General features: G+C 32.9%; 7 protein-coding genes and 1 long non-coding RNA gene across 17 annotated transcripts; 4 read left to right on the forward strand and 4 right to left on the reverse strand.

The window, feature by feature from the left end:
- Positions 1 to 15,907: 15,907 nt before the first annotated feature.
- Positions 15,908 to 24,282, forward strand: LOC141453386 (uncharacterized). Its single transcript, XR_012457973.1, has 5 exons — positions 15,908 to 16,430; positions 17,624 to 17,798; positions 17,984 to 18,229; positions 18,335 to 20,413; positions 20,554 to 24,282. It is a non-coding gene; the product is annotated as an uncharacterized lncRNA (long non-coding RNA).
- A 2,504-nt stretch (positions 24,283 to 26,786) lies between these two features.
- LOC141453384 (piwi-like protein Siwi) lies at positions 26,787 to 41,990 on the reverse strand. Of its 5 annotated transcripts, XM_074126548.1 has the most exons (4): positions 41,851 to 41,990; positions 41,660 to 41,734; positions 33,459 to 33,511; positions 26,787 to 30,056 (listed from the first exon to the last, which is right to left on the reverse strand). In XM_074126548.1, the coding sequence occupies exon 4, from the start codon at positions 30,054 to 30,056 to the stop codon at positions 27,408 to 27,410; it is 2,649 nt and encodes an 882-aa protein (XP_073982649.1). In that variant the 5' UTR covers positions 33,459 to 33,511; positions 41,660 to 41,734; positions 41,851 to 41,990; the 3' UTR covers positions 26,787 to 27,407. The 5 variants fall into 5 exon arrangements, with proteins under 5 accessions (XP_073982649.1, XP_073982648.1, XP_073982651.1 ...); XM_074126547.1 differs by lacking the exons at positions 41,660 to 41,734; positions 41,851 to 41,990 and adding an exon at positions 40,342 to 40,496; XM_074126550.1 differs by lacking the exons at positions 41,660 to 41,734; positions 41,851 to 41,990 and adding an exon at positions 35,330 to 35,353.
- On the forward strand, positions 41,990 to 47,591 carry Yod1 (Yod1 deubiquitinase). 2 transcript variants are annotated; one of them, XM_074126554.1, is made up of 6 exons: positions 41,990 to 42,138; positions 42,791 to 42,976; positions 43,583 to 43,811; positions 43,978 to 44,065; positions 44,452 to 44,564; positions 45,893 to 47,591. In XM_074126554.1, the coding sequence occupies exons 1-6, from the start codon at positions 42,096 to 42,098 to the stop codon at positions 45,999 to 46,001; spliced, it is 768 nt and encodes a 255-aa protein (XP_073982655.1). In that variant the 5' UTR covers positions 41,990 to 42,095; the 3' UTR covers positions 46,002 to 47,591. The 2 variants fall into 2 exon arrangements, with proteins under 2 accessions (XP_073982655.1, XP_073982654.1); XM_074126553.1 differs by lacking the exon at positions 41,990 to 42,138 and having other exon boundaries at positions 42,219 to 42,976.
- A 2,433-nt stretch (positions 47,592 to 50,024) lies between these two features.
- On the forward strand, positions 50,025 to 60,332 carry LOC141453220 (uncharacterized). 3 transcript variants are annotated; one of them, XM_074126164.1, is made up of 8 exons: positions 50,025 to 50,365; positions 50,577 to 50,718; positions 50,891 to 51,133; positions 51,913 to 52,073; positions 52,712 to 52,901; positions 53,382 to 53,641; positions 54,973 to 55,124; positions 60,195 to 60,332. In XM_074126164.1, exons 1-6 carry the CDS (start codon positions 50,112 to 50,114, stop codon positions 53,424 to 53,426), a joined length of 1,035 nt encoding a protein of 344 aa, XP_073982265.1. In that variant the 5' UTR covers positions 50,025 to 50,111; the 3' UTR covers positions 53,427 to 53,641; positions 54,973 to 55,124; positions 60,195 to 60,332. The 3 variants fall into 3 exon arrangements, with proteins under 3 accessions (XP_073982265.1, XP_073982264.1, XP_073982266.1); XM_074126163.1 differs by lacking the exon at positions 60,195 to 60,332 and adding an exon at positions 55,624 to 59,704; XM_074126165.1 differs by lacking the exon at positions 54,973 to 55,124.
- LOC141453221 (uncharacterized) lies at positions 58,048 to 59,640 on the reverse strand. Its single transcript, XM_074126166.1, has 2 exons — positions 59,509 to 59,640; positions 58,048 to 58,536 (listed from the first exon to the last, which is right to left on the reverse strand). The coding sequence occupies exons 1-2, from the start codon at positions 59,615 to 59,617 to the stop codon at positions 58,280 to 58,282; spliced, it is 366 nt and encodes a 121-aa protein (XP_073982267.1). The 5' UTR covers positions 59,618 to 59,640; the 3' UTR covers positions 58,048 to 58,279.
- A 2,678-nt stretch (positions 60,333 to 63,010) lies between the features above and the next one.
- On the reverse strand, positions 63,011 to 74,455 carry lili (LMBR1-like protein lilipod). 2 transcript variants are annotated; one of them, XM_074126158.1, is made up of 13 exons: positions 74,320 to 74,455; positions 73,981 to 74,247; positions 73,774 to 73,898; positions 71,942 to 72,081; positions 71,558 to 71,661; positions 71,342 to 71,468; positions 71,201 to 71,269; positions 70,949 to 71,078; positions 69,884 to 70,059; positions 68,722 to 68,876; positions 68,326 to 68,557; positions 67,855 to 68,011; positions 63,011 to 65,209 (listed from the first exon to the last, which is right to left on the reverse strand). In XM_074126158.1, the coding sequence occupies exons 2-13, from the start codon at positions 74,050 to 74,052 to the stop codon at positions 65,155 to 65,157; spliced, it is 1,542 nt and encodes a 513-aa protein (XP_073982259.1). In that variant the 5' UTR covers positions 74,053 to 74,247; positions 74,320 to 74,455; the 3' UTR covers positions 63,011 to 65,154. The 2 variants fall into 2 exon arrangements, with proteins under 2 accessions (XP_073982259.1, XP_073982260.1); XM_074126159.1 differs by lacking the exon at positions 74,320 to 74,455 and having other exon boundaries at positions 73,774 to 73,836; positions 73,981 to 74,307.
- Positions 74,456 to 74,573: 118 nt separating this feature from the next.
- LOC141453219 (heterogeneous nuclear ribonucleoprotein A1, A2/B1 homolog) lies at positions 74,574 to 91,792 on the forward strand. Of its 2 annotated transcripts, XM_074126161.1 has the most exons (8): positions 74,574 to 74,727; positions 74,844 to 74,986; positions 79,153 to 79,273; positions 80,605 to 80,815; positions 81,328 to 81,717; positions 85,363 to 85,470; positions 85,995 to 86,064; positions 91,373 to 91,792. In XM_074126161.1, exons 1-7 carry the CDS (start codon positions 74,707 to 74,709, stop codon positions 86,039 to 86,041), a joined length of 1,041 nt encoding a protein of 346 aa, XP_073982262.1. In that variant the 5' UTR covers positions 74,574 to 74,706; the 3' UTR covers positions 86,042 to 86,064; positions 91,373 to 91,792. The 2 variants fall into 2 exon arrangements, with proteins under 2 accessions (XP_073982262.1, XP_073982263.1); XM_074126162.1 differs by lacking the exon at positions 85,363 to 85,470 and having other exon boundaries at positions 74,576 to 74,727.
- A 2,167-nt stretch (positions 91,793 to 93,959) lies between these two features.
- On the reverse strand, positions 93,960 to 98,991 carry LOC141453217 (uncharacterized). The gene is made up of 10 exons (XM_074126157.1): positions 98,839 to 98,991; positions 98,521 to 98,769; positions 98,307 to 98,431; positions 97,226 to 97,362; positions 96,933 to 97,087; positions 96,456 to 96,819; positions 94,866 to 94,990; positions 94,676 to 94,801; positions 94,429 to 94,580; positions 93,960 to 94,258 (listed from the first exon to the last, which is right to left on the reverse strand). Exons 1-10 carry the CDS (start codon positions 98,890 to 98,892, stop codon positions 94,189 to 94,191), a joined length of 1,557 nt encoding a protein of 518 aa, XP_073982258.1. The 5' UTR covers positions 98,893 to 98,991; the 3' UTR covers positions 93,960 to 94,188.
- Positions 98,992 to 144,179: the final 45,188 nt, after the last annotated feature.

Raw genomic sequence — 144,179 nt, forward strand, 5'->3', positions numbered from 1 at the left:
CTATTACAGGTGCATATTATTCATCGTTATTGGACCGTTTGAAAACCGAGCTGCAAGAAAAACGCCCACGATTGGCCCACAAAAAAGTCCTTTTCCATCACGACAACGCACCAGCTCACACCTCAGCAGTTGTGGTGGCAAAATTAATGGAAATAGGGTTCCAACTCGTTTCACATCCCCCCTATTCTCCAGACTTGGCTCCCTCGGACTACTATTTGTTCCCCAATATGAAGAAATGGCTGGCGGGAAAAAGATTTTATTCAAACGAGGAGGTGATTGCAGAAACGAATGGCTATTTTTCAGACTTGGACAAATCCTATTATTCAGAAGGGATCAACAAACTAGAGCAGCGTTGGACGAAGTGTATAAGCCTAAAAGGAGACTATGTTGAAAAATAAAAAAGGTTTACCCCAAAAAATTAAGTAGTTTTTATTTTTGCACGGACTTTTCAAACGACCCTCGTATTTAATTTAACCTAATAGATCTACTATTTTCTATTTTTAAAGGAGATTCCAAGGTAGCGAAACGTCACCTTCAAACGTAGCAAAAACCAGGGTTTTATAACTAAGCACTGGCAAGTCCGTTATTCAGAGGACCTTTGTCACGGGAACTTTTACTGATATTAAATGTAAGTCCCAGACTACCAAAGCCTCCTAGATAATAAAACATCCAAGCTAAACCATTGTACACTACTATCGCTGTAATGATACAATACTTTGATAGAGATACACCTTTGCAACCAATGGCACATAGCTTAAAATTCTTCAACAAATTGTTAAAAACTCCATTGTAGGCACAACAAAACCTGGCACTATGCATCGATTTCGGCATTCCTTTCGTAAAGCAACTAGTCAAGGTCTCCTTTGCCCTAATCCTTTCGAGTAACCTCTCCTACCATTTCTGACCATTCCCCATATCCGCTGAAGCGCCAATGGACAAATCTCCATTTGTAAAAACTGACCAGCAGAATGGTTCTTACGTCGAGAACGCAACCAATCAGTTGTTTCTTTCCTACTGCTACACACGTCTAGGGCATAGAAAGATCATGCGATTGCTTTTAGAGTACTTAACTTTAAATATTGTTAATTTCTAAATAACTGACTGTTTTTACAGCCTCAGGAGTTAATACACGTTTTCAGTGCTTGCAAAAACTGTGAACTATTGTTTTCTTAAATTGTTTTTGTAATTTATTAAATTTTATATACAGGGTGATCCATTTAAAACGCACCAATCGCTAATAACTTTTTAGGAAAGCGGAATTTCGAAAACACCCACGAAGTAAACTATATGTTTTTTTTTGGTCTAGTTTTCAAATTTTCCACCCTCTTCATGTTTTGCGGAGTTACGGTCAAAAACCCGATTGGGGTTTCATAAGGACCACTGATTTTGACAATGATTATAAAAAACTACATAAAAAACTGTGAAAAATGACGTTAATCCCGTTTCGATATCCCAAATATTAGTCGAGATATTTAAGATCAAAGTTACAATCTTACCTATTCGTGAACGGTTTTCAGTATTAATTTTCCACCAGAAATACACGTTTTGGGAGCTCCTCTGACTGCAAATAATATTATTTTTCTGCAACCATGTAGGGAAGTTCTCATTACTCAATTAAAATCAGCTGTGTAATGTAAACTTTATTGTGCTTCCTTGATATAAGAAGTTTTGTTATTAACATAAATAACAAAGGAATATAGAAATAAAAATAATACTTTAATAAATAATTAGATATTTTTAATTATAACAGTTAAAAAGGTTATAGTGTTACCTTACAGAAATTTAAAATGGATTCTAGTGATGCCTGTTTAGAAAACACTCCTCCATCAATAAAAGAAACAGCAGAAAATGTAATAAGTAATGTAAATACGTAAGTAATGTAAATAATTGTAATATAACAATAAATGTTTATAATAAATAAATTACTTTTTGTAGACTGTAAAAATGAAATTTTTAATTTTATTAGTTAATAAATGGTTGCAGAAAAAATATATTTAACTCTAGTGTAAAGTATTTTCCCCACACTCGGCAATTTGCACTTGCACTCGCATCGCTTCGCTCGCTCGTGCGTGCAAACCCTGCCTCGCGTGAGGAAAAGTACTACTTTCCACACTTGTTAAATAAATAACTATATATAATATTAAATATTATATTAACAAAAATAATAAGAATTGAAGATTTAAAAAAATTTAGTGTAATGTAATGGTTATGGTGAGTCAGAATAAATTTGTATTATCATCTAATAAAAGCAATCATCATATCATTTTAATGTACCCAGTATGCAAGACTTCTTGACCTATGATTACGGTAAGAATATCTTGCCAGGGTGTTGGTCTAGTGGTCAAGAGCGTGGCTTTGTAAGTAGGAGATCCTAAGTTCGAATCCCGCGTATGTAGTCATTCTTATTACTTAAAGAATCATAATACTTTTTTTAATAAAGTGTAGCCATACGCGGGATTCGAACTAGGGACCTCCCACTTACAAAGCCACGCTCTTGACCACTAGACCAACATCCGCCCCTCCCTGGCACCGTTACCATAGGGCAAGAAGTCTTGCATACGGGATATATTATCATGATGTTATGGTTGCTTTCAATTGATGATAAAACAAATTTATTCTGACTCACCATAACCATTACATTACACTACATTTTTTTTAAATCTTCAATTCTTATTATTTATGTTCATTGAGTCTCAAATAATATTTTTTGCAGTCAGAGGAGCTCCCAAAACGTGTATTTCTGGTGGAAAATTAATATCGTAAACCGTTCACGAATAGATAAAATAGTAACTTTGATCTTAAATATCTCGACCAATATTAGGGATATCGAAACGGGGTTAACGTCATTTTTCACAGTTGTTTATGTAGTTTTCATAATCATTGTCAAAACCAGTGGTCCTTATGAAACCCCAAACGGGTTATTGGCCGTAACTCCGCAAAAAATGAAGATACAGCATCGGGAGTGGAAAATCTGAAAACTAGGCTAAAAAAAAAATATAGTTTACTTCATTGGATTTTTCGAAATTCCGCTTTCCTAAAAAGTTATTAGCGATTGGTGCGTTTTAAATGGATCACCCTGTATAAATGTAAAAAGTAAAATATACTTTTATCAATAATATAATTCGGTTTTATTTATCTATTATTACTATCTATTTATCTATTATTACTATCTATTTATCTATTTGTTTATAGCAATCAACTAAGCAGACCTTGAGTCCGTACTTAACTGGTTTTTATTTCGTTTCTTTCGGGTATTAAAAGTATTTATTTTTTTAGTAAGCAGTTTTTATAATTGCGTGCTATCAAAGACTATAACTATTTAACGCTGTAACTGTATTTTAAAACTGTAATTGGGTTTTAAAAACTTATTATTATTAACGTGATTATAAAGGTAATAAAACGTTCTTTTTCCCCACTTCATTTGATTTATTGGTATTTTGTATAACACAGAAATATATCAGACAAAGTGTGGACAGAGAGTAAACTGCAACTACACGATGCGAAAGCTGGTCCAGCATAGCCGGTGTATAACGTAGCAAGATAATTTTAGCGGTTAACAGATTTGTAGATCATGAAGCCAATACGTCTTGGCAGATTATCAGGTTGGAATATAGAGGAAACAGTTCGAGCTGTTGAATTGGGATGGCAGGATAAGCTTCTGTGGAAATTGAGGAATCGAAAATGGATAGATTCGGTGATAAAAGGGATATTTAGGTCTTTGTGAAGAATGAGGTTAGAGGCATAATTGGGAGCATTAACAATATAGCAGAGGACTAATTTTCCTTTAGATGAAGTTTCAAATAAAACTGATTGACTTTAGGTTTTTTAAAGTAAATGATCTACAATTGGAGAAAAAAATTGTTAAATAAAGTTTTCTTAATTTCAAATAAAGCAAAGTTATTCTAAATACGTAAAAGATCCGCTGCTATACAAAGAAATCAAAAATATTCTTATATTTAAAAGTTTCTCGCTATAAATTGAGAGTTCCCTAATTTTTTTTGTATTATCTTGAAGAAGGTCTTGTAATAAAATGCAAAAAGAAAGTGAACTTACAAAACCGGATAAATAAAGTATAAACAACAAATGGCAAGTGTGTCACGATGTAATCAGCAAGTTCTAAAATAGCGACAACTGAGTAGAGGACAAGGTAAGTCTAATGATGTCGGCCAAGTTACTCAGGATGATGTAACAGTCTGCAGGTGCAACTCGCAAGTAGAGAGAGCAGACTGTCCCTACCAAATACACTGCTCTTCCTGCACTAACTTGTAAACAAGACAATAACCTCTCGTTAACATTTGGACTTTTTGCAACGATTTATATTTTTATTTTGTTTTATATGTAAATTAACATTTTCAATATAGAAACTTACTACAAAAGACTAGTAATAAAAATGTCTAGTTAGCAAAGGAGCTGCCTTGAACACACATTACGTTGCAAAACATTAAAAGAAGAATTAAAACAATAAAAAAATTACATAACCTAAATAAATAATAATATTATGCATTAATAATAATAATAATGAGGAAGGAAAGAATCAGCGCAATGGCGAGCCTACGCGGAGGAGATCCTAGGTTCAGTACAACCATTGGCCCTTCCTAGGTGCTTCTTACTGCTCAAAATCCTTCAGATGCCGGTAGTGCACTAAAATACTGAATCACTTTTGAATACAATTGTTTTCTTTGAAATAAGCACCTGGTAACCTTATCTATTACCTCTAGTAGCATGAATTATTCTCAGCTATGTGATAACCTAACTCAACCTTCTTGTTAGGTTATCTATAGAATTACATTTGTATTTCAGCACAACTAAGGGCAGTGTAAGAGTTGTATCAATGCGTAGGTTATAATTTTTGACCATTATTGTACTGATATTTTTCAGATTTCTTTTAAAATTGACTTTTTATTTTGCAAAAACGGATTCTTATCCTCAATTTATTATATTCATTTGCTCATCTAAATTTTCCACTTGATGAAAATATGACACCGAGGTATCTGAATTCTCTGACCAGTTCAATTTCTTTCTACTTGAAAGTAAATATCTTCTGTTTTCCTAATTTACCTTTATGAAAACTTACTATTTCACTTTTTAACAAGTTGTTTTCTCAATATTTATCAAGCAAGTCCAGTTTTAACCGCACGTCTATCCAAGAATAACCTAATAGTGCTACATCATCAGCATAAAGATGCATGAAGACATCCTCCTTTTAGTGGATTGCAATGCCTGTCACACCATGGTCGCTAAAGAACGTCACTATATCATAGAGGAGTGAGTTAACTAAATTAAATAAACATCTATCTAAAATTAAGGAAATCCCAATATTTGGGATTTATATAAATTACGTAATAGCGACATCGTGCAGATTAAATATTAAATACATGCTAATTACGACTGACCAAGTGTTAATCCAGCTTAGGATGGATAATACATCCTCTTGTTCTTGTAAAAAAGTGATAGTGCGATATTTTAATTGTCGGGACTTGTTTAATTAACCTTCCATCCTTTTAACAGGGACTTGTTTATAACCTACCATCGTTTTAACAAAGAGAATGTTGATCTAACTGAAGGAAAAGATGAAAACTCCTAATGTCTTACGCATTATACATTTCTCGAAGTTAAAACTCATATATTTTTTTCAAATTCCGAATTTTGAGAGGCATTAAAATTAATTTAATATTTAAAACAATATTTATTATCCACTCCGCCGACGGTATTTTTACCATGGCAGCTATCTTTCTTAATTTTATTTTCGAAGAAGTTTGTATTTTTATTTTATATTAAAAAAAAAAATTCTATATAATAAAATAGCAGGGTGTGTCCGAATGCAAAGTTTAAGCTACAATAATACACGATGCGTTTGGGAATGGTAACAAGGTGGTGGAGGGTGGAAATACCAGGACCTTGCCGCCCCTGGGAACTGGGGACAAGCTATACGACCGCCTCCCTTTATGCGCAGTGATACCAACTCTCGCTTATTTTTACATCTCAATTAACCAACTGTGCTAATAATAACATTAATATCACAGTTTTGCGTATTATCACAATTTAGCAATAACAATTACAACATTAATATTTTTTTTTTTATTAAATGTCGTTACATTCAAAATGGAAATTTGCAAAATAGCTGGATTACGCTGCATAATATTGATTAATAACATTAGACCCAAAAATGATTTCGCTGCCCGTAAAAAATAACAGTAATGACTGCTGATTTTGTTAAAATCAAAACAGAATATTCTACGAATTAATAACTCTGCGACAAGAGAATTCAACGGATGGGGAAAAAAAAGATTCTAAGGAAAGCAGAATAAAAGAAATTGGTGTGAACACTGACTTGTATTTTTTCTTACCACATTTTACGCACTTAAACGTTCTTAAAAGTTACAATTTGTACTTAAAAGCAGTTCACTTCTTAAAAGTCACAATTTGTACTTAAAAGCAGTTCACTTCTTAAAAGTTACAATTTGTACTTAAAAGCAGTTCACTTCTTAAAAGAAATTTGGAAGATGGCGTGGCCACCTGCGCTTCAGCCGTCTTGGAGTAAGTCTCTAGGCAATGCAGTAAGTTGGGATACTACTAGTGGATTAGGATGTGAGGTGATTGATGTGTGGAATTTAATGTAACGGGATCTTACAGCTTCAGAAACATAAGGAACAAGGAAATCTCGGTGAAGGTAGAGTTTGATACATAGTAAGGAGCATTAGCAATTGTACGGTGTGTTTTTGACTGGAAGGATTGGATTTTGTAGATATTGGAAGCTTTGGCTGAGCCTCAAAGTTCCATTCCGTAAGTCCAGGCAGGTTTCAGTATCATGGGGTAGTTAAGTCGTTTATTCTGTAGTGAAAATTTAGATCGTTTGTCGAGAAGTCTAGAGAGAAGTTTCAATCGTCTGTTTAGTTCTTTCCGTTCAAGTCTAGTATCTGGATTCCAGGTTAGGCGTTTGTCCATGAAGAGTCCTAGGAACCTAACACAATCTGTTGTAGGAAGAAGAGTGTGGTTTAGGCAACAGAGTGTAAGACTAGTTTGTGATCAACTAATCAGGCAATAAGCCTCTGAAAGGATTGGAATTTATCTGATTGTTGATAGACAGACTTGTAGACAAGATTGAAAGAGCAAAATTCCAAAAAAGAGACGAATACTCCGGAAAACCCAGAAGACTTACATAACATGCGATAACGAGCCCGGACAATCGAAGCGTAACGAGGGGAGGCTTTTAAGTGAGGAGTTCTATGGTATTACTTGCATATGGGTAACAGTTGGTTCTGGATCTGGCCGTAAAGAGAAACAACTGAGCAGACATGGCGGAACAGAAAGTTGGCACTGTTTCTAAAACGGTTTTTAAAGAAATATGAAAGTAATAAAAAAAAAAAAAACTCTGATTTAAAGTTGTCTAACTTATAAAACCTCATGTAAATAATTTTTCCAATTCTACGCCAATTTTCAAAGTTCAAGCAAATTTTATTTTTAGTGTTATGTCATGAAATAGCTTAAATTGACCACACAATGAAAGATTAATTCCTAAAAAATATGGGGCGGGTGTTGATAAGATGGTTATGAAACTTAGATTTGTAAATGGGAGATTCCTAGTTCAAATCCCGTGAGTTCGAAGATCGCGAGTTCAAATCCAGCTGCTGGCCATTAAATTTTCACTTCCTACAAACTTTTAACAGTTCACCGTATCTAACAAGAAAAATTTTCCGAATGCTAGTGGTGCACCTGAAAGCACCATACTAAAGGCAGGTTGTTAGTAAAAGTGTTAATAGTTAAGTATTGGCTTCCGGCCACGTCACGACAGTGATGGACAATGTTGTCTCTGAAACACTGTCCATAGGCTGGCAGTACACTTAAAAATGCTGCAAGCCACAGTGATCTCAGATGTTGTCGCACCCTAAAATTAAAATGTTTGAAAAAGTAAACAATGCAACAAAAGTTCATTAAACCACATTAAAAAGACTACGGTGCACAAAACCACTTGGTATTCTACCATCTTCTTCTAGGACGGAAAGATTAATTGCTTGCATTCGTCGGCGGGTGAGACCCTTTGACGTCACGTGAGGTCACTTTCAACGCCGCTTTACCCCCAACATACACACTACCGGCGTACAAACTACACAAACTATATTTACAAATAGACAACACACCCCCTTTTTACGAGCCACTAAAACATCTTTTACGATCCTGAGGTTATAGCAGCGCTTTAACCTCTCACCGCTTCCCCTTGGCCCGTGTTATTGATGTGAATAGCGTTCATTGGAGAATTGTTTCTACTTACTCGTATCGACGTAAAAATCTGTGGTCGTACATTGGTTTACTGATATTGGAATACGTGCGGTCAATATTTAGAAAACTTACTAACTTTTTAATTTATCTTACTTGTTTTTCATGAAGTTTCTTTTACTGAAGACGATTAAAGCAGGATCAAAAACTAATTATTTTATTTTAAATTTCAAAAAACTGGTGAAAAATTAGTCGTGTTGTTTTTGAATGTATATAACACATATATACGAGGCGTGGCTATTAAATAACGAGACTATTGCTGTAAAACATTTTATTTTAAATTTCAAAAAACTGGTGAAAAATTAGTCGTGTTGTTTTTGAATGTATATAACACATATATACGAGGCGTGGCTATTAAATAACGAGACTATTGCTGTAAAACATTTTATTTTAAATTTCAAAAAACTGGTGAAAAATTAGTCGTGTTGTTTTTGAATGTATATAACACATATATACGAGGCGTGGCTATTAAATAACGAGACTATTGCTGTAAAACATTTTGTTTTAAATTTCAAAAAACTGGTGAAAAATTAGTCGTGTTGTTTTTGAATGTATATAACACATATATACGAGGCGTGGCTATTAAATAACGAGACTATTGCTGTAAAACATTTTATTTTAAATTTCAAAAAACTGGTGAAAAATTAGTCGTGTTGTTTTTGAATGTATATAACACATATATACGAGGCGTGGCTATTAAATAACGAGACTATTGCTGTAAAACATTTTGTTTTAAATTTCAAAAAACTGGTGAAAAATTAGTCGTGTTGTTTTTGAATGTATATAACACATATATACGAGGCGTGGCTATTAAATAACGAGACTATTGCTGTAAAACATTTTATTTTAAATTTATACATATTTAGTTATTATCACCTCCAATATACACCCCTCCCCTATCGCTACAACGCTCCATGATAATTTACCATTGTTCGAAACAGTGCTGGAAGCCGTTTTTCTGTGAGCTCCTGCATTACGCGTGCCGCTTTTTATTTCACAGTTTCAACGGACTGAAATCGTGTTCCTTTTAATGCAGATTTTACTTTGGGGAACAGACAAAAGTCATATGGGGCCAGATCAAGCAAATAAGGCGGATGGGCCTAAAACTGGGATGTTGTACTGGGCTAGAAACGTCTTGTGACAGACAATGCAGTGTGAGCCGGCGCGTTGTCTTGATGGAGAACCCCATGACTTGTTCTTCCGCAAATCGGGGCGTTTTTTCCTTACTCTTTCATGGAGTTGAGCAAGCACCTCACGGTAGTAATGTTGATTAATTATAATCGATATTTTCATCCGTTTTGGACGTGGAAAGGCCGATCCGGGCGGTCATCATCTCCGACGTCTTCTCGGCCATCTTGGAAACGCTTGAACCACTCAAAAACTTGCGCACATGATAAACATTCATCGCCATAAATTTCTTTTAATAAAAGATAAGTTTCAGTACCGGTTTTATCAAGTTTTGATGTGAAATTTCACGACAATTCGTTGCTCTACTACATGTGTAGTATCATGTTTTTGGGCAAAACGAAACTAATACCTCTTACACAAACGATGGTTCCGGTTAGACAGATTTCTTTACAAACACGTGAGACGCTGCAATCGAAAGAGAAGGCTTTACGCTGCACAGCTGTCGGTCGTTAGGATTTGGCGCATGCATAGTTTTTCTGTAGCAGCATCAGTCACGTTATTTAATAGCCGCACCTCGTATATTTTCTACAATTTAGTTATTTAGCAGAAAAGACCATTCATGAAGTATCTTGTTAGCAAAGTTGGCTTGAACAAACATCTTAATAATAGAACAATAACATAAAACATTACATAATAACATGAATCAATAATAATAATTATAATAATAAGGAAGGAAAAGGATTAGCTCTGTGGTTAAAAAACTGAATTTCGACGCAAAGATCGCGGGTTCGAATCCACCAGTTGGCCTTTAATTTAAATTTTCACTTCCTAGAAACTTCTAACAGCTCACCGTATCTAACAAGAAAAATTGTCAGAAAGCTAGTGGTGCAATGAAAAAAAGTTAACACCAGTAACCTCCTTACTAAAGGCAGACTTAATTAACAAGTTTTGCTAACTTGGACAATAAATTACCATTTTTAAAAACACTAAAAAACCGTAAATAAAGTGGGTGTAAGTTTGGAAATAACAGAAAACAAACATTTTAATCTAAGCCTAAAAAAAAAAAAAATGTAAAGAAATAAGTAAGCCTAAGATAACCTTATCATCGCTAGATATTATTATCCTATTTTGGAGTGGAAGATGAGATTGTTTTCTTTCTTCATCAAGATGCCTCAAAATCTGGCTTTGGCTCCCGAAGCCTTTTCATCACATAGAGAGAGGGAGAGAGCTTTCTGCTAAGAAGGAGAAAATGTAAAAGCAGCTCGACCTCGACGGAAAAACTAGCAAATTGCCATTTTCTTGGTTGAAGCTAATCACCTACCTTACTTTAAGGTTTATATTTTCAAACAAATTGGGGAAGGTGTTTAGTTTTGGTTCAAAAACAAGTTTTCCAAGGTTAGTTGATAAAATTAAAATGAAATATAATTGGGTTTAACGTGGTACACATTTAACTTAGGTGACATTAATATTAATAAATTCAATATATATAAGTATGCACTTGGTATGTTAAATTATTATAATTAAATATGTACGATATTGTTGGCCTCCAGGAATTGTAATTAGTGTAATAATTGCCCACCAAGCGTGGCCAGCTTCCATCAGATAAAATAAACAGCACATATAGAAATAGAACATGAGTAAGAGCCATGAAGGGAACGTACAACTTAAGTTCAACCCGGTAAACTGTACGTAAGTGGAGGTCAAAAAAGAGGTAAAACATGAGTTTTTAAAAAATCATTATCAGTAAGGGGGGGGAACAAAAATTGTGGTAGTACAGTTCTTACCACTCATGGTCATTGACAAACGCTACAAGGAAATGTTCTAAAGGCAGAAAGATCATTGTACTGTTACTGTGGTGCTAAAAAAAGGTGGTCTTGCATGTTTAGGTTGAGTAGATGAGAATAGTAAGCAATCAGATGTAGGATTTCAGAATGTATTACTCATATTAGTGAGTGCTCATTTATATAAGTAAAAATATCTAATGGTTGGCTGGTGAAAACCGAAGCCAAGTCGAAAATGATGCCTTAAAAATTTAAATTAGGGTGTTTCAAAAAATGTTGACTATTAAATTTTAAAGAGCGCCGGGCGGAAAGCCAAAGTTCATTTAAAAACAAAAAGTTTCGTTCGAATTAGAGCGAAATCGATTAATATTTAGAGGTCGCTACCATTGATCAAAAAAATTTTGTTTGGCTTTTTTTCATAAAAAAAATCCTTATTAAATGTTTTGTATATTTTACAATTATTAGTAAAACATGTAGGTAATTGTACAAAATTTATTCAAATATAATTTGCTATAAAGACAATGCAGTTGGAATCATTTTAATGGCCATTTTATTTTCAAAGTTATGAATAATTAAAGAAGCTGTATTTTTTACAAATTAATATTAAGAAAAATATACATTTTTGAAAAATGTCGATTAATTAACGTTAAAAACACTTCATTTGTTTTATGTATTTCGTATAGAATTTAAAAGTAAATAATTTTGATTACTGAAACTTCTAAATTAGGGATTATTTTGTATTTTTTGTTAAAATTTGAAATTAATTTACTATCAATCAATCAATTTCCCTTAATTAGTTTTCCAGTTTTCCTAAAGCCTCTCAAAACCAAATTTTTACCCAAAAATTTGTTCGCTTAGGAAAGATGGGGCATTGTGGAGGTCACTGCGAATTTATAATTTCTTAATTGCCATTGCACTTAAGCTACAGATAATCTATTGTTTAGTTTTACTTTAATAAATCAAAAAGCTGTAATAATATTTCCAAAAATTGGGGGCCAACCATCTGAAAAACAATTTGTTTGTAATTTTTTTTCTAATTTTCTCTTTCTAATCTTGCCACGATAAGTAGAAATATGCATAGTTTTTTTGATTTTTTCACCATTTTGGGATAAACTGGGTTAAGCCCTAAAATGCGAACTCAGCATATCCTACAATTTTACTGTTGACAATATCGAAGTTTCATTTCTTTCACTTGAAAATGAAAATTCCCCCAAAAAAATTTCCTAGTATTTCGAGCGTCGTGCATGTACAGATATACAGATCCACCAAATCTTATTGTAGGATATCGAGCTGGGAGGCTTGTGGGCGTGTATATCAGACCGCCAGATCTGAACACTAGGGTGACTAAGTGTGTATCTAGGCCACCCTAAGGGAAGTGTACCGTAAGTGAACTTTAGGTCATCACTACAATTACACAATGGGGATCCGAATAGAACTTCAAACAATTCAACAGGCTGGTTTAATAATAGAGAGCTTTTTCACAGATGAGATGAAAACTATAAACGTGGTGACCAAGTTTACTTAGACAAAGTTTGAACAATAAGCCCTACTATTGATTTATTAAATAAGAATCGTTGAACGGTATTGAAGAATGTTTGGAAGTAGAAACCAATGGTTCAGCACAAAAATGGGAGGGAAAATAAAAAATGTTTTTCTGAAATAGAGAAAACCCACAGCTACCCCACTTCATGAAAATAAACCCACGTGGGTTCTTGTGAAACATTTTAGAGGATGCTTGCTGACTAGAGTAAGTACTTCAACTCCAATAATCCACCGTTCAGGCATTTGTCCCTCTTTTAAAGCAGAGTACGCTAGAGAATATTAGAGGCAATAATCATTTTTCATAGAATATTTACACACAACTGGCAAACTCATGAACTACAGAAACTAGATCCACCAGAATTATGAAACTGAAACGCAAATTGGTAAAATGCAGGTTAAGCAGGATTATATGGCAAATAGGAGGCTCAAAGATTACCTAAAAAAACGTTTCCTTCGATATTAACTTATTACCATCTGGAAATAGTAACCCTAAAGTAACAACTACTTACTGGCTAGTTAGCAACACTTAGAATACAGCTTGGTAAAATTTAGGAGCCAAAAAGAGCGTGCAAAACCAACAATTAATTATCTTCCAAAGTCTTGGAGATAGGTTAGGAGTAATTGTAACCACACATGCATTGACAGGCCATGGAATGAAAAAAAAAAGCTACCTTCTCTAAAGGCTTCACTTATCTCCAATCTATGTTTTTGTTCACCAGCGAAATATTATAGTCCAAGGTATGCATTATCACTTGTACAGCTGAATTCTTACAAGAAAATTGGAATTGAAGTAGCCACGGACCACCAGTAAGTGCTTCAAAAACAAAATTTAAAATATTTCATTGACTATAGTAACTCAATAGGTAAATAAAGTTAAATAGCTTTAAACACATAATTACCTTTTAACTTTTAACGATTTGCATCATGTACCAAGACTGGGTCTACAAGAAACAGCGAATGTAAACAAAATTACATCACTCAAAAAGGTCAAAGAATTGAAGGATAAATCACAGTAATGAATAGCTAACCCTTTGATATCAATAAAAAAGTTTATTTCTACAAATAAAGAAATAATAATTAATCCTGTGGAATAGTGCTAATGAAAGAACAAATCACTTCGTAAATTCTAATCTGATTCCATAAACGCCCAACAGAAGAAAATCTAATCAGGAGTAGAAGGATCTTAAGACAAAAAAAAATTGAATAGAGAAAATCACGGGACACATTTTTTGCCAGGAGTCAGGTAAAACCGACAGTTTAGTAAAAAAAAGAAGGTCCTAGGCGCAAATGATCACACAATGTTGGCCTTAAACTTGGATAAAAATAGTACAGGCTCAAAAATTAAATTAGGCTAGCCAATTTTAATTATTAGTCCTAAACAAGTTTTGCTTCTGCAGGGTAACTACGATTAACAACTCGTCATCATACTGAAGAGAAAATTGAAGAACTTGATGGCTAGGAAATTCTTTTACACCCATCCTGCTGCACTGCTGAAGTACGCCTTACAGTTAGTCAAATTTATTGCAGTTTAAATTGCTAAAAGAAAACTTGTGAATTTATTCAGAAAAAGTAGCATTTCGGTTCACCAGGTTCTCTTCAAATTTATAAATTTATTTGCACACTGAATTCCTGTAAGTATTATACAAGTAATAAGTCCCTCAAATTATACTAAATGATATCGGCCCCAGAACTGCCTTTTCCCATTTCCGTGGGTTATCTTTTTAAGTACAGGTTATAGATCTGCATGTAAGCAGTAATGATCTTAGGAGACATTTAATCGATATAATTCCCAACAAAAAACCTGAAAAATCGATTAATGTGATATAACTGGTAATTTAATTTTGTCTTAAAACTTTTTCGCCGGATCCCAAGGTGGCTGCTATTCGAATCAAATTTAAACTTTTCGCGAACTATATTGTTTGAGTTATCACCCACATCCGGACTTATCAAATAGTAAAAACTAACTTCATCAGGGTTGAGAGACCTCAAACGGAATGTTTACGAGAAATAACTCAAAATAGTATGTGTGATGAAGACATAAATTTCTTTTAACATAATTTTCAAAATGTAATTATGGAATGAAATTTGTAAGAATTTGTGCTATAAATGGTAAAAACATTATACATGTTGCATGGAGGTAAGTAGCAATATTATGTGACTTCCTTCACTACGTTTTGTTTTCTTTCTTGGTCGCGAGCCTAAAACTCGCAAAACTCATTTTAGGAAATTTTGATACTATGGTAATAGTTCACCATAAGCAATAAGAGCTTTCAGAACATGCAGAAAGCTTTAATAAAAATACTGATTTCCAGCTAGGGAAATCTACAGATTGCCAATCGATGTTGAATGGTGTTGAAAAGGTGGCATGCGGGCTATGAAGGGCGAAAGGCGCGCAGAGATCTGCGCATCGCTTGCAATATACAGTAGGGCTGTCTCTCTCTCTCTTCCCCCAACAGGCTGTCCGGGGCCTGAAGGCGGCAGCAGCGGCGGTGGCGGTCGATCAGCGCGCCATCATCATGGCGGCACACCCTTCTTATCACAACACAACGGCCCCCCGCTCGTTCACTGTTTGTATTGTTGTTTGCACACTTTAAAACCTCCCTTTGACACGCCTCTACTACTAGCACACTCTTCAGGTATTTTTCAGCAACCTAAATGGGTAACATCATTATCATGAGAAGTCAAAAAAAAGAATAGAAACAAAACACGCCGAAAAAATTAAAAATAAGTTTAGGTGAAAAACTTTCTCTTTAAATTTAAAAAAAAAAAAACCTGAATTAAAAATTTGTTTTGCTTAAATTATTGTTATTAATTTCTAAAATAAAAATATTGAGCTTGTAAAGTTTTTACGCAAACTTTAAAAAAAATCAACTAGTGTACTTTTGGGTGAAGTGTACGAAACCAGCAACACAATCTATAACTATAATGAAATGGACTTTACCAGTAAGTGCTGCGACGGCCGGACGGTGTTTGCACGCTGCGAGTCTAGAGAGGACTAGCCGGGGCTCTCAGCACCACTGGCAGGGAGCGGATACTCCAGAAGCGAGACAGTTGGATAACCAAACAGAGACAGATATACTATACCCCACCGCTATCCACACTTTGGGGGGGGGTCCTACCCCTCTCCACCGTTATTCGACCATTAACATAAATTACATACACTAGACAGTTAGTATTGTTGAGGATCCGAAGTTCCCCTTCGTCCACGCTGGCTCTCCTCCGCCTCCTCTTCTTCCTCCAATCAATCCCTCTTTCTCACTCACCACTTCACCATCTATTTCTTTCTTATTTTCTCTAAATCTCTCCGCTGTTAACATTTGATACTAAATTAAAACACATACACATACTTCTTTGCAGTGCTGCTAGCTGGGTCACACAAGTCTTTCGAGAGACAATCTTCTTTCTTGCCCTACACCCACACTTCACAAACCCCACTTATCTCGATATTTTATTTCCACTATTGCACAGTCCCACAAACACTTCTGGCCGCAAATATAATTAATAACGGCCGCATAAAAACGCACACTATAGCAGTACTGCTTATTATTTTTAACCATGAATTTGTACATCTACTAGTAAGAACAATACAATGAATTGTAATTGTGCGGATTTCGGATTTTTTTCCATTTTTACCGGAAATGCAGAGTTTTAAGATAATATGAGTGCGAAAAAGTGTTTGTTTACAAAATTGGTGCATGTTTATGAGTAAGTATCCATCATTAAATAAAAAACGCAAAAAATTGAAATTTAACTCAGGTGTAAACAGAAAACGCCACAAAAAAGTTTTAATCAAAAGCGAAAGTACCACTTAACTGAATCAATTTTCCAGTTTTTTAAATCTATTTTTTCAAAAATGATCTTTTAAAGATCTTCTAGAAGATTAGTGAAGGTTTAATTTGGCCCGTCACATATTTTATATTAATAATTAAAAATAACAATTACACTTCATGAACAGCTTTTTCCAAAAATGAAAATTAGAAAAAGCTGTGTTCAGAAACAAGATTAACGAATGAACACCTCAGTTCAATCTTAAGAATAACTAAGTCACAATTTGGACCAAATTATTACGAATTATTATATCAAAACATAGTTTAATTTTAATGTTATAAAAATGTCTTACTCACTTACTGTATTTTTGAAAATAAATATCATGGCCCATCAAAATTTCTCCTTTTAGTTTTTTGGCCCGCTGCTAAAAAACTTTGCCCATCACTGGTCTAAATTGTAGATCTATATCTTTTAATAGAAAAGTTTTTCCAAGAAAATCCAATTAAGGGACATTGCGGGAGAAAGGTGTGATTAGGCTGCCCTCAGAAAAAAAGTCATTTCTGTACAAACTCTCTGGAATCAAATGGATTGAACAATTTTGTTAGGCTTTCTTTGAAAATGGCTCTATGAAATCATATTGTAAACTTCGTATATACATTCATAGAGTTAATTGCTTTTACGTAAAATCGATTATCTAGAAAAATTCATTTATGGATATTTTTTGGGAAAGACACATGGTAAACGTGTTTTAGAGCCCTACCGCCCCCAAAACTGCCTCACAAGAATATTTTCAAAAAACATATTCCAAAAATTCTTCTGCTTGAATTGTGGAACAAGAAATTCAGAGAATATTGCAATAGTCATTTTCAATAGAATATCAACAACAAAAACAATCGATACAGCACAGTTGGCTAAGTGTCCAAAAGTTTAATGCTGGGTAATAAGGTGGCCAGTAAACCAAATTTGTACATTTCGTTTTTAATTTATTCTAACTACATATGTATAGACATAAACTTACATTAGTAAAAACTACTTTTTTGGCTTGAGAAATTAATAAAAAAATAATTATACTTTTATCCATAAAATATAATCCAGTGAAGTGTTACTGTAACAGAAAATATTATTTTTAGTACAAGAGGTTAATTTAATTTCTAAATGGCAACGTCCACAGTGCCGAAATATTATCTAATTTGAGATTCTACGTGCCACCTGTCAGCCTTAGACGCGCCGTAAAGTTTACAATTCAGCAATTATAAAAATGGTAGAACAGCTGCCGTTGAAACTGGGAAAACTTAGCTGGACATGGTTTGCATCAGATAAGATTATCTTTATTATTATTGAAAACAAATACAAAATAAATTCTTTTGTATTTGAATTATTTGAGAAAGTAGTTTTTTTTTTTTAAATGTATTTTTTATTGACTCAATTAATCTGTTTTTATGACCTACTTTGGTTTTATAGTTGATTGTTGATGTAAATAAATATTGTAGCGACATAGAAAGCTCAGTTTCAAGAACGAGAAGGCAGCAGAGATCTCGAACTTAGTATCATGGGAACAAATCAACGATAGAGGTTTTCTGAAATAAATTTCAACCCAAACAAAAGGTTATGACCTGTATCAAAACAAGTTGACTATCATCAACCTGAAGTCACCTAATAAATCGAGACCTATGGTGGTTAAAAATATGAATAATAACAATAATTTGCCTGATCGATTACATCGGAGGCTTTAGAAGGTAACCTTTACATTTTCATTTATTTATTAATATAAAGTTTTGTAAATTATCATTGAACTTAAAAGTCTTAATTTTGATAAGTAATCTTAACTTTTTTGTTGGCAGGTGCACTTTGTGAACAGTGAAAGATCAGCTCTAAATTCTGGCAATGCAACTCTTTTTCTTAATAAGGGAAATCTTGAGGAAGACACCCAAATGATATGTTTACTTCAATAGAAAAAGAGAGGGGGTGAGAGAGACCAATTCGTAAAAACACTTTTCGTATTTCAAACGGATATTTTGGGTAATCTGCACGATTACCATAGCTTTTCTTACCTTCTATACTTCTTTGTGATACTTCACAGCAGTGCAAATAATACGTAGTTCCAAGTTATTTTCATTTTGAAATCTTGCAACACATCAGCCAATAAAACTACTGAGTTCTATCGGGAAACTCAATGTTCCCATCCAATCATATAAACCTCTCACTATCCTAGTTGCTATTATTCTTGCTGTTGCACCTTTAGTAAGAATTTTCAGTTTCTCGTAAATTCCAATGTTTTGTAGCATAAAGTAACTGTCCTCCTTTACATAACTAAGATCGTTATAACTGCTATCTAGATCACAGAAACTGTCACCTCTCCAACCCTAGAGATTCAGGGCCCAGTGTTGTTCTTAATTTCCGTCAGCATGCTGCCTTGTCAGGAGAAGGTTAGTCTAGTTTTATAATCGGATGATCTCCTCTCCAGCATTTCCCATCCAATCGAATAAACCTCCCACTAACTGGTTGTCATTATTTTTGCTATTGAACCTTAAGCAAGAATTTTTAGTTCCCCTTAAAAGTCCAAAATCTTTTATCAAAATCCACGCAAATACGCTAATTTCAGAAGGAGACTCAATGTGTTCCATGTTTAAAAACGCCTACTATAAATAATTCTTTCTTTCTCAGAGCTATTTAATTATAGCTAAAAATTAATCTGAAGCAATGATCAGATAATGATAGGAATTCAACATAAATGATTCAGCAAAACTGAAGCAATATTATTCACAACACACCATCCACCGGGAAGTGAACAGTCTTCCACCGGGAAGTGGACTTCAAAGGCCAACTTGGAGCTTTGGTCAAATTCAGTTCGATACTTAAAGCTGTCAATTTGATCACAAACTTACTTTCATATACCAAAGAGAGAATCAGCCAAGATAATGCAGCCATCAAAAACGGTTTTTAATTCTCTAGGGTTTATAAATTGTCGCTTTCATGAACAAAACCATTGATTTATAAAGTGTACATAAAACTAATGCTTCTAAATGCATGTCCTTCTCGGAGCATCACTTCAAATAATTCAAAATCCATGATTACATCAGCAAAAGACCCACCGCACATGCAAGACTTATATAACTTTTGCAGAGAGACTATGGATGCAAAAAAAAAAAGTACCTTCTTCTGAAAAGAAACGTTGTTCCCTTTTACTCGTCTTACTAATGATCCTCTGTTCATAAACGTTGACGATTACAGCACTGTCATTGAGAACAGACAACGAAGGGCGAGAAATTTGTTTACCATTTAGAGTGAGTCATTAAGTTTAGTATGTTTTCAACAAATGTTTATTTCTTAACCTTCCAGGGCCATCTATATGTATAGATAATTAATAAAATTGCCTGATGTAATAGTTTTGTAACTGGAACTCTTCTTTTACGAACATAAATATTTCGATGAGATAATTTGTATCAGTTCTAATAATAAATTTTCTTGAGTCTTCGAATATTAACTGAATATATTGTCTTCGATATGTTTGTTGGTGGGGAACACATTTTAACGCACTGTACTTGATCGAGACCTACCATCTCTCGCCCATTCACTTTTCATGAAAAATATTCAAGTAAACGTATAGATGGTTGCTAGTAACTGCACAAAGTTGGCTATAAAGACTGATGACCTTTTTACTAATATTGCGAAAAGCTAAAATAACCTCCGTAAGATTAGTACAACTAGTAAAGCAATTTTATTCACAATGCGAATCTATATACAGAAGACGGGAAACCAAAATGTATACCAAAATATGTCTTTAGAAAAAAATCTGCCTTCAGAAAGCCACTTCAAATTTCACCAAAAAAAAAGTAAGTACAACGAGTAACGATTCCTGACTGAATCACAGAAAATTGAACAAACCGTCAGACTGTTTAAAGAAACTCCAAAAACTTGAGGTAATAGTTCCTCCTTAATAAAGTATAAGAAAGTAAAAACTTGAAGCATTCAACTACTGATACATTCTAAGTAATGCAAAAATGTTAAATTCAAAAGGTTTCAGGAGAAATAATTTCATCTAATTTCTGTTTACTTTTAGATCAGAAGTAAATATTCCTGATACAGTAAATTACAAAAAAAAAAATATAGTTCCAAGATTCAGGACATAACGCCCAGTGATTTGTTTGGTCAAAATCCGTTATGATGAACTTCACAAAAGACTGATATTCCTAAATCCACTGATAAGTTCTACTAATCTTGCATCTTCAGTGAAACGTAGTAACGTGAACTCTACTGTTCGAATAATGAAGTTTTCTAATTTTTCTTTTTTTACCTCTAAGTTTAACCGTTAGGTTTTTCACCATGTAAATGGCCATAGCTGTGGAGAACTGATTTTGATTTCAGTCTCTATTTCCTAATTTTCTTTGAACAGTTCATGAAGCAATGCTTGCATATATAAAAATAACAACACTGTTCTCATAAATTTTCTGCTTAATTTGAATCTTAGTAGTAAATGGGAGGGAATATTATATGAATAAATTGTTTATAAAAGAATTCATGCTTTTCATCTCGTGGAACTTTTCATCAAAGCTACAAACTATTTATATAAAATAAACTATAAAAAGTCAAAAAGAAGATGTTAACTAAGTATACTACGATAAGAGAGTAGAGTTAGATTACTGCGACACTCACCACAACAGAGTTGTTGCCGTTGTAAGGACCTGGGGAGCAGACAAGATAAAGGTCTAGTGAGATTGCTAAAGCGGCCGCCAGGCACCGCTAGTTTCCAGACCACTGAGCCACGTCCCCATGGCGACCTCCTGTACTCCCCCAAACAGGCGATACGAATTAGGATTATTGATTACATTTTGGGAACCCCGGGCTGGTAAAGCGTGGTCCCACTGTATAGTTATAGCAACAGCAGAGAGCAATATAGAGAAGGGGTATGTTGAGTCCCGATTGTGCCTTGTTTTGTCCTTTGGAAGTGGTATGGGATACAGAGCAGGCAACATTTACCTCTCTACATTCAAATGTATTTCTAGCCGGATGACTTTTTAAAAATCTTTAACCATGTTTTTTCTTTATAATTTTAAAAGCAAATAAATTTAACAGAGTTTATACACATTATCTTGAAGATAATTATTTTTGAAATATAAAATATTCTTCCAGTTCACAGTAATTAACTTGACAAGTTAATACAATGCTTACTGATGACGAATTCTTTTACCAACACCTCTTTTTCCTATGTCAGCAGCAACCTCTAACCACCCAAACTTTTAACTATCATTGAATTTCATTATTCAACTCAAATTTGAGATTTCTTCCTAAGAAGTACGCTTAATTTTGTTGCGCCACTACAGACCTCATGCTAAAAAGATTACTTTTTGGATACAGTAAAAGCGTAATAACTTCAAAAAATCTGGTCCAACATACACGATTTTCTTTTAGTACAATGTCCAAGATTTAAACTTCTAACATTGCTTCAAATTTCATATTTCTGAAACGTATTTAATTCTTGCCAATATAATACAGTTAATAAATCTGTTCAACCTCTTGAAAAACACTTAGGAAAAAAAGGGGCATTTAGAGAAGGTACCGTTATTGCAGTGAAATCAATGGAAAAATTGAAAGAAATAGTGATAAGCTCAAAAAGGTGCCGATGGCACAAAGAAGTATACACTAATACAACCACCCACCCCCAGCACACAAAATAAAGTGCCTCTGCTGCTTAAATTTTTGTTCAAGTTCAATATTTTTTGCAGTGAAGTAGTAAGAACACTTTCTCTCACAAAAACTTTGTATAATATTTTTTTTTAGGCATCAAACTTTGTGCCGATTTTTTATAAAACTGTGTACACGTTTTTTACACTTTTACCAAGAACTCAGCTGCTAATCTTAAAAGGAAAGTAATTTTGTATAGCAATTGTGAGCATAATTCCTTTGTATTTAGGTATTATAATTATAATTATTACTTCTACAAAATTATTAATGCCTTAAATTAATATTTTATAACTTTAAACGGGATATCACTCTCAATTTCGCTCAATTTCGTATGAGCTATTTAAAACAAAGTAGGCACATGAGAAGAAAAGCTAGGTATCCAGTAGCTCACAATAATCAATTTTTTTTAAGAAAGCGTTTCCATTAAGATCATATTGTGAAGAAAATCTTTAGACATAAGGAATTCCTTACGTAGGACAAAAAAATATGCTGTGGAACTAAGAAAATGATAGTCAAATTGAACAAATCTAGAAGACAACGGGTGGATGTAAAAGAAGTTTATTGTCATCAAGGTTATAAATCCTTTTTTTACTACGATGGGAGGTTCGCGGTCAAGCATACACTCTACTGAAACAGTTATACACCACTAATTAAAAGAAACACACCGTTCAAACACTCCTGCACCCTACTGCTCAACAAGACGCTCTTTAGATCTCTTTTAACATATGCCTGTCCATTCTGGATTACAGGTTGCAAAACACCGATGAAATGACTGAGACTTTTCAAAATGAAGTGTTAAGAATTGCACTGAACGCCCCATAGTTTACTAGTAATACACAAATACCCAGAGAACTCGACGTTCAATCCATTCACTCTTATATGATCTAACTAAAGATAACTTCTTCCTCATCCCTCAAACACTACCATCCACATCTCATTACCACCTTGGCAAGCCTACATTTACAAGAAGACTGAAACCAAGACTGTATCAAGAGGTCTTTGAAGAAGTGAACTTCATTTGGAATATGTATCAATACGTGTAAAGCACTTAGTGAACTGGCCCACACTTAATTTGTAAATATATGATCAAAACCTTGTTTACTTTCTTTTTAATTGTTGCTCTAATTCAACATAATCCGGTAACTTCCAAGTGCCGAGAACAGAGCAAAATTTTCATAATACATGAACACAATTTGTGCTAAAAATACCAAATTTTCAAAAAAAAATCGCTTACCAAAAATGATCTCCGTAATATTTTTTTCATTAATTATGAAGTAAAAGTATTAATTTTAAAGAAGAAAATTTTAAATTATAAGTCTTTGAATAAGATAGCTTTGCTGGCAGCTTTTTTAGCCATCCTTGTTCTGGACTTAAAAGTTGCATAGCCTATAGCTTACATGAGGATTTTAAATCCATTTAAAAACAAAAATACTGTCACAATCCGAGAAGAAACTTTACAAATTCAAACGCCAGATTGAGTATAATCTTAGAATTATGAATTTAATTAGCCCTATCTGGGTTTGGCGTTTTAAAACTTTTGTCACTTGTACAATATTTATAATTTCAGCATTAAAAATCTTGGGGTGCAAACCCCATTCCCAAATAAGTTTCTTGGCCAATCTGACTGCCTTTGTTCATTACCCAGGCTTGTGCTAACAGGGTAACACTTGTACTCCACATTTTGAAGAATGTTGGTTCGAAGGTTTTTGTTATGAAGTTATTTTCCCTTACTATATAATTATAAATATTGATGCGGAAAATCGAAAAATAAAACTAAAATTTTAGCACAGATTAGAGTGGTATCTGAAAAGCTAACTAATATTTATTTAACAAGTGTGGAAAGTAGTACTTTTCCTCACGCGAGGCAGGGTTTGCACGCACGAGCGAGCGAAGCGAGGCGAGTGCAAATTGCCGAGTGTGAGGAAAATACTTTACATTCGAGTTAAATATTATATTTTTTCTGCAACCATTAGATTTATTAACTAAAAAAATTAAAAATTTCATTTTTACAGTCTACAAAAAGTAATTTATTTATTATAAACATTTATTGTTATATTACAATTATTTACATTACTTACGTATTCACATTACTTATTACATTTTTTGCTGTTTCTTTTATTGATGGAGTGTTTTCTGAACAGGAATCGCAAGAATCCATTTTAAATTTCTATAAGGTAACACTATAACCTTTTTAACTGTTATAATTAAAAATATCTAATTATTTATTAAAAGTATTATTTTTATTTCTATATTCCTTTCAATTTTTATTTTATTTTTTAATATTCGTTTTTTAATTATTTAGTTACGTTAAATAAGCTTATTAAAGTTTTACAGAAAATATTTATGTTAATAACAAAACTTCTTATATCAAGGAAGCACAATAAAGTTTTTCCACACACTAGTGCGGAAAGTGACACTAATGGGAATTTTTCCCCACTAGTGTGGGAAGTTGGGCATTACACAGCTGATTTTAATTGAGTAATGAGAACTTCCCTACATGGTTGCAGAAAAAAACATTTTTCAGCAATAAGTTTTAATTTGAATGAAAAAAGTGTTTGTTCCCTAATGTACTTCAATTTCACATTAATGGTGTTGATTCTTTCATAAATGATAACTGACTCAGTGTATCAGTACTAATGAGCCTATACATTGAAATTCTAGAAAACTGCTGACTGTAAAGAATTTCCAGTAAAAATCCTAAAACCTTGGAGGCTAATTATTATCAACTGTTTTTATAAGAAACTTCTTTAGGTGACATTAGTGGAAAGATCAGAAATTAAATATTATAAAATGAAAAAATTAAAGTACTAAATAATTAAACAGATACCTTCTATTTTGAATCTCTGAGGTTCTACAAAGGTAGAAAACCATCAAAGGATGGGCTCTACGTGCAATTTCATTAGAATATATGCAGTAATCCAATTCAGTTCCAAGAAAGGCATACTGAATTTTTTTTGTTACACTTTTTTTCGACAGTTTACTAAGATTCATCTGTATAATCAAGTTGAATATTTTCAGAGGTATGTTGGGAAGCACTTTCCTTTACTATTCTACATTCAATTTTATATTTCGTTTGTGTTTTTTGTCTCGTACATTCTAAATGAATTCTCTTTTTTTTATTATTATTAATTTTGTAAGGTGTAAGGTGTTTGAAAGCTATGAAATGTATATTTCTGTACTTTATTACACAATAAATACAAATAAATTTTCATATCTCTTAAATCCAAATCTTGACTATCCAAGAAACTTAGGATATTCACTAGTAGCCCTTAATAACTTTGAGCTGGATAAGTAGTAAGTTAAGTTAGATAAGGGCCAGCATGTGACCTATAAAAACATCTCACTTACCTCTGCAACTCAAGGCTAACAGCACAACTCCAAAGAAGTCCCGCTAGGTAATAAGTCGCGGGACTCGGCTTGTACCAGGCAGAGCACAGTGCCCACTACATTTGGCCATAATTTCAAAAGACACTATACGTTAAGAAATTAATAGGATGTTCCTGCTGTGGTAGAGGAACAATTTTTTTTTCCCCGAGCCCCTATCCAGACTGTGAAAGAAGGAGATTCGAACCCTTGTCAACAGAAAAGATACCCATTTTCACATAATAAATATCTAAAACAAGTTAAGTGAATACTCACAAAATTACTACAATTATCAAATACTTGGTGACAAAGCGAGTTGATAAGCTAAAACAGGGATGCGGACTTCGTAAAAATGATTTTTTTTTTTTACTAGTCGACAGCTCAGTAAGTCTTTGTCGGTGGCCAAGGGAGCAAGATCCGCTCTTTAATCTAATATAACATAAGTACCTCCTTGATGCTAAATACGATGACAGAAATTTTAATCTAAGAACCAAAGTTCATTATGAGCAAATTTATTAGTCTTGTAGAGATAATAAATACTATCATAACACCAATATTGTATAATACTAATGCTGCCACTGTATTACTGATATAATACCTAAGATTTTCAAGACTGTTTCAAGATTGAACTAGGTAGTTCTCCGCCATACCATCATGATAATACTGAAGATGTTTGTCTGTTATGTGAAGAGCTAATACTTGATTGGATGTATCATATTGTGGTTGTTTTTCTAGAATGTGTGAGGTCAGATTAAAATATTTAAGAAATATTTCTATGTCAAATGTTAAATACTTTTTGATGGAATCCATTATTCCAAGAAAAAAAAAAGTAATTCAGTAATTTGGAATTCTGAATGTTTTTAATACTATAGATTTTATCCGTCGCTGCAGGCAAATGTATCATACAACCTACATGTGTACAATTTTATTTACCCACCTTTATAGTTTATTATATATTACTTTAACTAAACGCGATTTAAGGTAAGATAAGGGTGACGGAACTTGTATTTGTCCTGAATGAACTTTAGAAGACATGCTTCAGCGGTAGTTCACTGAGAATATTTCGGACAACCAATTTTTATAATTTGAAAACGTTTATAATTAAAACAGTAGCGCATAAAGAATAATTTTTTTTTCGGCGCATCAACTGCAAGGTTATTAGCGCCCATAAAGAATAATTAAAAATAATAAGAAAGGAGAAAACAGAACTTAGAATAATAAGTAATATAGTACTAAAGGATACAAAAATTTAAACCTTTTAAAAAACTTTATACAGAAATAATAAAAATTAAAAGTTATACCAATGTTTCATAGACAAAGTAATAGTAAATATAAAATATATGAAACTAACTGTAGTTAAATTTTACAATTTAAACTTTCTACTTACAAAAACAAATGTATTGTATATACACAAAAAAAAAGTAAACTTAAGCAATAAACTTCTAGTTTTATTCAAAGAAAACTAAATTCTGAACATAATAAACAATGCAATACGTTTTCTAAATTAAAATAAAAAGAAAAAATGAACCCCTATTTTAGTAGCAGTAAGAGAAAGTTATATGGAGGAAGAAAAAGATATAGATAATGCCTAGCCGGCCTGCTAGTTACTTCCATGTTTTTTTTTATAAAATTATCATTAAGTAATCCACCATTGTTTATTTTTACTAGGTAGTGTAAATATATAAAACAAACAAACAAACAAAATGTCTTTTAATTATTCTTCATATAACGTAAAATAAACTTATAGCTTCTTTAACTAAACAAATTCTTACAAGTAAATAAAATCATGGAAAAGGCGAAATATATATATGAATAAAAATAATATGTAGGGACATATTGAAAAATTATATAAAAATAATCCTCATTACATTACAAGAAATAAAGCATTTCATTCAATCGCTCATTCGGAGCGCGATGCAAATACTGCCCGCAAAGAAATGCTAATTTGTGTGCATATTGCACTGGTGCAGGCACCCTTACAGTCCCTGACCAATTGAAATACAAATGGCACATTTTATACGAAAGTTTTTGCATAATGTCTGGTGATAGATGAGTAGTATCATATATCACATTATAAGATGTTGGAGTTACTGTACCTTGTCTTACTTGTTGTGATACAAGAAAGAAATCATATTTAATAGGATTTGTAATAACATCATCGGCAACAGTGCCTGGTGGGGGATTATTTCCTTTTAAGAAAAGTCTAGTATTAATACGTTTAGTGACTATAATAAATGCCATTTGTAGTGGTTCTGACTGGTAAATTTCCTGTAAACTTGCACGTATCTTTTCTACTTCATGATTTAACACGTAATGTTCAGTTCCTTCTCCTACACCATCACGATATAAAATAAGTTTTGGAGGCAAAAATCCATTATCCTTTCGAAAAATTACCACTGATTTTACTACATTTATGCTCAAATCGTTGGATAATTCTTCGCCAGACGTATGGGCGCTAACAGCTGAATAGTATTTAGAATAAGACCCATCAAGTGACGCGACCATTGCGCCAAAGGAACGAGCTTTAATAGTGCTATCATGACATACATCGAATCCTATTACCATGACAGGTTTCTTGAAAGGAACAACTACACTCCAAGGAGAACCTCCAATTTTACAGTTAACCTGAATGCCAATTTTAGTGGCTATTGACATAACATTTTTTGTGGTTAGATTCTTAGCAAGAACCACTTGCGAAGGTACAGCTCTGTCAACGCAACATTTTTTTTTAATTGCACTGTATCTATCGGATCTGTTGTTAGGCACTATACACATGATTAACTGGGGATTACTTTTTGAAATTATTTTCTCTATCGCTTGTACATAAGTACCCGCACGATCATCCGGAATATCCTCATAATTAGGCGGAGGTATTCTGAATTGTAACGACGCTGAGGCATTGGTTAGAGTTCTAACAAATGATTCCACATCGCGATGTGATTTTCGGAGATAAACTATACTCCAACTGTGGAACTCTTTGGAATGATACATAGGATGGCCTCTAAGATTTCTAGTCCAATCTGCATCCTGCGTCCCTTCTGAGATTACTCCTCCTCCATGTATTATTTTTTCCGGTACTAATAATCTTCCTGTAAATTCGACCAAATCGGGGGCAAATTTCAGATTCCAAAGACTCAATTCTTCTCTGGCTTGCTCATTTGTTGTAAGTCTCTTCATAAAATTAATGATTTTATCAATCCTTGCAGTAGGATGTAATCTTGTATGTTGTTCTAAATCTCTCATTAAATGAAAATTATTTCTCATATCATCACTAAGTCCAGTTAAACAGCACAGTTCAGGTATTAGAACTACATTATTCGTGCGACCTCCCAAAATGTCTCTCCTTTTAGGACGAGAAATTAATAGAGGTTGAGATTTATTAGTGATTTTAATAGAGTATCTATTGCGATAGTAATCCATGTAAGTAACTCTTTCTGTGCCTTTCTCAAAAGTTGACAACGGTGAACTGTCAAAATCTACATCGTCAACACGATAAGTCTTATTATTGTAAGGAGTTATTACTGTTGTACCTACAATTGCTTGCACAAAAAGGTCTTTCCAACTATCTGATCTCTGTGAAACATCATTCAATAAATGTAAAGCTGTATCTTTGCGCATTATTTTGTTGGCTAGGTCAATTCCCAGTAGTATATCATTTTCGTGTTGCCTTATAGAAGTCACGAAACCTGGCCAAAGTTCTAAATTGTATTTTTCAACAACGATTTTACTAGCGGCATCAAAGAAATCTCTTCCTACCAGCTGGAGATTTAGACCAGCAATGCATTTGCGCAAAACAATATTAAAGAACTGAACATAATGGGGGTCGCCCATCACAAGATCTGTAGTTTTTTTAATAGTAATTCTTATTTTTACATCATCTGATATTCGAGCTGAATATAGCTCTAGTGGATCCGGATCGAGGCGCTTCACAGTGAACAGTACAGTTCCATCAAACATATAAGGGCCCAAAATATCTTTATGAACACGCAGAAGACCCTTACGGTAAGCTGTACGATCCTCATCAGGGGAAAAATCTACCCTGTACTGGTATAATGTCCAATCAGTATGCGTTTGTAATTTAAAATAATTAGATTTTAATACTATATGCGCACCACTTGTTCCTCGTTTGCTTTCCAAACTAGGAGGTCTAGTAGGCACTTGTGGCTCGTCGTATTTTCTAGCTCTGACGCCACCTCTGGACGGAACACTTGCAGCCCCTTCTCCTTGTGCTGCTAAAGACAATGCACCCATCTGTTGTCTCACCTGTTCTACTGGCCGAGTACCTCTTGCGCGGCCAATTAATTCCGGGGGTCTGGATATCAGTTCTTGCGGCTGAGGCATTGGCTGCTGCTGTTGTTGTTGTTGTTGTTGTTGTTGTTGTTGCTGCTGTTGTTGTTGTTCCAATTGTCGTTGTGAAATCGATTCGCCAGGACGTCTTGGCTGAGGACCACTGGCTGGCTGCATTCGGGAACGCCCTCTTGCACGTCCTCTCGCTCGGCCCACCAACTCTTCAGACATCTATCATAAATTAACTTTGCATCAACTTTTGTTTGTTTATGGAGTAACATTAATTCTACAAAATTAATTCTTTCATTGATGTAGTAAGATTAAGATAATAAATTATACTGAAAAAAGAATTTCTTCTTGGTAGTTACAAATCTTAAGCAGATAATAACAATCATGGAGATAGAAAAAAAAATTGTCCGAAATTCCATATTAATACGATATTAGTTCGCCGTAAAATGTTCGCCAAAATATTCTACTTTTGAGAACAAACGAAAAATTCTTTCTTTACGACAGTTCCTCTCATAATTTCAAGCACATAAGTGCCAAAGATAAGTGCTAATAGAGAAAGGTAGGTTATTTCATGTAATAACTAGAGCTTAGCACACTTATCGTAAGAGATTATAATTTATATCAATAAAAAGTTTAGAATGAATGACACGCAGACGAAGTCGTTAGCAAAATTTACCTATAAATAAGCCAGATTTTCTCGAAATTGGAATATAACTACATAATTTTTGTCGATTTGTAATCGAGATTATGGACGATGAAATTCATTTTATTTTTATCTGTTCTGCCCAATAAATGACCAATCGCTGCTTTCGATATAAACTCGCATCTTCCCCAATCGATCTACCAAGACCGAATACATTTCCGACTATTCATCCATGCCTCAGCTATCAGCCTTCCAGGAATTATAAAATCTATAAAAATTAGAAGTAAATATTATCACAATCAGAAAATTACAACGTAGTCTGAGGTGCCCCGATTTCATCTATCATAGCCTTCTGTCAGTTTACAGTTATCTGACAGCTTTCAAATTTTTATATCTTAAGGAGATTAACTTAACAGGTTTAAATAGAAACATCTTACTTCCACTTATAAAGCTCCTGCCACGTTATATCCACTGTATATAACTACCGTCAATATACAGGGTGAAGCAGTAAGTATTGTCAATAGGCCTACTGTGTATAGTACATCTAAAGTGGAGTTCAATGACGTATTGACCAACTTCATATTTTCCCCTGTTCTTGAGTGACGTCACTTTAAATTTTTTTCTAAAATAATTACTTTTTTCCAATAAAAATGTTATTACTCAGGAAGTTTTAGTCCGAATTCGATTCTGATGACACGGTTAGAAAGACAGATAAATTTTCTAAAAATTGATACCATTTTGAAGCATAAGTTATTCTCCAAACAGCCTCAATCTTCCTCCGAATGCTGAAAAATAAAAGAAATCGAAATTTTTAAGAAAACTCATTAGGCCCTTATGTGATCATTATCCGATCTGGGTGCTGGCACTTTTTATAAAAAGTTTCCTTGTTTAATGGGCTTTTAAACAGTATATCACTTTCCAGGATTCCTTTTATCTTCGTATGAGAAATTACGTTTGTTTTTACAAGAAAACGTATTCACGAGCACGCAACAGTGTTAGTTATCAAGTTGTTTAATTCATTGAAAACTCTTTTAGATGGACCAGTAGTCAATTTTTAAAGTAGATTGTCTTAAAATAAGGAAGTCAAAGGTTACAAATTGCACTAAAAAAATAAAAAAAATAAAAATTAAGGTTTATTTGCATTCTTTTCTTTTTCAACAGTGTAGTTGTGTGTGAAATTGTAATTTGGAGTAGGTTCATATCAATTTTTGTTTATAAAAGTAGTACTTGTTTAACATTTTCTCAAATATTTCAGAGATCAGAATTTTTTTATTTATTTATTTTTTTAAATTTTTTTAGTGCAATTTGTAACCTTTGACTTCCTCATTTTAAGACAATCTACTTTAAAAATTGACTACTGGTCCATCTAAAAGAGTTTTCAATGAATTAAACAACTTGTTAACTAACACTCGAGTGCTCGTGAACACGTTTTCTTGCAAAACAAACGTAATTTCTCATACGAAGATAAAAGGAATCCTGTAAAATGATATACCGTTTGAAAGCCCATTAGACAAGGAAACTTTTATAAAAAGTGCCAGCACCTAGATCGGATAATGATCACATAAGGGCCTAATGAGTTTTCTTAAAAATTTCGATTTCTTTTATTTTTCCAGCAATGAGGCTGTTTGGAGAATAACTTATGTTTCAAAATGGTATCAATTTTTAGAAAATTTATCTGTTTTTCTAACCGTGTCATCAGAATCGAATTCGGACCAAAACTTTCTGAGTAATAACATTTTTATTGGAATAAAGTAATGATTTTAGAAAAAATAAAATAAAGTGACGTCACTCAAGAACAGGGGAAAATATGAAGTTGGTCAATACGTCATTGAACTCCACTTTAGATGTACTATACACAGTAGGTTTATTGACCAATACTTACTGGTTCACCCTGTATAATTTGAAATCAAATCGGTATACCCAAACCTGATAATTCAACCATCTCTAGAGAAGGATGAAAATCCGAAACAATCAGCATAAGAAAAAAACAAGGTTACTGCGACCGACGAAATCATTTATATTGCGGTTTGGGGTTGCCAACTCTTGAAACGTTGCTTACATAAGCATGTGTAAGGTGACCCAAACTATTGTTATCTCAAATCACAACTTAGGAAAGATATAGGAGGAATGTTTAATTCAACCTATTTGCTTTGATTTCTAGAATTATTGACACTGAATGATTGCAATAAATTGCACCTTCGTCAATAATATTTCTTTCAAGAGAATCCCACTCTTTCTAATAAGTCTTTCACGATAAAAGGATGGATACATAGTCTGAATCCTTATGAAGAAATAAAGATAGTCCAAAGACTACCTACTCGGAATGAATGGGTCCAGTTTATCCAGTATCTTCGAAGCAGTAATTCAAGCTCATAAAAGATGTGTTCAATTAATCTCTTTCAGGAATAGAGTGAGAAGAATAAGATACCGTTCTTTGGCAACGAAATGTGGAACCTTAAAAAAAAATGGAAAATTTAAGATTCAAGATTGGAAGAAGGAATCGGTCAAATAAAACAACTCGTCTTTTTTGCCAACGTTTCGACAAATATATTATCCTCTTCAGGGCGTGGCTATGCGGGTTGGTTGAGTTACAGAAAACCCAATAGACGAGTTGTTTTATTTGACCATTTTCCTTGCCAATCTTGAATCCTAAGTTTAACAATTTACGGTCACGAAACCTATTGTATATTCAAAATGGAAAATTTTTAGTTGCAAGCCTGAGTGTTACCAACGTGTTCAAATAACGGGATCTCCAAAGGAATTTTCTCCGAATTTCTTTTAGAGAGACGGAGGTTCCAGTGTAGATAGAGAAAGTCTCATACTGTACATCTATCAAGATGGCATTGAATTCACAAAAAAAAGGTCAAAATCTGAACAATACTTTTTCTAGATACTCTACCACCCAAATAATGGGAAACACTCATTTCAAAGATAGTATTATATTAATGAGGCTGACTCGAATAAACCAAACATTTACTTACATTCGCGCAGATCTAGTTATTCTCTTCTTTAAAATCTCTTGGAAGATAACTTCCTAAAATAAAAAATAAATAATATAAAACCAAAAATAAATCGAAAAAACAAAAACTAAATATAACAAAATGCGATTATGTTTGGGCAATTTTAAAGAAAAAGGTAAATAATACATACTTGTCTTAAGCGATAAACGATTTCAACTTTTATAAATAATGGAAAAAAAATCATGGATATAATTATAATTATAAAAATATTTGAATTGCATTTTTTGGTTGAGGATCGACACTTTTGAAAGAATCACTGGGACGCTTTAACATTTATAACATGAACTTTTCTGGCTTTTAGAACCAAGGTTTGTGTGGCTTCACAACGGGCACACAATATCATATAAGCAATTAAGCATAAACAAAACAAAAACAAATTTAAAAAGTTCAAAAGGATTTCGCAGATTATATACTTCAGTGCAATTAAATCTACAATTGCAGCATGCTTCTTTTAGCAGCAACAGAAAGATAAATGATAAGAATGAAGCCCATTATTAGTCAAATGATTCCATACATAAAACTGACGAATAAGCTAAAGAGAATATAAAAAAAGTGCTGATGTAGATGAACTTTCACACAAGATGTTGTTTGAAGCCCTAAATAAGTGAAACACATAACAAATCTAATAAATATTTCCTACAGTAAAAGAAAACAAACCCTTAAGTATTTATTTATGGATTTGAAACAAACCTATTAAAGTGAATTATTAGAAATGTTTGTGTATATTAACATATTTTCTACTCAAGGCTTGCTCACAATTTCAATTTTTTGCTTACAAGAATAGGAGTACGAGTTACTGAAATGAGATTTCTTCCCAGTGTGGGCCTAGGGAATTAAACTTAATGTGTTAAATATAGACTTATATATATGTGTTAGTACATAGACTAACTTATTACTTCTACCCGCATCCATCTTCAGATCGGTAGTTAACACCTAAGAAGAGCCACAATAAATGTATGGGGTCGCGGTAGCGTAGGACTTCAAAGGCTGCCCTGCTAAAATCTTCACCTAAGAAAAGCATGGAAAAAAAAATACTATTTTTTCTCGTAGGTATTAGAAATAGTATTAATTATTCAATTCCACCTTTTCATAATGTTAAAACTCTAAAGTTTTCAAAACACCTCTGCCTAGGCTAGAAACAAATACCGTATCAGCGAAATACTAAGCAATTCTTACATCAAGGAGTGATTAACTGACAAATACGTTTTTTTTAAATGGTAAACCAGGAAACCTAATACTGTACTTACAGAAGTATTTATTTAGGAAGTTCATTAGGACAAAGAAAAATCCCACACGCGTAAGATTGCTGTAAAAGACTTTTTAAGTCATTTTACATTTTAAAAATAATTATTTTGTAAATGAATTGGTGCTCGAAAAACTACCTATCTCAATCATCCTTACTTTAAATCCTTCATCAATAATAGGACAGTTATGTACATAATAAAGTAAGTATGTAAATAAGTTTTTATCTTAGGTTAGATTAATGTGATGCGAGGAATATCAAGTAATCCATTACAAATTGCCATTAGTATAAGTAAATTTAGAGTGAGTGAACGAGAAAATGTATATTTTGCTAGATTTAATGTGTGTGACTGTATTTATATGTAAGAGTGTTTTTCATTAGAATGATTTGTTTTAGGTTAGAATGAACATTGTCAAGTGCGAAGGACCTTAGACGTTGAGCACCTTAAAAAAGAACAAAAAAAAATAAAATAAAATAATAGGATAAAAACCTGATCTAAGAACACTACTCAACTAAAGCATAACATGACCACAAATATTAAAACAATTTTGAATGGCCAACTAAAATTAAGAATGAATAATTAACTTACATATCAATAATCAACATATATACTTCCTTTTTACAATTTCCTGAGAAATTGATATATTATTGTTCTTCCTACTAAGATAAGCGATAAAATAAACCACAGCACTGTTGATAGTCACAGAAAAACAGTACGATACGGGTCAAAGTTATTGTTGAGCAAGCATTTATTATATTAAAATAAAAAATTAATTTAGGTATTAAATTCACAACCTCTGTGAATGCTCATTTATTTTTAACAATTCAACCAATAACCCTTTTTCATCTAACATTACAATCGGGTAAACATTTTTTGAAATTTAGTGAATTTAGGAGGGGTATACACCATCTTAGTGTTTGTGTGTGGAGAGGCAACCCATCATCAATAGTTTTCTCAACTATTCACCTTTTTAATAACTCCTTAATTAAGAGCCTTTAAGATTTTCTTTAAACTTTGATTGCCAACTAAAAATAGCACGATTTTTACTTTTATTAATTCTGTTTTAATAAAAAAGAAGCAAACATCGTGCATTTAAAGAATTATTACGCAAAATGGATGTTCAAGTAGTTTTAATTCACAAAGCGAACAAGATCCACTTAATAAGAGGGGTAAACCCAATAAGATTTAAGAGTTTCAGGTGGATTTGCAATGTTAGATCTCTTGAGTAGAATGAGAAAGTTAAGACTGCTAGTCGTGTAATGTAATTAGATTCTTTGAAGTTGGACAAACAAATTTAAAGAATATAAATAAGTTGGACAAACAAATTAAATACAGTCATCCCTCGCTACTTCGCGGTTCATTTATCGCGGCCTCAGTACATGGCGAATTGTTCAAAAATTCAAAATTGAGGAATTATGGGCGCGAAAGGGCCAGCAGAAAGCAGGGAGTGCCCACACAATTCAAAATCCACGTCTCTGATTGGCTGCTAGCATCCCGCCATTACGTGTGTTATACACACACGTAACATTTATACATTATTTTATGTATGTTATTTATACTATTAATATTTTATTTACTTGTTTGAAACTATTCTTTAATGTTCTAATATAACATATGCCCTTATATGGTTTCATTTACACCTACTGATATTATACATACACTAAAAATGAGAGTTTTTCACATTCGTCTTGTATATACTAATTTAAGAGAAATCTAAAAGGAATTTTAGAAAAGTCTCAGAAAAATAATAATCCATTATTATAATGCGCACACGTTGGTGAATTTCTAAAAAGTTTAAGAGTTTTTAAAATGTAATTAAGTTCGCAGTGCTGGCTAATATCTTCGACATTATTTTTATGTGTGCTGCAATACATTATACATTTATAATATTAAAATATACATTTTTATCAAAGCATGTATCAGATTTTTAAAATTATATAAGATACAAGGCTGTACATTATACAGAATGGTACCTTTAGTGAGAAGCCAAATTAAACCCACCCCTTTATAGAATCTTTCTAGAAAGATATTTCCAATAAAAGTTGTAAATCGGCATGAGTGATACAAGTTTACTAAGTTTAAAACAATATCACTGTCGCTAATTTAGAAAAAAATAATAAACAAAATTTTTTTTTGTAATGGTGGAAGTACTCTTCCGAAAGTGGTATCTTCTAACTCAGAATTTCAAAAGCAGACCTTTACCCTCTTTTAAAAATATATAAAACACAGTATCGTATAATGTGAGATAATTCTGTAGATAAAAGCCTAAACAACCACAACCCATTTCCACGAATGAACTTTTGAATATGAGCACTAGTAAAATGTTTCAAAATAAATGTTGTCAAGCATCATAAGCAAAACATATGGACAAATTTTAAAGAAAATTGATAAAGTCATTTTAGGGAAAAACTAAAAAAAAACACAAAAATAAAGTATCTATTTAGTAAATTTGTTTTTAAAGACTTTTGCATGCTGGGTTACAGTGTTGGAAGAACCAAATCGAAAAGTTTCATATATCTGCGATTTTATCGACTATAAAAATCACTTTTTTAAGTTTCAGGAGAACCTAAAAATGGATATTTTCCTGAAAGATAAAATTTATCTGGAATAAAAAAGAAAAAAAATGAATTAATTTCCTTTACATCCATTTGAATTTTTATTCATTTTTAACATACAAAAATTAGATGTTTAAAACATCTCAAAAAAAACTAGAGAACTTTTCTACACAATATTTCCCAATTCATATTTCACAATATTTTTTATGTGTTTGTACCAGACTTTATTTATAAATAAACAAACTGCTTAAACCTGTAACAGGCTTTACAACAGTCTACTGTTTTTGACCTTGAGATTATTAACCGTTTTCTATATTCAACAGATTTCAAGGACCTTTTTTTCTTGTCTTTGACTTACCGGTTATCACAAATGCCAACCTATTATGCTAAGTCAGCGTTTCTCAACCTGTGGTAAGCGAGTTGCTGGTTGGTGGTACGCTTAAAGTAATCAATAATGGCGGACTTAAATAATTTTAAAAAAAATTAAATCATAAAATTATCATAGATACGTTTTTTTCTATAATTCATACAAATAGAATTCCAAGTATTGTACATATATCGTTCGAAAATAAGAATCATTAGAGATCCTTTTTAATTAAATAGCGAAAAGCTGAAAAAATTGAAAACTAAAAGGATGGCCAAAAACTAATTTAACCAAAGACGGATCATGTGCAAAAATATGTTTGTTTTTTTTTATCAATATAAAATAATTTATTCAAAATATCTATTTCAAATTAAAACCTACTGTCGAAAATCTAATTCAATCATAGTATTTCCTCTAGCCTTCAGCAAAGGGAAGCAAAATATATACATAATTGAATTCACGGACGAGAAACCTAAATTCGGCATAACGTTTTTCAAACTGTGGGTTGCGTCTCTCAAGGAGAATTGAGCAAATCGCAATAGGACGTACCCAACTTTTATTAAAAATATATTTTTTAAGAACAAGCCACAAAAAAGTAGGTATTTCGTAGATGCCACATTTGATTATAAAATAATCTTGGAGACAATATAATTATATAATAATAATAATAATAATAATAATAATACAATATAATAATTCTAATATAAGAATATTAATTATAAAATTGAATTGTAAAAAAAAAATGAAGGGAGTCGAGAAAATTGTATTATGCCCATGAAGGGGAACGAATACTCAAAAAGTTAGGAAACCACTTATGCAAACCATCAAAAATTGCATCAATCAGAGATTTATAAGTTTTTTTTGTCATCCTGACTAATTACGGATATTTGAACACTTCAGCACAAATATCAAATATCAGTACTCTTCAGGAAAGCTTAATAATCACAAATACATAGCTGAAGTCGCGCTGTCACTATCAACCAACTAACAAGACTGCATAGAGAAGAAATGAAAGTAAAATATATCTATTAAAACTAAAAGATACAACCTCCACAGATGCATGAAATACAATGCCAGGATACGAATGCCATAAAACAAGCAACTATTTAAGTGCATTAGACCAAAATCATGTAACAAAATGTCTCTTATTTTCCCAAATACATATATTTTCTTTCCAAAAACTTCGAGACAAATTCTCTACACGAAACTTAAGTATCGTAATAGTAAGTTCAATAATAATGTTTTGCGAGAATTTTATATCAAATTCTGTATATTTCGCAAAAATACTTCTGAAATTTTTAAATTACTATCAGATTAATTTTGCTCAAACTAACTTAAAGAAGCTTGTCATCCAAGTAGAAAGAAAACATTAAGGAAGCGCAATCACACAATTACTTTTAATACCGAAAATATTAAAAACATATTTTAAACAAAAAAAAAAAAAAAAGAATAGAACTTTCAATTTAATACACAACCAACACATCACTAGCAGTAGCCAGGCAGGTAATTTTTGAAATTCTGAGAATGCCCTAATACAAATCAGTTCAATTTTTTAATTTACTATATTTAATATTTCTAATAATAGTTTAGTTATTTTATTTTTAAGAACTTACATTTTTATCATTAACTTAATGTAATAATGAATGTCACTTTATAAGAGTTGTTCCAAAACAGTCCCATAACCTAACAAAGCATAACCAGAGTAAAAAAAAAAACCTAAGCACATGATGAATCTACGCGTTAACATCACTATAAACATACCATAACATATAATAAGTTATTCCTTCTATAATTTTGGAAGAGGGTTTTAATTTTTTTATTTGGTATAAACAAACTAAAGAAACTGTACATTCTACCTTCCTTTGCAATATCACTAAGTATAACATCAATTAAATATTGTGTAAAAGGAATTTAGTGATTCAAAAGTAACCCTAGTTAAAAAGGAGTATTCGCCTTTGAAATATTTTCTACTATCTCTCATGTCAACTAGTTACTATCTCTCATGTCAACTAGTTACTAACTCTTATGTCAACTTTCAATTACCTTATGTAAACTCATTTTTCTTCATTAATAAGCAAATTTGAAGGAATTTGTCAAAGTTAAGAGTAATATTTTTAAAGTTACCTGAGTTAAGTATACATACATGACATATTAAGTATAAACAATGAGTTTGACTTCTATTTTATTTGTACTTTGACTTTTAGGTAAACGAAAATGGCATTTTCTAGTAAATATCAGCGCTAAATTCAGTAATTCTTAACCATATGAAGTAAATACAACATAAATAATATAAGCTACAATGTACTTCACAATATTTGCGACTTTTACGACGAATAGACATGTAATTATTAAAATTATTCAATAACATTTAATTTCTGAAATTTAAAATATTCAAAAAAAACCACAGATATTGAAGTATGTTGCTTAAATAAGTGAATTTGGCCCTAGTTTTCAATATTAACACTAGCACATGTAAACCACGAACATGCAATAAATTAAAATCAGTGTAGTTTGAATTGGTTAAAGCTGATATATCAGCCAGAAAATTTGCAACGTACAAAAAAGAATCATACCCGAGCATATGAGATATCATCTTAAAACGAAAAGGAAACAAAACATAATCATTAAATAGATCCTGAAATAATTAAATACAATGTTATAAGATATAAAGAGAAACATACCTTCCAATTTCGGAACTATAAACAGAGAAATTCAATTGTTTAAAACCAGATGAGACATAACCTAATTCAACGACGTACTGTAACGCTTGCACCTCATCCAAAGTAGACAAAACTTCTATTGCAAAGCGCTCAAACTTACCAGTTTGTACTGATCTCTATCGGAATAATGTTGAAATTATAAGAGCAGTAGGATTTAAATTAAATGCATTAGGTAAGAGTACATTTTATGTACATATAATCTTGCATTAATTAGTCTTTTAATATGATTCATTTAAGTGAAAATACCATTTAATACTATTTTATATGATTTCTATTTTTCGGTGTTTTGTTACACTTTATGTTTTTATTACAATAGAGAGTTAATTTTATAATCTTAATTACATTTTTTGGTGAATATCGAGGTGCGGTCTTGAATGAAACAACTTTTTTGCTTTATACCAACGTTTCGGTAATGTTTACTACCTTCTTCAGGGTATTGTAAAAAAAAGTTTGTGAAGTTCAATGTAGAGCTACGAGTATATCATTATTTATTCAGCCCCTTAAAATTCAAAAACTTGGATAACAAACTAGGTTTTCTTTCTTTTTTAAAAACATTTGTAAAAAATCAGTAAGGAGAGTGAAAAGAACTTGCTAGGACTCAGGTCGTTTATGACCTCTACATACCATCCGAAAGCTTCCATTAGTAAATCTGAGCCTACAGAAGTAGAAGTTGATTATAAATGGCGTAGCGGAGCTTGGCTTTTGGTAATCCTCTTTTAGCATTCACTACTATAGTTTTTTTCTGAACAACTAACATTACTAACATAATTTCATTTTAAACAGATTAGTTCAAAAATATTGAGGAAAATAAGTGTAAAATAAAATCATTTTTCTAACTGAAATTCAAAGAAAAGTGCATCCAACATATGAGCGTCTTTGCTTACAAACGTAATATTTGTATTAATTTTTAGACTCTCAGAGTGCTTCTATATGAATTTTACCCTTCAGTCATTCAATTGTAAGTTCTTTTAGAGTACCGCACGAAATATTAGACATTTTTCAAGACTAATAAGCTGCGCTTGCTGGAGTAAATCTCCTTGACCCTCATACTATCCGTGAATATAAAATAACAGCGACATGACCTTTAGAAAGAAAGACAAGTCATTGATGAGACATTATGGGTAGGTTATAATTCAAATGCAAGCCAAATTCTTCATGTATTTGGTGCAGAACTTGACCGAACTCGTCACGGTAAAAAGAATGTAGGAATGTGTACATTTTTTTATACTCCGTTATAATATGCAATTTTAAAAATATTTTTTATGAAGACTATCTTTACCTGGATTATGATTATTTTGTAATCTTAAGGCTTTTCAAAGTGCGGTTCTTCCTCCTTGAGAACAAACTTCTAAACCTTAAAGCAAGACAATGAAAAGTTTATTGAGACTTAAAATTGTCGAAAGCTTATCGATTCATAATTGACAATGACGATTTTAGAAAGTTATGTAACGGCTACTTTAAAAAAAATACCTCTTTGACCTAATTTCTGGGTCAATCTCTTCACATATCACATTTGGCTATCTCCTTTTCGTTTTTGGAATGTAGCTTTGTAACATTAAGGGATTTCTAATTTTTATTTAATTCAATTATATATTAAATTATTTTTCAGAATATTGAAATGTAACTACAGATGTTAATTTAAGTAATTAAATAATAAAAATCATGGTTTCTTTCTCCTTTTAATTGCTCCCAATTTACATCTTTATGAAGAAAATATGATGCAATCAAATTTTCCAATGATGGACGAATATCTGAAATGTATGAAATTAATTTTAGTTCTATTGTAATTTTTTTCCACATAAATTTACTTAGATTTTCTGATCGATGGAAGTAAGATTCGTTCTTTGGTGAGGGCTCCAAAATCTCTAGTTTTGTTTGCGTCATCTTGATACTACTGACTAAATAAATTATTCCAGATTTTTTTTTTAGTCAGCTTGGTGTTATTAATGAATAGAAATAAACAAACATAAAAAAACTTTCAATTACGGCACCAAGAGAAATTCGTTTGTGTATGTTGGATAATCTGAAATAATAACAAATTTTAAATAACTAAAACTATAGTTTCATTAACATTACCTCAATCACATATTAAGTGTATCACACATTTAGTTTCTTGCCTTAGTTTACTTTCTGATAAATTTCTAAAGAAATTTAAATAATTGTTTTAAATTACAAGTGATTCTGAGCTTTATATAGTTATTTGGTAATATGTCAACCTTTATATTGAAAGTGAAAACTAAAACTGGGCAGTTTGTGATAGACAATTTGACACCTGCAAGCACTCTCATCCAACTCAAGCAAAATGTATCTCCAAGGGTTTCAATCCCCGTGAGCAACATAGTTATAATGACAGGTTATCCTCCCAAGCAGTTATCTGATAATAATCAAAATACAACCATTTCTGAAGCAGGCATTAAAACTGGAGATACCATTATAATACAAGAGACAAAAAATACTTTCCCTGCTCCAAACTACGAACAAAAGTTAGCGAAGCATCATACGGATCAACAGAGTATTGATAGTGGGATACTTATGAGGCAGATTGTGCCAGCCGATAATTCTTGTCTTTTTACCAGCATTGGTTTTGTTTTAGGTGGTAAGTACATACATACATATATGTGAATTATAACGTAGTAGCAGTTCTTTTCAATTCTTAACCTCTGTGAATATAAGCAAGATCAATCTATTTTAGCAGTGTCATTCTCAAACTGACATTGAGACTTTTTGTTTGACAAATCGTTTAGAAATAAATTTATGATGAATTGTGTTCATCATATCATTATTATATTATTTGTTCACTTTTAATGCGTATTTGTTAAGTTAATAGCTAATTGATTTTTTTTTTCAATACGAAATTATGGAGTGGAACAGATTCTAGAAAAATCATTATACGAGCTATTTTAGTAAATTTTAAATAAGATTAATTCGTTGACTCTGAAACTCTTGCCTTTCATGTAATATTTATCTGATATAGTTTTACTATTTTACTGTTAAAATTTATCATGCAGGTAACTGATAAGTTATTTAATGTTCTTCGAGAAAAAATTATGTTAATTTATTCCAATAAAAACGTTTTTATTTTAGTTTATAAATAAATTTTGGTCCTGCGATTGGCTTATTAAAAAACTGTGGAATATCAGAGAAATTTCCTAGATTTAAGTTGAGTAGTAAGATGAAAAGTAATCAATTAATATTGCTACAGGTAAAGTGGATGCAACTTGTGGGACAAATATGCGACAGATAATAGCTGATGAGTTAGTCAACCAGGAAGATGCATATTGCGAAGCGATACTTGGTCGTCCTATTGCTGAATACAGAGAATGGATTAAGAAACCGGATTCTTGGGGTGGAGCTGTAGAGTTGGCTGTGTTATCTAAGTATTATGGAATAGAAATTGCTGTGGTAGACACTGCTAATTCTGTCATAAATAGGTGATAGGAAAATTATTTCTTTTATTTTATAGAAAACGAATTTAATTTTTCATTAGAATCGCTTTTATTAGAATGAATTATCGTCATTATCAGTTATCAAAATAAGAACATGTTATAATTTTTCGTATTTTTAGCAAGAGAAAGTAGTTCGTAATTTTTGTTTTAGGTTTGGAGAAGATCAGAATTATGACTACAGAATGTTCCTTATCTATGATGGGATCCACTATGACCCTCTCTATAGAGAATCGTTGCAGGTTCGTTAGCTTTTCACTAACTCTAATGTGCCCTTATGTAATAAAGTCTACCTTTACTGAGACTAACTTTACTAAAGACTAACTCTACTGTAAATACTTGTTATAATAAATCATGAGACCCTTTTTCACCATATCATCACCAGCATTATTTTTTATCAGTTACTTAAAAAAAAATATCTTAAGTTTAAAGAGAACTTAATTATGTGAACTAAGAGAAAGTGCTGTCATTCATCCTAGAGTTTTTACTTCAGAGTATTGCTGCATTTAATAAACCTATAAACTCTAGTGTTGGGTACTTATAACCATGTTCTTTGGTTTAGCCAGTAGAATCTTAATCTTGTCTACAAGGTTTCTAATTAACCAATAAATTAAGTGTTTTTGTACAGGCTGATGGACAAATTCAGACGTTATTTCTTAAATCAAACGAGAAAGTGTTATTTGAAGCAGAAGAATTAGCCAAGGAAGCAAAATCTAGCAAACAGTTCACAGATGTTAACAGGTAATTCAAATTTAAATCGCTTAGTAACTTGGTAATACTTGTTTGAATTTCAAAGATTTTTTATGACAAACTCTCAGCCCTTAGATTTTCTCCAGAGCCTGTCACTTTACTTTTGACGCTAAAGTGGAATTTTTGTGGTTTTCTGAGAACTATTGCTTTAAGCTCTCCTCTAAAATATACATCAAGCTCTTTCAATACAATTTACTGTTGCGTTATCTATCATATATATCAAGTTACATTAAAAACATTGCCAAAATTCCAATGATGAGTAAAATAGAATAGTTCTCCAGATTTATTTCATTTTTTAAATTTTATTAAAATTGGAGAAAACTATTCAAAGTAAAAACTAGTCTAGTGTAAAGTTTAGATTCTAATTGCGCCTATGTCTCTATAATTTTTATTTAAAACATTTTTTTGGGAACTCTGGGGAATTGGTGTGTTTGGTTAGAGTAAGGGGTATGTAGTAACTGCAATAAGTGATTATTTCACAAATAAACCGTTGCATCTTTTTCACTTACTTAAAATATTGATAATTCAGACATGCTCAATAGAGCGTTGAGACCATATCAGATAAGATGAATTAAGCCGAAAGATGAAAACTTTTCTAAGAAAAAAAAAAACGTATACAATTTGGATAATACCCATTATCGCTCTGAAACTATCCTTTAAATGAGCCGATTAAATGAACATCCTTATAGATTGAGCAGCACATCTCTTCTAAACTGTTCAGATCAAAAGTCATGAAAGTATTCTAACAATTTAAGTAGCCATCATAATATGAAATATATAATATGTCCCCCTATCTCAAACTGTTCAAAAGGAGGACCCTTTTACTTAAGCGGGAACCAACCAGGAATTTAAGAGATTTCGTATAATATTCATCAAAATCTCGCTTGTCTTGTACAATATTCCATGTCTTCTACTTCTCTTTTACAACTTTTAATACAATTTTAAAATGAAGACTAGATAGTATTTAAATATGTACTTTCTTAAGTTGATCTTCATCACCAGTAATTTTTTAAGTAATACGAGCTTGTACTGCTTGATAATTGCAGGAACAGTACAAATTACACAATAACTTATTAAATTAAGGGTATAAATAAAATACCAAACCTAATTTAATAATTGCTAGCTTATAATGGGCAAATTATCGCCAACTTTTAACAAAATTTTCAACTTCTGACTGTCCGTCATTCCGTTAACAAATTAAGTTTTCGTTTATTTTTTCTTGTTACAGAGAAATTTTTAATGTTTGTTTGTATTTCAACTTTTCAGATGATATAATTAATGTTTCTGTGTTTCCTAATGCATAAAACTGTGATTATTAGATTTTCGCTGAGGTGTCTCGTCTGTAGAAAGGAGTTAACAGGACAGTCAGAAGCTCAAGAACATGCAGTGAGTACTGGCCACACCAATTTTGGGGAAATAGCTAGTTAACAGGATGAACAATTTTTGTTTTTCTTAAATTTTGACATTAATTTTAACACGTTTACAAAAAATAAAATAAAAAATAAATAGAAAAATTACACACACAAAATGCTGTGACCGCTTGAAGTGGCCACAAATCACAATACACGCTATGTTTGCCTTTGTCAGATCACGGTGATGCCTCATTATTAAAGGTCAAATCGCCAAGGTCAATTACTATTTATATTGTATCCAAAGCATCTGATCTCATTCGCAAAATTCATATAAAAATATATTTATTAGTTACGCTTTATTTACATTTGCATTTTTATAATTTAAGTAAAATTATTGAAGAAATAATGTATTTGAATTTTTAAAATGAATTTAAAGTGTGAAACTTTCTAGAGCTTCTATAACTTAATTTATACTTTAGGTTGTGGCTTCGGTTAGTGAAAGAAATAAGAAAATAAAACAATACTCAATTAATTAAAATATAAAGGGCAATAAAAATGATATTATCTTATTTACAAATTATTTAAAATTTCTCAGGAAAATATTTAAATTAAATTTATCTATTCACTTAACACATTTCGTTTTCCTTCAATTGTCGTTTCTGTTTTTGGACTCGACGTAGTTGCTATTTATCTCAACTGAATTTTCAAACATTTTCCTTAGATCCCTAAACGGCCTATCTTCAATACACTTTTCATTGCAGTCAGTTTCGATTCCATTTTATTTTTAAATTTTAACTTCTCTTACATATTAGAAAAGAGAAAGTAATGCGGTCATGTCAAATTTATGATTTCCGAGTTTTTACTAGAAAAATCCGTTTTCAGGACTTCTGAGTCTGATAAAGTGGTTTTTATTAATTGGTCTATAGCATGTGTGCCTATCTATCTCATTTTTCATTGAACTGTGAGACAGTAACGTAAGTGAAGTAAAAATCACTACACCAAACTTATTATTCTATGTCTGATGATGGATGCATTACATCTTTACCTCCTCCAAAACTGGTAAGAGGAGACAACAAAACATGCAGGCTATAACGGATTAAATCAAAGATTTAGTATCCTGCACTGTGGACCTAACCATATTTTTAACACCATCGTGCCTGACAATAATTTTTGGACAAAATCAGCCAGCCAATCGGCCTCATTTAATTAATCGATTTTTCAGTTTTAGTTTATCTTTAAACTTGGTTTACTTATTGCGCATGGGTGAATCACAACTTTTATTAAATAAACACTTGACTGAAAAAAATCGATTAGGGGCGAGGAGGTGGTTGGTATTTTCTGTAATGTCCCATTTTAATGTAATTTACGGATTTATCACCATTTTGAATATGAATAAGCAATTAATATGTAACAAAATTCGAAAAGGAATTGGTGGATCGGAAGAGGCGTGTATTAGATTAATAGATTTTTTAGTAACAATGTTTTTTTTTTTAAATGGAGTATAATTGAGTGTGTTTAATAATGAAGTCATTTATTGCTTAGTACAAATTGTAATTTTCAGAAAATTTGATTACGTTAGCTGTGGAAAGAAAGTGGTGAAGGTGTGAACCAGATTTTTGTGTTTAAAAAGTGGAATAAAAGTGACTTGAAGTGGAGTATAAAATAAGGCGATTTTTAGTTTAGAATTGTGCCCAATCTTTTATTTCCCTTTCTTCCTCAACAGAGAAAAACTAAATGATATAGCAAAATGTGGGAAAAAGACAAAAATAATTTCTTAGTAAAAAAAAAACTCTTGAACATACATGTCTTGCTTTTACTGCAGTTCTCAAAGTTGTCTTCAAATTTTTGAGATTTTACTAAGTTATTTGTCTTTAATACAGATTCCTAAAATAAACAAAAATAAAAAAATTTAGGAGAAGCTTTTAGTCCTAATTGTACATAAAATAAATTTGATTAAAATTCAGAATAAACCAGGTAGTCCTTATCTAGGGCGATAAAAAAACTCTATCTGAACTAAAAAGAAATCATTTAAGAGATACAATTCCTGCGATTCAAACTCTGAATTTTAGCTATATTTTTAGTTGTCATTAATAGGAATGCTGAACGATTTAGTGACAGACAGTTTCAAGCGAATCAGGATGTCACAAACTTTATTATACGATCATAAAAATTCCTTCACCACAGAAAGAGAAAGGAATAATCTAAAGTTAATTACAATTACATACTAATTGTCTATAAATTTAATCTAAGGTGAGAAGATCATTTAAAATGAATTCGTTGAAATCTGACTAGATAATGAGTCTATCTATTTGATGAATTACTTGATGTGATGGTTAATCATGAAAGGCCAGAAAATCACATTACATTTTGAAGAATGCTATATAAGTTTTATTTACATACACCAGTTCAGTGAAAAATTCGTTTGTTCAGTTAAAATGAATAGTTACTGAGGCTACTGTGCTAAATGGGCCATAGAAGGACGTTACTAAATGCTATTAAGCGTGGTTCTTATAATTGCTCATAAAATAATAACAATATTCGAATAATTATAAATATTTAGATAAGTAAATTTTAGTTAAAATATCAATTATTCTTTAATAATTCCTAATCAATTATTTGTACAATTCAAACTGGCATTTTTATTTTGTGTTTCTTATTAGATACATTTTAAAAATTTGGAAGAATGCTATTATTTTTTCTATTGTTTTTTTTAAAGCAAAATTCATTGATTGATTTAACTAATAAATTGTTTAATAAATACTTTAATTGAAATAAATTTTCAGAATGTTTCCCAATTATCTTATTACCAATAAATAAAGTTTAGAGTGGCTGAAATTAATCTATTTAAGGCGTGCTTTGTGTGAATCTAACGATCAAGCAACGAGGTGGAGAGCTAATTTTTACGGTGAAATATATGTTTCTTTATGGTCGGTTAAATAAACAAAAAAGGGAGTTGAGTTATATACACCATCACTTAACACCTTAAAAACATAATATTTTCGCTTTCATGAATTTTTCTTAAGCATCTCTTTTATTTTTAATATTTAGTACACTATTTATTCCAACGTTTGTCAATTTTTATTCCTACTGTGTGACCCAATTAAATTTAAAACAGCCCGCTTTTTTTAATTTCTCAGTTCTTACAAACAATTTAAAGGTAACCTGTTCCCACTTAATGTATCAACCTTGAATAATCTGGAAGTATTTGTTATATTATTTCCGCTTCAAAAGAATCAAACCCTACTTATAGCTAACTAAATGATAGGCATGCTAATATTTCACGATTATTTCTCTTAATTGAAGTCCAAGGCCGTATTTCGAAACCCAGTACCACAACAGATGCCCAGCGTCTATGTAGCAGAATTAATGAAAGTTTGACAAAAATATCTTTTTGAGCACACCTACATATTAATTTTGAAATAAAGTTTACTGCTACAAATTAGAGATATGGAAGTGGTTATCTTGATTAAAAAAATATTTTTAAGATCTTTTAATAATATTTAGTCTTAGAATATAATCAATTGTTGCATACAATACGAAGTCAGATTGAGATTCTCTCTCCAGTCCGAACATCTAAATTGAAAGTTGGATATTAAGCACTCCTGACAAAATGGTAATTAATTTACTTTAGTTAAATAAAAGATAAGTGACTAAGTTAGTAAAGCGAAAGACAATTTTTTTTTAACAGGTTAGTTATTTGGTTTATTTACATACATTAGGATTTCTGTAAGCTTTAAATGATAGGCATGAAGAACTTAGGTAAAAGCTGTTTCAATTAGGTACGTTTATAATTCCATTAGATTTATGAAAACTAAGAGGCAATAAATACAAAAAGACGTGCTTCAAGGAGAATTAAAGGGATTGGCGTTTTCTTTTCTTTCTAAAATAGATCAATACTATTATTAAATAGATAAGACTTTAATAAATGATTTTTGATTTTACACGTAATTGTCGATTTCTCTATTATGTTGATTCTTTTTTTAAACTTTAAACTCTCAATAGAAATAATTCCAACAAAACTTGTTGGATTTACTTCTGTTAAGTAATATATAATTCTGTTAATTTTAATATTTTTTTAAAATAAATTTTTATTGAATAATTGTTACCATGAAAATAAGAAAATTATTTGAGATATGTCTTTTTTAACAAATAGTACTATTTTTTAGACGTTTTTAGAACTTGTTTTATGGAAGAAATGCATTTTAAATTAGGCGAATTGCCACTGCATATTTTGGAACATGTGCTCCATTTTCTACCTGGAAATAATTTGGCTTCACTTTCTTCTACTAACAAAACTTTTTTTAATTTAATCAATAAGATACTCCGACAGAAATTTTTTGTACTAGTGCGTTCCATTTTTATTTCTCTACAACAATTAGGACAAGAAATATCGCAGTTACCAGAGGAAACTGATTTGCTTTTGCGTGCCAAATGGCTGAGGTAATTACAGACCATAAGTGTTTCTACTTTCACTAGTGAATTCATTTTCTAATTAGATGTAAGAGCAATGATGCTAAAGAATAATCGCAGTAAGTAAAATGAATTTCTCTGATAAAAACTGTAACTTAAAAATTATACATATTTGTTACGTTTTTAAAATATTTATTTCAAGTTATTAGTTCAAGACTTAGTAACCGTTGATATCATATAGGTCATATTTTATGTTGGAACTGTTGCATAATGAGATATCTATGATAAAACCATTGTGCAGAGATACATTATACGGGAGCCAACAACATCAGATGTACACAATTGGACCACTTCTTAATGAAATGGAAATATTACTTAATGAAGTACGTAATATAAGTTTATCTTCTAAAATGTTCTTTTCTGAGAAAACTTAATGTTTATAAACGAGAATTTAAAGCGTGGGAAACAATGAAACAGTGGGACTAAAATTATTAAAATATTTTATTTATATTTAATATCTACATATATTTAATCGAAACCTCTTAATGCTTTTAGGCGCGAGAAAGAAATTTGCCTCCTTGGAATATAAGTGATGAGCGAACTGTAAAAATATTGAGATTTACAAAATCATTTATAGACTATAAAATGCAAAAAATAGACTCAGCAAGACGTTGTGGTAGTTTTGTTTTAGACGTTATCAGCCTAATGATGCAAAAAAAATATAAAATAACTGTACAATATTATCCTGTAGAAGAAACCTGTAATATACATGTGACCTACATTTATGACAATGCCCAGGTAAATTGTTATTGCAATCTAAATAAGCTGGCACAGTAGTCAAGGAGCTGCAATTCAATATTCAATTTTTTTTTTACTCTGTATAATATCAAAGTTCACCACGATGTCCGAGATATGTTTTGTGCTGCGCCACGAATGTGCATTATTGATAGGATTAAACCACCATCATATCTGACATATAATCCATCATATCTCAATTAACAGCCGAAGGTAGGCTGATGCAGTTTTACTTTGTAAGTCATTATGAAACAAACAGGCATTTAATAAACAAGTATTATTATTACTTCTCCTAAAATCCTCCAGTGGTATGAAACAGGGGACTCTTCATTTGAAATGTCCTGCTGAAATCTTTGAAAAAAGTAAAGTCAAGAAAGTTGATTTTTCGGGCAAGGTGTTTAAACTTTTACGTTTTTTTTTTTGGAAACATCAATTGACTTCTTAATACATGCTTGTCTAACTACTCATGAAAAGACTCAAATAAACTCAACCATTGACTCAAGACATTGCAATCCATTCGGAGCTAAAGCAAGGTTACAAAGATAAATACCTGAATAAAAATAGTTTATATCAAAGTGTAAGTCTATAACCTAAATTACATCTCAGGACAAATTCTTGCTTAGTTTCCAAAAGCATGGTACCTTTTTTTGGTGGTTTAACAGCTAATGTTTTAGGTTCAGCTATAGATAAATTTTGTGATTCCTTGAGAATCTTGAACCATGTTAAAACTTTTACCATCAAATGTTCATAAAAACAAAAATTTTACTGCTGAAAATTTTCAGTTCCTAAACCGGCCACCCAGTTTTACACACGAAAATAATACGACTTTAGCTGCAGAAGATAGAAAGTATTTGATGAATTATGTGATGGGTCTCATACGAATTAACAATAGGCTTATTTTAAGAGAAGAGCAATATTATAGAGAATTGGAATACACTGCGAGGTAAGAAGTTTACAAATATTGCTGTTAAACCTATCAATAATAACTAACTATGATCAGATTATTTTTATTTCTATCAGTTTAATATTAGTTTTGAATGGGCAAGAATTAGATTTTGAGTCAATTATCTTAAAAAAAAAAATACGGGTAACTCTGCCATTACTTGAAACCGGTATCTCCGGCATGCCAGTCCACGTCATGCTACAAAATTCTAAATGTAAAATTATTATTTGAAAGTAAAGCAAAATTCTTGCTGCTTCCCCTTTCAATTTTTATTTCAATTGATTTCCTCTTCTAATCTTGCAATTAATTGAAAAATATTTTTTTGTTTGACCAAGAGATGGCTGCACCCTTTTCACTCACTGAACTTTTATTTGTTTTCTTGTAATAAATCATTAATCAAATGTTATTCTTGAAAACTCGGAATGAATTTCTTTTCTTTTTTTAATAATATAATTTTAAATATTATCGCACTCAATTCTTACCATTCCGGGTGGATCTTGGCTCCCAAGCGAAAGAACCCGCCTCATCTTTGCGGATCTATTCCCGATGAGGCTATATTATATTATTACAGTTCAGAATACAATTGTATCGCAAAATCAATTTATTGTATTTTGTATATTACATTATCTTCTTTACAGAAGTGATGCAACTTTCCTTGCGATATTAGAATCTATGGAACTTAATGCACCAAGTACTTGGTTAGTTAAAAATGTTAGGCAGTATGAAGCAATTATACCTAATCCAATAAGGGAAATTATTTGGAATGACGGTACCTACATAGTGCAAGAAGAATATACAAGTGCAGGATTTACAGTTGAAACAATTAAGGTCTGTATAATCAAGTAATTAAGTAATAATAAATATATAAACACATCGGTCTGAAAGATGTGCAACAAACAATCTTCTAGAGCTGAAAAACTATTAGTCACTTTCTTAGGGACAATTTGATTTAAAAGCCTTGAACGATACTGGTAATCACAAGTATTATCTTTTGCATGTACCAGTAATTTAGCTCTATTCTGATAAACCTCCTTGCTACTATAAAACAAGATAGAAAGTGTACTATTTCCAAATTAACTGGAATTACTGCTGGAAAAAAAGATTAACATTGGTAATGTAGTGTGGAGAATTATGTCTATAAATCCACTGTTTTCTTTATTTTATTTAGAGACAAATCATGTTTTCTTAATAGTATCAAAACAATACTCTTGTATGGTAAAACAGTGCATTTCAATTATTTAAATGTTTTCGAAGACATTATAAAAAACTATGTTATAAATTTCACAAATTATCAAGAATTTTTTGCAGAAAGGGCTTCAGAATAAGTTCTACGATGCGTTGCTGCTTGAATAATATGCCTCTTGGCATCACTGCTTGCTGGAGTAGATTAAAATCAGACGTTAAATCTGATGTAGCTACGTTTATGACAGATACAATACATTGGATGAGATTCAAAGTTTACTTAAACGAAAAAGAAAATATCACAAATGACTCTTTTAATGAACAAATCATCTCGGAAAATGGTTCTTTGAATGAAGAATCTATTGCAGATATTTGCAGTGATGACAGTAAGTCAAAATGTATGTAATATAGTTGTGAATGATCTTAAAAATGACCTCGAGCGAAAGACAAGCTGGTTAATCATTAAGTTGCTCGATTTAATTACTTTTCTTAGCTTTTTCCAGTACGTTGTAGCTGCAAGACTATTTCTAAAATTTTATTTTTAAAAGTTTTGCTTTAAGTGTGTTAACATGTAGCGAAATATATTCAACCCAAAATGTCTACTAGTATTATTGGATAATTCATAAGATATCTGATGTAAAGACGGCCGTTAATTAGTTAAATTTTGATAAGTTCTTTCTGGTGTCTTAATATTGTAGACAGATATTAAAGATAAAATTTAACTACCCTTAATTCATATATTAGAGCATTTGATTAGCTCAGTGCCAAGGTTACGTCTACGACGATTTCGAAATCTAATTCATCTCTAGAATTTTGAAACGCAGACCCACTCACACGGAAACTTGGCACATTTCTACGCTTCAGTTTTGGTATATTTTGCAATATTTAATGGAGTAGTTTTTATCTACATAATTTCACTTTTCCTTACTAACTAAAAAAAAAGTGAAGGTTTGGTTCTCGTTGAGATTTTCAATTTTGATTTTTCCATGGAAATATCTGTACTAAGGTTCCCTGAGTATTCAAACGTGGTTTTCAGAAATTAGTCCGTGTGTGTAAAGTATTAACCGTAACTCAAAAAAGAAATTTTTAGGAAGTTGTCATTTGATATTTCTGTTACAATAAAATTTTTGTCAACATTGGTCTATGGAAATACCATTTTACACTTCAATTATTAATTGATTTTATTGACATTATTTTAATTATAATTTAATATTTTTTTCAAAAACGGCTCTTACAATTTTCTTCAAACTCTTGAGTCCTAGTTGTATATACCAGATCCATAACTTTTATTTGAGACATTTATCTAGGAAAATTCTATTTAGGGCACTTCTGAGGAAAAGATGGAGCAGATATGCTCTAAAATTTTATTTTTATGTAAAAAACTTTCCTATTTCTTCTGCACTATTAAAGAAAGTTAAATGTGTTCCTAAAATTCTGAGTTTGTAGATATCTCATCCGAATGTTTGTTTTTTCTATATTGCTTGCTCATGATTTTGAAATTTTATAGAAAATTGCCTCCTAGGAATGTATGTAAACCTCTTGTACAGGCATTCATTTATTAATTATTTTTCAAAGGAAATGCCTTTTATAATATACTATTAAAATGGAAGTAATGTAATAATGCATTTCAGCTTGGCAGTTTGTACCTCTTACAACACTTTCCTAACATGTTGCCTAATTTAGTTTAACTGTGCCAATCTTCACAAAATTTTTACAGGAGGATACTTTTTTGAGTTTAGTATTCAAATAGTACACAACAACGTTGTAAATAACGATGAGGAAGTTCTGAAAATCATAGAAATGTAACCCCTAAGACATTAAATGGATTTCTTCTTTTGTATTTCAGTAGTATGCAAATAAATCTGTATGGTAAATATGTTGTTATATACTTAGCTTTGCATAAATGTTATCGACATAAATAAGATATTTAATAAAGTCCCTTGAGGGGTGCTTCCATAGCACCTTCCATTGCTATACTATCCCAATCGATAATCCTGATTCAATCAATCAATCATTTTATTTGCACAAAAGAATACATCTTTATGGCATGGAGTTGAGGTCACAATATTTACAAAAAATAAAACAGAAATCAATATTCATCTATGTATAGGTTAACTCAAAAAATAAAAACCAAAAAAGGGTTTAAATTAAAATTACAACATAAATATGTAAATAAATAAAAAATTGAAATTATATAACCTTAAATTAAAATTTCAACTATACAAAATTCAAAATCTAAGAAACAGAAAAAAAAACATTCATCTTTTAATTAGGCCGAATAGTTTAAATATAATTTTCTTTCTTTTAAACATATGATGCTATACAAAAAAATATGTTCAAGTTTAATTACATTATCAATGTTTAACAGATTTTCGAAACATTCAACTGGGGCATTTAACCTTAAAACATATTGAACTAAATATTTGTCTCTTTGAGCGGAGAATTTTGGGCATTCAAAAAGAAAATGAAACAAATCATCAGCAACTTTTAGCAAACACAGCAAGCAAATATTTGTAGGGTTAAATTCGTATCTTTCTTTATTAAATAAAATTCTACCTAATTTTTTACCCATTAGACGCATTTGTGCGATTAATCTTATTTTTTCTATATTTGAATTCAATAAGAGGTAATTTTCTGTAGAGCCAAACGAACAAATATTTCTAAAAAATACACTGAAGGAAGAATTGTTTACAAAATCAATATCTTTACTAAAAAAGTGGTTATCGAATGCTTGAATTATGTCGTTTACATGGTGAGAAAAGTACGAGACATCGCTATTTAATAATAAATGGTCAAAACTGATCGTGGAAAGGGCGGACTTCAAAACTGAGAACCAATTAAATGGCAGGACGAAATTTTTTTCAATTTGCATTAATCTCAGTAAACATTTTGCTGGTAGCCTATCATCCGCCATATTCAGAAGGGTGCCATACCAACTTAGCATACGTTTGACGACTTTAAGCTTTATATGTCTCCGACCTATTTCCAGTCTGATGAACGCACTTGGGGTTTGTGGAGGTAGTCTCAAAACTGCTTTAAAAAAAGCCATCTGCGCACGCTCCAAATCGTCGGAGTATGGGAAGCCCCAAATTTCCGAACAATTTAGCAACACACTCTCTGCCATAGACTCGTAAAGAAGGCATTTAGCCTCCCAGCTTTCAGAATGCGTTTTCTTCAGGAGATCCAAAACAGAAGAATTGGCGGCCTTAAATTTAGTGAGGTGATATTTGGCAGCAGTGTTAAATTTGCCCGAAGAAGAGAAAGGGACACCCAAATACGTGTAATTGCCTTTTACTTCGACTTTACTATTGTTGAATAGGAAATCTTTCATCTTTGGAAGACGGCCTCCTTTATGGAACATAACAATCACTGTTTTACTGGTGTTCACTACCAATGAATTAATTTCACAATACTCCTTAAGAATATTTAAATTTTGTTGGGTTTCCCTCCAGGTAGTAGACAGAAGAACGGTATCGTCAGCATACAGGATACACTGGAGATCTGTAGTGGGATTAACGTTGATACCTTTAGCCCCACGGGAAATAAAAAAATCAACAAAATCAGAAGTAAATAGCGAGAAAAGTAACGGACTCAGAATCTCCCCTTGTAGAACCCCTTCCCTAATCGGAATTTCACAGGACTGTTCATTTCCTTGACAGACCACCATTGATGATAAGTCATACATCCTGATAATAAGTCGCAACATTTTACCGCAAATACCGAGCGAATACAATTTGTGCCATAACTTCTCGTGTGCAACCGAGTCAAAAGCTCTCTTCAAATCCACAAAGCAAGCGAAACACTTACTCTTTTTTTTCCGCAGTTGCAAATTAATTATCGAAGAAAGTATAAATATCGCATCTCGACAGCCGCGTCCTCTACGAAAACCCAATTGTTCTTCGGGAATTAGATTCCTTTCCTCAACCCACACCATCAGCCTATTGTACATAATGGAAGTGAAAATTTTTGAGATAGTGTTAAAAATAGCTATTGATCTGTAATTTTCTGGGTGTGCTGGGTCACCTTTTTTAAAAAGTAATCTAGAACGAACTTTATGCCAGCTCGGGGGGTATTTCTCTTCCTGCCAAATCTTATTAAACAAATTCAACAAGTAGTGGGTCCAGGTTGCCGGCAAAAATTTAAAACACTCATTGGGAACATAGTCAGGCCCAACAGCTTTATTATTTTTACAATTACTTATACTTGCTAACAATTCATCCAAACTGATCTCATTATCTAAATCAGGCTGGAAAATACCAAAAAACTCAATACTATCAATAATCTTAGGAGGAAGAATGGACATAAAAAAAAGTTCCCACTGAGTTATAGAAATCGGACAATCAAAGGTTTTTTTACATTTAAATCTCTTGATTACCCTCCAGAACTCTGAGCTCTTCTTAACATTGTATAAAGATATTTTTAGATTCTGATAATATTCAAATTTACACTGTTTAATTAAAGATCTATACTTATTTCGGCATGAAACATAATCTTTACGCACTTCAAACTCTGAATTCAAAAGTTTACATTTTTTATTTAATTTATTTAATTCCTGTTTAGCTTTAAAACATTTAATAGTGTACCAAGGCTTGTTGTTAGGAAAAGAGTAATCTTTTTTATTAAATATTAATTTAGACTCAGTTAGAGCATTGAGAACAGAAAAGTAGAAGTTATTGAACAAATCATCAATTTCTTGGCTAGAAAAATAAATGTTTTCTGATTGCTCCAAAGAGGAGTAGAAATTCAAAAAACACTCAAAATCTCTCCTTACACAAACTAAAACACTCTTAGATTTATCTACGCGACTAACATTATTTGTTTTATTTAAACCAACAGATATTTTTATAGAACAACAGCAGTGGTCTGATAAAGCCGAGATATCTTCAATTTCGAAATCATTAACAAAATCTAATGCCGCATAGTTAATCCATACAGTGTCAATCACACTACAACCTCTATTTGAAATGTAGGTGAAATTGCCAGAAAAATCACTCTTTGACCTTCCATTACACAAGACAAAACCATTAAGTTCCATTAGATTGACCAAAGGATCCCCTGCCACTCACCTCAACATCACAGGAATTTCTAACATTATACAGAGAGCAACAATCAAACAAATCTTCTTCCAAGTCTAAATTATTTAAAAGCCCTACACGAGCATTGAAATCCCCTCCCAAAATAATACTGTAGCCTTCATACTGAGCCAGAATCTCAGAGAGATCAGCAAACAGAGGATTCAATAACATATCACCTTCTGAACCAGGTTTTAGATATATCAGACCTACAATCAAACATTTATTATAAACTTTGAGTAATAAAAAAATCCAATTTTTATTAGTTACCACAATTTCAACTGATGACACAGCCTTTCTCTTAGTGAAAACCATAAGACCACCACTCGCTCTGCCTTTACTATGAGTTTTAGTTGCACTAGACTGGTGAAAATCATACTCTTTTAAAAATTGAGGACAGGCAAATGTATCTTTATAAAGCCAGGTTTCGGAGAAGCATAAGACATCCTTTTGCAGCAGACATTCCTCTTCTGTAGATGACAAGTGATATAAATTATTGAAGCCAAATATGTTCCAAAAACCGATTGCACAGAATGTTTCATTTAAGCTAATAAGTTTTCTGTTTAGATTATTATTATATATACATTTAACTTCCGAATTCTCTTTTAGTAGTTTTTTGAAGACGCAGAGGCTACTTCATTTTTCTTTAAGATATTTTGAATAAATTGATAATCCTGATTCTAATCTGTTAGAAACTCAATTTGTTCTGCCATAAAATGAAAACGAGTCAGCTACTCGTTGCCTCAAAATTACTTGATCGAGGTAACAGGTTAGAAGGTTGAGTGACACAGAAGGTTAAGATGCCTAAAAAACAATTGGACATAGTTGGCGTATTTTTTTTTTTTAAGACGATATTTTAATGTAATTAGAGTGATGGTGAAGATTTATGAAATCAAGTTTTGTATTAAAGTTGTTGTGTTTCTTTTGAATTGTGTTAATATTTAGTAGTTCTATCCTAAAAAATTTAAGATCAGGCCTGGCATAAGGTGTTACGTAGAGATGTATCCTTCAGTTGAAATTGTCCTGCACGGTATATACACCCGTTGCCTAGGATTTGCAGGCAAAGGAACATAGTCACACCCTAGTTGTTTGGTCTGGATTCTTGACCAGTTTTTTAAACTGCCAACATCCCACTGACTCCATTAGGGTGAAAGAAAGAAAAGAAGATGCAAAAAACTAACCTATATCTACTTCCTTACATCCCGAAATCCACTTAGCCTTCCAGTCTACGGAAGATACTCGTAATTCTCCCAATTCTCTGATGTTTAATGCTTCAATTGGTCCATCCATTAGTCTTACCTATGCAGCACAAACAACACATTTTTAAGTTTAACCCAGCTCATCCAAGAGAAAACTAAATCAAAGTGATCTGAGCATTGGTCCATCCATTAGTCTTACCTATGCAGCACAAACAACACATTTTTAAGTTTAACCCAGCTCATCCAAGAGAAAACTAAATCAAAGTGATCTGAGCATTGGTCCATCCATTAGTCTTACCTATGCAGCACAAACAACACATTTTTAAGTTTAACCCAGCTCATCCAAGAGAAAACTAAATCAAAGTGATCTGAGCATAAAAATGAAACACTTCCGAGTAATAAATAAAATATACTCAGTATTATACATACTGACAATGGTACAATCTATAATTTTCATTCAACAGTAAATCTAGAAATTAACCAGTTCCATAAAAGACATTCTAAAAATAAGAATGTAGAGTGGAAATTTATTTTTTTTCTTATCTCTTTGGTTACAGATATTCAACTAATTAATTAAAATAAATCAACTAATCAAATAAGTAAATTAATAAGATAATTAATATTATAAGAAAGCATAATAATAATGAAAGTTAAAATACCTGGGATAGGAAGATGCTACGGACGATATATAGGCCTATATATGGGATACATGGAACAAAAAAGAATAAGGAACTCAGCAGGGTTTTGTGACCACTGTAAAAATAGGCAGACTACTCAGGTTGGGGCGTCTGCGCTGTATGCATGCCTACCTTGCGGCAAAAATGCTATATGAAGGACATCCTGAAGGGAAAAGACCACGGGGAAGGCTTCGCTTAAAATGGCTGCAGATGTGGAGGAGGATGGAAGTAAAGGCAATGGAGAAGAATTGTGAATAACAGAGACGCCTGGCAGCAAATTATTCTGGCGAAGGCCAAAGTTCTCTAAAGACCGTACAGCCATAGAGGAAAATAATAAATAATAAAATAATATTTATAAATAATACAATAAAACAAATTATGGTAATAATACAATAATAATAATTGTTATGGAAATAAGTAAATAAGTAAGGGAAGGGATTAGCTATGCGGTTAGCGTACTGGACTCCCACGCGGAGGTCCCGGGTTCGAATCCAGCTGCTGACACTTAGATTTTCTCTTCCTAGGAGCTTCTTTTCATCTTCTCCGGTGATGGACAGTGTTGTCTGTAACGAGAGAACACTGTCCGGAGGCCGGCAGTGCACTGAAAAAAGCTCCGGGCGCCAATAGCCTTAGATGTTGACGCGCCACAAATAAAAAAAAAAAAAAAAAAAAAGAATGAAAAAAGTAAATAGTAAGATCAACAATAATAAACTAGGAGATCCTGTTCAAATATCCAGACGCGCTACTCTTCTATTTTCTCTTCCTAGGAGAGTCCAACTCACTAGCATTTTTTACATTGGCGACTTCTTTACAATCTTCCAATACGAGTATGTAAAGTTTTAACAGAACTTTTTCAATTTGGTTATTCACAGTTCCGGCTATACATGTTGCTATAATACAGGGTTTGAAAAAAATGAAACAAAATATTAAGAATAATAAATAACAAAATCCATTTACAAATCAGCACATATTTTAATAATAAAATAATAACTAAATCTAGTTATCTACACTTTCCGCAAAACTAAATTATTAAACAAGATGAACGTAAAATTAAAGAAAAAAAAATATTAAAAAATAACATAAATAGAACTATAAAACTTACAATATTTGTATATAAATATATATGTTTCTTTTTTCACAGACACAATGGACAATGTACATAAATAGCGGCGTAATCTAATAGGTGTACTTTTGTATACTTATACCTTACATTGCCTACAAATTTGCCTACAATAAATTCATGTCTTTGGCTTTTATTTCTTTAATTGAGCATTGACACTATTTTTGGAAAACAAAAAGTCCTAGTAAGGTATCATTTGTTAAATATTAGGAATATTAGTAAATTTGACTTTTCTTGTAAATAGAAATAATTTTAACGATGAATGAACTAATTTCTTCAAATAAGATAAAAACTGAAAAATTTATCATTGTGATTTTTTTCCCTAATAAACCTTGGGACTTTTCTATGAATCTGAATAGATTCTTAAATTCAAATTTAGTAATCAAAAAAATTTTTAGTTGGCCTTAATACAGAGGTAATAAAAGAAATATATTTTTGCCCCTCGCCAACTATAAATCAAATTTTTAATATTTATTTTCTTTATAAAACTAATTAAATTATTCCAAATAAATAGACATAATTTTTTAATACTTGATTAAATAATAAAGTTTAACTTTTCCTCAACATTGGAGGTCACCAATTAAAAAATAAATAAATAAATAAATATTTTAACTAAAATATTTATCAATTAAAAGTAATAAATAAAATTTTTCAGTTGAAACTTTTTTACTAAATTAATAATTTAGTGAATACAAAAAATGTGCGAAGATGAAGCACTACTTGTTTTATAAAAGGAATCATGTAATTTTCGAAGTTATTATTTATTTACAATTAAAATGGACAGTCTTCCTATAAATTCAAAAATTTATTAGATTCTTTATTTTTTTTTTAAATGGCAAAGTACAGGAACTTGTTTAAATAAAATTCAATATACACATTAACATTACAAAAATAAATAATTTAAAAAAAAATTTAGCACTAAATTTTGGTTGATGGAAGATTTATTTTATTTTTCTAGAATTATTTTTTATTTTAAAATAAATGTAATGGGCACTAAATAAAAATAGCTCATATTTGTATCATCTGACTTTACTTATTTTTGGATTTAGAGCTCATGATATTGCACTAAATTTATAAAATAAATGTCAGGTAATAGGTTTTCATCTGTAGGACCACACTGACAAGACTAAGATATTAAGGAATAAAAAAAATTGTAAGGATGTTTCCGAAAAACTGAGAGTGGATATTTCGGATTTGGAAGGACAGAAAAGCGCAAAATAATATTAATAATAATTTATTACCAATATTAGCTTTAAACTGTGCTTCAGTTGTACTACGATAGAATGATGCTCACTGAACAGTCCAACACAATCTAGCTGTCTTTCTGCAAGAAAGGACCGGAGACCGGCGATGATGGTGGAAATTGCTGCTCCGAACACTAACAACCTCCTTCAAGTTTCAGGAGAGGGGGAGAGAGAAAAAACCGTAAGAATGCGGACCTATGGATTGAATTAAAGAGGCTTGGAAGTAGAGACTGTCCAGGTGCATGTAGTATAGTGTTTTTCGGCAACTGTCTTAGTTCCATTGGAGCTGCACACCAGAATTGCGCTATGCAATTGGACAGTAAACTTTAAATCCAACTACAAAAAATAAAACAAAAATAAAAAACTGTTCTAGAACACAAATACTGCCCCACAAATTACCAAGTGACCAATTAAAATGTGCTTGGCTGATTGATTACCCGTACATTGATATTTATTACATAAATAACTAAAATCAGGATAATTTCTAAAGATTATTCACAAAATACATCACGATTCTTCAAACTTTTGAGGCGTCAGAGAATCATGGCCAATATAGTAAAAACAACGAGCACCATTTTGATCAAGAGCAACGGTTAAATAATCTTGGAATTTATTCATTTATTAACGTACAAAGTTGATACGCATAGATTCATTGTATACCTTTAAAAATAGATTGGAATTTCGAAATAAATCTTATGTCTTTAAAAGATTAGTTAAACACTTAAATTTTAAAGGTTCCTTAACTTTGCAATGTTGTGCATCAACCAAAATTTATAAAGCAAATAATTTAAAATATTATAGATAATTGCTTTAAAAATAATCAATAAATAAATTGACAAAACAAACACATAAAAGCTAAAACCTCACAGATGGTAGTATACATAATAAAATGATGTAATAACGATACAATAAAAGATTAACTTTCTATATCAAAATGTCAAAATAATATTTGACTAGTAAATAAGATTCTTGTTTAATATTATACAGAAATATGGAGTAAAAAATGAATTAAACTCTCCAAAAAAAAAAGATAGAAAAATTTGAAATGAAATAAGAATAACATTAAATTATTATTAACACAATAATTGCAAAAAAAAAAATAAATAAAAAGAAAAAAGGAAGCATGTACACTTTTAAAACTGTGCAATCCAAATCTTGCATAGGATTTGAAATTGGATTACAAAACTAAAAAACAGAAATTATCCTTTTAGAGAATAAAATAGTACCGAATTTCAAAAAAACAAACCAATTGATTAATCAATACTAGAATGAGAAAAAGAAAAAAAAAACTGAAATAAAAACAAAATAATATTTAATCTACTAATGTTAAATTATACTTTAATAAATGAATATACTTTTTGCCCAAGATACGTATAATACTTTTTTTATATTATTTTGGAACTTGATCTTTTGGAATTCAAAGTTATATACATACTGATAAACATCAGTAGAATATAAAAATTAAGAATTTGATAAAAATCGAGCTATTATGGTATTTGCTTAATATGTAGATAAAGGTTATACTTTTAAGGATATGCTGTTACATAAACTATTTTATCAAGAACTCCTATTTGAGCAAAATATAATAAAAGTAAACGTATGATTACCAAAACTTGAATAACTTATGTATTTCTCATATTTTGCTTAAGAATAAGTTCTTCGTAAAACAGTTTCTGGATTCATAATAGAAACAATTATCAAATTATTAAAGCTGATAATCTTAGTAAAAAGTTTTATAAATATCTGCTGGGGAGTAAAGTATGCAATTTTTGAAAACAATTTGAAATGTTACTTACTATCAACAGAAAAATATGTATACATTCAGAGAACTAATTTTTTTGGAGAGGTTGATTTCATTGAAATCAATATTAAGTTTTCCGCGCTGTTTTATTGTTTATTTTATTGCTAACGATATCAAACAACAACTGTGTTTGTTTGATAAAATTTTATAATATTATAAATATTATTGAACTCAAAAATTATTCAACATAAATGTATCAAGTTCCAACATGCTTTCTGTACATACAAACACGAATTGATTATGAATACCAGAAACCAATAAGCATATATTCCAGTAATCTTACTAAAATTAAAAAATATTAAATTGATATTTATGAAAAAAATCTTAAGATTTACCTAAAACTCTACATTACGCAATTATATCACAATTACTGTAGCTAGGCGTACTATAATTATGAATTCAGTCTCAAAGATTCACTTAATCAACCCTAATAAATCAGTATACTGTAATCTATATATGTGTAAGTATACTAACTCACCAGGTGGGTTCTTCATAATTTTCTAAATAATTTTTGAAAAATTTTCTAATTTTTTTGTATTTGTTTGTGTTTAGTAATTTAGATGTAAGCTACTTTTTTTTTTTTAGGCTTACGGGTCATAGGCAATAGCGATAACATAACAGCTTACTTATCAACGGCAAGCATGCAATATAGAAGCATACGCTCTATATCTTCTTAAACATGCAATTGAAAGAATCATCATTATAGTACTAAATTCTGCAGACAATCTTGATCATATCTGCTTTAAATTGTCGTATGATGCATCCAACATATTCGTTCAACTCAAATCATGTCTTAGTTTTAGTTACAATGTATCTGTTGAAAAGTTTTTCACCAAAAACCCTAGAAAAATACATGAATAAATGTAGTTAACCATAGTTTTTAGGATGAATTAAATTCATAAAAAAAGTTTCCTTAAATCAAAACATTTACTTTTAAAATACCTTTGGACAATTTAAAGAGGCAGAGAAACAACATACAGATTTTCGATAAAGAATATCACCCGTAAGCCTATCAAAAATCCAAAACCCACAGACACTTAAACGTTCACTTTACAAACAAATACCCAGTTTATCGTTCGACCAAATGAAGCCATCATCATCTCAGTCTAAGAGGATTTGACGGAAGGTGCGAGACAAGTAGCAGTTTAAGAAATTATGATATGAGGAATGGTTCGAAGTGGAATTTAATATTTGGTTATTGGGCAAGGTTAGAAAAAAAAATGGGATTCGCTGGTTGGTGTGGGTGCACCAGTGATGATGGTTCGAAGGATTTAAATTCAAATCTAAATCTTGATTACTTCTTTTAACCAAAATTCAAAAAGTGATATTTGCCAGTAATAATTTGAATCCTACGAATCAAACCCTATTTTCTTAATATACAATACGGCACTGTTGACTACTGACTACGTCAGGCTCGTAGTCGTTAATTCCCGTACACTCCTGCCAGGCCCTTCCAACAACAGCAATAGTTTAATAATGATAACCCAAAATCCTCCAACAGCAATAGATCCGTCAGCTCCTTCTCACTGAGAAAGGAGCCATAACTTTTGTTCAGTGCAAATCGGAAGGTGCTGGACAATACGGAAACATTAGCAACACGACTCCTTTGATTCCGACCAGGAAAAACCTGACAGAATATTCAAATTTCAATGAATTAGTAGTGCCCACTCATTAAATAACATTCACACTAATTTCTGCTTTCACAATGGAAAATATGTAATACGAGGGGCACTACTTATATTTTGAGCCTTGGCAACACTGAGTGTAGCCAGGTGCTATCTGGCGTTTGCACTTGAAAGTTTGACATTTTTGACCATAACCTTCTTCAGAACGTTTTGTTATTTGAGCGCGATTTGTGTTGTTTATAGTCACTTGAAAATTGTGTCTCATCGAAAAAATGGAATTAACTCAATGATTTATTACGACTTTCGACGTGGACTATCAAGACAGGAGTGCATCGATCAACTTACTTCCAATTTTGGCGATAAAGCCCCATCCTTTGCCACTGTGAAACGCTGGTATAACGAATTCAATCGTGGTCGTCGTTCGCTCACCAACGAAAGTCGTGAAGGTCGTCCAAAATCAGTTGTTGTGTCAGAAAACATTGATGCTGTGCAAAAACTAATAATGCAAGATCGTCATGTGACATACTGTGAGATTGAGGCAATCTTAGGCATTAGTTCAACAAGCATATATAAAATATTGCATGTTCATTTAGCCGTGAAAAAGGTTTGTTCTCGTTGGATCCCACATAATCTGACAAAATCTCAAAAAGATGCTCGTGACGATTGGAGCAAACAAATGCTTAAGAAATATAATGGCGGTGCTTCAAAAGACGTGTATAAGATTGTAACAGGTGACGAATCATGGATATACGCGTATGAGCCGGAAACTAAACAACAGTCGACTGTATGGGTGTTTCAAGATGAACCAAATCCAACAAAAGTTGTTCGCACTAGAAGCACTTCGAAACAAATGGTCGCCTGTTTTTTCGGAAAAACTGGTCATGTGGCAACAGTGCCTTTAGAGGAACGCAGAACGGTCAATTCTGAATGGTACACAACCATTTGTTTGCCGGAAGTCTTCGATGAAATAAAGAAAACAAACAAGCGCCGTCGGATCATTCTTCATCAAGACAATGCCAGTTGTCACACATCTCGTTTAACAACCGACTATTTGAGCACTCAAAAAATCGAATTAATGGGTCATCCGCCGTACAGTCCTGATTTGGCACCAAATGACTTCTTTTTCTTTCCGAACGTCAAGAATAAATTACGTGGACAACCATTTTCGTCGGCAGCCGTTGATGCATTCAAAAACCATGTTTTGGAGGTGTCTCAAGCGGAGTGGAAAAAATGCTTTGACAAGTGGTTCGAACGCATGCAGAAGTGTATAGATCATAAAGGAGAATATTTTGAAAAACAATAAAGTCATTTTCATTGACAAATTATTGTTTTTTTATTATTAGACTCAAAATATAAATAGTGCCCCTCGTACATAATGGCCTTGCAGACAAGTTTTCCTCTACCATTAAGTTTTTCTTGAATTCTCACCAATATGTAACACTAAATATTGTTCAAGGACAAGTCATTTAAAAAAAAATTAAGAATTCCTTTCCGATAAATCAATATAATTTACCCAGCAACTTCAGCACTCTCTTACAACCAAAAGCTTACTCCAATCATTCCCAATTAAATTTTACTAGAAATTGTTTTTAAAACAAAATTTAAAAGACTTTCTAAATCTTGATTTTACACTGATCACCTCAAAATAATCAAGCACTGAATTGAAGTAAATTTTAGAAAGCCACTTATAAGGTGAGAAACACAAAATTAGAATCAGAGACAGGAAAAAAGAATTATGATTTCCTAGTTTAACTTTTAAATAAAATTTATGCAGAATAGACTAGGTGGCTAAAAAAAGGGCAGCAGCACAAATGTGAATAAAATGACATATAACTGTACAAAGTACCAAAAAAATACCTACCTTATGAAGAGTTCTTTACAAACAGGTGCAGTCAGTTTATTGACAAGGCACAATGTTGTAACACCGGCAAACAATAAATTATAAAGGAACACTATTTGAAAATTTCCAAGCCATTCAATCTTACCAAAATGCCCAAGTAAATCAAAATTTGTAATTCCTAAAAAAAAAAAATTAGTTAATTTACAAATAATTATTTAGTCATCAGTGATTGTCTAAAAAATGAATTCTTAAAGTAGCTTCATGTATATTCAGGTAATATTTTGAACACAGAAATACATCACTGTAAAACGATATAAAAAAGGTCATACTAGCAAAACGCTATCAGGGAAACATAAATTACAAATTGGTTTATCTTTACAACATTTGATAAACAAAGTACTAAAAAAAACAATGTAATAAAGATTAATTTTATAACCTAAAAGTAATATCTGAATTATAAAAAACTTGAAATATGAACTTGAATCCACGTACCTAATATTCTGGATAAAAGTGGTAACGCTGAACTGAGTACAAGAAGAATTGCTGCATTAGCTATTAAAAGCGATAATGGAGTACCATGATTAGTAGGTCTAATTTTTGCAAGCAATGGTAGTGTGTAAAGTCCAGCACATGATGTAACAGCGAGATAGGTAATCACTACAATTTCTATGCCAGCACCTACAGGACCAAGCTTTGATAGTGATGTTAGGCCCAAAGTAAATTGCTGTTAACATTAAGTACATATAGGTAAACTAAACTCTAAAATCGAATGGACAAAAAAAAATTTTTTTTAAACAAAAACTACTTGAACATATTAAGTATGGAAATTACATACTAAATTACGTATTAAGAACAGAAACAATTTAAAAATTAAAATAAGATATTTACCGCTGTACTTTTGGGAAGCGCTTTAATACCAATAAGAAGCTGTATAGAGTTGAATAACACTAGCAATACAGTGATCACAGTAACAACTAATAAGATTAACATCGCCATGGGATAAACTATATTCCGTCTTACTGGTGATATTGATTTTTGCAACTCTGTGAAAAAATAAAACCAATTAGTATAAAGGAAAATATTTCAAGTTTTTTCATAAAAATAAATTATTGTATTTCTAATTCAGATGTCTTATTAACGTCTTTGTATGATGCTTACGTTCGTCACGAGGCATTATAATCAAAAACAAAGCAAAACAATAGTAATTAATCATTTTATTTTTCCTCATAAGAGCTAATTCTAGCTCATCTCCTAAGCATTTCTTCTCCATGACACTATACAAAGTGCTAGAGGCGAAATTTCGTAAGATTTGTTCGTTCCTTTTTGTGAGTGGAAGGTCATACAGATGGCTAATTTTGTTTTGGAGAAATAGTCATCAAAAATCAGATAATCGTGATACATTAGACTTTCTGGAACAAATCCTACTTTAATTGCTAATGTTATGTTTAACAGCCATCCTTAAAAGTGGTAAAAGCAGTTGAGTTTGGCTGAAGATCCTAATAAGATGAAGAAATTTTATTTTTATTTATTTATTTTTTTTAAACCAAAAAATGAATGTCTTTTGTCAAAGTACCACTGCTCAGGTACAACCCCAGCTGCAATTACAGACTTTCAAGTGAGATCTGACTCTTCGCAGGTGCGTTGGAAGAGGAGAATATTTCTCTCTACCTTTGGTCTCCAAAAGATGTACAAACCATAACTGTAAAACATTATTTACCAATACCTTTTACAAGTTTTGTGACCATTGCAACCACTTATTTCGACCTGTATGGAAAACCTGTGCCTTGGAGGAAGAAAAACCTGGTGATTGAGGGTAAGGGTTCCGCTAGAGGTAAGTTCCCTCTAGATTTGGGATGTCCTATCTTACACTCTACAGTAATTCATGAGGAATAACCCTCAAACAACTGCAAAAAACTAGTTTCACCGAATGAACTTTAAAAATGAATCTGTAATCTAAATTTAATTTCAAAACTACTTTAAAAATGAATCTGAAATCTGAATTTAATTTCAAAACTATCTATCTCATTATCACAACTGGATTACTACTTACCAAGGAGTTGCCTATTCTTCTTTACTACATCAAGACGGTGTTTCAATCCTATCTGGAGTGCTCCATTTTGTAAAGAATACAAAGAATGATCATCTTCTACCGAATCTTTCGACAGCGGGGGACACATGGGTTCAGGTTTCATATAAGTCTTGCCGTTTTCAATTACCTGTCGAAGTCTGGAATAAAAATATTACTTGTAAAGTAAATACTTAAATTATTGGAAAAACAAATTCTTGAGAAGACATAAAATGGATTAATTTGTTTAATCGGGAATGTAATTTTACTATTTCTTTTATCTCAAAAGAAAAAATATTGTTATCATGCAGATTTTAAATTTTTGATTTTCTTAGAAAAGTCAGTTTTGAGAGCACCTAAGAAATAATAATAATAAATTTAAAGAATCTGTCTCTGTATGAATGTATCCACCAGAAACCAAAAAGAAAAATTTCAATGGTCAAATTCTTCAAATTCAAATCTGGCTTAGTAGTAGTAACCAAGCAACCCGACTATTTTCATAAAATTAGCCAACCAGAATAGCCAATTTACTTAATTACTATATGACGCTGCAGTCCTTATGACAGGAACTACAGATCCTCATTAACATCATTCCTTCTCGATCGATTGCTTTCTGACTACAACTTCCATATTATCCAACTATCACAGCTGGGGACGAACTCTTTTTCATAGTTTTCTATGTAGCCTCTAACCGCAGGACGTTTTTATCTTAACCTTCCTCTTTTTGTAAGAGCAACTTCATTTTCTTTCTCAAATTCGAGGAATCTTTTTATTTCTAATTGTCAACATCCAAAACTCACTGGCAAATGCCTGATTACAATGGAGTGATACTTCACTAAATCGATTTTAGTTATTTTTTGGGGATGGTTTTAAACTTTGTATAAACAATATATACATTTTAAAATATTATTATTATTTTTAAACAATTATCCTCGCACTCGAAAATATTACGCATTTAGATCTGTCGTTATTCATTTAAACACTATTTACTAAGACTTGTGCGTTCAACTAAAGCAAGATTATATTTATATAAATAAAAAAATTATTAACCTTCTTCTTATTAAATCTTCTTCCACGACGGCAAGAAAATATTGATCTGCTACATTGTGCAAAAAATCTGGTTTTACCAAAAATCGACTAACGATACCAAAGAGACGAATAAATCCTAATGGTGTACACACTGAAATTTTAATTAAGAATAATTAATTAATTTATTTTAATTTTGTTTTTGAAAATAAATTGTACAAAACATTATCTCCAAGATTAAAAAAACCAAAAAATTGTACTGACAACCTAACTTACATAATAAAAGTAGTACACCAATAAATGATATGCAGGAGTATAAGAATGGTAAATAATAAGCTCCAAAATCTGGAAAATAATATAATAAAAATTATTTTCTAATACATTAGTTTCTGACTACATAAATTTTCATTTTCTTACTTTGAAACGCCAAAAAACTGTAGTTAGAAGTATCAACAATAGCTGATACAACGTAAGTAATTCCAAAAACAACAAAACCAAGCAAAAACAAAACGGTGATTGTTTCATAAACTCGTGATTTTACATTCTAAACAAATATAAAAATTAAAATTAGTTCCATTGAATTAGAGACAAAGAGAAAATTCGAAAAAAAAATTAAAAGTGTAAGTAACTTACCCGTCGATATCCCGTGAAGCCTTCTGATTCAGTGAAAAGGTAGGCAAAAGGCAATAACCCAAAAAGAGACATATTCGAAAAGAGGAAAACCAAATTCCATATTCCTAAAAATAAATCAATACAAATCAAATTTCGTTTATAGAAGTATTAAAAAAATAAGCTTTAAAATCTAACTAGAAATTACCAATAACTTTATTTTTTGGTATAATAAATGAGTATTAAATTAAGAAAAGTTTCAGAATTTGAAGACAATCTAACTAAAAGAATGAAATAGTTTGATACATAATTGTGCGAATAAGTATTTTACGTTTAAAATGATTAAAAAAAAAAAATAATAATAATAATCAAAAAAAGTTTAACAATTAGAATTAAAATATAAATTACCTTGAATTAGAGAATGGTTTAACCACTTAACGTAATAACTTTTTGGGTATAACAACAAAACTTCATTGCTGACAATAGAAAAAGGTAACAGAAGTGCAGCGCATATTGTAACAGATAGTGAAAATACGCATAAATACAAGCTGAAAAATAAGATTGAATATTTTAAATTAAATTTATGAAATAGTTTGAAATAAATATATTTATGAACGAATTTAAGAAATAACAAGAGAGGTAATGTGGGTCTTATGACAATGAATCTACTTTTTTTTTCTGCAATGTAACAATTATTAATTCAAAGTAATATCTTAAGTTTATAGTAAAACTCTTGGGATGTAAAGAAAAATCAATAATAAAAAAGAGATAGTAAAAAGTAAATATTGCTCAACTTCAGGAAGGCCTAGGGTGCAAGCACCAAACATCAGGTGAAAGTGGATGGAGGCTGATGGCTAAAATACATTACTATACATTTATTTTATAACATTAATAAAATCCAATGCCTAGACTGAGAATAGACCCAGTAACATATCTCAACCATGCGGCCTCTAACCACACTATTGTTGCTGTATATATGTATATGTATGCATCTAGTTCTATACGAACGGATTTGTCTACCGCCAAGTATGCAGTTTCATATAGTAATAAGAGGTATATTTTTATTTTCACGTGTTTGAGTCTTCAAAACGTTCACTAATACTCATTACTCAGTACAAAAGTGTTTCCACCCAGGCTGCGTAAAACCATCATGGCTAATAAAGACAGGTAATTATTTTCAATCAATTATCGAAACTAAAAGACCACTTAAGATTTTATACATTATTTACAAAATAAGTTGCCTAAGTCACCTAAGTTGTTAAATATTTTAACTTAATTTTGACCTCAACATTTTATAGACAGGAAAATAAAAGAAAATGCAAACTAGCCCCTCTAAGTTTTTTACACCAAATTATTTCTTTATTACATTCCGTGCAAATAAAGAATTAGTTAAGTGAAAAAAAAAGAATTAAGCTTTACATCTTGTTCTTTGTACACTTGAACTCTATTATTTGAGCATTAATAGAACCGATGTAAATATTTGGAAATAATCCAAAACAATACACTTGTCTACTGATTAAAAATTCAAATACTTTAAAACAAAAATAAAAAATAAATAAAGTAAAAAATGAAAATGAGCTACTTTATTTTTAAATCATATTTGTCCCCTATTGATATTGATAGCGCATATGCATAAATTTAGATATGCGTTCCTAATCAAATTAGTTTAAACAATTTTTATTACGTTTTATTAATGAATAGTAATTAATTTTTATCAGAGCCTTAAGTAATAATTGGCGATTGCCACCTATTTTTAGCCAAATAAATACAAAATTAAAATATATTCTTTAAATGCGGTTATGATTCGAGTTAACTGTTTATTATTATTATCAGGAATTAGTTGTTTTGTTTTATTTGTTTTTAATCAATTAGAAAGTGAAATAATTAGAAACGATAATTTACAACTTTCCAAATTTTTTTTTTATGACTGTATAAGAAAAGACATTAAAAACTTTGCAGAATGTAAGGAAAAGTACAACGATACGAATGATTCTAAAAAGTTCCATGTTGACAGCAATTATATGAACTTAAAAGAATATAGGTTCTTGACAAATTAATTTTGTGGAACATTTTAAAGCTTCTGTAATTCTTATCTTTTAATATTAAACAGCAGTAAGTGGAGTACTAAGCAATTAGTGATTTCTTCAAAGGTCCAAGAACAGTTCTGTTTTGTTAAAGGAGGGGGTTGTTTTCTAAAAACTTTTAAAATGAAAGTGTAAAAGCTAAGAAGATAGTATTACCTGATTTTGTATACTTTAACTTCATCCTCATCGATCGAAAAATAATCGTCACTATCTCTTCTTCTGAAATAGTCAATTATTGTATAACTTAAGATGAAGAGCGTAAGAAATAGCAGTAGAAAAATCTGAAATAATATTTGATGTAAAAGATTTTAATTATATCATTTAAGCTGTAACCATATGTAAATAAATTATTTGTACACTTACAACATATTCCCGAACAGTGTTATGGAAAATTTTTTCACGAATATCATAATATTCTTCTTCATCATCATCCATTTTCACCTACATTTAAAACACGTATTTTCGTTTAACTCCACAAAGGTCCGACATAATTAATTTAATGGAAATAACACTAATCCATTACTGCAGAAGGCATTATAAAATAGTAATTTACGTAAAGCATCTTTCCTGTCAATTCTTTAAATGGCCAATTTCAAAGCAGCACAACACACCACTCACGTCAAACTTCACCTAAGTAATCAGAAGGGATAAACACAAATGTCTACTTCCCCAAAACCACTTATAGATGTGGCGCCATCTTACCTTGAAAGAAATTGTTTTTTATTTTTTTTAAATAGCATAAGTTAGTGACATTGTACAAAAAAAAACATGAAAATGATTAACAAACATTTAATACAATCTAAGAAAATTTAAAGTTAAAAGTTAACTAATGTTATTATTTTATTTTTAATAATAAGCCATTCCAATAAAATTATTTTAAAGAAAATTTTGAATTTTTTCACTTGAGAAATTTTTAATTTGAAATATGATAAAATTACTTAAATTATTTATGACATTTGTATTCTCAGATGTTTGTGGGGTAATTTTCCTGCGTAGAAGCCATTTTGTTTTACCCTTGGTTTTGTGTGGCCCACTCATTCTAAGCGTGCCTTGAAGCTTTGGGTACTAGCAGCTCCGCTGAGGTTCAAAATGGTAAAATCAGATTTCGAGGTAAATATAATTCTAGTTTAACTGTTTTTGTTAGTCAATTGTGGCTTTTTGTTATTTATTTATACTGATTACTTGTAATCCAGTTGTGGCGTATCTAATTGTAAATTTTTCTTCAGACTTCTAAGGAGCCTGAACATTTTAGGAAGATTTTTATTGGAGGATTGGACTACAGAACAACAGACGAATCGTTACAAAAACATTTTGAACAATGGGGAACTATAGTGGATGTTGTTGTTATGAAGGATCCAAAAACTAAAAGGTGAATATACAAGTACATATATTAGCGTCAAACATTTCATCTAGAATTTCTAATCGATGAACATAGCATAACGTTAATATAAAATACATTATGTGAATTTTTATTAATTCTGGCAAGACGTACAATGTTTTAAAAAAACTTTTTGAAAAGTATTAATTACTCAGTAGTATATTATTAATTATTATGACTCAGGGAATTATGCATAATATCTTAATGTATATATTATGTTTATTTAGAGAGCTTTTTTTGTTTAACATTTATGGCAATTTTGGGGTTCGTATATTTGTGGAAATTTGACTAGAATTTAGAGGAACGAATGAAATCCAATTTAATTTTTTTTTTCCGGAGGGTCACATTTTTCAAGATTAATTTTAAATTAAATGATATATTTTTTTTAGAAAAAAAAAGTAAAAAGGTTTGTTCTGTTTTTTAAGTTGTGAATGTTAATCTAACCTAGATCAGAATATTTCATCATTAATTGTAGTGTATTATTGTTCATCATTTATGGTGACTGATTCATTAATCCAAAAGGAAGAAATATTATATCCAATTTCATTTTTTTTTTTTTTTGCCAAGCTTTCGTTCTAGGTCGTTCTAGATCATCACGGTAAGAATGTCTTTCCAGGGATGGGTGGGTATTGGTCTAGTGGTCTTGAGCGTGGCTTTGTACGTGGAAGATCCCCAGTTCGAATCCCGCGTATGACTAGACTGTATTTAAAAAAGTATTATGATTATTTAAGTAATAAGAATGACTGCATTCGCGGGATTCGAACTGGGGATCTCCCACTTACAAAGCCTCGTTCAAGACCACTAGACCAATACCCTGGAAAGACATTCTTACCTTAATCATAGGTCAAGAAATCTTGCATACGGGGTACATTATTCTGATGTGACGTTGCTTTTATTTGATGATAAAACAAATTTATACTGATTCACCCACAACCATTACATTAATCTGTATGTTTTAATATCTTCAATTATTATTTTTGTTTTTTACTTTTCGTCACCAATAACATTTTTTGCTGTCAGAGGACCTCCCAAAACGTGTATTTCTGGTGGAAAATTAATATTGAAAACCGTTCGCGAATAGAAAAAATTGTAACTTTGATCTTAAATATCTCAACAAATATTAGGGATATCAAAACGGGATTAACGTCATTTTTCACAGTTTTTTATGTAGTTTTCATAATCATTGTCAAAACCAGTGGTCCTTATAGAACTCCAAACCGGTTTTTAGCCGTAACTCCGCCAAAAATGAAGATACAGCATCGTGGGTGGAAAATTTGAAAACTAGACCGAAAAAAACATATAGTTTACTTCGTGGGTGTTTTCGAAATTCCGCTTTCCTAAAAAGTTATTAGCGATTGGTGCGTTTTAAATGGATCACCCTGTATATCGCATAAATTACAAGTCCATTATTGAAATATAATTAAATCGTGATAAAAGAGAAATATTAATTTCTTTCTATGCTGTAAGGTTTTTCATTGTGTGCAAATTAAGAAAACAAAATCTGGGTACATTCAATTTTCAAGGGCCTAAATTAATTTTTTAAACATATTCCATTCTTACTAACATTTTAGAGTTCGCTAAATTGAAGCTAACTTTAAAGAAGACCAAATCTTTTCCTGGAAGAGTGATAGCATATGTGAAGGTGACCAAAATTGGTATTGAAAATTGATGTATTCGAGAATATTTTTCTCAATTGTAATTTCTGATTTAATAGGATTCAATCGAAACAGATGAAATGAAACAGAAATAAGAGTTAATAGTTAGAGTTTCCGCTTTTAATATTGAAGCAGCTTTATTTGGCCGTCTCTCATCTAAGCATTTCTTAAAACCTGATGGCTCTGTTGTAATATAAGTCTTTTTAATTCAAAAGGCGACGCCTAATCAAAGGAATAGGGCTAAAAGGCAATTAATTTGGTCTCACCAAACTTCCAAAAAAAACAATGCAGAGAAAAATAAAACAACGCAACTACAGTAGAAGTGAAAATCACTAACAAAATGTGTGTTTTAAAAAAAAGGACGAGGCTTATAAGGATGTGAATTTGGCCACAAAATTAAAATGTTTTTAATTGTATCAAATTTAAAATTTCCAGTGTTTTTGGGTTTCTCAAAAGTTGCTCCTATACTTGCTTTGATGAACGCAGTGTAAAACATAGATCTAGAACTTCGTTTGAAACATTTGCCTATGAGAATTCGTTTTAAGGAAAAAGGCTGGTTAAGTTTCCGTTCAATGTGCCGTTTTAGTTGATTGTTTGGTTATAACTAGGGAACGGATTCGTATGTATTTACATATATTTTTCTAGGCAATTTACAGACGTTTTTCAACTAGAAGTATTCATACTGACACTTTTTAAGCCGATTGAGTCTACTTTTATTTCACATATTTCCACATATTTGGATGTTATCGCATATTTATACATATTTGATTAAAATAAATAAATATTTCTACATATTTAATCAAAATATGTACATATTTTTTCATATTTTTCATTTTGGGCATATTTTCATAATTGGGAGGTGGTTGACAGGAACTGTGAACCACAGACTGTAGTGCTGTGAATCACAGTGGGTACAATGGTTATTATAATTTACACAGAATGCTGCTAAACAGTGACGGGCACTTGTTAGTTCTTTGAAGTTGTCTGACGTTGTCTGTTCTTTCAGCTCGTTCGTTGAAGTGCCCAATTCATTTCGTTCGGTCACTTAGTGTATTCTTTTTTGGGTGAAATGCCACGAACATCGGCCTCAAACAAACAACTGGTTGCTAAATATCTTCGCGAGTTTCTAGCAGAACTTTTTACGAAGTGATGGAGACATTTTGTACTGCACAGCTTGTGACAAGCGCGTTTCTTGCTCTCAACGTTCCTAAGGCTGGAAACATAGTGGAGCGGCAGGCAAAGCGGCGATGATAGCGAAGAGCAAAGCGGCGAAAACAAACACTAGAAATAGATAGAGTTGCTCTATCTTCGCTTTGCTCGCCACTATGCGCGGTCCCATATGTTAACTTCTGTTTGATTTCGCCGCTTTGCTCGCCGCTCCACTATGTTTCCAGCCTAAGTCACCCACCGGATCGCACATAGAGAATAAAAACAGAAAGAAAGAGAGGACGTCCTATCAAGCCTTCCTTACATCTCCATCATCAAGTAAGTCCACTCTGAGTACAGATCTGTGTCGGGCTTTGGTTAGAGCAGATATCCCTTTCCACAAACTTAAAAACTGGTAGAAGTACTGAGCAAGAACAAAGGGTGGGAGACCATCTGCCAGATTTCTGATATTATCAGTGGAACAGAAGTCACCTCAGAACATCGTGTACCCTTTACAACCAACGAGATAACTTCTTTCAGCAAGGCACCTATAACATCTGTAGATGTTGAACGATCTTTTAGTCGTTACAAGTCCATCTTACGCCCAGATCGTCGTCACTTTACGTTCCAACATTTGAAATTTCATGTGGTTGCAAACAATTTCGAAGAGTGAAGTTTTCAAAATTGAAAATTTAACACATCTTTTTATAAATAGTAAAAATGTTCTTTGTTGTATAAATCATTATAACTTGTAAAAACAAATTATTTTGTTCCTAATAAATTATTATAAATTGTAAAAATGTTATTTTCTTGTATAAATAATTATAACTTGCCCCCCCCCCCAAAAAAAAATCCATTTTCATAAAAAAAAATGTCCATTTTACTTAAATATTCCAGAAAATATTTTAAGAAAATCACATATTTTCCACATAATTGACAAAAATATATGCATATTTTAATTAAATATTTGGCATTTTTAAATACATAAAAATCCGTTCCTTTGTTATAACAAATCAAGTAGTATTAAAGAGGAATTAATGAGTTACTCATTTTCTGAGTAAAAATCAAATGATGAAAGCGGAATTGGTTTCTCGAAGTTTTACGAGTTTGATGGCAATCGCTTGTCTGAAAATGAATCTCATGAACGAAGCTTTTTAAACTTTAATTTACTTCCCAACTAATTCCACTTTTGTTTGAAATTCTTTTGATAAAAATTGATTTTAAGGTACACTGGGTAAACGGGTCAGAGTTGTGTTTTGAGTGTAATACTTGTCTGCTGGGACAGCACTATAACATTTTTTTAAATAGCATACTTAAAGAAAATAGCTACAGAAATTATATTATTAATTGCTATAGGTCAAGAGGTTTTGGCTTTATTACTTATTCTCATGGACATATGGTGGACGATGCCCAAGCAAATAGGCCTCATAGGATAGACGGGAGGACTGTTGAAACCAAAAGGGCCGTTCCTAGAAATGTAAGTAAAATATTGGTGATATATATATCATATTTCGATGGTTAGATTCTTCTGTAACCTCACTTATCAATTATCAATTATTGCGTAATAAGCTAAAGAGCTAGAAAGGTGGGGGAATAGAAAAAGTGGACTCGAATCCGAGAGTACATACATTTTTTACACATAGATTTCCAGACCACTGTAGATGTCAACTTTACAACTTGGACGACGTAAATGACATGCAACTTCTGAATGATGTTGTAAGACACTACATTATTAGTATTATTATGGCATTTTTTTAGCGCGTCAACATCTGAGGTTTCGATGCTCGTTGTATTTTTCGTTGCCTTGCTTCCCTGCGTCCCATAGTATTTTTTATATTCTCACATTACTGTGATGCAAGTTGTAAGAGATTTCTAGCATCACCTTGCATCAAAACCTCCTTAGTTTACCCTGTTTATGCATCTCACAATTGGGAGTCTGGCCTTTTACTGGGCCAAGCTTTACAGATTTCTCTTGTGGTGAAGTGTTCCCTTAAGAAATTCTGCCTCTCGTAGGTATCTGATGGGAGCAAGCATTGCTCACCATCAAGAACGTGGTCGTTTCTTACAATGGTGCCGTCACCACGCTTTCGAAATCCTACATCTTAATTAAGAGGAATAAATTGTTTCCATTACTCCCACCTGTCCAAAGTTGGGTTTTCTGCATGGAACCCAAAAATTAAAATGCTAACGAATCAGGTTTGTTCAGTATAAGTTTGGAAAGTCTGGTATATCTTTACAATCAAATTGCGCGAAACAGAAACCCCTTTCACTGAAGTTTTAGGGTGAGGACCCTGAAAGGAAGTGTGGATCGAGGCCTGAATGCCCCCTAATGGGAAACAAGCAATGAATCACTATTTTTCCGCAAAGATAATGCGTATTTTTTACAATTACATTGGCCACATTTAGGAAAATGTGGCCTGGCTGAGGGATTACTAGAAGTCTCCCAGAAAACTTTGTAGATAAGAGAGGCTTTAAAGCGGAGAAAGTGCTTCATTTCCTTTGGACAATTCTGCATTACAGCCTTCCCTAAATTTGACAATTACCTACCTGTGCTTTAAGTTAATAAGATTGCACTTGTAACCGAAAATAGGTATATATCTTGCCTATAAGCCCTAAGCGCAGGTGACTATCAATAATTATTGGTTACAATTAATTAAGGTAATTAAAAGGTAATAACATTTAAAAATATAATCTTGTGATGCTAGATTGAGACTAGATTGAACATCAATTAATTTTTACGAACCTCATCATTGTAATGTAAACAATATCTGCTAGTCAAAACGAAATTTTAATTTTCTGTTAATTTAGGATATTGGAAGACCAGAAGCAGGAGCTACCGTTAAAAAGATTTTTATTGGTGGCCTCAAAGATGATGTTTCAGAAGATGATCTTAAAGGATACTTCGGAGAATTTGGATCAGTTTCAAATATTGCTATTATTATGGATAGAGATACTGGAAAGAAAAGAGGATTTGGTTTTGTAGAATTCGAGGATTATGATACAGTAGATAAAATTTGTTGTGAGTAAAATTATTTAAAAAAAAAAATGCTTCTTTCATTTGTGAATTCGTTGCAAATTTAAATTTCAATGTAAAGTAGTTAAATATTTAGTAGCTTTAGGGATCTCTTGTGCGGAAGAAAATTATGTGTTTCTGAGATATTCTTGACAGTATATATATTCGTTAAATGTATATATATAAATACTCGTTTGATGCACAAACTTTAATGTATTCTTAAGCAGTCAACAGCAGAATGTTTCTTGCAGAACTTGTCATCCGTGAGTGCGACATACAGATGTTAAATTTGAGTCCCTTTATCCCTGACAATTTTTTTTATATTTCTATTAAACATCTTTCACTTAAAACATTTCTCCTGGAAATTATTTTAAATGGATGTGATTAGTTGATGCCTTTTTTTGTATACGTTAATTTTTAAATCTCAGAATTAATTCTCGAAAGTTTTAGTAACATTCATTTGAAAAGTCAGTTTTTTAAAAGTGATTTGAATTAAAAAAAAAAATTGTTTGTTGCAGTACAAGGTTCTCATACAATTAATGGGAAACGTATTGACGTGAAAAAAGCAACTGGAAGAAATGATGGTGGAAAAGGAGGTGGTGGTCGTAGTGGTGGCGGAAGAGGAGGAAATGGAGGCGGTGGTTGGGGAGGCCGTGGATCTGGCGGCGGAGGCGGTGGTGGTGGTTGGGGCAGCGGTAACAACCAATCTTGGGGAGGAAGCAGTGGTGGTAATCCATGGGAGAGCGGCAATCAAGGAGGTGGCTGGGGTAGTGGTGTTGGCGGCGGCAGTCAAGGAGGTTGGGGCGATGGTGGAAACAACTTCGGAGGCAGCTACCAACAGAGTTACGGTGGCGGTCCCATGCGATCTAACCAAGGCTTTGGAAATCGGCCCGCGCCTTACTCCGGCGGTAACTATAAATTCTTTTTATTTTCACCAAAAGTTTAAAGTATATAACATTAATATTAGGTAGGTAAGAGATTAGCTATGCGGTTAGCGTACTGGACTCCCACGCGGAGGTCCCGGGTTTGAATCCAGCTGCTAACCCTTAGATTTTCTCTTCCTAGGAGCTTCTTACAGCTCACTGTCCGGTGATGGACAGTGTTGTCTGTAACGAGAAAACACTGTCCGGAGGCCGGCAGTGCACTGCAAAAAGCTCCGGGCGCCAATAACCTTAGACGTTGACGCGCCTTAAATCATAAAAAAACAAAACAAAAAAAATTAATATTAGGTAATAATCAAAAAGTAAAGGTGAAATTTTAATTGACGTCATGTGTATTTGAAGAGGTTTTGTTATCATACTGTTTTAATGAGAGTTTAACTTGTTTTGGAAATTACATAAGCAACTGACTCAAAGAAAGATTTAATCAAATTAGTAAGTTTAAACTGTAGGTTGAAGCTTTAAAATGAATAAGTAAAAAAAGCTTTAAAAAAAGTGGCATTTTAAGATTTTATCAGTCCTTCGGAAAGAAAACTAAGTCAATTTAAAGAAGGAAAAAGCTTTGCTTTTTGATTATCTGTAGTGAAGATTGCACTTTAATAGGTTTTTAAAACAGTTTGTTGGAGTATTACAAAAGTAATCATTTCATTTTAAGTATCTAAAAAATGTTCAATCTCTTATAAAAATCTTTGAAATCAGCTTAGACCATATCTTTTAATTGTTAGAATAGAATGTTCTTTTTAAGCTAAATTTTGTAACATCTGTTTTGGTCTTCAAATTGACTTAGCTTTATATTTGGCGACATTTTTCTTCATCTTGTCTATTTTTTCCTTGAGTGGGTGCTTAAATTATTTATTTCGGTAGGAAACATCTTGTGAGTTGCTCAAGAAATTCAAATTAGGTTTCTCTTCCGAATTATTTAGAGCTTGTTTCACCCCCATCACGTCTTTTATATTTTCCTTATAAGAAATCTTGAAAGTTGAAGTACGTGTACAAATTTTTGTATAATGAAGAATAGAAAAGGAAAATCAAGGAATTAGCTTTTTTAAACATTACTTTTGGTAAATGGGATATTTTTTGTTGGAGAGGAGGTAAGAATTGTAATATTTTTGCTTTTAGTCAAATCCATACGCTTCTTGCCTTTAAATTGCATTAATTATAATTGATATTTTTTCTTCGAGATAGCGCTCTTTTCGAGAGGCTTTCCATAAAATTAAGCGCTGGTTATCATAATTTAAAGTTAAAATCTAACATACTATTTTAATAATTATTTATTTGTTTTCTTTCATTACTTTTAATTTTTAGAATTCAGTAATTAGAATAATTGCAAAATTTAACGAAAAAAAAGTCTTTATATTTATGGGGAGTAATCTTGAGATTATGTCCAAAGCAGTTTGCAAGGTGCTTGTTTTCTGCCCTTATTTTTCGGATAGTAATACCCTTCGACATAGTTACGTTTACAAAGTGTAGATTATTCGTAAATATTCAATCACATAATTTCTCTATTGTGTTTTTTGAGCTGGAATATATTGTTTCGAGTTAATTCATTTCTACTCGAGAGAAATTTTATGATTTCGGTTCAGATTAAGAAGTAAAATCTGCTACAGTTATAATTACGAGGCATGTCCTGAAACTAATTGAACTGAATTTTTGTAGGTTCCAAAAAATTTTATTTGAACAAAAACATTACCTGGTTACATTATTACATATGTAAGCTATTTTTCGACATAGTCACCATTCCTCTCAATGAAGGTGGTGAACCGGGGTATAAATTTTTTGATGTCTTCCTCGAAGTAGTTTCCCGCCAACCACTTCGTCCACTTCTCCACCTCCTTCACCATCTCGCCGGTTGAAAACCTTTTTCCACCCATTTGCAGCTTCAGGGAGGTAAAGAGATAGTAATCTGAAGGTGCTAGGTCAGGGAATGCGCAGGATAGTTCAGGACATCCCATTTAAACGAGGCGAGCAGTTCCTTCGTGGCATTGGCCGTGTGTGGTCTGGCATGGTCGTGCAGCAGGCAAACTCCCTTTGTCAGCATGCCTCTTCTCTTGTTCTGATTCGCTCTCCGCAATTTTTTTAGGATCTCACAGTATCTTGCAGAGTTGATGGTCTCCCCTTGAGGCATATACAGGGTGACCAGTTATATGCTCCACCCACTTTTTTTTTAAACGGCGGGAAATTTCGAAAAAAGAAAAAACACGTATTTAATCATTTTTAGTCTAGTTTATTTTCAGTGATTGACCCATTTTTCCAAACACCTGTATCTCGAGATACAGCATGCAACTTTGTTTTTTCAAATGGAACGTTATATTTTTTTTTGCATATTTTTATAGCATTTGAGCTCCTAAAAACAACAAAAAATTTGTTTTTGAAATCGGTTAGGTTTTTCAAAAGTTATGGCAATTTAAAATATGAAAAACAAATTTCAGTTTATTGTCAAAATTACGTTATTTTTTTTAAAGTTGTAGAAAAAACAACCTGAACGTCGAATAACTCTAGCCTGCCTAGATCTTGACTTCGCTACCATAAGTGCTGCTACAAGCAAAGCGTAGGAGTCCAGAGTTCTGGCTTGCCTATCCGTTGATTGTGGCCAGTTTGAACAGATTCTTTAAAAAAAAAATAACGTAATTTTGACAATAAACTGAAATTTGTTTTTCATATTTTAAATTGCCATAACTTTTGAAAAACCTAACCTATTTCAAAAACAAATTTTTTGTTGTTTTTAGGAGCTCAAATACTATAAAAATATGCAACAAAAAATATAACGTTCCATTTGAAAAACAAAAGTTGGATGCTGTATCTCGAGATACAAGGGTTTAAAAAAATGGTTCACCCTCTGAAAATAAACTAGACTAAAAATGATTAAATACGTGTTTTTTATTTTTTCGAAATTTCCCGCCGTTTAAAAAAAAAGTGGGTGGAGCATATAACTCTGGTCACCCTGTATTCAATGAAAATTATGCCTTGTCAGTCCATGGAAACACGGATGCCATGATTTTCTTGGCTGAAATTGGCTACACGGCAGTGTAACCAACATGTTGAAAAAAAAAATCCCTCCGGCCGTGAGAGCCTCAGTACACTTACTTTCCGGACATGCCTCGTATAATCGAATAAAAATTACGACTTTGCTTTGATTTTGCAATATTAAATTAATTTCAAGTTATTTCCACCAATTGTTTTGTTAATTGATCATAGATTTAGATGTACAATAAAATTATTTTCATGTACTTGGTTCATAACACTTGTAATATTAGGATTACCCTAAGTACTATTCAGAATCAGAATTACTTTCAGCAGCTGAACTTTATAAGTTAAGAAAATTAATGTTTTACTTAACAGTCGTTGCAGTTACAATTGTTTGCGGAACAAAGAATAGCATGTGTACCTTCTCAAAAGGTGGTGTCGTTATAAACCTGTCTTGAGAAATTCGGCTAGGCTGGAAGTTAATAGTTTGCTATTAATTTAATTTAGCAGCTACAGATGAATGCAACAAATTTCATCAGTAATTACTGTGAATTTTCTTAAAAAGTCCAAGTTTAATTTCTTCTGAGATGAATTAAGTATAAATATATCTCATGTTTTGTATTTGGGTTTTTTTATGGGTCCTATTTGTAGGAAGTGATGGGGGAGGCAGAGGAATTTGGAATAATATGGGAGATTACCAACAAAATTTCATGGGTGGTGGAGGTATGAGATCTAACAGAGATCGTCCATATCCTTCAGGTGAGTAGAGATGGTTGACAGGCTCTTATAATTAGTTTTTGATATTTTTCTGGTTTCTTGATTAATTGTTTTGTTTTTGTTAATGTTAAAAAATATCATTGGAATATATACTTAACATTGATATTTAAAGTTTGCATTAATGAAAAGACTATTTTTGCAGTTATATTTTTGTGAAACTATTATGAGCTCTTAAACATCATCATATTAACCCGAAGCATGGAATAATTTGAGGATTTTCTCGTTGGTTGAGAATAGAAACGTCAATTAACATTTTTGAGGATTTTTTTTTTAAATTACTTTCCCGACTTACTAGGATATCTGTTTGCAATATCTTATTTTTCTTACTAAAGAATGGCTGAATTTCAAATCCTACTCGTAAATATTTTTATTATTTGAAAATTTTTTTTATGTGTGTCAAACTTCACTACTGACATTGATTTTATAATTTCTCTAGTTTGATTTTAAATATTTAATCAATTACTATATGTCATCTTAGCTAATATCAGTGTGATGTTTTATTGTAGGTGGCGGTGGAGGTGGTTATGGCGGTGGAAATCAAAGGAGGTTTTAATTTGAATTCAACATTTAATTTATGTGAGTACGTTTTGTATTTATTTATTTTAAATACAAGTCACATGATGGTTTGGTTTGGTTTTGAAGATTTGAATGCATGCACACAAGGTTTACTTATTTGAGAATCTAATCATTAAACTATTATTTAATCAACGTTATTCCGAAGAATTATCTTTTTTTTGTTAGATACTTAGGATGGGCTTATTGTGACTGAATCAAGTCTTCGAGATTTTCAAATTCTCCTTTGAATCCTGTTAAATATGACTTTTACACTTTATTATTTTTTTGAATTTTTTATTAAATAAATTTTTGTTTATCGAAGGCACCTTTTGATAATCGATCATTTATGCTTGATACTTTTTAAGATTTTGTTGGTAGAGTTCTTAAACATTTTTTTTTTTAGCCGGCATATACTGTCTTGCGCTGTCTTAAACTGTTTCAAATGACCGCTCTTTTAGCTTCTTCGCGATTTTGACTGCGCCTTTCTTCTGATTTTATTTTTGTAATTTCCATTAATTATGCGACTTCTCATCCGATTCTCGGGAAAACAGCTTTTCTTTTTTTCCACAGCGATTTGTCTTAATTTGTTTTAGCTCATTTTAGAAGTATTTACGAATATTCTTCTTAGGGCACTATTTTTTCTTATTTCTTTTAGTTCTTTAATTTAAGAGAAAATAAACAGATTCCTAATCTCCATAACCTCCGTACAAGCATAGACTTGATATGAGGGTAGGTGCTTCATTATCCATCCATTTTGTTTCTTTCTATTCGTAATCCACCAAACTCTTTAATGAAAAGTAAATAGAGTTAAGAGATAATTAGTTAGGAGTAACAGATGATCCGATTTGAATCCCAGTGATATTAATTTTATTTAATGGATTTTGGATTCTGAAAAATTATTTTTAAATTGTTCCTAATTTGTAAGGTCTTAAATTGTGAGATGGAATATTCGGTTAGAGGCCAGAGACACAGTATTATTTATGCTCTACGTTTTGGTTACCATCAGTAGCCAAAATCTTTCATCTTGGTCGTAGGCAGTCAGAGAGGAAAGCTCTTGATTAGCAGCAATAATAAAATTCAGTTCTCCTACCTCTTGCAAACACGATCTGACATGTGGGTACCTCAAGATTTATTTTATTAGTACAGATTTTTAGATGCGTACACTACCATTGACGATATGGCGATTTAATTCATTTTACCATTTGACCACATTTTTACAATTTCTACTACCAACCTGAATTCTAATTAATTCTAAGATGCCTGAAGAAATTACTAACAATATCTATCTATTCTACACACTTATTTTATTTATTTATTTTTTTGTTTGCTAGTTTTACCAAATACTGTTTTTAAATAGGACGTAATTATGCAATTGCTTTTCTTAATTTTTAATACCTGATATTTTATAAATACGTTACCGATAGAATTTGCAAGCATAGCATTTTTTCTAATGCCTAGTTTATAATATATATCATCAATTTTAGCAGTTTTATATAATGAAACACTTCAAACGTGAATAATATTTATATGTAACCAACTAACCTACAAACAATAGAGATATCGACATAAAGTTATGTTCATTTATTTAATTCATGTAATTTCTCTACACAAACTAAATAACAGTATACTTCTCGCCAACTAGGCTTCTTTCTAACTTTTAGTATCGAAGAATCTAAAGAATCTGAACTCCACTATTAACTGTTGACGCTTCTCATTTTCAGTTTAATGAGTGTTTAGACACTTAAGCCAAAATGTTTCACAAATTATGAATTACTAGGCACCCTAGGCAGTATATGTAAAGTCTTAAATAATACACGCTTTATTTTTTCACTTGTGCAAAAAAAGGTCAGTTTACATTATACTTACTTTTTTGGCACTTCAAAGATTATCGTACAAGTTTTTTAATGAACTACGCTTCAAGTCTACTCGAATATCTAAAGCAGAACTTTTTCCAGGGTTAAATTTTGTTTCCCAATTTATACAATTTTAAAAATTGGTGAATTGTCTGATTTTCGAATTTATTAAGAATCTGCTGATTAATATATGCCCTTTAGAGTTAGTTATGTAAAACTCCTAGGGCCAGTTTATTGTGATATTTAATAAATCAGGTAATATGAAAAATTAATTATTTAGATTTTAGGATACTATATAGGCAGAATGCAGAAATATAGGTATTTCTTTAATACGAATAGAATTTCAAAATTTTTTCTTCAAGACGTTTAGGACAGTTAATCTTTTTTTTTTCGAATCAGGAATGTCTTATTGTGATAGGATTTTCTCAGGTGTAGGGGGTATCCCAATTAAATGGCAATAAGCAAAAACTTTAATTGAAAATATCTATTTATTTTACCATGCATTTTTTTTAATTAGTACAGTTACATTACTTCGGATGAATTATGAAAGAATTAAACTGGAAAAAAGTGATGAGAAATGCAACTAATACATTGCAGGCAGCTTATTAATACTCAGAATTTATAGAAATTTAAATGATTATATAGCATAGTTATTTAATGAACATTCTTTGAACTCTTTCGTCATGTATTTCACAATGAAAATTTAAATAAAAGACGCGAAATTTATGTACAGATTTATACAGGGTGTACACGGAGGAGAGGTAGAAACTTCGGGAGGTGGATTCAGCTGCTCAAATGCAACAAAAAATATTCTCTTCACTTTGGCCCGATTCTCAATAGTGTCCAAGATATTTGCATTTTTAACTTTTCCATCGATATTCGCGTATTCCACCATAAAAACTGTCGTAACTTTTCTATCCTTTATCCTACATCAAATCTGCTTAATCCAAACGAAAGAGCATTAAATCTGCTTAACCCAGAGCCTCAAAACGTTTCTTATAACAATGAAATTTTTACTTTAATGTCTTAAAAATTCGTTCTCGATGATTTCTGTTAAAATTTTCAACTGCATTTTTTCAATGATTAATGAATCATGGAATCACATAATTTCAGAAAAAGTTGCGCATTTATTGAGCTTCAAGATCATATGGATTTTTTTGGTTTTTAATAAAACCCTACCCCGAACAGAGGGGTGTAAATGCAGAAAACTGGGATTTTGCGTAACCAACTTTTCACTGATATTAAATTAATAATTTACTCTTACGTCAATTTTTGGAGAAGGAACAAAAAGAAAAGTAACCATTTTAGTTTTTAACAGTTATTATTTAATAAAACGGAAATAAAAATTACGTAGCAAAAAAATATCTTGGTCACTATTGAGAATCGGGCCAAAGTGAAGAGAATATTTTTTGTTGCATTTGAGCTGCTGAGTCACCTCCAGAAGTTTCGACCACTCCTCCGTATATAACCTGTATTATGTTGGATCCCTGTCTCAGAAAAATTGAGTTCTTATAATACCTAATTCATTTTAAGTAATTCAATTATAAGAATTACGATTTTTCCTTCGATAGATGTTATTGTATCTCGCAAATAATTTGGCCTTCACTGACGCAAGCTAGAATAACACTCAGAATGGGGGACAAAGCTTCATTGTTGTTTCATATAAACATATTTCGGAGCTACTTTCGCGCTTGTTATTATGAGATTTTTACTGACTTCTTTTTTATTTATTTTACAAAACTCATTCACAAATAAAAATTAGATATTATTCTTATGAAGTTTTTATCGGGTGTGTGCATTAATTTTAAGGATTTTCTAAGAGATGGCGTTACTAGTATTGAATTGCATCAGATTAAAGTTTAATTAACTTCATTATGAAGCGTCTTTGTTGCGCTTCATTTTTCAGTATATGTCATATCGCTGTTGTGTAAACAACATTTTTTTTTAACCTTATAACATGTCAACTTTTGTATCAACAAAACGCAATTTGCGGGAAGCTTTACTTTTCTGTTTCAATTGGAAGAAAAAAGCAGCTGAAAGTCACCGATTGCTGTGTGAAGTTTATGGTGAACATGCTCCATCGCAACAAACGTGTGAGTACTGGTTTCGACGCTTTAAAAGTGGGGATTTCGATGTGGATGACAAAGAACGTCCAGGCCAACCAAAAAAATTCGAAGATGATGAATTAGAGGCATTACTCGATAAAGACTCGTGTCAAACGCAAGCAGAACTCGCAGAATCATTGGAAGTTGATCGAGCAACAATTTCGAGATGCTTAAAAGAATTGGGAATGATTCAAAAGCAAGGAAATTGGGTGCCACATGAATTGAAGCCGAGAGACGTCGAAAGGCGATTTTGCATGTCGGAAATCCTGCTTGAACGCCTGCGTGATGAAAAATGGATTCACTACGACAACCCGAAGCGCAAAAAATCATGGGGTAAGCCCGGACATGCAACAACATGGACGGCCAAGCCAAATATTCATGGCGCCAAGGTATTGCTGTGTATTTGGTGGGATTAGAAGGGTGTCATCCACTATGAGCTGCTGAAACCAGGCAAAACTATAACGGGCGAGTTCTACAGACAACAATTGATGCGTTTGAAGCAAGCATTGGCAGAAAAACGGCCAGAATATGCGTCCAGGCACGAGTCTGCAATTTTCCATCATGACAATGCTCGGCCACATGTTGCTAAACCGGTTAAAACGTATTTGGAAAACAGTGGATGGGAAGTTCTGCCTCACCCGCCTTATAGCCCAGACCTGGCCCCTTCCGACTACCACTTGTTTCGATCGATGCAGAATGCTCTTTCTGGAATACGCTTCACTTCTGAACAGGGTATCACAAATTGACTTGATTCTTTCTTGGCTTCAAAAGACGAACAGTTCTTTTGGGATGGAATCCATAATTTGCCCGAAAGATGGGAAAAAGTAGTGGCTAGCGATGGACAATACTTTGAATAGAATATTTTGTACCAATTTTTTATAATAAAGCTCCAATTTCACAAAAAAAAAATCCTTAAAATTAATGCACACTCCCTATAGAGCTCCAAGTGTCTCATTGCAAGAAACTTTTAAACTGTCATTTTTTAATTGGGAACCTTATCTACATTCGTTGTTCGAAATTCTTTCGAATTGAATTTTAGTAAAAATTATTCGGTAATTTTTTATGATTAGAAATTATGATAGTTTCTGTATTCTGACTAGAGAAAAGGTCTTTATCTGTCCATATTAGTTTTTCTTTCTCAACATAATGCCAATATCGTGTTAGTCTGCCATGTTAAACCCAAAAAAAAACGGCAGAATAGTTATTTAATCTTAAATATTGGTATTAGGTATGAGGTTAGATAAGGGCGGATTTATAATATAATTTTTTTTTTTTGTATAGTAATTTTAGGATATTTTTTTTAAAAAAATAGCTTAGTTGTGTTGAATAGAATGAGTTAGATTATATATTTAATGTATTTTGCTGGTTCAGGTCGCTAGGAAGTATAGTGAAGGCAGGAGTATTGACAGGAGGATATAATCAAGACAGTTAGGACCCAGGATAGGATCTATAACAACACATACAATAGGATAGAATCACATAATATATTTGTAGGAAAATGATTTTTTAAAAAAAAGAGAAAATTATCTAAAATTTACATATGTTTTTTGTGTGCAAAAATTCTTGACTGGTTTGTATAGTGAAGTTGTTTTTGTTTCCTTCGTGAAGGGCACGTTGTACTTTTTTTTTTTTCTAGAATTAATTTATATTTATTCCATGTGGCAGATAATAAGAATTAAAAAAAAAAAATTTTAAAAAGCTGGAATTTAATGATAAGATAGAACACATTTAGGCTTTTTATATCACTGTTTTCTTCTGTTTTTTTTAAATAAACATTTTTTTTCTCTATTATTAGTAATATTGATTTTGGTCTTAATGTAGGGGTGATTTACAATATTATTATATATAATATAGATAGATTATATAGGGTTTATTCCATCGTCTAGCCCAAGACTTACGAAGTGTTGTGTTCGTGTTACGATAAGTGTTGTATATTTCCCTTCCCCTTTACAAATCATTGTAATGTATAAATATGCAAAAAAATTATAATATTTAGGATTAGGAAAATTTTTTAGTCCGTGAAACTTCTTTTTTTTTTAATCTTGAAACTGCAGATTATCCAGAAGTATAATATATTTAACATTTTAAAAAGCTTATCGACTTTTTTTTTATTCTTTTTTTTTTCTTTTTCTTTTTTATTGATATCGTTTCTGTAAGATATATTTTAGGAAAATTTTTATATTTATTTTATTTTTATTATTTTTATTTTAAATTAAAAGGAAATTTTAATGCTTAAATGTGTTTATAATATTTTCTATTTTGTGTTTTGTTTCATTATACTTCTACATTACACAACCGTTCTGGGGATACCTGCCAATTGAAATGGAGGTAAGACTTCAAGAACTGAGTTTTTCTTATGGTTTGCATTAAAAAATAATTATAAATCTCTAAATTATTATTAATAAATTATCTTTATCTACTATACAAGTAATTATTTCCTCAAACCTAATGTTTTATATCTTAATTTTTTTTTATTTATTCAAAGCTATCAGAATAATGACAATTGCAGCAGTTTTGTTGACTGCAGTTTCAATGATTTTCTTTTAACATTGTAAACATAAATAGATCCAGCCTTTTTGTTTACAATATTGTTCCGAGTTTTTAGTTACTTTTTAAACGAGAGTTTTGTTGCCTTTCAACATGTACAGTGGTCAAAAAAAGTATTCATACACTAAGTTTTTTTACTTTATCTACTGAACTTTTGTTTCTAGGATGACTATTTCTTCAGCACTGAAATCGAAGATAGTAACAATGAATTTAATGTGCTCTCATTTTCTTTTATAAACGTAAAGAATTAATTAAATGGTATGGGGCTGCATGAGTGCTGCGGGAGTAGGAGAACTTGTCCGATGGAACTCTTAACAAATTAGTTGAAAGGTAGGTGGACATACTCCGCCATAATTTTAAGCAAAAGTGTTCGTTACTTGGGGATCGAAAGCGCATACTTCTTTCAACAGGATAACGATCCCAAACATACAGCTCAAAAAAAAACTAAGGAATGGCTGCTTTAAGGAATGCCCGGAAACAACTTCTCACCCCTCCACAGTCTCCGGGGTATAACCCCTATTGAAAATTTATGGTCTTATTATGGAGCGGAAAATTCGGAAATTGAAATGTTCTTTCAGAAAAGAGGTCATAACCAATTTAAAGAAATCATGGGCAGAAATCACATCTCAAGAGACACTAAACCTGGTGGAATCTATGCCAAGGAGGCTTCAGGCAATAATAAATGCTAAGAGATTTCTTAAAAAAGATTAGGTCTTTAGTTTTGCGTTATTTATAACATTCAGACTGAGTGTATGAATACTTATTTTGCATACAATAAATTATTTTTCTGCTTTTTAATTAATTCTTTATGTTTATAAAAGAATATGAGTGCATTAAATTCATTGTTACTATCTTCGATTTCAGTGCTGAACAAATAGTTATCCTAGAACCAAAAATTCAGTAGATAAAGTAAAAAAACTTATATGAATACTTTTTTTGACCACTGTACCTCCTTCTTAATCATAAAATCAAAAACATTCCAAGTAAGAGAAAATAAATTTGAGAAGTGCAAGTTTTTTGTTGAAAAGTACTCATTTGTTGCTTTTGACGTTGCTTAAACATTAGTTGTATAGAAATTTCATACTTTTTTTTTTTGCGGCGGCTACCATTGATTAATTTAAGATTTGAAATTCAGTTTATAAAGTATAACCATTTTTATTGTGCTCTGTTTAATCCAGAAATTTATAATTTAATCCATGTCAGAAAGAGGGGGACATTGGACAGGTGTAAATTTAAATCATTAAATAATTAATTATCATATCTAAAATTAGTTACCTGTTTTTCTTTATTACAAATTTGTAAAACCTGTTTTTCTACGATCAGACTGCACTGTTTATGCACGTAACGCACAGGAGGATCAGCAATGGAATAGTTTGGTTTGGGTAAGCGCAAGTCGTAAACAAATAATTACAAATACTCTTTATTAAGCAAAATTACTGACCAAATTTTACATTAAATAAAAGTAAAGGAATAACTTAACAACTATCAAATTAATTATTTGAATCTGTAACTACATAGAATAAACTTAACTTATAATCTGTGAATATATAAATATATATATATAAATATATAAATAAATACATATATATAAATAAATATATATATATATATATATGTGAAAAATTTCGCTATGTGTACAATTAGTAATGAAAATACGAATCTAAAAATGTATTAAATTTTGGAGACATTGTAGTAAATGAATCCTGAGACCTGAAAAATGAGGAGTGAGATTTTATTGTAAGTTTTACTAAAAGATTTTGTCAGCGTTAAAAAAGGGCCCAAAGGCACACGAATTTTTATTATTTTTTTTACCTTACTTCAGGCAGACAATATTATTTTTTCTCATCTCTTAAAGCAGGTAAAATCAAAATATAACTTACCCTATTTGCTTAATAATCCCATCAGTGAGAAACTTTTTAATATATTTTTTCGTTTGATATTCGCTTAAATTAAATTCTTTCCCTATAGATTCACAACTAATTTTTTTTCTATACTGAAATGTATGTAACATTTGTCTATACAACATAAGGTTCTGTAAGAAATTCAAAGTTAAGAATTTATTAGATTTTGATAAATTTGTTATAAATAAAAAGCAAAAGGAATAACAGATCATTTGTTAGTACCCACTTTAACTTGTCTTAATGAAAAGTTCATTAAGGGTTCATCCAAACAAGGAAAATTATGGCTCTTTGAACAAGTAAAACAGTATTTAAGTTCGAGGTATTTTGAATCAGGCCAAAACTTGTAACAAACCTAAAAATAAGCATTCTTAATAGATATTCTAACATGTTATACGTTACCATAAATTAGCACTCACCCAGTGATGCCAGTAGTTACAGTTGTTGCATTCAAAAATATCATCATTATGAAAGATTATTCCACACAAACAATTCATTTGTATCACCTTGTCTTCATCGTTACATGTGCTTGGATTATTATCAACTGAAAAGATTATGTATTAATTTAGGTCTAGTGTATGCTGGATTTTCTAATATGCAATTTCTCACACATGCTAGAGCAGCATTGTTACTGTATCTTTCAAGAGAAGTTATATGTATTTCACTGCCTAATCAACAATTTGTGTTGTGATTCTACCATTTCCTTAAGCGTGAATATTTTTGAAGAAATATATTCTGAAAGGTTCGACAAGTTCTTTAAATGGATTTAATTTAAAACTTTCAGAATCGACACGATTTTATTTCTCATTTGGAGATTTTCCTAACTCTGTTGTCTTTTATTTTAATTCCTATTATTTTCTGCTTTGCAGCACTAACCTTGACAGTGCATCATGACAGCGCTAGATTATTCGAAGAGAAAACCAGTGCTCCGCAACATTTTTTTTTTGCCCACGTTACCCAGAAATTACTCGAATATCCATGCATGTCAAACGTTTTCACTTGAAACTAAGTATATTTAAGGGGTTATACATAACCTCTAAAAATGCAAATCTACATTACTTTTTGAACCAAATAACACTTCATTGAAGAAAATAAGTTTTCGAAAGATAATTTTAAATAATTGCAAAACTTTCCCTTAGTAGGCGAAAGAGCAGAACGCCGATTTAATGTTACGTAGGGGTCCCCTAACCTTTTCATCCTGCCAAATTTCATCACAATCGGGTTAAGTTTTACTGAGTTAATAATAATAATAATTTTGAAGGGGGCGTCACATACGTGGGGCTAACTCCTCTCCCATTCGATGTACAGCGTCGAGACCACCAGAAGGCACATCTACATAAAATTCCGAATCGAATGAAACCTCATTCATGAAAATCGGTCCACGCGTTTAGGCGCTACGCAGTTTACAAAAAAGGTAACAACAAGAAGAACAAGACCAATTTTTGAAAATTTGAAAATGCCGTTTTTGCCCATTTTCAGCAACGTATTTCTCGAAATCTATTTAATCTATGTTGTTACGAAAAATTCCAGTCATAAAGGAGGATTTGCCCTACATTTTAAAGAAAATTTGGGAATTTTATCTTTTATAGAAAGAGAAAAAAAAATTGTCAAGTTGGGTGTTTTACAACGTTATGCTTTTTCGTGCAGTTTTTGACGATCACCCCTTATACAACTGTCACTACGTTAAGAAACATTGTTTACTCTGCTCATAACAGCAATAATTACCAGCAGCACTGTGAAATACATTGTTCGTTAAATAAAAACAAATTGGTCCAAATAAGCAGTTTATGCGATATTAAACGGTGCCTAAAAGAGTAATGTTTGAAAAAAAATGTATTTATTTAATAATTTTATAGAAAAAAGCTAAAAATGGAAAATGGGATCAACTCGAAACTTTTTGAAAATGCTGTTTGGAACACAGTAACTCCAGAGATTTGGAATTATTATTGCTTTGTGATGAATTTAGTGGGTCAATGTAAAATTAAAAAATAATATATTCAATTTTTTACCTTTTCTAGTAACAGTTGGTTCATCAGTGGTGCTAATTGTAGCTGTACTCATGCAATCTATACATTCAGTTAATTCAGTACGTGATCCACAGTTATGATTTGTTTTATGAGCTAGAAGTTTGATAGGACGCTCGGGTGAGACTTGAGCTGGCGGAGAAGCTGGAATATATCCAACTTCAGCATTATTATTCACTATTTCTTCTTCTCTTTCGTTATCATCACTTTCCTTGGAGTTGTCACAAGATGAGGCATTTATTACCGATTCCTTATTTTGCCAGTACTGCCATTCGTAATTATAATTTTTTTGAACTTTACCCAAACTGTTTTCCTGATTTTGAAAATAAAATAGAGGCTTGTCACTTCCCTAAAAGAAAATAAATAGTATTTTTCAAACTAAAATTATGGTTATCCATAAACCTTATAATAATGAGAAGCTAATAATGAAAATGTACAATTAATGCAAATTTACAAACTAACATCTGATGGTACAAGAGTAGAACCACTGCTTAATGAGATGGAGTGGTAATTTGTACAGACGGTTCCCAACATGATTCTTTTTAAGCTGGGAACCTTTTTCCAATCATAAGGTGTTGCATTCACAAAATATTCAGGGGAGTATGAAACAGGAGTTCCTGAAAATAGTGATATTGTTAGATTACATCGTCTAATAACCTTAATCCGTTTAATTAAGAAATCAAGTAGTCAATAAATGTGTCAAGTAAATCCTACTACAAATAAAGGACAGAATAAGAAATGGTAAAAAAACTTACGGTCATCATAATAATGTATTCTTAGCTGTAATTGAAATGATCTAGGAAGATCTCCAAGGCCTTCTGTTGCATCCAGCAATGCATACACCATTTTTTTTGTTGCATTTTCTACCGATGAATTGCTGAAGCATATTGCTCTACAAGTTATAGATTGGTTATTTTACTTTATTTTTGGTTAGATGTTTGTATGTTATTCAACTTTTCAGCCAGAACAACACATATACTATCCAATACATTACACTGAATAGAGATCAGATGTGACTGCACGCCGGTCAAGAATTTGAAAAGGTACAAGAAAGCAGATTGAAGTAATCTAATAAAATCGAAGATATTTATCTAAAGACAGTTGCCATTTGACACAGTGCTTCAAAATATTAAATATATTTAAATTTAGATGGTTTTAGCATTTAGGAAGAAGCTAAATCTGAAGGATGTGGTGGTAATGTACCATAAAGTGCATAGGTATTTTCATGGTGGGCAGTATTGGCTTTGAATCCCGGTTTTAGCCTTGGATTTTATTAAAACGTATACAAAAATTAAGCCTATATGAAATAATAGGCATTACATTATATAAAATAAGAATTACACTTAATTATTTAAAGTAAAATTCATGCTATCCATCTTCATGTCAGTTATTCAACTCCCGATATATCATTTTGTCACTGAGGTTCTTTGGAGGTAAAACATTTATTGTAATAAATTAATTTTATTTATCAAAAAAATGTAAGCCTAGGATTGAAATCATTGAAAGTCCGCGGGAGCGAGAACTGAACTTACAAACAGGGCGAGAAAGAAGTACAAACTACGGCTCAGTATTTTTTTAAACTGAAGAGGTGAGTGCTCTTGCATTATCATATTGCAGAGGAACTTTTTCTGTTCAGAAAGGCAACTGTTTGCATATTTAAAAATGCAATTACACAATTTAGATTATACCGCTTACAATTAACAAATAATATATGGTGAAGTTCAATAAAACGTTTTGCGTTATTAATTTAAAATGTACATTAGAAAAAAGGTATTTCTAATAAATTTTTAAAATAAAATAAGATGAGTAAATTGAGAACGTAAATCATAAATTTACTTTTCTTTTCTGTTGTTTGCTCGGAAAGAACAAGAAGGTTCATTATTGGCATATGTATAATCAACTGCATAATATTCAAGTGGTTGATCATCTAGCGTCAACAATTCCAAGATTAATGTCTGCATCTGTAAGATAAAATTATTTCAAAATGGTTGGGAACGAAAACGTTACTGAAACTACCTCCAAAAAATATGGTTAATACATAAATTATTACATATTGTGAATCTAAAGCCTTAAAAGCACTTTTAAGCCAACGAGTCATGAGATATGCATTTTTACATTCGTAATGCCCTTTTAATAATTTCACTTTTCGATCATCTAGCGTTTTATCTTCAAAGGCATATTCAGGAAATATTCCCCTTATATGGGTAATACAAGAAAACATCAAAGCCGTTAATTGCTTAATAAACATTTCTGATCCAGTTATAGTAGTAGTGTCATGAGGAAAGAGACTACTCCAACTCTAAAAAATACAAAAATAATAATAGAATTTTAACATAGACAATTCGTATTATCTTTAAATAATACTTACTATAGAAGTTTCTCGAACTGGTTGTTGGATTAGTTGAATCTGTTTCATTGCCATTTTAACGAGCAAAACAAAAAATGCAAACCCTCGAATTTATGTATAGCGCTTCCTCTTACTGCCAGAATTGCCAACATAATAAGTACTTTTTTAATATTTTTAAACTATTCATTTAAATGCTAGATTCCATTAGTTTTTAATGTAATTGCACTAATATAGTACTAGTAATTTAGTACTTTTACTCAAGTTTTTATATTATTAATACTTTCTTATATTATCCAAACAATTAATTATAGTTACTTTCAACATTATTTAATTACTTAATGAACAAATTCTCTATTCTATTCGATAATTATTCCGGTAATTTAGATTTTTTTTTTTTATTTTTAACTTAAAAAAAAAACATTTTAAAGAAAATCTTATAGTATATGGAGTGTTTTTAAAGTTAATTATGTTGGGCATTGGTTGTATAAATTTTGGGCAAGGCCAGCGATTGTATGTCGGCCGGGGGCAATTCGAATAATGGAAGCCGTTTTACTTAAAAATATCATACTGATGTTTAATCAAATATAAAAGGGAATATATTTTTGAAATAATATAAGATTTAATTGATTTTTAAATCCTTTTTTTATTTTTATCACAATTGTCTAAAAATATTAAACATCTTAGTCGTGTAGTAAGTACATTGAACTATTTCACCATTCTATCGCTTAGAAGCTTCCCTCTTTATAAGCCAGGCGCTATATAGGGGTGTTGCTGGCTGTATGCACATAGATTTTTACAATTTTAATTTACTCTACCAGGAATTTGATTTGATTTTTCTAATGCATTCCTAACATATAGCATGTACATATTTATTGATATATTGTTTTAGTTAATTATTAAGTTGGTGAGGCAAACTTTCTAGTCGAACAGCAAGGGATACCCAAATAAGTAAAATAGTTACCGTCCTCAGTAATATTTACTTTGTTACAAAATTGGTAGGACCTTCCTCAATTTAGAAAAACGACAGAAGGCTACTGTTTCGTTTATTCAAAGTTAAGCACCATAGAACTCATTCTATATAATGTGGCGAAATTCACTTCAGTTTCGACTAGGCAACAAATTTTACGAATCTGACGTCGGCAAATGACAGATAAAAATGTCTGTTCATGATTTTTAATTTCAGAAAAATTGAGCCTCTTTATGAATAACTCCTTTCCAAAATAAAAAGACAAAATATCAGCAGTGACTTCTTTTTTAGCAATTTATTTCTAAAACTGGTAGGATTTATCGTAAAAACAGCTAAAAAATCTTAATGGGGAAATCCACCTACTTTATCAGTTGCAATAATTCAACTGAAAATTCAGGTTTGTGCTTTCGTATAGATTTTTAAATTCTATATATTTTAAACTTATACCTATTATACACTATTTTGCCAAGGCTGATGGATCATATTTATATCATAAATCATATTTAATAAAGAATGCAACATATTTTTAATCATTGAACACCAGTTATGGGCTACCTTACTTGTGAATCAAAGATTCACGCAGTTTCTGAGTGAGTATCTTCAGGCATATAAAGTAAATTGCATGACAACAGTTTTAATTATAATATTACCAACTTTACAGCACAAGGGTTGGGAAAAGTTTGGAAAAACGTGGCCAAAAGCTGTTCCAGTTTCTAAATGAGTTGGTCTAATCAGGTTTACCTATGATTCAAATTTGGCGTATTGAATAAAGTTGATTGTCATGTAAATTTATCTTTCATTCCATGCATTGTTAAAGGATTGAGTGTCCGCTAACACAGCCCAAAACTCTATCTGGTTGAATATTATTGCTAAAAATAAGTACCCTTTCTCCCTTGAGCTCCAAATGTCAAACTCAGAATACAGTTCTATTGATCCTTCCTTTAACCTTTAACTTCCTTAAATTACACCGAATTTTATGCTTTAGCTGAGACTGATGATGTTGAACTGCTTGAAGCTTCTCTCTCACTGACTTCCCTTGAAGAAGAAGCCTTGGAAGTGGTCAGTAGAAAAGTATCCTGGCTTTAGTACAAAGTTACTTTGGTTCAAAAACAATTCTATCTCTTCGATAAACGGCCTGCCTCTTTAAAGATCCTGTTTTGGACATTGTTAGATAACCTTAATCTCGGACTTCTAGTTTCTTTGCTGTCTATAAGGAACTTCAAGATTTACTTTCTGAAAGTAAGCAGTAATTTATTATCTTTTGATCGCCAATAGCCTTCATTACACTTAAGAGGGTTTTTATACGACTATTCAAGAAGAGAGACGAATTATTATACAATTCTCGCCTTCGGAGTTGAAAAAAGAGGTTTACTTTGTATCTCCTCAATGTAGAGAACATATATCTACATTTCTTTCAGATTTGCTTTTTCTCTATAAAATAGATTAGCATTTTCGTTCTGCTGATGTTCTCGAATTTTGAATTTCGATTTCATAATTGCTTGTTAATTTAATAAGAGATTAAGTTTCGCGTTACACTGAAATCGCACTTAAATGAAGGTCCTACCCATCATATCCTCCCAGAAGTGCGCAAATTTTAAAATGTTTTTTCCAATTGTCACATTTTGTTGCCTAGAGTTATCTGAACGAAATGTAGAATTTGACCTTTTTAGCGACTTCTTAACCTGAAATCTAACCCAATTCTCCTCTTATAGATCTTCCCTGTAATGAATTTTCATCGAGACAATGTTTTACCCAAAATTTATGTAAACAAAATATTCTGAACTACCACTCTTCCATTATCTGATTCATAAAATAATTTCATATAAAATAGAGATTATGAAAAATCCAATGATATATAAAAAAATATGTCCTTTTTTTAAAAAGAAAAGAATGTAAATTGTAGATTGTAAACACCATCTAAACTGCCATTTCGTGGTCAGAATACTTGTTATTTTCAAGTTAACGGTAGAAATGGCCGCCATGGCAATATATGTCGGTTGGCAGCTTTTAATGGCGGAGTTCCTATTATCTTCTTGAACGTTTAGTGACTACCAATAAGGTTGTAAAATCTTGTGAACTCCCATTCATTTAGTAGGGATCTTTTTTTTCTTATTTTAGACCATAAACTTGTTTTGATCGCCTGCATATTATTGTACATTGTTGTTTATATCTTTGCGAGGGAAAAGAGAAAAGTTATAAAAAAGAAAAGCTATTTCCATGGTGATATATTCTCCCCTCTTTAAATTTATAATACACATAAATAGCTAGTAAACGTATTTTGGGGCAATAAACTATGTAGTTGTTAAAAATTATAATAAATACATTGCGCTACGTTTTTGCCTTCACTTAGTTTTATTATTGTGTTGCAACTGCAAACTGAGAATTCAAAGGGCGTCCACATTCATCATGTAGAAAGAGATTATTTGTGCAATTCCGTGGGAATAGGAACAATGTACGAATGCTTGTTGACAATTTTACACTAACAATTGAAAAAAAATAAACATTTCTTCTAAAAAGGAGCTAAGCAAAGGTGATAATTTCACTCACAAATCCAACAGCCAATCAATTTGTCCCATTTCTATGATTTTAACCAATCAGATACTCGAATAGACGGAAATTACTTTGAATGAGACTATCGTTCTTGTCCTTCTTCCCAGGCTTGCTGAACATCACCCCTGTAAATTGTCCGCTATGTGGAAAGAACACCGACAGCTCACATCCTAACCTGCAGATTCTCTATTCTAGTGCTCATGTCCTTTATCCCAGCGATATTCTTAGCTGTTCTTGTTGTAGAAATATGGAACTGTTCAATATGAGGAATGAAACTGGTTTTATTATCACGTCGACGCACCGATCAGCATTCGTTAAAGAGCAGAGGTGATGCGATCCTATGCTTATTGGACCGTATCCGTAAGACCACCACCTGTTGTAACACCGCTGTAACTTCGAACAGCAAATGAAAATTCACCCAAATCCATCTTATCGATCTTTTGCACGGAACTGAAATTAAACATTATTTCTTGATATTGGTATAAGTAGAACTCAGCTTTCTCATAAATAGAAGCCTTCGGCATGGCAGTAGGAGTTACTTAATAAACTTTTTTTTCAGCCAGAACAGCATGTAAAATGCTGTGAACAATTTCAGATGTGTAAGAGCTCCTTCGGCAACTTATTCATAATGGGCACTAAAATGGGCTATAAAAATACCCGTAAAAATATACTAAGAATATTGTAATGTACCGTTAACGCTGACAAATTTCAACATTTTTAATAATAGACTTCTACATTGGGAACTAAGTAGTTTTTAAAGAATTTTTAATTAAGGAATGAAAAAATAATTTCCTGAAGACCAAGGAAATTTTGAATCTGTTTCTTTAATTTTAGGTCAACAATTCTATTCATCCAAAACTTGTTCCACTTCGATATCATTAACTTATGAAAAACATAAGCCGCAGATTTGCAATGCTAAACTCTGATACAAGAATTTAGGAGCCACATATTTACAAGGATGGTAGCGAACATGTTAACTTTAAATGTGCTGAGAAAAGTACAAGGATGCCGTTTTATTGGTTAAGTAAGTTGCTTTTTAGTTATGAATAAATGGAGTTAGTTTACTTATATTAACGAACAGTAAATAAATTAATATCTTCTCTCAAAATTTAAATAAAATATCACTTAAATTACAGAGTTGGGGAAGACATTCATCTTGAAATTTCTGGTACACCTGAAGATCTTGTTGTTATCTTCAATTCTTTTGTTACCTTTACCAAGTATAACCATCGTATTCAAAACGAATGTTTAAAAATTCAACGTTTTTATTAAGATAAAGACTTTAGAAATTTTAAAAGGTCACTTTTGTTTGAAGATTTTATTGCTATTTATGGACCAGAGCACGAGTTTACCTCCATAATCAGGCCAAATTATCAAGTAATCTCTCGTCTATTAAATTAAATTACAAAAATGACTATTTAAGCAGCTAACTATCAAGTTCGGAATAAATATTACAGATCACCAATATGGAAAACTTAAAACTTTTCTGAGTAAAATATAATCTCGCCAAATTTATCCCTTTCAACATCGTTAACGATATTGATTGTCCAGGGACTGCATACGTATATCCAATTATTTCTTTAGGCCCCAGTAATAGTGTAGGAGTATCGTAAACAGAGAAGATAATTTTGAGACATAGAATTACATAAAAAATTCTATTATTCTAGAATATTATCAACACTGCATCAATGCACGAACTCAGTTATTGCCAATGTGGAGTCATATTGACTCCATAATTTATTTTCATCATTTTTTATATTGATTTCAATTTTAATAATAAAATTTGCATTAAAGGATGAGAAAGAATAGGAATTAAGAACGAAAAAACAATTTTGTCCACAAATCGGCTTTAACATTTCACGCAGAAGGAAATAACTTCAACTTAGGATCGCAGTATTTTCTAGAATCCTGATTGACTGCCTTCTGATCAGGGACTTTTTCATTTTTTTAATTACATTCACTATTTTTTCAATTACTGTGCGCTGTTAACACGGATCGGAAATTACCCAATTCGCTGCAATTCGGACAGAAAATCAATTCTAGAAAGAGGCTTTTTTTGTGCCTTGATACTTTCTATGAAAATTATGTAAATTTATCAAATAAGCATTTAGGCAATTATCTGGAGTCAAGATAATCACAGAAAATCTAATTATATTACCAATCAGGAGTCGAAATGACTCCGATATATTTACGTGTAATACCAATCTGGAGTCAAAATGACTCTTATGATTCAAGTAAACTAATCTGCAAAAAGAAACTAAGAATTCCACGGTCTTTAGCTCGTGACTATCAAATGGTGAGAGGGTTGGGATAGCATATCTAAGAGCATTTTGGGATAGCTATGAAATGTAGGGAAACAGAGACCATTCCTATTTTTTTTGGAGTCAAATTGATTCCAGATTGGCAATGCAGTGTTAAATGGGAACCAATTTAGTGAGTAAATCAAATTTTTCCCCAAAACTAATCAACTTATAAGAACTATTTTAATAGTAATTTGTAGGATGCATTTTATTTGTGACTAAATCAATTTTTACTTAAGAGCCACGGTAGCCGAGCGGGTTAAGAGGCGAGACCTGTAAAGCTAATATGTATTGTGGTACTGGGTTCGATTCCCCGGTCTTAGGCCTTGGATTTTATTTGGTGGTTAATAAAAGAAATTTACAGTAAAGTATGTTTGCTAGTCACTTAACTGGTAGTTGGACATAAAGCCCGCCTGAAAAAGTAGGCATAACTTTACTTTGTAGTTGTACTTTTTACAAATAAATTTGTAGGTATATTTTGTTATATTTATATATTGTACATCATCATTATTTAGTTACAGTTCTGTAATTATTTTTAGTCAAACTTTAGATTGTAATGTAATGCATTTTAATTTGGCGAATGCCTGTATGAACGAATTAATTAATAAGGTACTGGAACTTCACATAAATTTGAAAAATAATAGTCAATCGGCAAAATATAAAATGAATTAATCTTTTATTCAAAATAAAATGCTCTTGAATATTCTTTTATAAACCTAGAGGCGAAAAGTACTATAAGTAATAATAAATAACAATTCGTACAAACCTATTTAAGCAGACATTTCAATAATACTGCTTCAGAATACCATCATTAGCAGACCATTCACTTAAGCTGATGAATGTTCTCAGTCGAGAGCCACTGTTTGCGTAATAATCTGTAGCATTTGATGTAACTGTTACAATATTAATTATTAGAATGCGGTCGATGTATTTTGATTATTTTTTAAAATGTATTTAAACAAAAGTTCATATCTTCTGGGTTCATAAATTTGATTATTCAGAATGAAGTATCTACTTAACATCTTCATATTTCATTTGTCGTGGACAATTTGATGTACATAAATGCTGTTTTTTAAATTAAGGATTTGGGCAGTAATTAGAATTTAGTCGTAAAAGAAGTGAATAATTAAAATTGAAGCTTATGTTTGGACGATTCTGTTTTTGGAATCAGGGGATTTAACTTATATTTTTTTGACCAAAACTCTTCTTGTTGCTCCCCTAAATGAATTATAAAATTTTACCTTTCTGTGATTATTTTGTTTTTGTGAGTTTTAGTGTTTACACGCAGACACAAAATTGAAATGAGCTTTTGGGGAGCTTTTGGAACATATTGTAGAAATTATAAAAATGAAAAAAAATTTACCATACTTGTGACTACATTTTGTAAATATCTTGGATGCTGTTGAATGCTCCGCCTACTTGACGGCTGCCCTGTTATCATCCCCCTCCTTACTCTTTTCTTCACAAAGAACAAACCGCCATCTTCCCAAAAGGGATGTTGGTACCATGGCAACGGCCGAGTCATACGTACATTCACAGTCACCCGTAGCCAGCCATTAAACTTTCATGTTGATTTATTACAAAAGCTTCTGGAACGAACCACTATCTAATTAACTATCCCCTGTGCTCCACATCACCTCCATAGATCTTTACATCTTGGACTTTCCGTTTTTATACTGGAAGTCGGAGAAGTTTATGCCTACAGTATCTCGCCGATGTCAACATTGATTTAATGCTTTAGGAGAAATATGTTGAAAAGGTGGATAGGTGAGATACATGCTGGCCGTAAATCTACTAATTCTATTTTCCGCTCGGTTGATGGCAATAACATGGCCACAACATGATGTAACGTTCATCCGAGCAGATGTAATTTGATCCCCCTTTTTGTGCCTTAGCAGCACTAAATTTAATGGCTCTAATTATCCCTATGAGAAGGTTTCCTGTAATGATAATAATGAGAATGCGCTACCAAAAACAAAAACGTTCCAGGGATAGAATTTTAACTTCTGCCAACTGAAGGTAAGGATTTTTTAAGGAGGAAAAATTAGTGTGGAATCTTTTCTTTATTCTGAATCACCTTTCGAAACATTTGGATTCCATTAGTTCCCTGAGTGTGATATAATTGATCTATTTCTTTTGTAATTGAAGCATCTTGTAATGTATTGAAGCTGAAATTCCATAAATAAGTTTTTTAGTGAAATATTTAAAATAAAGTAGCTTATTATCCACCACAATGAAGGCATTTTTCCAAAAGTAGCTTAAAAAAAGACGAACTTTAGTTTAATATCTTCCGCCAACGGATTTTCTTCAAAACTGGAGCTTTTAAAAGCTTTTCATATATTATTCTCTTAAGTACCTTTCAGGAAGTAGAACGTTAATAAATATTTTGAAATTGCATTATTAATGAAGAAGATCTAGTTTTTTACCTTTTTTCTGAAGTAATTTCAACTTTAACAAGAAAACATTCTGCGTCTATAATTTTTAAATTTGTTTGAGTTAATCAAAAAAGGATTCTTTTTTAGCCAAGAAACAGTTAATCAATACAGATTCAATTATAGGCATAACTTTAAATCCCCCGAATCAACCACATATATATGTTATTTCAGAGCATTTGGTTAGGGAGACATATGCGCTGTACAAAAAGTTGAAATTACTTCAGGAAAAAAGTGAAATTAAATTTGTCTGGGTCAGGCGTGGCCACTTATTGGCTAGAAAAACAGAAGGATCTCCGCGAATTTTGATAAAAATCAGAAGCTGACCTGAGTGAGATTGGTCATAGTCTAATTCCAGACTCTGAAGATGTATCTTCTCTCGCAACCAGGGAGGAATTGGAAAAAGAAGACGCTGAAACCGTCCCAATGTTTACCTGGTAAAGAGGAAAAAGGCTGGAAATATTAGAGTATAGGAACTTCTTCCTTGGCACTTTCACAACCTCTGCAGGATATTTCTGTACCAACTTCAAAAATCTTATCTTGAAGTTTGTCTTTAGGCTTTGATCCGATTTTCTTAGATAATTAAGTGTTCTATTTATGTTTGTGCGCTGTTTGCATTTAATTATTTATTTGGTTTACTATGAGTTCAACATTATTGTATCATAAATAAATACAACTCTTTGCGTGTAAATTATATAACTTAAAAAGCAATAAATGAATCTATCTGTACTTTGAAATTGCGCTTTAAACCACAGCTTCCCAAAATGGAAGAAATCGCTCCTAGTGGCTGGCTACGAATCGACTGAAAAAGGCGGTCGTAAGCTCTGGAGACAATCTATAAAATGAAAAAAAGTTCTGGAATCCAAAATTGAAACTTTTCGTAACTAAAAATCTTAGTCAAAGCCAGCACATATCATTAGAGTATGTCGTTAAGCGGTCATCAAATTTGCAAATCATTTTCAATAATTGATGGGTTTCAATAAATTTGTTGCCTCCCCATGAAGTCCATTGGTTGTCAAGAATTGCCTTTTTTGAATTGATTTTATACTCTCTTCCATTTGGGTCTAAAGGTTTTAGAAAACAATGAAGATGCTTTCTGCATATTTGATTTACACTAAAAAATGATAAAGATTATTTAACAAAAGTATTACGTACATCATTTAAAACAATAAACCTTCGGTTTTAAATTGAAAAACTGCATTAGTTAAAACAAAAACTATTATTTCTGGGTAAAAACTATTAATATAGGTAGAGAAATGAGATATTTTCACTAATTGTCAGTAATTTGATGCTATACACTCTGACTTTCTTCAAGTTCCTAGTTAATTTTGAATCTTTTTTCAACTTTAAAATTTAGAAAAATCTCTAAAATTGCAAGTGGAATGAACAAATGAACTTTTTTTAAAGTTATTTATTTTCACATACGTGAGTAGCGTGAGGGGGAAATCTCCCAGTGATGAAACTCCCCCCCCCCCCCAAAAAAAAAGAGCATTTCTCTATTATGAACTGGAACTTCATTGAAAAGATCACGCGTGGCCAACGGCGCTTCAACAGCTTTGCAGCATTTCCCAGCTGTACAGTAAGTTGGGAAACTAGAGATTAGGATATGAAACTGAGGCGTAGAACCTTGGCATAGCTGGAGTTTGCAGCTTCGGAAACCTAAGGAACAAGGAGATCTCGGTGCAACGTAGAGTTAGATACATAGTAAGGATCAATAGCGATTCTACGGAGTGTTTTTGACTGGAAGGATTGGATTCTATAGATATTGGAAGCTTTGGCCGAGCCCCAAAGTTCCATTTTGTAAGTCCAGGCAGGTTTCAGTAACATTTTGTAGATAAGTCGTTTATTGTTTAGTGAGAGCTTAGATCAAGAAGTGTAGAAAGATGTTTGAATCGTCTGTTTAGTTTCTTCTTTTTAAGTCTGGTTTTTCGGATTCCACTTTTGCCGTTGGTCAAAGAAGAGTCCTAGATACTAAACACAATCTGTTGTGGGGAGAGGATTGTTGTTTAGGTAAACGGGTGGAAGGATAGATCTCGTTGAGGCTAATGTAATTATATTTGTTTACATTTACTTTAATTTTCTTCTTTTTTAACCAAGGGATTCTATTGGGTATTGAAGGGCGTTAGGCAAGAAACTGGTATTTGTAAGCGAAAAGGATTGCTATAAGTAAAAATAAAAATACTTGTATAGGTAGGATATCAACGGAGCATATAAAGTAGAGTACAATCCCTAGGGCGATCCCCGGGTGAATACCTGCACGAAATGAGGAAAAAAAGAAGAATGTGGATATGATCACAAAGGACATTAAAAAAGTGTCAGGTAAGATGTGATTAGAATATACGAAAATATGTAGTTGGTAGGATGCTCTTGAGTTTAGCAAGCAAATTCCCGGTGCCAGACGCGATCGAAAGCTTGAGCAACATCAAGAAATACTCCCAGGCAATGCTGTTAATCCTCAAGAGCTGGACTATAGAGTGATAAACACTGAAACCAAATTGATGCGTGGGATTATTTCCTGTGATTCGGAGAGGATAAAATTCGTTTTAAGAGCAGTATCTCGAGGAATTTACTCAAATCAGGAAAGAGAAGGATAGGAAAAAAAACGTAGAGTAAAAACCGTATACTCAAATAGCTAACTAGAGTAAAGACTAACTTCCCTTCACTCAAAAGTGCCCTTAAACCAAAATTTTTCTGCAAAAATAATTCAATAAAAGTTGTAGACTAACATGAGTGAAATGAGTTCATCTATTTATCATTTAATTCATGGCGCAACAGTCCTAAAGAACCCGGGCCTCGCCCACAAGCTTCTGCCAAACATCCTTGTTGCCTTCATTCTGCACCGCCTAACACCTATTGAGGTGAGCTCCTCTTGGAGATCGTCCAGCCAACGCAGGCGAGGCCTTCCTCTCCGGTGAGCTCCACTGGGTCGACCATAGAGGAGCCTTTTAGGCAGTTTGTCCCCCACAACTCTCTCCACACGATCAAACCTGCGGAGAAGACCTTTCTTTATAAAGGTCGCGATATCTACTTCCTTGTACATCTGGTACAATTCTTCACTTTTCCTAATCCTCTACTGACCGTTCACTAAGCATGGGCCAAATAGTTTTCTTAGGACCTTTCTCTCCCACACCCCAAGCAACATTTCGCTCTCTTTGGGCAGTACCCACGTCTCACTAGCATAGTGCAACTGGTCTTATAGTTCTGCATATTAATACCTTGGCGTCACGTGACAAACCCCTAAAGCGGACAGCCTTCGCTAACGCAAATAAGCATCTGTTGCCAGCAGCTATTCATGCTTTAATTTCGGCTTCCATTGTATTTTTGTTCGTCACAACCGCTCCCATGTACTTAAAACTATCTCCAGTTGCGAACTTATTATTATTAATTTTCACCTTCTCAGGCATCGCAGCTTGGTTTCTGGATGATCTCATATAAAGAGTTTTCTCTTCGCTGACTCTCAGGCCAAGAGTCATTGCCTTATATTCCGATTCCTCCAGGGTCCCTTCCAATACTTCTTTAGTGCGCCCCGTAATGAGTACATCGTCTGCACGCGCGAGGTGTTGGGTCAGTCTGTTATAAATGGTACCTTTAGGGTTGGTCCTTATTGTTCTCATTGCCCAGTCCAATGCCAGATTAAATAATGTCGGCGCTAGGGGGTTTCCCTGCCTCAAACCATTTGTGACAAAGACACCCGGCACTTCGTTTCTTTCATAGTCATCTCTGCCAGGGGTGCAGCCTATCAAGTTGATTGGCATTCCCAAACCTCTTAAGGTTTTCATTAGTTCCTTTTTGTGCAAAGAATAATAGGCTTGCTTGAAATCAACAAAACCATTATGCAAGGCTATGTAAAATTCATATGCTTTTTCAAACATCTGTCTTACTGAAAATATAAGGTCTGTGGTTGATGGATTGAGTGTAAGTACATACTTTAAAGAAAATCGAAGGAATCTCTTCAGACACAATTTCCTAAAATTCAAAAAAGTTGTATCTTTTTAGTTGAAATATTTTGTCATTTTCTAAAAACCTTTTCCGCCTCCAGGTATCTCAAAACCGATATCTCCAATAAAAACACGAAATCCGAGATCGACACGATCGCAATATTTTTATTTTAGGGAAAGTAATAAGTGATCAGAGTTTTGGGTGGTTGTAAATTTTGAAACTCCTATTATTATCACTAGAATAAGACTAGAATCTATTTTATGACAAGAAAAGAAAGAGAAACATTATATTTCTAATTTTCTGACCTCGATTTTAACCAGAAGCCAGCTTTGAAACCAGGTGCCAACACATCGGCACTTAATTCTTCACAAGAAGGTTTTTGTGCTATTTAGTTAGAATGTGGAAGTTCTTTTGTTAGTTATGTCTGCCCAATAAATAAAGACTACTCTAATAAAGGAAGCCGGATGTTACTAAAAGAAGGTATTGAAACTTTTTAGTATAAAATGAAATAAAAATTGTTAATTTTACAACGTTTGTAAAGTTCAGTAAATCTTATCTGCGATAAAATAGAGCTATCTTTACATAAAAGTTCTGAGTAGTTTTCTGTTTTGGTGAAGATTAAACTTTTCTCATTCGTGTTACCTGTGTCGCTGAAATATTAAATGCCTGCTGATTGCTCGTCGTAAAATAATACCATTTATCGTAACACCAATAATTGTCCAAATGCCTTTTATTGTAAAGTAAATGATGATTTATCTGTTTGTTTCTTGATATATTTGTTGTCTATATGTATAAGTCACTCTCATATTTAGTTTGCAATTGTTTGTTAAGTCGTTTGATCATCATTATTTATTTTATTTATTGAGTTCTATTATTTTTACTTAGTTTCTTGGTTCAGGATAGGACTAATTCAACGATAGAACAAATTCAAACTATTTCGATCGAGATACTACCTACTTACTTTCTTCAGTAAAGATTGTTCCTGACATATTTATAAAATAATTTAGGCATGATCTCTTAAAGCTATAAATAAAAATTATTAATTAAATAATGACTTTGAACATATAGCTTTGTGAGGTTCTCGGGCGAATATAAGATAGAGGAAGAGGAACCAGAGTTTACGGCGCTAATTCGGCTTAAGATATCTTTGTAAAACATGGAGAACTGGCCAAAGTCTTGAACCAGAAGAACTGTATGTATAAATCGGCGCTGCTGAGATTATAAGAGAAACGTAATCAACTCCAAAGTGGTAATTTTCTCAGGCATCCAAGCGGCTGTATTGGCTATCACGTTCTACGAAGATAATTCAAGGCAGAGTGAGTCTGCCTAGATGGATATTCTGTGAGAATCAGTATGTATTCTATGGGTGTCCTCAGGAATTATGGACATAATAAGTGCATAAGGCGGTAGTCTGACTGGTTAAAACGGATCTTTTCTGAGCTATTTACGCCGGGCAAAGCGTGGACACACAAGTAGCAATTAGGGGGTTATCCTTAAATGGCAAAAATGGTTGGCAAAAAAATTCATCATATGCCACTGGTATAAGCAAACTGCAAGGGATCAACAAGATTGGATGGCCATTCGCACGATCTTCTTGAAGAGTTCCGGCAGACATACTGTCAACGGGTAGCCTGGGCAGGTTTGAGAGGAAGAAGGTCCTACACGTTTATTAGAATTATTACATTGTTGATTTCTCAAACAAGACTCTTCGCAGACTCAAACAAGTGAACACTCTTTTACCCTATCTGATAAATAAATCGTACGCCACGATTACACGTACGTATTGTCACACATGTAACCTACTTAACATTATGTATTTGGTGGAACCTATTAACGGTTCTAAATAACTCTTCCACTTTAAGAAATCTAAAGGTTTACTTGCTCTCTTAAAAATAATACCTCGATGAGAAGGGTCTATGTGAAGGACGTGTAAGAGAGCTTAGTCCTTTGAAGAAGAAGACTCGAGCCTTCAGGCTTCCCCAACACAATTAAAATTCGGACCATTTGGTGCAATAGACAAGATTCACTCGGGCCACATTACATTTACAAATTTTATTAGATAAGTATGATTCACAACATTAAAACCAAGAATGCTTTAGAAATCTAGGCGAACTGGAAGCTAATTCGGTGATTATCCCATGTATTTTCCCTTTCATTTCCCAAATGAAGGCTACCCTTCATGTTTATTTTGGCCCTGGCCATAAAAGATAGTGACAGAGACAGAAAAAGTAAAAATCTAGAAGAATTTGGAGCCAATTCGATGATTTTCCCTTGCATTTTACCTTTCATGTTCCAAATGAAGGCTACCCTTCATGTTTATTTTGGCCCTGGCCACAAAAGTAGGTGGCAGAGACAGAAAAAGTAGAAATCTGGACGAACTGGAAGCTAATTCGGCGATTTTACCTGTATTTTACCTTCCATTTTCCAAATGAAGGCTACCCTTCATGTTTATTTTGGCCCTGGCCACAAAAGCAGGTGGCAGAGACAGAAAAAGTAGAAATCCAGACAAGGATTGTCAAAATTATTTAAAAGACGAGGAATTAAGGGCAACAGGCAAAATTCACGCGAGCCTTATTCAATTTACAAATTTGATTTGATAGTTATGATCCACAACAACTTAACCCAGAATGCTCTTTTTAAAGTTTTCTTTTTTGGGATTAGTTTACATCACGTAACACGGAGAGTTTCTAAACTAGCTGGAACTAAGTCAGCGCGTTTATACAGGCCTACAGGCCCCCAGGAAAAGCCCTAGGCCTCGTGTATTCTCGTCTTCAGTAGTTAACGGAAACTGGGTATTATGTGAACGATAGTGCCTCGAATTCCCCTAACACTGTAGCGTTTAGAACATCATAAGCGCAAGCGGCCCGCAGGCCTACAGTTTGACACCCCTGAACTAGAACGTGATATTATACAGTAGATTAACTAGGTCACAATTGCATAGGCTGATTGGCCAACCTCCAATTGTACTTGTACTGCAAACAACAAATGGATTCATGTTTCAAGACGCTTGTAAGAGAGTTAAAGCTGGAGTTTCTTAGAGCTGAGATTTCCTAAAGAATAAATTTATTGTCTGCGTTACAATTACGTCCTTCATAGCGCATTATTCGAAAACTTTAATTCTTCTCATAATGTTTTTTTGCAGTTTATACCTTGAACTCTTATTCTGCATACGCCTACGTACGATATAAGATTTTAACATCGACTCAATTTTTTTTGGGTGGCTACAGCTCGAATAATTCTATTATTAGTCTAATCAGTGTACTCCCTTGATTGGGTGACTATCTAACTTCTCTCTAACTTATTCACGCATAAACTTGTACCCCTATTATATTCCTAAATCACTAACACTGCGGTATAGCACTTAATATTCCTCACACCCATTTACGCGTAAAACTAAAATTTTATACAGTAGATAAATCATTGTTCATCATTTTGGAGACTCAGTACCAAAACAATCAGGATAGAAGATCCATCAATCCTTAATGTTAACGATGTAAAACAAATTATAACTGTTAGTAAGTATAAGTTTTTTTTTTTTCACTTTATTTGTGTATTTACAACTGCAACAATTGTTGCATCAAGTAAACTTGATCTTACTGGTTCAGTTCACTTGTTATGACATGATTAGAGCAATCACCCACTGGTGAAACTCTTTCGCAATGATTTAATCACAACAGATCTCTAGGCCATTTTCGCTTCAAGCGATGAGGAGGATTGTCGTGAAGGTGAGGAGAGGAGAGTTGTTGGACAAGAGGATTAGGATGGAGAGCTAGGATGCTGTGAAAGTTGCGGTAGCGAGACTTTATTAGGTTAGTGACAAAAGGGTAGAAGATCCATAGGTCAGTGTGTATGGTAAGGTTAGAAATGTAATATGGAGCATTCAGGATTTTTCCTTAGGATTTTGGATTGTAATGTCTGTAGGCGTTTGGAGTTAGAGGGTTTGGTTGAGCCCCACACTTCTGCTCCGTATGTCCATATGGGTCTTAACAGGGTCTTGTAAATAGTCAGTTTGTGATTCATGCCGAGTTTGGATCTGCGGTCAAGTAAGTAGCTTGTAGCGTCTGTTCACGACTTGTCGTTTCAGTCGAGTATGTGGGTTCCACGTGAGTCTCTTGTCAATGTACAGTCCTAAGTATCGTACTGCGTCAGCTGGAGGAATCGTTAAACCGTTCAGTTGAACTGGTGGACTCGCAGATTTTCTTAGAGTAAACGTAATGTTTACTGACTTTTGTTCATTAATTTTAATTTTCCATTTTCGGAACCAGGTTTCGAGAAGCTTTAAGTGAGTTTGAATATTCTGACTGGCTTGCACCGGGTAAGTATAAGTAAATCATTTTGAAGCACAATTTTTTAAAATCAAGACAAAGTAAATTGCAGTCAATTTCTGTAAGAAATATGCTCCATAGCCTAGATTCTCAAGATAGAAAGCTTGAAAAAAATAAAATAATAATAATAAAATAAACGAAATTATGAATGACACATCCACACCCATAAATCCAAATAAAAAGAGATACTCAATTAACTCACTCACACTTTAATATTTATTTATTAATTTATTTACTGTATTAATAAATACAATTGTATGGGAGAAATAATCATCAGCTATTTTAACTGAATTAATTTTATATATTTGTTTTAATATAAAACCGAATTTAGTAAAATGTTTTAATATAAGATAGTTATAAGCGCGTGAGGCTTACACCCAGATGCGGAGAGGGGAAGATGACGTAAACGTAATTTAAATCGATACGTGCTTGGGGGAGGGATAAATAAATACAAAGAAAATATTTAGTAATGAAAATGGTCAAGAAAACACTTACCTTTAACGCACCGGAAGCGAGCGCACACAGTATCCGCCAGGCGGCGAAGGTTCTCTAATTAAGCGGTAGAAGGGAATAGGAACTATTAAAGAGCTTAGGTAAACAAGTGTGTAAAGAAGTGTGTGTGTAATGTGTAGCTGAGCTCCTAGAAGCGTAAGGAATATTGGGGTTCAAGCCCAAAGAGGCGTATTAGAATTGGAAGTGAGGTAAGCGGAAGAGGGAAGGGTAATAGTGCACCAAGTGCACTAGATGCGGAGGAGGAAGAAGTAATAGTACAATCAATGCACTAGATGCGGATGAAGCGAAGTGCTAGATATCAGCGGAAGTGTCTCTTAGCAGGCTGAGATGCAGTAAGAAGTACACCAGCAGGCAGACTCGAGTGAGGTAGGGCCGGAAGCAGCCGATGATGAAGCGTTGCGGAAGTACGAAAAGCTGTACTTGAAGCGTTGGTCCAGCGGTCGCGAACTATATCTGATGCAGGGCAGGGCCAGACGTCGACTCGTTATGAAGCGGTATGGAATTGAGGAGCACTAACTTATTTGCACAGAGTCAGCGGCGTACTGAACTACAGCAGACGGAAAAACCCCACGGGTAAGAGAGGATAGAGAAGGGGAAGGTTGAAACCATGGGAACTGAGAAATAAACAAAACTACAAAATAGCAGAAAAATAAGATATTGGCGGCGACAGCAAAGGAAAAGATTAACGAAAATTAACGCATACTACGAGAATTGGAATAAGGAGAGAGAGAGAGAAATAGAAAAAGGCGAGATGGAGAACTGTCAAACGGTACCGCCGAGAAAGGACGGTACGCGGCTTAACATCCCGCCCGCCCTGAAGCCTCGGCTTCAGTGATTCTTGCGTGGGCAGCGGGGAAGCGTCGCCAAGGGTCGCCGGAGGATACCAGAGGCGGTTTCCACGTCGGTGACGCGGCTGATCGAATCACGACCAGGAAGCAGGGCAGCAAGGTGCCCAAGCGGGCATTAGCGCGGTAGAAGGTTATCCTGGCTAACGATGAGTTTGCATGACGAATGTCGATATCGGTGGCGGGAAGGCGTGTGCAAATAATCGATGCGCCACCGATTCCAGGAGTCAGGCCGCATGCGAATAATAAGATTCCACCGGCAGAGGTGGTGAGGATTTGAAGCAAGGTGGCTTCGCTCCGGAGGAGTAGGTGGCGGAGGCCGCACCGGAAAGTGACCAGGCTTCACTGGTTCTAGATCGGCTGTATTCGAAGAATTGACGCGTAGCGGCTGGGGTTTCACAATGGCCACTATCTTGGTTACCGACAGTGATGAATTCTAATAGATGAGGCGTTGATCCCCGAGGGAGCGTGTTAATTGAAGCTTAGACTTGATGGATGCCACCCATAGGCTCTTAAAGCACAAACTAGCGGGTGATGTAGACCGCCCGACGCTTAGCGGTAGAGATAGCGCGATTAACAGTTTGCTGATGATACGGATTATTAAGGAAACTGCCCAGTGTTCAAAGTGCAGTATAATCAACAACCAGCTTGGTACAGTTATCGGTATAGATCGCGGAAAGATACCCACGCCTGGAAACCACACGATGAATGGCAGCGCAGTACAGGTGAAGGTGAATAACCTTACTTGGCATTGCATTGCGGTGGTGACGAAATAGATGAAGACTACAATGTAGTCCCTGATTAACGAAGACTCGCGCGATTGTGCGCGAGAAATCATGCAGGACCGGGCGGGTACCCCGGTTCCTGCGAAGGCTTCAGCCTCAATAATGCGTTCAGAAGGCATTGCTCCCATAATTTGAATTATGTGGCGAGGCTTAACGAAGATGCACCCATTGCATTTGCTCAGGCGGCGCAGGAGGACCATCCGTTCATCACGTGTCCCGTAATCGCGACGGATGAAGGAATGGGCGGCTAATGCGCCTGTGGGAAGCAGGCGATGAAGAGTAGCATCAAGGATGAGCCGAGGGCGATGATGATCCTTGAGCACCCTTATAAAATAGCGAAACGTGTAGGGAGAAGATGCAGCGGTGAAAGGTCTACCCACGCGCAGCAGATCCTTAGAGCAAGAGGAGCGGTTCAATTGCAGAGCTAAGCAAGGCAGTGAGGGAGAATGATGAACCTCTGTTACTTTTTTAGCAGGATAAACTGCATTAGATGTCAACACGGAAGCGGAGACATGTTCCGCGTTAACCGTGTGGCATGGATTAGGGCATTCAGCTTGACTGATGTTACGCGGAGGAGATGAGCACTCAGCTCCGCCAACATGAGGTGGAAGAGATGCAGGGGGCAGCTCCTCAGAGGTGGGGAGTAAAGGTGATTGCGAAGAAGTAAAGCTCTCAACCACAGGTATATGAGGCGGAGGAGAGCACTCAGCCCCTCTGATGTGAGGCAGAGGAGATGCAGGGGGCAGCTCCTCAGAGGTAGAGAGTTTAGCTGATTGAGGAGGAGAAGCGTCCTCAGCCTCAGTGATATAAGGCGGAGAAAGAGATAGGCGCTGTTCCTCAAAGACGCAAAGTGAAGGATAAAAGCGTTTACCCTCTCGGTTAAGACTTGGAGGAGATGAACATTCAGCCCCACGTATATGGGGCAGAGAAGATGCGCCCTCAACTCCGCTACTATAAGGCGGAGGAGATGCAGAGGACTGCTCCTCAGAGGTGAGGAGTAAAGGAGGCGAAGGAGCTAAGTTCTCCACCTCAGGTATATGAGGCGGAGGAGAGCACTCAGCCCCACTGATGTGAGGCGGAGAAGAAGCTTTCTCAGTCCCAGTGATATGAGACGGAGGAGAAGCGCCCTCAGCCCCAATGAGATGAGGCGGAGGAGAATCGCATTTAACTCCGGTAATATAAGGCGGAGAAGACGGGTACTCAACCCCACTAAAGTGAGGTGAAGGAGATGTGGGGTGCGGCTTCTCAGCAGCGAGGAATGAAAGCGGTTGCGAAGAAGTTTGTGACGACGCGAAAGAAACCCTCTCTGACGCGTGTGGCGGTGTAGAGGGGGGAGATGCAGCTGGGCAGGTCGAAGAAGAGGCGGTTAAGGCGGTGACTTCCGGCGGAGGAGAGCTGATAGGCTTAGACAGCTGCGCAATGTACGAGGAAACATGTGAGGCCTCACGAGGTGTGGGTGTAGCTTTACGACGCGGGGAAGACTTTGCAGTGGCCAAGGAAGCGGAATTAGCTTTTGCAAAGATGTCGTTAATTTGGAGGTATAAATTTTGCACCTGCTGAAACCCGTCCATCAAATGCCATTCCGAGAGGCCCTCAGGAGGCCAGTCCGCCTCCAGATAAGGCTCAACTCGCTCCCGGAAGGTGGCGAAGTCGGTATCGACCAGTTCGGTAAGCGTTGCGATCGAAGGAACGCCCTTTCTTCGTCCGAGAAAGAGCTCAAAATGGTAATTTAACGCATTCTTTGTTTTAATGATCATGGTGATAAATCCGAAGGAGGATGAAGCACTTCCCCCTTTTGGACCTAGAATCTGGGGAGGGCTATAGGCTGGGAAATGTGTAGTGGGGGAAGAGGAGGCGGGGCAGGCTGCCTGTAGTTTTTCAGCAAGATGGTGGTAAAGCTCTCGCACCCGCTGAATCTCGCCCAACAACATCTCGTCAGTGAGACCATCAGGAAGTAAGTCGGCATCGAGATATCTTTCAGCCCGCCTCTGGAAGACGGCGAAGTCACCATCGATAAGAACGCGCCGTGACGCGATGAAGCATGAGGTCAGCTCAGAGTCCTTGCTTCGCTGGAGGAAGGCCTCAAGATGGTGATTGAAAGTCAATTTAGCTCCGCTAATTAAGCGGGCAAATGCAGCAGAGGATAAGGCACCCTTTTCCATTTTTGGCGCTATAGAAGCAGTTAATTAAGCAGAATTCAAGATGCGGAAATAGTGGACTGTATAAGCGTATATCCGGCCCGGAGGACCAAAATATAAGCGCGTGAGGCTTACACCCAGATGCGGAGAGGGGAAGATGACGTAAACGTAATTTAAATCGATACGTGCTTGGGGGAGGGATAAATAAATACAAAGAAAATATTTAGTAATGAAAATGGTCAAGAAAACACTTACCTTTAACGCACCGGAAGCGAGCGCACACAGTATCCGCCAGGCGGCGAAGGTTCTCTAATTAAGCGGTAGAAGGGAATAGGAACTATTAAAGAGCTTAGGTAAACAAGTGTGTAAAGAAGTGTGTGTGTAATGTGTAGCTGAGCTCCTAGAAGCGTAAGGAATATTGGGGTTCAAACCCAAAGAGGCGTATTAGAATTGGAAGTGAGGTAAGCGGAAGAGGGAAGGGTAATAGTGCACCAAGTGCACTAGATGCGGAGGAGGAAGAAGTAATAGTACAATCAATGCACTAGATGCGGATGAAGCGAAGTGCTAGATATCAGTGGAAGTGTCTCTTAGCAGGCTGAGATGCAGTAAGAAGTACACCAGCAGGCAGACTCGAGTGAGGTAGGGCCGGAAGCAGCCGATGATGAAGCGTTGCGGAAGTACGAAAAGCTGTACTTGAAGCGTTGGTCCAGCGGTCGCGAACTATATCTGATGCAGGGCAGGGCCAGACGTCGACTCGTTATGAAGCGGTATGGAATTGAGGAGCACTAACTTATTTGCACAGAGTCAGCGGCGTACTGAACTACAGCAGACGGAAAAACCCCACGGGTAAGAGAGGATAGAGAAGGGGAAGGTTGAAACCATGGGAACTGAGAAATAAACAAAACTACAAAATAGCAGAAAAATAAGATATTGGCGGCGACAGCAAAGGAAAAGATTAACGAAAATTAACGCATACTACGAGAATTGGAATAAGGAGAGAGAGTGAGAAATAGAAAAAGGCGAGATGGAGAACTGTCAAACGGTACCGCCGAGAAAGGACGGTACGCGGCTTAACAATAGTATCAAGTACTTTGACAATTTTGACATTCTATTTAAAGCTTAAATGAAATTTGTGTTTTGAAGCAATGGTAAAGGCTTCAATGATGTAATGGCTGATAAGCTGATATAATACATTATTGATGAAAATAAGTGATGATAAAAAGTGGTTAATTTCAGTATTAAAAAAGAAAATTGTATCTAAAGAGCATTCAGCGCTACCTATTGTGTATTACATGTAGAGTTATTTCAATAAGGCCACACAGATTGCAGCACAAGGTGGTGAACTTATTTGCTTCATTTTATTATATTAGTTTCAAAGTTATTTATACTTAGTTATTTATGCAGACGAAGCAGGAAAATGCTTTGATACTTCCCATCTAATCTACTACCAATAATATTTAATTAAGTGTCAATTTGTATCTTATTGTTTATTAAATTCAGTTGTATTAATTAACCAAATGCCAGTGTTTTTTGTTTTGTTTTTTTTAGTTTTATAGTACAAAATTTATTTTTTTCATCAGTTGAATCTATAAGATTTAATGGTTCTGCAAATGATTATAGAGTTAAATGCATCATCCTTTACTTTAAATACTAAACCTTTTTTCTTCGAAAAATAATTATTGCTAATTTTAGGTTGGGCTTTACAATAAACAATCTTGGCATTTGAAGAAGGAGGCAGATAGCAAATTAACTTCTATTATTATGACACTAAATAAAGTTAAAAGCTAATACCTGCAATGAATTCTTAATACGATAAATTTCAGCATGGTGGTTTAAGTCGTAGTTTTCTCTACAGTAAAAGAATTTTAAATTCATGGTGAAAGGACTGTTAAGAGTTAGCATGCCTAGGTCATAAGTGCCTGGATATTCCGTTTGAAAGCAGCACTTGACTTAATTGACTAATCTGAATCCACTTTTTGGTGTAAGATATTTATAAGTTCAAGTTATCAGTTTTATTAAGGGTTCACAAGAACAGGAAAAAATAAAAGTTACAATTACAGGGAAAGTTTTCGTTTAACTGTTCGAAGAAAGATAGATTAATAATAAAGTTGCACAGAGGAATGAAAAGGTATGATTAATAATTTTAACAATATTTAATAATATTATTAAAATATCAATAGATGCGACAAAAATGGAACTGTTTTAATTAAGATAATTGATTATCAACTTTTTGCTTACCTTTGAAGATTGCTTGCATTGATAAACGAAGTAAAACTACAATAGCCATTGCAGGATATTGCTAATGAGAACAATTTTAATGATATAAATATGTGATGTTCATCTCGGAAAAGATCAGAATTAATTTGGGAATTTTATCTTTTATAAAAAAAGAGAAAAAAATTGGTCAAAGTTGGGTGTTTTTCAACATTACGCTTTTTCGTGCAGTTTTTGACCATCAACCTTTATACATCTGTTTTTTATACTGTTCGGTTGGTGACTGTGTTTGATAAGGTGGCTTGCGTAAGTTCAGTCTAATTTGTTGTATTTGTTTGAACGGATGTTTTCTTGGTATCAGTCTTATCCAGTATAAGTCCTACCCTCATTTAGGACAGACTTAGTTTTTAAAGTTCGCTGTTGCCTTAAAGGTTTGTTAGTATCAGTTTATCCACTTATTCTATTTCATAAACGCGTTTTCGAGGCCCAGATATTGAACACTTAACGATCAACGCATCATTTTTTGGAATGTATTTCTAAACCTCTCAAATACAGAGAGCAGTTGATAACCTGCTGGCTAACCTGGCTTGCGAGCCAGAAGAGGCACCTTTGAAGGCACAGTACATGCTTCACAAGTTGAGTAAAGTGCATTATTTGATAAATTAAGGAATAAGTTTGATCCTTTAAATGAAAGATATGGATCACTTGAATATGTGGTAAGAGGTTTCCAATTTTTTTTTGGTAATTAAACGCAACTCTCCCAAAATTACCAAATAATTATTAAACCTTCTTGTTTGTAACAGATGTAAAATTATTTTTAGCCATTTTGTGTTTGCTTGAGAACATCTAACGCTCTTAACATTTGATTTTTCTTAGAAAAATCACTCTGAAAACGACTTATTTACTGATATTAAGAAAAATACTAGCTTTACTGCCTTGGCAATATTTTCAGTAGAAAGGGGATGAAAAAATACATAAAAATGACCTTATCGCGCGCTCTTCTTTCTCTTTGATAATAAGTTAAAAAATTGAAATATGATTAATAAATACCAGATTTTGAAATGGCCTAGCACCTTAAATTTTGAAGATATCGAATTGCGATTTCCGGTTTCTTTCATGACTTTTTATACTCTTTTTATACTCTTAGTGTGTATATGAAAACGGGACTCTTACTTTTGGTCGCGCGTCAGCCGCGTATGCGGGCAGGAATCTAAAATCAAGTCACATATTCTGGAACTAGAGGTAACAGGCAACAAATTTTTCCTCTACCCTTTTTTTGGCTCAGATTAACCGTTTAAGCATGAAATGCAGTTGAGCCGTCTTAAAATGAACACCCTGTGTACGTATATTTTTAATCGACTGTAAGTTTTAAATTAACATTCTTGGTTTCTTCAAATTGTTCTATGATATTTGTTTATTCCTTCTTAAACTATTATTAAGTGATATCTTTGTAAATTTTTAAAACAGTTTTAAAAAAAATGCTAATTGAAAATAATTATTATGAGATTAATGATAAAAAAATAAAAAAAGCATTTACCAAAATACATTACCGATTTTTTGATTTAATTTTTGACACCTGATTTAAGTGCAAGTTTAGTGCATCAGTAGAAAGTAAACTTTGTTCGATTAAAGTTCATTCTTCGATAAATTGATTGATTACTTGGCTTTACCTAGTTGTTATGCGTTAAAAATAAGCCATGCAAATTTAGTAGAAAATTTAAAAATTTTAGTTCACACCACATTTCCAATTACAACAGTTAGACAATGAATAAATAGAAGGTGAATAAAGATAATGGCTGCATACAACAGCATTGCAAAGAAATGCTACTTACATATTGGGCAAATTAAGAAATCACTGCCAGAAATGCAACTACTGACCGAAGTATGGTTGTCACTAGTTTAGACTCCTTGAATCTTTAACTATTTCTGTCCTAGCTACTCCATTGGCTACCTGTCGCTACCTATTTCCTACAGCAATAAATCTATCCCCTCTCTAATTTTCTATGCATCTAGTATAAATAGTTTTTAGAAAAAAAAAGGGTGGAAATTCTACGAGCTTCCGAAAATTAATCATTCAAGCAGTCACTAGTCAGTCCTTAATTATTAAAGATAGCTCCTTGACTTCAGCCAGGCCTGTGATTGCTTTTCAACCCAAAGGACAACCTTTGCTTTTCGCATCTGAAGTGAATTAAAAAAGTCCTCCGCAACCCCCTATTTCTTTAGGAAACTTTTTTTTTTTAATTTATATTTTCTGGGAGATTAAAAATAAAATTTTCTAAGGGAATACTTAGTGAATAGATTCTAAAGAAACAGTTTTAGGTTCATCAGGTGAATCGCACTGTTTATAATGAAAAGAACTTAGTGCTTTTTAAATGTCTCGGTTCCAAAGATTGTTTTAATGACATAATAATGTCACCAAAAGCTTCCAAAACACTTATTTCTCTTGGAATACGTAGTTTCTTTTTAATTCATACTTTCTATAATTTTGACATCTAAACTTAGTAAATTTTAATTCTTAGATTAGATTAGATTAAATTTGGGTGGCCTCAGGGCCTACGCCACTGCGACCCCTTTGGGTCTATTGTGGCTCCCCTAACTTTAAAGCTCACCCTCCAGACCTGTCCTTTTAATTAGACTCTTGATGCTGGAGAGCGACTCTTGGGTAAAGCTCACAGGCCTTGGTTTTTCCTCCCCGAGAAGTAACATCCTTAGCCAAACAAGCCCCTCACAATGGCACAACACGTGCAGTGCTGTTTCCTCCTCTTCCTGACAGAACCTACAAAGGCTATCATCTGCCAGGCCCATGCGATGCATGTGTTTTCTGAGTCTGCAGTGGCCAGTTAATAGACCTACAATCATCCTGATAGCCCCACGTCCTTGGCGGATTAATTCTGCAGTCAGCCTCGGCGAATAGCCTTTAATAAACTCCTTCGCCTGTCTCTGTCCAGTGGTGGCAGACCACCACTCCTGAGACCTACTCTGCACCCATAAGTTAATGGTCGCAGTCTTAATACACTTCGGAACCCCAAAACAGGGCTCCGGGCCAACGAAGTATCTCGCAGAGCCTTCCCGGGCCAATAAATCTGCCGCTTCGTTACCCTTATGTCCTGAATGACCAGGTACCCAGACCAGAAAGACCTTATTTTGGTCACTAATTTTTTTCAGGGCACCCAGACAGTCCCAAACCAGTTTTGAGTTAACCTGATAGGAACTAATTGCCCGTAGAGCAGCCTGACTATCCGAGAAAATTACGACTTTAGAATTAATAATTCCTCGCCCTTCAATCTCGGTAGCACAGAACCTAATTGCAGCCAGTTCAGCCTGAAAAACTGTAGCTAGCTTCCCTAGGCTAACCGAAAAGCTACATTTCGGCTTCACCCCGTACACTCCCGCTCCCACTACCTCCTCCATCTTGGAGCCATCAGTGTACCACATTGAATCTCCCACCACTGGGGGTCCACGTCTCCAAGCCTCCCGGTCTCCAATACAGACTTTGAACGGCTTGTCGAAGTTATATTTGGGAGTCATAGAATCCGAAGGCAGGCCCAAAATAGAATCGGCCTCCAGCTCCTCATATAACTCTTGATATGCTCCTCCATGCCTGACGGTAATAGGAGCTTGTCCTTCCATAAGCCTAACGACAACGGCCCTTACAACGCCTTGAATGTATATGTGCAGTGGGGGCAGATTTAACAAAACCTCCAAGGCCGCAGTAGGGGAGGTCCTCATGGCACCGGTGACACTCAGGCACGCTAGCCTTTGAATACCACTGAGCACCCGGACTCCACCCACCTGCAAGGTTTTTGCCCACCAAGCCACCGCCCCATGTGACACCATGGGTCTTACTACACTCTTGTAAATCCAGAGTGTCATAATTTTAATTCTTACATTATTAAAATCTATTTTTGAAAAGTTTTTAGTATCTTTCTTATTCTAATTGGTATGTCACTTATCAAATTAAATGTTCTGAATACCTCAATCAAAAGTCAAATAGCGAATAATATGAAATAAATTACTGGATCCTTTTCTTTAAACTATATTGTAGAATGTAGATTAGTTTTTATTATTTAAACAAAGTTAAACATTTGTTTTTATTAATAAAGAAATTATTTCATAAAGTACAGTAAGACCTCGCTTAACGCTGTTTCGTTTAGCGCTGTTTCGGTTTAGCGCTCTTTTATTTCAACCCGGGGATTCCCAAAAATTGCTCGCAGCACTACGGGGATTCTCCGAAATTGTGCGCTTGATATGGATGAAATAGTGGAATTAGCGAAACAAACCGGTTTAGATGAGGTAAATGTGGAAGACGTCGAAGAAATAGTTCATGTTATACGAGGGTCGTTTGAAAAGTCCGTGCAAAGTCAGAGAGATAGCACCACTGGCGCGTATCGAGGTTATGTTTAGTTAGTAGCATCTCTTGGAAGAACACACACCAAGTTTCAGCCAGATCAGTCTATTTCTTTGTGTTTGGCATTCGTTTGAATCGAGGAAGTCGAGTGATTTTCAAGAAATGGACGAAAAAGAATTTCGTGTGTTGATTAAACACTACTTTATGAAAGGCAAAACGCCTCAGGAGACTAAAGAGAAGCTTGATAAACATTATGGTGACTCTGCACCTTCGATTAGAACAGTTTATAAGTGGTTTCAAAATTTTCGGAGTGGCCATATGGGCACAAGTGACGCTGAACGTTCTGGACGCCCTGTTGAGGTTACTACTCCAGAAATCATTGATAAAATCCATGATATGGTGATGGTTGACAGAAGTGTGAAGGTGCGTGAGATTGCTAGTGCTGTGGGCATCTCGAATGAACGGGTACATAATATTTGGACATGACAAAGCTATCCGCAAGATGGGTGCCGCGATTGCTCACGCTTGACCAAAAACGAAATCGTGTGAAGTGTTGCAAGGACGGTTTGCAGCTGTTCCAGAAGAATCCGCAGGACTTTAAGCGTCGTTTCGTCACTGTGGATGAAACATGGATACATCACTACACTCCTGAGACCAAAGAACAATCTAAACAATGGGTTACCAAGGGGGAATCTGCGCCAAAAAAGGCGAAGACCGTTCCTTCGGCCGGAAAGATTATGGCGACTGTCTTTTGGGATTCGCAAGGAATAATCCTCATCGACTATCTGGAAAAGGGTAAAACTATTACAGGTGCATATTATTCATCGTTATTGGACCGTTTGAAAACCGAGCTGCAAGAAAAACGCCCACGATTGGCCCACAAAAAAGTCCTTTTCCATCACGACAACGCTCCTGCTCGGATAGCAGTTGTGGTCGCAAAATTAATGGAAATAGGGTTCCAACTCGTTTCACATCCCCCCTATTCTCCAGACTTGGCTCCCTCGGACTACTATTTGTTCCCCAATATGAAGAAATGGCTGGCGGGAAAAAGATTTTATTCAAACGGGGAGGTGATTGCAGAAACGAATGGCTATTTTTCAGACTTGGACAAATCCTATTATTCGGAAGGGATCAACAAACTAGAGCAGCGTTGGACGAAGTGTACAAGCCTAAAAGGAGACTATGTTGAAAAATAAAAAAGGTTTACCCCAAAAAATTAAGTAGCTTTTATTTTTGCACGGACTTTTCAAACGACTCTCGTATAGTAAGTAGAAACATGTTAAGATAGCCTCGTTTAGCGCTGTTTCGTATTACGCTCTACTTTGATGGAACGTATCCCCTGCGTTAAGCGGGGTCTTACTGTATAAGATAAATAATTTAAATAACTTGATTGGTTACGAGGTGTGGCTATTAAATAACGAGACTATTGCTACAAAACATTTTATTTTAAATTTATACATATTTAGTTATTATCAACTTCAATATTCACCCCTGCCCTATCACTACAATGCTCCATGCGAATTTACCATTGTTCTGTAAGCTCCTGCTTGACGCGTGCCGCTTTTTCTTTCACAGCTTCAACGGACTGAAATCGTGTTCCTTTTAATGCAGATTTGACTTTGGGGAACAGATAAAAGTCACATGGGGCCAGGTCAGGCGAATAAGCCGGATGGCCTAAAACTGGGATGTTGTACTTGGCTAGAAACGTCTTGTAACAGACAATGCAATGTGAGCCGGCGCGTTGTCTTGATGGAGAACCCGTGACTATGGTGTTGAGCAAGCACCTCACGGTTGTAATGTTGATTAATTATAATCGATATTTTCATCTGTTTTGGACGTGGAAGGGCGACCCGACGTCTTCTCGGCCATCTTGGAAACGCTTGAACTACTCAAAAACTCGCGAACGTAATAAACATTAATCGCCATTCTTTTAATAAAAGATAAGTTTCAGTAGCGGTTTTACCAAGTTTCATGTGAAATTTCACGACAATTCGTTGCTCTACTACATGTGTAGTATCATGTTTTCGGCAAAACGAAACTAACACCTCTTACACAAGCGACTGTTCCGATCAGACAGATTTCTCTACAAACACGTGAGACATTTTTTATAATTTTTTGTATTGTAACGCTCTGGGTATTATTTAATTTGTGTTTAATTAGTTTTAAACCGTAATCGGATATTTTTCTGTTTAAAAGTGCATTTCTTTTCATGTATTTTGTATAAAATATTAAATGTTCATTCATTCATTTACTTAGTAATCTTTGTTGGGTTAGCCATTAAACGTTTTTCATTGGAAGCTGAGTGGTTAAAAGTATTTAACATTTTCACGTTACCAAAAAGCATTGATTCTTTTCAGACTGGAAGTTGCAGTAAAAAATTAAAAATCGCAAATATGAGGTTACTTTAAGAAGGATGCGTGGCTTAAATATCTACACAAGTACGAAATCCTTTTATCTATTTCAAGATTGCGGCTAACAGGCAGATGTTAACTTCTTACTCCATAAACATAAGTATCCTGTGGCTCACCCACAGAGGTAAAATAACGAGGTCTTAATGACCAGGTATAACATCTTTCAAAGATATTAACATTGTGCCACCTCAGCCTCAAACAGTGTTTGATTTTGTGGCCAATAATTTCGAGGCTATTTGGTTATAATTCTTACACTCAGTTTACTACTCTCTGGCTATTCCCGTGATTATTGTTCCATTGAGGAGGAGATATTTATCTATTTTGTTCACTACTATTTTGTTAACCGCTTTTGAACTTCTACAATTATCTATAGTTAACTCGGAGAAATATTGTGGAACGTTTCAACCTTTAAGTGACTATTAACTAATTTTATAACGCTAATGGTACTGAAAGTGCGAAACAAGTGTAACTATGGCAACAATCTATGCATTGTGGGTACATTATTAAAAAGAACATCCACTAGAAGCAGTGTATTTCAGACTTTTTAACGGCACGGCCTTTTGCATACAATTTAAAAGCGCCCCTTATTATTTATGTATTTATAGTATTTTATTAATTTATGTGGTTGGTGTTTTTCAGTATCTAAACTCATATCAAAGGTAGAACATATTATTATATTACATACATTTATTATATATTATCCTACATATAAATATTGTTATATCACGAAAATATATTTTTTTTTTAATCTTTTAATTGAAATTTACAACTGCAACGATTGTTGCAACAAGTAAATGTGGTACAAGATTAAAAAAATATAAGGATGTACGAGTGGAGAAGGCACCCAGCAGTGTCACTCCATTATCTTGGACCTATGTATGCTCTTATGGTGACAGTAGATCGCTGGACCATCTTCTCTTCAATCTTCTTGGAAGATCACCTGGTATTGCAGAAGAAGATAGTTTCTCGATTAGACGGTTAGGATTAGCTGTTGTAGTGGAGTGAAATTTGAGAAAACTAGTTTTAGCAAGATCTTTAACGAAAGGAATTTTGAGGTCATTATGGATAGTGAACGTTTTAAAAACATTTTATTAAATATTTAACAATAAATTACTTGTTTATTTAAAAAATAAATGCTGCCCTGTGTTAAAGTTTTATTATTATTCTTTTACTTTAAATATTTTCAACATCCAGTGTCATTGGCGTCCGGAGCTTTCTTCAGAGCTCTGCTGGCCTCCGAACATTGGCTCCATCATCGTACAGTGAGCTGAAAGTAGCTTCGAAGAAAAGAAAATCTAATTACCAACAGCTGGATTCGAAGCGGGCAATTCCAGTACCTAACCACTAGGTAGGCTAAATCCTTCCTTCCATTTATTTAAATTATTAGTATTTGTTTTTTTTTTTATTCAAAAAGTAACAATAATTTCTTATTGTAAATTTTAGCCCAACTTGTGACTTCGCTCATTATTTAATTGTGAAGTGCAGTTTAAATTGTATTCTGAGCAAAATGGTATTAAAGCTAATACTCCACTAGACCCAAATTGTATTTTAAATCTCTTCTAAAGCGGTGACTGAAAGCATTTAGTTCTGGACTAAATTCTTCTTCTAACTAAAAATGTCATAAGCTTCATTCTAACTAACGATTAAAGATATCTTATTAATAATTATTAATTTTATCTAATCTATATCTTCTACACGTGGAGTAATGCCACGAAATTTTAAGGATTTAGGAACAGAATTGAACTAAAACTTCCCTGATTTCTTTAATGCTTTGAAATGATTCTTAATTGCAACAATGCGAAATATCATCTTAGGGGTCGGCAACCTATTTTAAGTAGAGAGTCATTTCTCCTTTAATAATTTTAATAAATCTTACCAAGAGCCGCAAGGATGATAGTGTTTGAATCACAAATTATTATTATTATTTTAAGGTATTCAATAACATTTAAATGTTTTATATACAGGGTGACCAAAGTTATATGCTCCACCCACTTTTTTTTTAAACGGCGGGAAATTTCGAAAAAAGAAAAAACACGTATTTAATCATTTTTAGTCTAGTTTATTTTCAGGGATTGGCCCATTTTTTCAAACCCCTGTATCTCGAGATACAGCATCCAACTTTGTTTTTTCAAATGGATCGTTATATTTTTTTTTTTTGCATATTTTTTATAGTATTTGAGCTCCTAAAAACAACAAAAAATTTGTTTTTGAAATCGGTTAGGTTTTTCAAAAGTTATGGCAATTTAAAATATGAAAAACAAATTTCAGTTTATTGTCAAAATTACGTTATTTATTTTAAAGAATCTGTTCAAACTGGACACAATCAACGGATAGGCAAGCCTAAACTCTGGACTCCCACGCTTTGCTTGTAGCAGCACTTATGGTGGCGAAGTCAAGATCTAGGCAGGCTAGAGTTATTCGACGTTCAGGTTGTTTTTTCTACAAACGTTTGGTGTGGCCCATACTTCTACAGAGAGAACTTAACTGGTGAAAGGTATTCAACTTTTTTTAAGAGACATTTTGCCACTTCTGCTTGAATATGTTCCGCTACAACGTCGGCTACATATGTATTTTCAACAAGATGGTTGCCCGGCGCATAATGCGAGAGTGGTTCGAGGTTACCTCGACAGAAATTTCTATGAAAAGTGCTTAGGGACTCATTGTCCGATCCAATTGCCACCCCGATCTCCGGACTTATTCCCCAATGGACTATTTTTTGTGGGGATACCTAAAAAAAAAAATTGTAAAGTATCCTTAATCCCGTGGCTTCAGTCGATGATCTGAAACGTCGAATAACTCTAGCCTGCCTAGATCTTGACTTCGCCACCATAAGTGCTGCTACAAGCAAAGCGTGGGAGTCTAGAGTTTTGGCTTGCCTATCCGTTGATGGTGCCCAGTTTGAACAGATTCTTTAAAATAAATAACATAATTTTGACAATAAACTGAAATTTGTTTTTCATGTTTTAAATTACCATAACTTTTGAAAAACCTAACCGATTTCAAAAAATTTTTGTTGTTGTTTTTAGAAGCTCAAATACTATGAAAATATGCAAAAAAAAATATAACGTTCCATTTGAAAAAACAAAGTTGCATGCTGTATCTCGAGATACAGGTGTTTGGAAAAATTGGTCAATCACTGAAAATAAACTAGACTAAAAATGATTAAATACGTGTTTTTTCTTTTTTCGAAATTTCCCGCCGTTTAAAAAAAAATGTCGGTGGAGCATATAACTCTGGTCACCCTGTATATATTTTCACATATTGCAAAGTAAATAAACAAATAAATAATAACTAAACCTGTATTTGAATGAAAATGGCGGCAGTCCTATATATTACGTACTGTATTTTAATATTAATTCTATTCAATTTCAAACCAAATCTCAATTTAAAATTCTTTTTGAAAAAATATCTTTACTTTAATAAATGAAATTTTCATTTTTTTCAACAAAATCAAAATATACAATATATTTTAGACAGGCTGAAGAGCCACACAATTTGGATAAAAGAGCCGCGGGTTGCCGACCCTGCTCTAAGATAACCAAATTTCAGTGGTCTCGTGTTTTTATATTGGCATGTGGGAAAGATTGAATGATAATTGAGGTTTATTTTTAGGCAGGTTATATTTGTCCCCTTCTTTTGCTTATTTACTTTTGTGTTTCTCGTATACATTTGGTACAAAATCTGTGTTTTCTTTAAAGACCCACAGGAAGTATTCTTCAAGGATAATGTCCTTGGGAAGCTTTCAGTAAACACTGCCTCAAATAACAACAATTGTAAGAAAAAATTATTTTTATTCTTCATTAGTATCCAGCGAGAGCATTTCACTTGTACATGCCATCAAACAGAACAAACAAGTTCCATTAACGTTAAAGGGAAACACGAAGATAAAACGTTAGTTTTATAACGCAGAGTACTAGTCCAGATTAAACCCACCGTTCTGATGAGGTTCCATTCCAGCCTAGACTGATCAACACCAAAGTAAGAACAGTTACTTAAATACACATACACACACAGTAATAAGAGTTTCTCCAATTTGACGGTAAACCTTTATTGCTAGTTTTATTGTTTTTCTTGGAGGGGTAAAGGCTTTGATTAAAGTAAATGGGCGTCCCACTGTATATGTGGTAGAAAACGAGAAGTACTACACACTAGTGAGTAATACATTAGACAAATATTTTGTTATCTATGAGCGTAGAGTAGAGAAAAGAAATTTTTAATCAGTTTCAGCATTTCACGTAGTAATTAAATATTTAGAGAGATAATTTACTGCCGCAGAGATGTGGCAGTAGTTGAAGTTGTTTAGAAAGGGTTACGATCGCTCCATCTGACACTTAAAACTGCCAACTCTCTCTCACTATCCACTGCCACTGTGATTAAGAACTTAATTAACTACAAACTTTTTAGTACCAGGCTGGATTAACAATTTATACAATTTTCTCGTTTAATGATTGAAGAAGTCGTAACGAATGTTTCGTTTTGATTAGATAAGTTTATTCATAATTTTGAACATTCCTTTTTTAGTTACTAATTTTTTTATTCAAATCGTGGAGCGCATATTTAAGGTGCAGAATAGTTGTGCGAGTGGCAACCAACTCATTCTTACATTAATTTATTTTTGTTCATTTGATGTTAGTTTTTTTGAATTTTATTTTATTTTTATCACGTAGGGGAGCGAACCCTAAATTATTCAAAGATATTAAGACCCTCGAAGAAAACAATAGCAACAGATCTAGGATCTAAATCCAGTCCCAGCCATAAGAATCGCAACAGTCCCCGAAAAAATGAAACAATAACCTTAAAAAGAAAACAGTCTAAACTCCTCCATTGACAACCAATCACCACCAAAGATAAGCTAGCTTATATTAAATTCTAAGGACAACATTGTCCTTACACAGACAGAGAATAATGGCTCCTAGGAAGAGAAAAAGGTCTTAGGCTCTCCGATTGACTCAAAACCGGTATTAATATTTAGAAATCCAGTGCAATAAAGAAAATTAATTTGGCGAAGTTTCAAATTGTGGTTCAAGAAAACTATCCAATGATTTTACTTTCGTCAAAGAATTTTTTTGGGGGGCGGGAGACTCATTCTTTTTAACCTTACAAATACAGGAATCGGAATCGTTCAAATTGTAACAAATCGAACTTTAAACGGTGCCTAACGTAATACTTCCATTAAAAGACAATTTCCTGGTAATATACCTATTTCGAAAAAAAGTAGTAAGTGCACAATTTTTCGAAAAATGTTTCGATCAGTTTTAGAAAAAAAAAAAACCTGAAAAATCCATGAAAAAATTATCCGGTAAAGAAGGGGTTGGTCTAGTGGTAAAGAGCGTGGCTTTGTAAGTGGTTGATCTCTAGTTCGAATCCCGCGTAAGACTACTTTTTATTTGTTAGACAAAAATTGTTTATAGTAAAGTGTGAGCTTCCGCCCCCGGTTACGGACACCTAATTGGTAGTTGGACGTTAAGTCCCGCCTGAAAAAAAATAGGCCATCAAGTTAATTACTTTACTTATCCGGTAAAGAAGCGATTGAAGAATTGATCCCGAAAAAGTGTTTCAGACAAAGAAGCAGATCTGAGATTTGTTGGACACAGTGGGATAGAGAAGAAAATATTTTGTTTGGTGTCCTGGAAGTATATTCCTTAAGCACAACGAAAAATATAATTTACATTTATGATTTTGGGGAATATTGAAGGTGCGGTCATTAAATTGACAGGCAAATTTCTTTCTTTATACCAACGTTTCGGTAGGTATATTACCTTCTTCAGGGTATGTACCAAAGGAATGTTCCTTCGGAACGGTCGAAAACCAAAACTATCACAATTTACATTCAAGAGATTATGTATAACAAACTTTCTGACCGAAATCGGTGGTACTTAGGCGAACAGGAATTCAAATATTAAAAGAAAAAAATTAAAAATTCAAATAATTCATAGACAAATCATTGAACAAATTACCGAAAATTACAACATTTGGACACAGACACAAATATGTAAATTATTCATAATCTCCAATTTCATTCATTACACCCTTTTAGTTTTTAGTTATTCTGGTTTCGGACATTCAATCATCTTCAGAGATACGTTAACTTTGGTTATAGGCAAAATAGTGGAGAGGAGGCACATTTGAACAGGTGGCACCTTTGAACAGTTTTAATTTCTCGCCAAATATTTAAAATATTTATGATTGGTAATTTTCTCCATATGTTGTGGTAGACCTGTTGTATAATTGACAGAGTTTCCCTTCGTTTTCATTGTTTGTAAAGTCAGAATTGAGGAATATTTTATTTTGTAAGGTGGAAGTAAAATTTTTGTTGCAGCTTTGGGAAGTGTATTGTGAAGATTGTAGTGGACAAGGTGTAAGTATTGTTAGTCCATATTAACATTTGGAATTCGTATTTTTAAACCTAGTATTTACAAAAGTCTATTCGCTTGCAAAAAGTGTTGGATATTATATTTTCTTTTATGGAAGGAGAGGGGGCTCATTTCAACATCACCAGTTAAAATGTGCCCTACCGACCTGCAAGTTTGTGACTTTTGTTTGTTTAATCGCAGAGAAGGGGAAGTGGTCCGAACCTACATTAAGAAGCGCAACAAACCGAATATTTTGTTCAAACTTCCTAAACCCATCACACTTCGGGTACAACATCCCGAACTGAGTCATTCTTGATTTTTGAACTAGATTTCAGTGGTTTAAAAGAGAAAGTAATGTAGTAGTGAGAGAAATAACTGATAGAAGGTAGATCCAGAGTAAAGTAATATCATTTCTTTCTATTTTATATTGTGTTCAAAGCTATCCCACCAGTAGGGCAGATATTAGAATTTGACACATTTTTAAATTAAAAAAATATACATTATGTATGTAAAGTAATAACTATTTATTGATATAGATCTGTTAAGAAGACTTGAAAGTTGTAGAAAACAAAATAAAAAGGTTCAATAATACGATTCTGTGCACTCTGTAACAGAAAATGTAAATTCTGTTCAAATGTGCCCCTCTCTCCACTACTCAAAAATCTCTAAATCAAGAATCCGCACAATTGCGCTTTACGAGTTAAAAACAAAAATGGAAATTTAATGATCCATATTCAAAACCTAACAGCATCTGTTCTTTACTTCAACCACATTTCCATAAAATTAAGGCGTTTTCTAGAGGGAATGAAATGTTTTATCATATTCTGAGTCATTCACACCTCCTGTGAAAGTGACTTGATTTTACTTTAAACTTTAAGGGTGTAAACTTGGGATATTAACTGGCACTTTTAGTACTTTATAAAGTATTCTTTTTTATGATGTGAAGTATCCCTGTTGTCCAAAGGGTGAGTTTTGGTAACAAAATATTAAATGAACTGTAAGGCAAAGTGAATTGAGACATTCTGCACTAAGATTGTTTTATGTTTGGGGAAGATATTATCTTGTTATAAAGTATTAATATTTAGTCAGCAGTGGGGTTGACTATAAACGAAGGGTTGAATTTTATCAATCCTTTTTAAAAAATGGAATTATTTCCCTTTTTTAAATGACAAAAATATATTTTATTGTTATACTATTTTTTTTATTCTATTTTTGACTGTCTTCGGCTGCACGAGAACGAAGGGTCGTCAAGTTACTCATGTCTAAATCTCTGCCTGTGACATTCCATCTGAACTGCTCTCTCTTCACAAATGACTGTTTATGTTACTTTATGAGAAATAAAACCCAGCAGGAGGGTAGAAGAACTTTCTGAAATATGGCCTTATTTATACAGTGTGTGCTTGGCTTTCATCTTGGATTCCCAGTAACAATGATGTGGAATAGTCTTTATTTACGGCCCTTTCTCAGCATCCATGTCTATTTCTCCACTAGGGGCGGTTATATCACCGTCAAATGGGGGGATTAGTGCATCATGGCTGCTGAAGTTGTCCTGGATTTCCTCCCCACTTAGGTTATTATTGAAATGGAGGTAAGGACCCATCTACTAAATAACCCTCATAGCTTTCAGCCTAACTAATAAAACCTCACATGGACATTGAAGAATTCTTTATTTGCTTTTCATTAAAGTGAACTTGTTATTAGATACTTGTCAGTTTAAGAATGGAAAATCTTAATTTTTAAGAGATCCTTTATAAGTAAACTTAAGTAATGACTATTTTTTGAGCCAGGCTTTACATCCAACTACCAAGGGTGCGTTCCACTAAGCGTTCATAACGATCACGCTCACGACCACGGTTTTGCCCGTTCCACTTGCTTGCGAGCGTTACAATAGAAAACTCAAGTGGAATGGACTATGGGGCGTTTTAACCGTTTATGCAAACATTACCTCGAAAATAAGTCAGAAGCTTGATGAGGTTATTTTTTTAATTTTAACCCCGTTTATATGCAGTTACAATGAACTTTATAATTATTGGTAGATAGGATGAAAAAATAATTGCCATTTCAGTCGAGTAAAATTTATTTTGCCGAGCTTTCGACCTAGGGACTAGGTCATCTTCAGGGCTAGTTTAGAAAGTAATATTTTTACATTACAGGGTTGGTGTGTCTTCTGTCTTGTCTGTTCATGGACTGTCCCTAGGTCGACAGCTCGGCAAAATAAATTTTTCTAGACTGAAATGGCAGTTATTTTTTCAATCCCATTGAAACTAGGAATCAGTCACCAAAAAGAATGAATTGGTAAAGTTGACTTACATTAAAAATATATATATAATCCAATTTTTATATTACATTTTAGTGGAGTATTTATAAAATTTACGTTTAAATAAAATTAAAATGTCTTTTGTGGCAATAGTAGGATATTTATTAATGGAACGTAATAATGCTTCAGAAAGTGAAGAGAGGAATGCAATTTTACAAAATCGCAATGGTGAAAAGCGAAAACTTAGGCCACGTATTATTAGCTATCAGTATAATTGATCTTTATTCAGTGATCTAGTATGTAAAGGGATAACTAATTTTTCATTTTATTACTTTTTTTAGACTTTCGAGAAACACATTCAATTATTTACATGAGATAATACTTTCATTTACACGATATAATTTTTTCGGTCGCCATCTTTTCTTCTAAAAATTGCGCCCACTTCGACCCAGCTCTTTAGGTGGGGCATTGTGAGCTTCGCATGAGCGAAAATAATGACCTCATTAGTGACGTTTTCGCCACGACCATTGCGACCACAGCTGAAGGTGTATTTTGATCGTTTTGAGTGATGGACTGTGGCCAAGATTTCTTATTTACTAATATTTAAATTCCTATTTTTTACTAATTATCCAAAACCGGGAATCGAACTGAATTTGAATCTTAGCTTAGCCGCTCTCCGATCGCCTTTGTTGCCAAAGTAAATCTTTTATTGGCAAGCCTTAAGCATTATTAAAAATACTACAATTATCAAGTTGTTAGTAAAAGTTTTGGTCATATAATATTTTAATTTTCTTTATTCTATTCCATTTAATAAAGATAAATTGATTTTATTTTACTGAAACGATATTTAATAAATTCAATTAAGTTTAGAGAGTTAGTTATTGAAAGAAATAAATCTTTGATTTATAACCCGATATAAAAGCAGTTATCTTGAATGTTATGTGATATTACGCTGGAGATTCCCTTAGAGAGAGATAGATAGAGATAGAAAATCAAACTGCTAGCAGTATCTGCGAAGCAGTAAACTTGCCTTATTGCCAGTGATATTAGATTCGTCCCTTACGTAGACAAAATCTGCAACTGGATACTTCAAAAGATTTCTTATTCATTTAAGGCAGCGTTTACCAACCGTTTTTGGCTCGCGTACCACTTGGTAGTACATCATGCTACATTGTACCACTTCGTAAAAATGATTGTATTTTGTGAAATTTGTTATTCCCAGTGTGCTTTTTTACTATTATTATTATTATCTTTATTTGTATAGAGATACAATGTGTCTGTTACAAAGGAGTTCCAAGTTCATGTTCACTTTATAAACTTTGTAAAGTGTAAGAGCTTAGTTTTAAAACTTTTTTTAAACAATTAAAAATTGCGCACATATTTTTCTCTTCAAAATTATTAATTAATTTACAAAGTTCTTCTTTAGGATTATTATATTTGGGCCCAAATCTTCTAAATTAATTTCTTTTAAGCATTCAACTACCTGTAAGTACCAATTAAATTTAATGTTGCTTGGATAGAGCTTACTCATTACAATCAGTCTCTTTAAGCAGATTTTTACATGGTTATCATTTAAGTTCTGTCACATGATAATTCTATTAAATTTTCTTTTTTATCGATAATGATGTAGCTTTTTCTAAATTTTCTTTATAGAAGGAGGTTGGAAATCCAATTATCATTTGTGTTTTCGGGTTTTGGAAAATACTCTGTGAAAGACAATTTTAATCCCGTTAAATGTTCTATTATATTTTCTCGTATATCTTGAGACCGACTAACCTTATTACTGTACATTTTAACAACTTTACTGTATAGTATTATTAATTAAAATAATTTTTATGAGTTATAGGTAAAAATGTTTCATATTTTTAAGCTATAATTTTATTTTTATTTTTATGTCCACCATTAATGATTATTTCTCGTGCACCACTAACCAGCAACTCGCTTACCAGAGGTTGAGAAACGCTGCTTTAAGGAATTAGAACCTAGAATTTATTTTAGCCAAATAATAGGTTAAATTTAAATTGTAAACATGTAAAAATATGGTTTAAGAAAGCTGCGATTGCTTTTGATTAATTTTTGACAATAAGAATGAATTTTTAGGAACCATAAACAAAATTTGCAGAATATTTGACCCAAAGAATGGTTATACTGTTGAAGTGAGAGAAGTTAAAATTTATTTTAATAACCAATCCCTGACTAGCAAGCGCTTTTCATTTAAAATCAAATCGTTTAATAGTTATTTATTTAACAAGTGCGGAAAGTAGTAGTTTTCCTCACGCGAGGCAGGGTTTGCACGCACAAGCGAGCGAGGCGAGGCGAGTGCAAGTGCAAATTGCCGAGAGTGAGGAAATTATTTTACACTCGAGTTAAATATTATATTTTTTCTGCAACCATTAGGGGTATTAACTAAAAAAAAAACTAAACAGGAATCACTAGAATCCATAAATTTCTATAAGGTAACTCTATAACCTTTTTAACTGTTATAATTAAAAATATCTAATTATTTATTAAAGTATTATTTTTATTTCTATATTCCTTTCAATTTTTATTTTATTTTTTAATATTCGTTTTTTAATTATTTAAATAAAATAAATTTAAATAAGCTTATTAGAGTTTTACAGAAAATATTTATGTTAATAACAAAACTTCTTATATCAAGGAAGCACAATAAAGTTTTTCCACTCACAAGTGAGGAAAGTGATACTAATGGGAATTTTTCCCTACTAGTGAGGGAAGTTGGGCATTACACAGCTGATTTTAATTGAGTAATGAGAACATTTCTACATGGTTACAGAAAAAGAACATTTACTTTTAACTTTAGCAGAAATTCGAAATTGGACATAGATCGAAGAATTAAAACAAGGAATTTGATTTGGAATTAACTGTTGGAACAAATAATATATTTAACTCTCACCGTGACGCAGTTCTAAGCACGCCTGTTTCTTGTCTTGTACATTTTGAAGTTAAGTAATTATATTCCTTGTTCAAGTATTCAGAATATAAGTAGCTAATATTTTATTACCAACTAGTATATGCGGATTTCCCTAGTTACTTATTAAATGTTTTTCATTTTTTTTCTCTTTTCTTGCACATAATTTATAAAATACCCTGACATTTACGACTGTGCATGCATTAAGTCTCCATTTTCTTTATCACATTATTCAATTCAATTCATAAATATACCTCGTATAATTAACTTTTATTTCTTTTAACATATAAAGTGCATTGTTAAATTAATTTTCTTATTTTTTTCCCCTCCTATTAACTAATTGTAAATTAATATTATCCGGTTTGAAAATGAGCAGGGTTTTCACCTCTAACCTCTATAAGGTAGAATTATCTTATTAGAAGTGATTAATTAAGTCGTGGCTCTATTAAATGGAGGGACTAATTATTCTATCACAAACTGGTCGTGTAATTGACTTTTTCCTCTATCAACAGCAAATGGAGTAAATCGATCAGGTTTTTTTAATTTTTTAATTGGGATTAACTTAACTAGATTCATACATTCTGCACGTTCTATAAATTCTTATAAAATGAAAAAGTTATATGAATTTATTTTGGGTTGGGTTTACTTTAAGAAGACAATTTTTCCATACACTATTTGCGAATTAGTACTATACAGGGTGTTCCATTTAAAACGCACCAATCGCTAATAACTTTTTAGGAAAGCGGAATTTCGAAAAAAACCCACGAAGTAAACTATGACTACACTTTATTAAAAAAAGTATTATGATTTTTTAAGTAATAAGAATGACTGCATACGCGGTATTCGAACTGGGGATCTCCCACTTACAAAGCCACGCTCTTGACCACTAAACCAACACCCGCTCCTCCCTGGCAAGATATTCTTACCGTAATCATAGGTCAAGAAGTCTTGCATACTGGTTGCATTAAAATGATGTGATGATTGCTTTTATTTGATGATAAAACAAATTTATCCTGATTCACCCACAACCATTATATTACACTACATGTTTTAAAATCTTCAATTATTATTATTTTTGTTCATTACGTCACCAATAACATTTTTTTGCAGTCAGAGGACCTCCCAAAACGTGTACTTCTGGTGGAAAATTAATATTGAAAACTGTTCACGAATAGATAAAATTGTAACTTTGATTTTAAATATCTCAACTAATATTAGAGATATCGAAACGGGATTAACGTCATTTTTCACAACTTTTTATGTAGTTTTCATAAACATTGTCAAAACCAGTGGTCCTTATGTAACTCTAATCGGGTTTTTAGCCGTAACTCCGCCAAAAATGAAGATACAGCATCGGGGGTGGTAAATTTGCAAACTAGACCAAAAAGAACATATAGTTTACTTCGTGGGTTTTTTTTTTCGAAATTCCGCTTTCCTAAAAAGTTTTTAGCGATTAGTGCGTCTTAAATGGATCACCCTGAGAACAATTACTAATGCTCACTACTCTTTTAACATTATTGTTATCGGAATTCTGTGTGGGGTTTGTTCCCAAAGCTTTTTGTATCATCCGCTGCTCATGCCATCTCGAGAAGTTACTGACGGGTTCGCTAGTAAATTGGCTTGTCACTTTGCCTTGGCGATAACATTAAAAGAATTGGTGTGAGGCTTGCTGGCTTTAAGTGATTACTCCTCAGTTCAAAAGCTCCAAGTAGGAAGGAAGATAGTCTTTCGGAACAACCGCTAGGTTCCTCGCCTTGATCTAGGAGTTCATACAAATCTGGCTGCAATGATTTTCTTTGCACTTTTCTTCTCATTGCACTTTTATTTGTGAAATTATTCTAGTAAAAGTCGATTAAAGCAGCTCCTGGAGGAGGGAAGGTTATTCTTGCTTCAAATACCAAAAGTTCCGGTAGTACCACATTACTAAGTAGATTTTTAATATTTCTGAGATAGTATTTTCGGCAATGCCTTCTAGATTTCTTTAAAATTCCTATTTTAGTAAAACAATATATAACAATGTAAGTTAAAGTAAGAGAAAGACTTGTGTCTATGCACACTAAATAGTTTTAGAAATAGTATTTGGAACCTTACCGCACACTAGACTTAGAAGAAACTGAAGTTAAAAGGCGCTTTCGACTATTTATAAGAAAACGCAACAAACGATCTGTCTCTCACTCAGTAACTATCGATTCATCTACCTTACTTCTGTACAATGAACCTAAAGTGATATTTAACAGCCGGGTTCAACAAAATGCTCCAAACTTTAACAGATTTCATCTCTTCGTCGTCCATCGTTACACTTAATTTAATGTTTCATATCTAACAATCCTTGGAGACTTAGAAATGCCGTTTGTAAGTACTGGTTGCTTAAACTCGGCGTAAAAAACTTTCATCAGAACTTACAATTCTCTTGTCTACCATTTATCGTCTCTTCATATTCCAGATGATACCCCCTCATTTCTTTCTTCTAAAGAGAGTATTTAATGCTGAAGATTAACGTCACGCTGAGCAACTTCTCGTTTCAATTAGCCTGTGTTATAATCATAATTATAATCAGTGTTACTAATATTACAGAAAAAGTAACTAATTGTTTTTATCGACTTAAAATTATCTTTTTAAATTCTTCTTAAATTAAAGTTTGAAAAAGATGAAGTTTAATTGTATTTAACATTCAATAAAAATTGTTTGAACACTAAATATTCATGGTATATTATTACGTGAAATGTTGGTTTCATCTTTCAAATAAAGTTGGTTGTATATCAACACGGAAATAGTGAAAGCGAACCCATTCTAATTTTTGTTTAGATGTCTCCCAGACGAGTTTTTACAACAAAGGATGTCGGACGTGTCTGATTAAGGAAACGTAACCAGGCCTAATATTTAAATGAGCCCGGAAGGGCAGACAATAACTTGCCTCCCTCAAGTCCAAGTACTTTTACAACTTTCTGTTTGAGGAAATGAAGGTACTTCTTCTTGTTTTTTGTTTTTTTTTGCGTTGCACCTATTTCAAGCAAAAGGTCCTACAGCACTTTCCTTTTCAACAAGGAGCTTGTCTTTAACTAAAATTTACCCTCTTCCAAACACACGAATATGTGTATAAACAAAATATTTTTTGTTTCTTTTTCTTAAAGAAGTGCGCGATGTTTGAAACGCATATGTGAGCTAGTAGGGGTAAAACTAGAGCTGTAAAAGACCATAAACTACAGCAGTTCTGCTTGCAGTAAATCACCAAGGCACTGTGTAATAGACCGACTTTTACCCCTCTTATCCAAATTATATGTAAATGTTCTAAAAGTGAGTCTAAAGTTAGCTAGTTTCGAATACTTTAAATTAATGCTGATTATTGAAAATGTGGTTTCTTTATTTTTATTTATTTATTGTCTGAACATGTAAAAATGCAAAAGGCACCTCAAAATATTTCAAGTCTTTATAATACAAAAATTAAATGGCTGTGATATAATTTAAACAAATAAATAAATGAAATATAATTCCCAGACTGAACCAACACTGAACTTTAACCTGACAATAATACTGTAAGATTTTTCTAAATTTTTGACTTTCTTGAAAAATTGGAAAACTTTCCTTTTCAAAAGCGATTTAACAGCGAAAAATTAAAAACAGATACTTACTATTTTCCTTGGGATAATACAAAATATCTAATTCCAACTGTTTCGGTAATATCCATATCGAGTCGGGACAACCACCATGTGGTTAGGTTAGTTGGAAAATAAATTAAACACGAATCTTAAATTCACAAACAATTTATTGAACGTCCATTGATGATTAACAATATTAAATTATTAATGGGATGGGTGGGCTTGATGTTCACTACACAACTTCTCAAATCTCGCAATGGATATGGCATCCCTTCATATTCCAGATGATACCCCTGAATCGTGCAAAACTCATGATTTTCTCTCTTCTGAAGAAAGTAATGAATAGTGAGTAGTTCTGATCAGTTTTGGGTTGTCATCCATTAACTAGGAATATTATTTTTCCATTTCATACTGTGTGTGAAGCCGTCTCTTAGTCAGCGAGTGCAGTATGAGATAAAGA

The sequence above is a fragment of the Rhodnius prolixus genome, unplaced genomic scaffold (assembly GCF_049639745.1).
Source record: "Rhodnius prolixus isolate KJV_2025 unplaced genomic scaffold, Rpr scaffold_3, whole genome shotgun sequence".
NCBI lineage: Eukaryota > Metazoa > Arthropoda > Insecta > Hemiptera > Reduviidae > Rhodnius > Rhodnius prolixus.

What these genes read in the sequence shown, in the direction of transcription:
- LOC141453384 (XM_074126548.1), bottom strand. Translation starts at nt 30,056, where the DNA reads ATGTCTGAAGAGTTGGTGGGCCGAGCGAGAGGACGTGCAAGAGGGCGT.
- Yod1 (XM_074126553.1), top strand. Translation starts at nt 42,589, where the DNA reads ATGTCAACCTTTATATTGAAAGTGAAAACTAAAACTGGGCAGTTTGTG. An exon ending in CATTGGTTTTGTTTTAGGTG is followed by an intron (nt 42,977 to 43,582) that starts GTAAGTACATAC and finishes ATATTGCTACAG; the next exon opens with GTAAAGTGGATGCAACTTGT. An exon ending in TCTATAGAGAATCGTTGCAG is followed by an intron (nt 44,066 to 44,451) that starts GTTCGTTAGCTT and finishes GTTTTTGTACAG; the next exon opens with GCTGATGGACAAATTCAGAC.
- LOC141453220 (XM_074126164.1), top strand. Translation starts at nt 50,112, where the DNA reads ATGGAAGAAATGCATTTTAAATTAGGCGAATTGCCACTGCATATTTTG. An exon ending in ACATTTATGACAATGCCCAG is followed by an intron (nt 51,134 to 51,912) that starts GTAAATTGTTAT and finishes GAAAATTTTCAG; the next exon opens with TTCCTAAACCGGCCACCCAG. An exon ending in GAATTGGAATACACTGCGAG is followed by an intron (nt 52,074 to 52,711) that starts GTAAGAAGTTTA and finishes TCTTCTTTACAG; the next exon opens with AAGTGATGCAACTTTCCTTG.
- LOC141453221 (XM_074126166.1), bottom strand. Translation starts at nt 59,617, where the DNA reads ATGGATGGACCAATTGAAGCATTAAACATCAGAGAATTGGGAGAATTA. An exon ending in ATGTAAGGAAGTAGATATAG is followed by an intron (nt 58,537 to 59,508) that starts GTTAGTTTTTTG and finishes GTTTGATTGTAG; the next exon opens with GTCTGATATATCTAAAACCT.
- lili (XM_074126158.1), bottom strand. Translation starts at nt 74,052, where the DNA reads ATGGATGATGATGAAGAAGAATATTATGATATTCGTGAAAAAATTTTC. An exon ending in GTTAAAGTATACAAAATCAG is followed by an intron (nt 72,082 to 73,773) that starts GTAATACTATCT and finishes CTTATTTTTCAG; the next exon opens with CTTGTATTTATGCGTATTTT. An exon ending in TGGTGTACTACTTTTATTAT is followed by an intron (nt 71,079 to 71,200) that starts GTAAGTTAGGTT and finishes TTAAAATTTCAG; the next exon opens with TGTGTACACCATTAGGATTT.
- LOC141453219 (XM_074126161.1), top strand. Translation starts at nt 74,707, where the DNA reads ATGGTAAAATCAGATTTCGAG. An exon ending in TACAGTAGATAAAATTTGTT is followed by an intron (nt 80,816 to 81,327) that starts GTGAGTAAAATT and finishes TGTTTGTTGCAG; the next exon opens with TACAAGGTTCTCATACAATT. An exon ending in GCCCGCGCCTTACTCCGGCG is followed by an intron (nt 81,718 to 85,362) that starts GTAACTATAAAT and finishes TCCTATTTGTAG; the next exon opens with GAAGTGATGGGGGAGGCAGA.
- LOC141453217 (XM_074126157.1), bottom strand. Translation starts at nt 98,892, where the DNA reads ATGGCAATGAAACAGATTCAACTAATCCAACAACCAGTTCGAGAAACT. An exon ending in GTAACTACTGGCATCACTGG is followed by an intron (nt 94,802 to 94,865) that starts GTGAGTGCTAAT and finishes GCTTATTTTTAG; the next exon opens with GTTTGTTACAAGTTTTGGCC. An exon ending in TTTCATTAAGACAAGTTAAA is followed by an intron (nt 94,581 to 94,675) that starts GTGGGTACTAAC and finishes AATTTCTTACAG; the next exon opens with AACCTTATGTTGTATAGACA.